This window comes from Pithys albifrons, chromosome 12 (assembly GCF_047495875.1).
Source record: "Pithys albifrons albifrons isolate INPA30051 chromosome 12, PitAlb_v1, whole genome shotgun sequence".
Lineage (NCBI taxonomy): Eukaryota > Metazoa > Chordata > Aves > Passeriformes > Thamnophilidae > Pithys > Pithys albifrons.
Genome location: NC_092469.1, coordinates 16,968,478 through 17,090,373, shown reverse-complemented (window position 1 = coordinate 17,090,373; position 121,896 = coordinate 16,968,478). Strand labels below are relative to the sequence as shown.

At 41.3% G+C, this 121,896-nt stretch overlaps 1 protein-coding gene across 1 annotated transcript; it reads right to left on the bottom strand.

Moving 5' to 3' along the window:
* Window positions 1-1,459: 1,459 nt before the first annotated feature.
* CDYL2 (chromodomain Y like 2) lies at window positions 1,460-60,288 on the bottom strand. The gene is made up of 7 exons (XM_071567652.1): window positions 60,022-60,288; window positions 28,889-29,483; window positions 20,417-20,634; window positions 13,755-13,927; window positions 9,064-9,274; window positions 8,189-8,332; window positions 1,460-5,995 (listed from the first exon to the last, which is right to left on the bottom strand). Exons 1-7 carry the CDS (start codon window positions 60,043-60,045, stop codon window positions 5,837-5,839), a joined length of 1,524 nt encoding a protein of 507 aa, XP_071423753.1. The 5' UTR covers window positions 60,046-60,288; the 3' UTR covers window positions 1,460-5,836.
* Window positions 60,289-121,896: the final 61,608 nt, after the last annotated feature.

Genomic DNA, 121,896 nt, shown 5'->3' with positions numbered 1-121,896 from the left:
CCCCAGTCCAGCTTCTGACACCTGATTTACTTTGAGCTCCCATAGTCTGTAAAATGGTGTCCCAATTTTCTCACAGGCTTTCATTTGCTGTTCATTTCTTTCAGCATCTCTCCTTGTCCTTGTCATGTGCAATGTTGTTTCTGTTATTCAAACAGAATTCAATTCCACGTCTTAGTTTATGTGAAGCTGTGACCTGTCTGAGTCTTTTTCTATCTTAAGTGGGATTAACACCTGCCTATTCTTTAATACATGCAATTCCCAGACTAGTCTTTTGTCTGTTTAAATTTGTAGACCTTCTTTAGATTTTCTTAATGGGTTCCTCTTCCATGTAATATGTTTGTGTATTAATTTACTGCAACAAAGACTGACATTTAAAAAACCTCAACCCTCCGAAATATCTGGATGGAATTTTTAATTCTAAGGAATTTTTGATTTCTTTTAAAATTGAGTAATTTAAAATAAAATTCACATGCTGGCAATCTGTGTTAAGACTCAAACTTATCAATAATGTTGGGCAGGGAAGGTGTCACAGCCTGTTCATCATGTGCACTTTGCTTACAGTCCAGTGGAAGCCACGATCAGTTAATTCCTGGCAAAAGTCCCCGTAATAAATAATTGGATTTGTTGATAGTGAAGCAAGACTAAATTGCTCAATCCTCTGCTCTAAATAGCCGAGCACAGTTTTTACTAACAGAGGCTGTCAGTTTAAAGCCAACCAATATAACTGCTAGAACAAAATTATTGTGCCTTGAATCAAGTGTGGGTCATTTGTTCACATCTCGTGGTAAGGTAGTTTGGCTCCCACTGGCTCCCTGCACAAATGTCCTTCCTGTTATGTCCCTGACAGAGGGAATTTCCAATTACTCTTCTCATCATGGAAGATACATGATGGGAAACAGCAGTCATGGCTGCTACAGCCAAATGATTCCTGGTACACAGGAGGCCCCTGGCAGGAATCCCATCTGTATCCGTGCACAGGGACCAGAGGGGGATCCACCTTCACCCTGTTCTGGGCTCAGTCTTGGCCTCCCTGGCAAATCCCTCTTCAATCTCAAATCCCCTCCCATGGAGCCAAAATGCTGCACTGGTTCTTGGCAGATGTGCTTTAGGTGATGTGCACATATCAAACAGTGCAAGTGGTAATGGTGGAGAAGGTGTCTTAGAAGTACATTTATAAGGCAGTCTTGGCAGTCTTCTTGGATTTGATCAAAGTGTTCTTGGATTTGAGCAAGAAATGATAAATGAGATGGATCATGATTGACTTCAGATAGTTCTTATTGCAGTGTCTTTTAGGGCCCTGTGTTTTGCCATTTGCCAAAATAATTCTCCTTTAAAAGGCCTACTATGTGCCTGCTCTCTTTGAAAAGGCATGAGCCCATGAATAGCATTATCATATCTAATGGCTGCCACTTACCACATTCATTCTGATTATGTAAAACTGAAAATCACTGCACTGAAATGAAGTTTCAATGTTTTTATTCAAAGCAGCTTCTCACAATGTATAAATACTGCATATTAACACACATGAAAAATACAACTTCTAAGGCACCCAGAAATGTGTCCATACACTAGTTACAGGACCATCAACAAATAAATTGTGTACAATTTGATCTAGACAGTCAATATTTGATATATCAGAAGATACAAGTCCCTCAGTACTGTACCAGTTTCAGAAAATATTTACAACACTGTGATATAGGGGTGCCTGTACCCTTATAATATTATAATATGTACTCATTGTTACAAATATTAGAAACTGTTTTAGTCTGTTCCATGGCATTCTGACAAAATAACTTAAGGGCCTAATTTGCAAAGTTCTACAATTAATTATTTGTGCAAGTTCTGAAAATAAATTTACATTGACATAACTTGTGAATTTTTGGTTCTTTGCTTCATCTCAGAGGTTTGGTAATAAGCCTTACCAATAGACGTGCCATCCTAGCTGAACATCACTCCTTTCCCAATAGGTCAGTGGATCCATCTCTCCCCCTTGCCCCTGACGTGGATGAACGCCGTGTTTGTAGCAGAAAGAGACTATTTGATCTTCAGTACAAATGTCAAACCAGTTCACTGGCGAAGGAACTAATGTTTTGTTAGAATAATGCAATTCTTTGGTCCTTGGTTTTTATGGAAGGCATAATATTTTTATTCACTAAAAATCGAAATCCTGTCTGTGAGTAAGCAAGCTAGTGAATGACTTTCAGTGTAGTATTTAAAATAGCAGTAAAGAGATTTAATATGGCTTAAAACATACGGTTAATTGGGCAGACACAGATAACACATCGAGGATACCGAGTACCCAAATGTACTATGATAAGATTGTCTATAAGTCTCTTATGTAAACTTCTTTAGTGTCTCCTAAAGAGTGCTGGCTTTAGCCAGATTTGACTTTTATAGACCCAGCCACACAAAGCCTGAGATTAAACTACCATGGTTGGGAGCACAAATGCACAGTTTATATATAACAAAGCCCATGCTGACAAGTCTACCTATGTTGTTCAAGAGAAACAACCCGTATTACCCTTTTCACAAGAAAAACTTAAGGCCCTGTACTCTGATTTGCTAACTTTCTTACAGCAATTATTTGGGGAAGTCCTTAGTGCTGCATAACCAATTATGCAGCTTTAAAGATTTCTTGTACCTAATGGTAAGGCTTATTCACAAATGCAATACATTTATAAATTATACTTAAAACTGTAAAGGCTGGTAAAACAATAAAAAATATCCAAAAACCAAAATAAAACAAACCCCAACCAAAATTGTCTGTTCATCCCTAACATTAAAAGAGCATTTCTTTCTAATTAAAAACTATTGGCACAAAACCATTATATTATAGATTAAAAGAACAGTTCATAGTAGTGAAAAAGATTGCCTAAAACGCATACCCTAACCTACCACAGAAATATAAAAGTTTATATTCTGAAAATATATACTGTATTAAAGTTTGTAAGCTTATTTATTTAAACAGAAATGTACTGAAATAGTAAACTAAGCAACACTTATCTACAGCAAAAATATACATGCAGGACAACACAAAATAAATTGCTTACCTTTAATATCTACAAATGCAAAACTGTAGATTTTTAAAGATTGTACAAAACAATTTACACAAGAATAAAATAACATACTTAAACAACAAATTGCATTTTTAATCTTAAATACTGTGAATATTAGTAAAGGTACCCAGACTAATATGTACAGTACATCTAGATATCTGAATACCTAGTAAGGACAGAAACACAAGAGAAAATTCTGATTCTGATATTTAAATACTGGAAAAGAAGTTTTCAACATTGTTATTACTCTTTTTTGGAAGGGAAAATAGATTCATGAAAACTAGATTGTAACTGTATAGATATGAATAATTAAAAATGTTAACTATGGTTAGTGCTTGCTTTAATGGAAAAATAATTATAGAAAATGTATTTCAACCATTCTTTTGTCATAAAAAATGCTAAGATACAGATATCTGAAAATTCAGATGAAATGGTGCAGTTTAAAAGATCTAACAACGTAAGAGTCTCCTCTGTTTGCAAATCTCACTCGGATCACATTCCCTCCCATTGCTGAGCAATCCTGCTGGGTGTAGCTACAAAAACTAAGCCTATTATTGAAATCAACTTCCCAATATCTTATTAGCACATGACTCAGAGTTATGGCTGTCTGGACGGGAATGAAGGAAAGAAAAAAAATTGAGGAATTGCGGTACTTTCCATTGCTTTCTCTTTCTGAAGTCCTAAGCTGGAGGCCTGATTGTGCAAACACGTGTGTGAGTGTGTGTGTGAGTGTGTGTGTGTGTTTGTGTGTGTGTGTGTGTGTCTGAGTGTCAGTGGTTTCACTGGGGGATCCCTCTCTTTTCCAGGTGACTCCCAGGAGCCCCTGCCATGGCTGGATCCAAAGCACCCGCGGCATCGCTGGCAGGGTGTGGACAAAGCACGTGTTGGTACACAACAAGTGGTGCATCTATCACTTCAAACAGGTATTAAAAGAGTTCTCTTTCAGGCATTGAAGAATGAGCTACTTGTTTCAATAAGCTTCTTTTTAAAGATGTTTCAAACAGGCTAATTAGAAGCCAGATTCTGTCTTTTTAATGAAGAATTTCCATGAGAACTTCTGCCTTTTGGGTAATGATTTCCTTAAAATTCAGTGGTACAATTAGGCCACAGAAACAGCACTTCTAATTATTTGTGGAAAAAGAAATATTACATTAATGTGTTGAAGGCTCCTATTTACTGTAATCACCTGTTCGTTAACTTTACAAAGGCTTGGTTAAAACTCTTCATGGAAATACTAAGAGGGAGAAAGCTGAGCAGCCTCATTTGCGGAGGTTTAATCCATGAAAGTCACTGAGCTCAAAGATGGAAAGCAAGTGCACAAATTACAAAGCAAACAAATGTGCAAAGCTTCTGCTTCAAGAGGTTTTAATTTGGGCGTCCTAAACTGGCAGGTGAAGTCTCAGAGCTGGCTCATGTCCTTTCCATAGTGATGCCTCCCTAGCAGGAAAAGACTGACAGATCCAGTGTTCAGAAGTCAGGCAGTGTCACTGAACAGTGCTAGGATCACTTTGGAAAAGAGCAGATTGCATTTTCCTCATTTACTGTGGACTGCTTTTATGGATAGCCATAAGTTCTTGTAACAGCTGGTGGGGTGGCCAGATGTGGAGAGCTGGGAAAAGCAAAACCAAACCTCTCCCTCCACTTAGTTCAATGCCTAGCACCTTGTATAAACTGCTGGCCCACACCCAAAGGCCTCCAGAGCAGGAATTATCTCACACCTGAGGAATCAGGCAACTAGACTAAGGCTCATAAGGATTTGCTTTTAGACTTCAGACCAAAAGGGATGTTTAAACCTGAAAAACAGTACGATGCCATGTAACGGCACCACTCACCCTGTTACTGACACCGGATAACAGGAATATAGTAAACCTAAATAAAGCATCTTGTTGGTGAGTCCTTCAGTGCTCCTCAAGAAGGCAGAAAGTGAAGAGAGACTTAAGGGGGACTCATTGTTTCAGAATCCACTTTTTCCTCTTAACCCTGGCAAATGAATCTGTTTCATACATTTTTGTACAATTTTACACATAGTTGAGCATGCACGTGGCTGTTTCATTTACTGCCCACAGCATTCTGTGGGTTTTCTATATATTCTTTATTTTTCTACTCAGTTTCCTGCTAAAAATGTGTTTGCATTCTTATGTGATGCCATTAATTCAGTCTAGGGAAGTATGAAAATAAGATGTGATCAATTAACGCCTGAATATGAACACAAAATAAATAAGTTAAATAAATTCATCAAAAAATCCTAGTAGTTTTTGTAAACTAACTTTACATATTATACATATAAATTATGAAATTTTTCCATTACACTGTTAGAACTTTTCAAAAAATAATTAACATATTTCTAATATGGTGTTTGGGTCTACAAAAGATCGTGCTGACCCAGGTTTTAAACTGAGCCCTCTGTGTCAGCCCAGATGTGTTGCAACAGCAAGAATAAGTTAAGGACAGACAAAATAAACCCTTACAGGTGGGTGAGCCTTTTTCGGGCCCCAGTGGTGCTTCTGAGCACATGGAATGTATAGTTGTGTCTGGATGAGCAATGTGAAAGATGCAGCCCTCTGCAGAGATTATGTGCACTGAACACCTCCCTACCTCTTGGTTACACAAATCAAACCAGCCACAGGCAGCTGTAGCTCACAAGGAAACCCACACCACCACAGGCACTGGGATACACTGTCACAAATTCCTCAGGGATGCATTGCCTCTGCTTCTCAAACACCGTCATGTTGGACTCTGTTCACAACCGGAGCATTTTCTCTTTAGGTTAGGCCAAGACATCAGACTTCATAAATTTTGTCTTGCAAGTAGCTGAATAATGAGTCCAGTCCTTTGGAAGAACTCCACAGCTGTTTTAACATCTGACACTCTTTCTCGTTCACGTCTTCAAGTCCGGATTTCAGGAAGCTCCGCATGAGACATTTGGACTCTTCCAATACCTAAAGCCAAAATACAACTCAGTATTTCTTTTTGAATCTGATTGGGGTTTTTTATGGATAATGGCATGACCAGCATTTTTAGATTTACTGACTCTGCTTTACAGTCTGAGAAACTCCTTCAGGCACAGAAATTAGATTTGATTTATAGCCTCAACTCCACTTGCAGAGTCAGCACCTTTAAGATCAAGGATGTCTGAGGTTGATGGGTTAGTGCCAGTGTTTTAAAAGGAATGAGGGATTCTGAAGTACCTTAGTTTATTGAAGGCTGTCATGAAGCACTTGAAGGAGCTGAACATCCTCATGTTGAAATGAGAATGTGCACTGCATGATGCACTGACTGTTTGCTGGAAGGTGGCCTTTGAGGTTAGTTCAACAGGTTGGAGGCCCAAAGGTGGATGTGCATCATGTTTAACAGTTTTCCCTCATGTTTAATTTCCTTGTCAAATCAGTAATTAATATAAAAGATCCCTTGCTGCAAATTCTTTTCAAAGTCTATTGACTTACATTTTTATAAAAGTGAAATATTTTATAAAAGATGGGTGTTGAGCAAAACAAGCACCCTCTGACTGTGTTCTGGAGTTAAATTTACTTGGCAGATACAAGTAGTCAGAACAAATCACCCAAGGTTTTTGCAATGGAAAGCCCAATCACAAATCCTTAGTAATTGTGGCAATTTCTGAAATTTCTATGGTTGCTGCCATAGTCCAGCTCATTTTTCCTAGGCCCATTTTTAAGCACATTGAGATTGATTCCTTTACAACTGGTTTTGAAATATAAAACACCACTGTGTATCTCAAAAGAACTTCAACTAGTCAAACAAACCCACTAATAATTCCTACATTACTGATTTTGGGAGTACAGAAGATCTAATGTAAACTAATAGAGTGTTTTATGGTAAGGAAGGTGGATGCTCTTCATTCAGCTTCATCAAAACCTTCATGTTAAGCCCAGTTCCTATCTGTTGCTTACAACACTGCTATTCCAAAGCAGCATTTCTCTTTAATTCAAGTAACTGGTGTTCATAGCAAATCAAGGGGCCTGTGTATTTTTTGGTCTGTTTGTGAACAAGTATCCCCAGTGAACTTGGATGAGCTCATCTTGTTCTTGTATTTGTGACTTCAGCTTGATTTGCATTTAGGATCTGAGAGAAAATCTCATCTTTGACAGGTTTGACTCTTATCTTTGTCCATAAGTTAGTACTGGACCTTCTTGTTTCATTGACAGCCAACAGCAGTGAAGAAAGGAAAGAAATCACAGTAAGACCAGCGGTTTTCCCAACTCATATAATACACGTTGTATCAGCGTCATCAAATAAACTTGTGCTACATTTTCAGAGTTTCTTCTATGTCTTCTGTGAGATCTAATCTACACTTCATTTAATTAAAAATCTCCTGTGTCTCTACCTCCTTTTACAACAGATCTTTTAAATGAAACTAAGGGATGCTAAGACAGTTTCAGGCATAGGAAATATAGCAAGAAACTGTAACAATTTGCACTCTAATTAGTGCAGTTTTATTGCAGCCAGTATCACTTTCTTCACTGCCTGTTTTTTAAATAAGGATATGCCCAGAATAGTAGTATATCTGCCTGAAGGGAAAAAACCTTAGGAAGTAAAAATAGGAAAGGATTTTCTTGCAATTTTTGCATACACAAAAGGAAAGTTACAGTACACTGTGAGCAGACTGTGTTCAAACCCCTCTTGTCTGGATCTCACCTCTCCTTCACAGCACAGCTCAGCTGGCACTGTGCTACCCTTCTGGTGAGCTGTACAGAACAGGCTGCAGCAGCAGGAACTGTGCAGGTGCAGGAGACTCAGCTGGAACACGGTAGGGCAAGACAGTGGGAAAGGCAAATTATTCTCTTGCAGGGCCTACAGAACTTTCCCTTTACAGCTGTGTAGTTTCAGACTCCTCCACCCTCATGAAGGAAGCCTGTGCTAAAATCCCCTTTCAAAATCGGGTGTAAGGAGGTTCCACTCATATCGAAAAAATGTAAAGATGTGGAAAGGAAAAACCCTCCTTGCCCCTGAGCAATGAGGAACCCCTTGAGCTCACTAATCCCTACCCAGGATTTTGGTGTTACCCTTCTTTGACTGGTATGGTTATGGAACCTGAGGACCCACCATGTGAGCCTTGGGAGCACAGTGTACCTTTGAGAAATGTAATTTAACAGCAGAGGAGTCTGATTTCTTACCACTGCACTGCAGGAGGCCATTTCCTTCACTCGTAGCATCACTTCTTGGCTAAATGTCGTTGGCCAAAAGACTTGTGACACCAGTCCTCTGCTGCAGGCTTCCTGTGCTGTCAGCTTTCTTCCACAGAACAACATTTCATTTGCCTGTGAAACCAAAAGATTACTGGTAATCTTGGGTTATCATTCCCTTAAATTAATTTTTTTTTATCATACTTGCCTGCTATTTTTATGACTAAATTTACCAATGTTCTCCCCTATCATTCTATACTGCAAAATACTTTAAAAGGAGTTTCAGTAGCTATTTAAGGGTTGTGCAGGTGGCCAGAGCACAGCATGGGTTTCATTTAAGAGAAATGTGCTGGCATGAATGGTGAATCTGTATTGCTGATCTTAAAAGAGTAACTGTCAGTGAGATTGTGCTGAGAGTCATGGAACCAAGTATGAAATATTTATTTGTGGGGCCAATTCTGCCTTATCATACTGGTAAAAGCTAAGCAGTCTTACTGGAATCATTATGGGTTATCTTTAGAGTGCAGCATCTGGCTGTGTTGCTGCCCAATCCTGACACAATACAGGCAACTACTCTGAAAGATTATTCTGCTAATGTAGTTCTTCACTTTTCTACCATAATGCTGACAATCTTTGCTTTTTCAATCTGTGTCCAATATTTCTTGTGTACAGCAGGTGTAGTATATTGAATTCTGAGGTCATTTTGTGATAAGAAATTGGTAAGGATTAGATGAACTTTGCACAGATTTCATTTCCGTTCAAGACAATTAACAGATACAGTGGTTTTCTGGTTTACTTTTTAAAGAGGGAAAGAAGCACAGGAGTTTATGAAAGGTTCTTCAGCAATCTGAGGTGGAAAACCTTACCAGTGCAACACCCAGAATTTGTGGGAATGTGTATGATGAGCAGCCAGCTGGAGTGAGTCGGATTGTTGCATATGGTGTCTGAAACCAAGCCTTCTCACTTGCCCAAACGATATCACAGAGGGGTAAAATAGAAGCTCCTAACCCAAGAGCAGGGCCGTTGATAGCAACCACAATTGGCTTCTTAAACTGAATAAAAGCTTTTACAAAATCCCTAAAATAAAAAAAAATAAAAGAAAGATCTTGAATGAAGAAGTAACATTTAGATAAATACCCAAGTTTAAAGCACTTAATCGGAAAACAAATTAGAACCACATATGAACACACTAAATGCCATGGCCCCGTTTTATGAGGTCAGAATTGCAAGCTACTTTCTAGTTTGCACATGGAAAAGTTTGCTCATTTTTAGCTATTTAATCTTTCTGAGTACCTGGGATTTGCATAGTTTTGTGTATGATCTATGACCTGATGAAGTGGACTGCACTGACTGTTGTATTTTTTGCAGAAAGGTTTGGTTGGGTTTGGTTTTCCTTCTGGACCAGTAACTCTTCAGTTCGTACACATGTTGCTTCTCAGTTTGCTCCACAGTGGCTGATGGACAGGTTTGGTAATGATGAAATATTACTGTGTGAAAGACAGGAAACTCATAGGGAGATTGCTGGATGTTTATTTTTTTTTTGAGAAGTTCTCTCAAGATCCTGTGTCAAAGGTTCCTGTAAGTCCCATCAATGGATTGGGAGACAGTGAATGTTTCTGGCACGCCAGAGGAAAGGACAAGATTGTGCAAAGGGGAGTCAGAGAGAGAAGGGGAAAATTAGGTGAGTGATCAGTTGTGTCTTCATTGCAAATGTCTTCAACAAAGCCATAACAAAGTAGATGCCCTTCTCTGCCTGCACCAGTAAATGGGAAGTGATGAGAAATAACAGGGAAGTAAATGTCACTGGATTCATCTGGATGAATGAACTTGAATATGTTAAATTCTGTGCAGTGAGGAGATCTTTTAAATAAGTTGCCTACCAGCAACTGTGGAAGGGCATCTGTTAAATAGAACAGCCTTTACACTAATTAGGAAAAAGTGGGAGTGTAATTGTGGGCAAATTATGGGCCCAGCAGCTCAGTGCACAGCAGGTATAGGGAGGGGAATGAGATGCTCAGTCACTTCAGAAAAGAGACCTGTGTAAATCAAATTCCAACCAAAGGAGGAGATTCTGTTTCTTCACTGGGTATTTATTAAATCCAGAGTGCATCTTTGCTGAGAGATTTTAGGAAAGGACATTTTGTCAAATGTGCCCCTGGATGAGTTGCAGGTCTCCCACTGAGGTCAAAAGGAGCCAGACTTCAGTACCTGAGAACAGGTGGGCTTTGCAGGGTAGAGAGACTCTTTGGGGATTGGGCTGAAGTGTAAGGGCATTGGCTGTATTTTAGCTGAGAACAAAGAGTCTGAGATGACCCAGAGTTACATTTTCAATGAATATGTTCTGTTTTTCAGGCTATCTAGTAAGGACTTAATTTTTGACCGTGGAAAAATAGAGAACTAATTGATGCAGCTTTGTTAACCCAGCAAGTAATACACCAGGAGATCAGTGTCAAGACAAAGAGAGTGAAATAAGGAACATTGTTTTTGTCTTTTCTTTCCCATTTCTTTCTAGAGGATGGCAGGGATAAGGAGAGTTGTGGTTCATTTTCTTGCAGAAACAATGCTGTTCTCTTCTCTCGTTATTTCTTCAGTTGCTTATGGTTGTGTAATGACTGTGGATCACTGCACCTCATTAATCCCAGAATTCTGAGAACCTCAGTAGTTAAGCAGGTAAGCCTTCCAAGCAGGACTACAGATGGGAACAGGGATGTGATGAATTACAGGTTAAAAGAAAGCAAACTAAGGATCAATGCTGACAGTAGATCTGAGGACTGTGTGAAGGCAGATAAAAAACATGTTATGGAGAAAAGCAGGAATCGTGGGGATAAACGGCATGGGAAGTGAATATGGAAAAGCAATCAGGGATGTGCAGAGGAAACAGATAATGGGGTGGAAGAACAAAGCAGAACATATTAATGGAGGGGAGGGGTTGAAGGAAAACTTCATATGAGTAACAAGGAAGGGAGGGCCTGGAGATAGGGAGAGAGTGGAACAGAACATTGAGAAGGGACAATGAGCCTCTGTCATGAGGGAAGGATGGGTAGCACAGAGGATGGTACAATGCAGGGTATGGAACATGCCACCTGTGGCATGGAGTGAAGGGCTAAAGTATTTGGAGATTATGAGGGGAAGAAATGCCTGCATTTGTTCTACAGAAGCTGCAATGACCAGAACTCCACTGATCTGTGTTCCCTGTTTGGTACATTACTTGTTACCCTGAACCTGGCATGTCTCCATGTCTCCAAACCATAAATTCACTCATGGAGTTCCTGAGCTCCAGGATCCTTGTTTCAATTCAAAGCAGTCTTTGAAAAGGATTTAAAATTGTAACTTGTTGCAGAGTAATCAGAGACTGAAAGAGAAAAAAGTGTCACACAGAGAAGGCTTTTGGTTTTGCCAGAGAATATCTGGGAAGTTAACCATGGAATACACTCTGGAATGCTCAGACCTTTGCACTTTGGAGGGCTCTGGTACAGGTCAGGGCTCCTCAGTATGTCCAAGGCTATAAAGAAGCTGAGCCGGTCGAGTTGTCCTTCTTGCTTTCCTCTGAGCACACCCAGAATGTTGTGTCCAGAGTAGTGTTGCCCAGTGACGGTGCGTGCCTGAGGCTGGGAATGCCTTCCAGCGGGTCTGTGGATTCCAGGGAGCTCTGCAGGTCTGTGTGCCCTTTCCCTGCTGCAGGACAGCCCCGGGCATGGGCAGCTCAGGCTGAGGATCTGTCAGCAGTGCCTGGGAGGAGCTGCAGTGCCACATGTTCGTGGGCTGAGGAAACAGGAGGGATGAATGAACCTCCATGTGAAGTGAGACTGGATGGGGCTTTAAACTCCACTGACTGTGACTGGGGTGTGAGATCCACGTTTCAGAAAGTGGAAAAAATGTGGTAATCAAGATTTCAATTTCCTTTTGACACAACTCTAAGGTGATGTAAAGCCGCCCTCGGAGGCAGAGCTGTTGATGTGTTTTAGGACATCCAAGCCACTGAACAAGCAGTGGACATTTTTTTCTTCTCTTATTACACTGTATTTTCCATGAGTTGAGTCTTTTGTTCACAGAAAAGCACAGGGAGTGCTAAATGGAAAACGTAATACATTGTTTCCAGAAGTACAATAAAAATCTGCTTTCAGTGGGCCCAAAGCCGGCATTCTTGACAAGGAGCAGGGCATTGTACCAGGATTTCAGGAGTGTTCTGGGAGTCCAAGGGTGGAAAAACTGAGTATCACAGTCTAGCTTATACTCATTTAAGAAATTAAATGATAAGTATACCTGTATATTAGATGTGTTCAGATAAATGTAAATATATATAACAATACCTAACTAAACAATATTTCAAAGAATATTAAATTTGCATCTCCTGGTGGGCTGTGTATGTGCTTGTGTTTTCAAACAAGAGCAGTGATTTTCTTCCCTCACTTTTTTTTTTAATTCCACATCATTATGACCCCCTCACATTAAAAAATAAAATTAGGATGTGTTCTTCAAAGGGTTTCTCTTTTTTAAAGTATTGCAACATAATATTTGAACATATCTAGGGTCTTAAAAACACATCATAATTGATTACATTTAAGAAGTACAATTTAAATCTTTTAAAATAATTGTTGTTTTGAGAATTTCAAAATACTTAAACCAAGAATCCAAATTGGTCTGCAGTAGTTGTAACCAAGATAATTGGTCATTAATATGTGTCACATAAACACTAAACCTGATCTAATAATATACCAATGTATCCAAAATAGAGATCTGGTGTAAAAAAAATTCTTTAATATTCCTTCATAGTATTGCTGCATGAAGTTTTAAAGTTCTCAGAAGAACAAAATTTATTTATAGGAAATGAGGGGGGAAAAAAAGGGACCAAACCCTCTCATGGTACATGAAATGCTATTGGCTTTAGTGGAATAATGTTGATTTATACTGGAAGATCTACCTTGTGGATAATGGAATATTTGGTGATGTGTTGTGCAGATTGATTTGCAGACTGCATGTCATAAACCCTGGGTTTCTATTAAGGTAATGTGATGTATGTGAGGAGAGTCACATTTTAGTTACAAAAATAAAACTACATTTACATATATATTAAGTAATTTAAATTTTAAGAAAAAGAGTGGAGACCCTTCTAATAAGGTTCTGAAATACAGTGGCAGTCTCCTGTTTCAACAGAATATGAGTAAACCATGGAGTCCCATTTGGACTGAAATCATTAAAATGCTGAGCATTAAAACAAGTAAAGTATCTGCCTTTCAGGAGCCACTTTAGAACATGAATCAATAACAACTTTGGAAAAACAACAACAAAGTTGTATTTGAATTTGGAGGAGTGATTTGAAATATTAAATACAGAGAATTTGAATAAAATAAATCCCTGTGGATATTAGCACTGGAATAAATGTGCTTTCTGGTCTAATAAGGAAAAGGTCCAAGTTTCTTCTTGCTAAACAAATTTGTCAGACTATAATTAGAATGCAATCAACACTTAAATATACAACATTTTTGGACCTGATAAATATCTTTATAATCACACACTGCATTTCATAATTTAGAGATCATAGGTAAGCTTGGGTCACCTTATAGCTTCTGCAATCCTAGTGCTTTCCTTTCTTCTGTCATTGGATAACCTGCCAATTAAATATGAGTAATCTAGGCCACTACAGAATACACTTCCCACTGCGCTGAGAAGTAAGAGTTTACTGTCATCAGCTGATGCATTGCACAATGCTCTCCGCACTTCCTTCATGATCTGTGGATAAAGAAAAGCAAACAATTCGACATGCATGCCGTGGCAATATCATTTCCCTGCCTGTACAAACCTTAGTGATTGTGAGAGACTTAAATTTGGGGCACTATTAGCACTTACATCAATTAAATATAATTTTAATATACTTAGAATGAGAACACTGGAAGTTTGCAGAGTATTTTCTGTTTGGCAGGGCTTTGTTGGTGCTTGTTAATTCAAAGGGTTTTTGGGACTTGGCTGTTCTTTGTTTGCTGTATGGGGAATTCTATCCAGCTTATGCTATTTGATTGCAATTTAATATTTTCAAATATCACTTTTTTATTTTCATTGTGTACATTCAGTGTACATCACTATCCTTAGGAACATGATTATCACAGCAATAACCTCTTATTAACCTCAACATGTTGTAAGCAAAATCTACAAACCCCAGTTTTCAGTTCCACAACTACTTGGGTTTATATGACTTCAGTCAGAGCAAAGCAGGACAAGAGGACATCATATACATCAACATGACAAATATGTTATTCATTTTTCTGTGGTCAGTGACATTGTTACAGTCTACAAAAGTTAGAGCAAAAAAGTCACTCGAAAGAGAGACATTTTGACTCTATTTTATAATTGAATCAAGTTATTAATTGCACCATGAATCAAACCCTGTGAACATCTCTATAGAATTGAGCTGCTGGTACTGCAGGAAAATGGCCTTTCACCTGAGCAGATAATTGTTTTGTAATGGTTTTAAAAGGAAATACTATTTCATAAACTTCTGATGGGGAACTTCTTGTTTGGTCACAGTTGAGTGTGGTTTGTGAACTGTAACTCACATCAGCCCCCTCTTCTCTTTCCTGATTTCTCCTCACTGCCAGGGCCACGATCTCACCCTGTGACACCTCCTGTGTTAATCACACTCATGTGTCAAGTATTTCCTACAGACAGGGTCCCGTTGAGTCAAATTTTTCTCTTTTGCACTGAAAGATTTGCTTTTGGTATAAATTTAGTTAAGAGAAAGGTAAATGTGGTTGGGGATTTAAATATAGTTTGCATGTGAGAGAAAACCAAGATTTTTAGCCTGTGATTGTTCACTATTTTCTCTTTCCCCAAATTCTTCAGATCTATGAAGTGTCTTGTTTAAGAAACATCCCTAAACACCTGAGTTTTGTTGATGCCATTCTAGGTAGCCTTTTATTAGAAATCCTGTGGACTGTGCTGCTTTCCCTCTGGGTCTGTGTGAAAATGAGCATTGCTGGCTGCTGGGACTGGGCCATGAGGGAGCAGGTGGTGAACTTTGAGATGCCTCCTTTCTACAAGTGCACTTCAGAGTGCTTGTAATACTGAGTGTGTGACAGTGGGTGGAAGTGAAGTAATTAAAAGCAGCAGAATTTGGAAGTGTATTTGAAATTCTTATGCAGGTACAAAAATGTCACCAGCGATGCTGGGAGTACTGTTTATTCTGAGAGTCTCACAGGCTGTCTCAGCTCTCAGGTGGGAGAAACACAGCAATACTGCAATAGAAAGGGGAAACAAGGGCAATAAAGCCCTAAAAAACTCTGTTCAAAGTTAAAAGAGAAACTTCAGAAGGTGGCAGATGTTAAAAATAAAAAAGATGTATTTTGATTTTCCTAGTTCCTTGTGAATGCAAGGTTGTCCTCTTACTTTATTTTAAAAGTTCTCAAAATCTGCTCTTTCTTAGGGTGGATATCAGGGAATAGCAGTCAAACATTTTACTCTACTGTGAGGAGTGTTGCATTAAATATGATGCCATGTAGCAAATTCCTCTACCATTCCCCTTCCTCCAGTGGTATTTGCTCATGTGCCACCTCTCTGTTGTTACCAGTGCTCTCCTTCACACACATCATTAATTCCCATTACAAACCTGCCTCTTTTTTATCTCACTTCTCACTGATTTGGATGGCTAAAGCCATCTAAAAGCCATCCAAACTTTTGCAGGAACCAACAGTATTCTGCTATCACTGTTATGGAGAGGCTCACACTGAAAGTCCATTATTGGGAATTCATTTCTCAGATATGATTGAAAATGGGAAGGCTTTGGTTGGTATTTTTGAGCAGGAGGGAAATTTAGTTCCACTGCTCCACAAGTCTCTAGTAAAAAACCATAAAACCATTATGTATCAGCATTTTCAGGCTCAAAAAAGTGTGTGTTTTTTTAAATAGCTGTAAGTCTATCCCTCACTTTATCATCCCAAGGAGCTGGGAAGCTCAGTGGAACCCAGCAATGCCAAGGCAAGTCTCTGCCTTGGGCTGTGCCAATGATTCCTTTGGCCATTCAGTCAAAATTCCCATGGTCACCTTGTCACCCAGCCTGGTTCCAGCAGCCTTGGCACCACAGCTTTCCTCAGGGATTATCTGCTGGGGCTGTTTCTCTCTGCTTACACAAGAGCTACTAACAGGAAAATAATGATCAAACAGCTAATTTGTCTGCAGGGTTGCAGAACTGTGTATTAAACTGCAGTGCTGTAAAGTAAATATCATTCTAATCCAGAACTGCTCTCTGCTTTTATGCACAAATTTCTGTTGAATGCTGTGGTGAATTCAGTTCTCAAACACAATGTGTCTTTAGTTACATTTCTTTGTCAGATTCCATGTTTACTTTCCCTTTTCCACAGTCCTTAAACCTTTCTCCATTTTGGTGTAACTGTGGCATTTGTCCAATTAAATTTTATTTTCTCTAGTGGACCAGATCTAATGCTACTATTTCCAGAGCTCCTTAGCAGTATTCTCCAGTTCCATGCTTTTATTAATTAGCTTTTTAATGGTCTTTTAGGTAATTTTCAGTTCTGGGGACAGTATTTCTATTAGAATACATTTGATGAAAATTTTTGAAGAAGTATTTACAGAACAGTATGGGCCAGTTATTTAGGTTCTGATAATTTAAAGGATTATAAATTTAGACCAGGCCTAGTGCTTGACCTACTGTTTTATTGAAACTCAAATACATAATAAAATTATCACCTTCTCAGAAGTTGCTTATATTTTTAATCCTGCCAAGAAAACAAGCTGGTTAGTTCTTGAACAGGACACCTTATATTGCAAAATAAACATAATATAGTTAAAAACTTCCTTAAACTTCTAAGGGCTTATTTTAATGCCTTTCACTGGTCATAGGGAATTTCAAAAGGCATTTGGTGGCCTTTGCTTTCCATGTTGCTTACATTGGGAAAATCAAAGAGCTGGGAATTTATCACCATAATTACACAAACTATCTTGAACAGAAGTCTCTTGTTCATATAAACAGAAGTTATTAGTTTAAAAAGTTAACTTCCCTGAATCCCTCAGGACTCACTGTGATATTCTTAAAGGTAAATATTCTGTACATATTACAGTTAACCCAAATTTTAAAGCCATTTAGTTTTTTAGAACCTCCTGCACTTGTGCCTTTTTTACATAAACACACTCTGTGTTACTGACTATGCAAACAGATTCCAAGTCCTTTCTTTTTTGGTACCTCAAGGACTTGGGAACCTCCAAACCTGCAGGCACAAGTAGTGGCCCAAACCCATGATTTGTATGAGAGCAAAACCACACAGAACAAACAACTTGTACCTGCCTCTTCTTTTTTAGTATTATTTTTGAGTTAGGAAAAGTTGTAGGTAAGGAAAAGTGAAGGCAAATCAGAGCTCCAAAATGGACCTTCAAACAACTTCAAACTCTTTAATTCCCATGGCTCGAAATCTGAAACCTGATTCTTGTGTTTGAGAAGGTACTTGGAGTAGTGCTGTGAGTCTTCAGTGGAAACACTGGTTGTTTAGGGAATGTTTTGCTTTTAATTCAGGGGAATATTAACTCCTAGCTCTGTTAATAGTGTTAAGTAAAACCAGCAGATGGATCCATTTAGTCTGAAACAGAATTTGGATCCTTGAGATGTGTTGGGTTAAAACAGCAGCAGCAGAACTGGAGAAAGAACTTCAGAAGCAGCAAAAGACCCAGGAGAGAAAATGCCCTAATGGAATTTAAAATAATGAAATATTTCACATATGTATTTTAAATATGGATTTTCAAAATGAATTTTAAAAGTAGCAAGTCCAAGCTACTGAAATAAAAACAAGTTGTGCTGCTTCATGACACTGCCCTGGAAGTTTTATAAGGTCTTGTAAAAAATAAGAAAGAATTTCTATAGGGTCCTGAACATTTTTTTGTAGAAAAACCTCAATTACTAGAGTGGCACTTAGCCAACTTCAATCAGTGCAAAAGCTGCTGGAAGGAGCATTGGCACATTTCATTCTAAAATCACCTGCACAAATGGGGTTACCAAAAACACAGGATGAAGAGATTCAGGTAGACTTCTCTAGGCTTTTAATTTTTTTTTGGTATAAATAAGTTCTTTGTTATTTTAATTACATTGGCATAAATAGCAGAGGCCAATGGTTGAACATAACCAAGACTACCATAAAGCACAAGGGGAAGCTGTTGAGGGATGAGAGGGATTCTGTATGAGCTTAATTTTGAAATGATTGTTTGCAGTGCACACCTTTTCTCTTTTTTCTTAACAGAGATGGCCAAGAATAACCAGACCACTATTTAACCACGTCAAGTAGAGCTGCTCTGAGTAAATCATTCATTTACTATTTGGCAAACATAATTTACTGAATGGCTAATAAAGCTTGAAGTTTGCATTTCTTCACACAAAATGAGACACTTTCTTAATGTTGTAGGATTTGTGTGTTTGTGCTTCCTATTCGCTGCTGATAAAAGGCATCAAAACTGAAAATGTTCTAAACATCCCTAAAACACTGTGTCAGTTTGTCCCATCTATGGCTATGGGTGACAAACTGCAGGGACAAGGCATCAGCATATCCCTGCTTTCAGTTCTTTGGGGCTTTGCTCTAATTGCCAGCAAGGCTGTGGAGTTGCCAGTGCTGGAGCTGCTGGATTTTGTGGTGTGAATGACCGTGGGCAGCAGCCTGGGCTGAGGCCAAAGAAACTGTGTCATACTTGAGCCTTCTGAGGGCAAGAGTCTGGCATTGCTCTGGGCCTGGATGAGGTTTAAACAGACAATCTCCATGTGGAGAACTCATAGATTAATTCCTGACCATCCAATTCCTGGCCAGTAATGTAGTTTTCTAAAATGCATATCTTGGTTTTCAAGTGAGCTTCCATGAAGGGTCTAGAAATAGTCTACACCAGTGATGCAGGGACAGGACTATTTCATGCTTATCGTTTATTCTTCCACACAGGTGGGTTCCCAACATATTGAAAACTTTCAAAGGATGAAATGAATTGGTTTGGCAGACCTGAAGAGCCTGAATTAATCCCCTGGTTAGAGCATTTGAACACTGCTGATGTGGAACAACAGCCAGCAATGTAAAGATATGTTTCTTTGGCCTGAACACAGTAAGTCCTTGATTTCATACATTTGCAGGCCCTGCATGCCAATTAGTGGTAATTAAGATAGAGATGGAATGATGGATTTGATGCAATCTAATGCATTTTAAGGCATTAGTATTAAAAGCAAGAGTTTGGTGTTCTGTGTTAATGACCACGATAGTCCTTCTAAATATTAGGTAGTTTAAAAACTAGGAGTGCTAAGTGTTATGTACCATCACCTCTAACCATTCAGTATCACTCAGTGTGTTACTGTCCATTTGTGTGTTTGGGAAGGTGAGTCACATTTAGGACCCATCAGTTTCTGAATAAAATGACTCGTCCCTCAGGTGATGCTCAAGGTGGTATTTCAGATCTCCTGCTGCCCCTGTGGAACAGGACTCAGGAATGTTCTCTTCAGGACATACATCCTGACACAGGCACTTATGGACACCCCTTTCCTTCTGACATGGGGATGGCACACAGAGCACCACAGCTTGCTACTCTGGGATCACAGGGAATGGAAGGAAAAGCTTCTCAGCCCTTCCAGGGATCCATGTACATACTGGGGTAGGACAAGCCACAAGTCTGAGTCTGACCTTAAGTGTCTAATGTTTATAACAAGCAAATTTTTTACTATCTTTTATATGTTGTATGAATTGATGCCATTCAGCTGAGGATAGAGCCCCCAGTTGGTTAAGATTTCATCAATAAGGACTCATACAGTGATTTAGAGAAAAAGTAATTAGGAATCAATGCAGAATTTAGAACAACTGTCTCAGGATATAGCCTGAAATTCTCTATATGCAACACCTGGAGCACTATTTAAATTAGTAAAATGGAAGAGACCAGATTTATCCTCAGGACAGTAAATATCGGTATCTTGAACATGTGAAAAGCTGCTTCACACAACTCCATGCTGGAAATACTGACTCTGCCATTCCTTTCTTTACTTCTAATTTTCATTTTCAGACCTGTGAATTAAAATTTAATTTCCACTGCATTCTTTTTAACAGGAATCCCAAGTGTGACAAGCTTAGATATGTCTGAACTCCTTATTTCTTTTTCTAAGATCAGTAATTAGGGAAATGTACATAAAATCGAGTTCAAGTGCAGTGTTTCCAGGATAACAAATAGGATGGCTTGCTCTGGCTTTCAGGGCTGCACACTTACCTCTGGGGTCAGTGCATTGTTCTCAGAAGTCTGACTTGACAGCAAAATATGTGTGAAACCATCTTCTTTCCGGACCACAATGTCCCTGAACCGACAGTTACTTTCGTTTTGTCTCACGCTGTATCTCAGTCTCTTATCGAAGACATAATCCTTGTCCCCATCTAGTTTCCTTTTCACAGTGCTGTGGAGATTCAAGTTTCCATTGGCCAGAGAAGAACCTTTCAGATGGAAAGAGTCACAGCATAATTACCTCTATGGCATAAAAGAATTGGAGTGCTGCTCTCTATTAGCTTAAGAAAAATAAATGAATATAAAATAATAATATAACTATAAATAAAAATGTGTCTGGCTAGTCAAATGTGGCTTCAGACCATTCTTATTGTCCTGTGTCCCAACATGCAGAACATTTTGTTCCCTGATCAGAAAACCTCTAGGCCCAGTGAACTGTAGCACCCAGGACTGGTACTTGTAGTTGAAGTCAGTTCTGCTGTGAACATGAAAACAATTATATCATAGTTTTTCATATGAATTTGGGGTGATCCCTGAATTTGCAGGAAGATTCTGTATCAGCTTTGGAGAGTTGACATGACACGTTTAGTCCAAAGCCTATTTTCAAAGGCAGATTTCCTTCCCTTCATGCTGAGCAAACAGTCACTACAGTATCAAATGACCCCTGAGCACACACTTGTTGCACATCTTGGTGGGACACTAAATTTGGGGAGTCCTTACCAAGCTGATCACCCAACACTCCCTTCCAGTTATCCTTGTGGCTGGCATTGCAAGTAGCAGTTAATCACCCTTTTTGCTCTGATCCCAAGCCTCTGCTCCTCACATTTAACAATAACAATAATTAATGACTTCTGACTAACAAGTATGATATTAATATTGGACTTTGTACACAGAAAACAGATATTAATGCTGATGCCATTTGGGAGAGTATCCAGCTGTAGGAAAAAAGAGAACTATGAGAAGAAAGATATAATTTCTCTTTAAAAAGCAGTTAGAGTAACAGTAAGTCAATTTTAAAAGCCAGTTTATTCTGACTTACAGAGTGTATGAACTGCACACTGTTTGTTTGCTGATGTTTACAGCCCCTCTGTAGTGGGCAACAGGACTGGTCACAGTGCTGGGATGGGGTGGTAAAGGAGCTTTACAGCATTTGTATGCAATAAGCCTTTTCTAAATACAGATGTTTCACACTAGTGCTATTAAAAATAAAGCAAAGACAGGTTGTTGAGGGACAGAGATTAAAGTCATTGTTTTTTGTTTAAATAGACACCAGCCCACAATACTCCATTTTTAAGAAAGGCCAAGAGAGAACTGAATGAAAACACCTTTGTTTGTTCTGTCCTTTACTCCTGCCAAAGCTGACCTGTTCCAGCCTCTGGTTTCAAATAGCCAGGAATTTTGAAAGGGCAGATGACATGAATATTAGAAGACAGATTTAAGATTTATAGTTTAAATGACTGCCATACAATTAAAAATGCTCTCTGGGAATAGAACTGAGTGGTGAATTCATGACAGACAACCCTCTAAACACCCCCACACAGGGGCCACATTTGGCCAGAAGTCTGTTAGTTCAGTCAACTATAAAACTCTTTTTCATTGTTAAATTAAGACACACCAACTAAAGCATTGCCTGGATTATACTGAACAGGGAATTTACCTGGTGCAAGGCAAACATTGCCAAATTCTATTAGATGGTCACTTTAAAGAAATAATTTGGAACCTGAAGAGTTTGAAATTTTCTTCTTGACAAAAAGTGTCTATAAGTGTAGAAATCACCATGTGCTTCAGCTTTAAAAATTCTGAATAATTTCCTGTGGTATGTTTCTTCTTTTTCACAAGGTTTTGCTGCTGCATCTATTTTGACATGTATTCTTGCAAACACAACTCAGCTTGCAGAATTACTAATGGAACACAGAAACTAATTAATGATTTGACTGAGGCAGGCTATTAAATTTGACATTTTTATCTATTCAATCCTTACCATGTTGCTTGACCGTAGAACAAGCTGCTAAAATGTGATGAGTTAAATCTCCCAAAAAACTGTAAAGGGCTTATAAAATCAGGCACAAATGCCTGAATGGGAGGTGTGTCAGACTAACTATACTGATTATCTATCTAGTGTGGAAGATTATACCACATCTATTTTAAATATAGAAGGTAAGAGAATAATAGAAGATTAATTCACACAGATAATCCAGCTCAACAAAAAGCCTCACAGTAGTTATTTTAATATTTTGTTTTATTCTTCTATATGTATTCTGCTTGTAAATGAATATATGATGTAAGAAACTATAGATCTTATAATAATATTTTAACTATCTGCATGCCAGCTGAAAGAAATTTAACCAGAGGAAAGATCTAAATTAAATATGAGAGAAACATAAATGCAGAAGTGTCATTTCCTGAAGTGGATGATTAACAGAACAATATATAGTGAGTCAATTGTTGTTTCTGTGTCTACAGTGCAGCCCTGTAATCTTGTTTAATCTGCTAAACAGGAGAAAATGATCAGCACAATCTAAAGACAACAATGATGTGAAACCAGGCCAATTTGGAGTGTCTGGTGCATGGAGGTGGTGGAGCTACTGAAGGTTTGCCACTAAACCACCCTAAGGACTGTCCTTGCATGGCAGTTGCTTGTCAGCTCCTGCTTGATGCACACAAGGGTAGCAGCACCTGAGGATGTCAAGGTGGAAAACGACTGTGACAGGCAAAAGGAGACACCTCAAAGCAACCTGGACTGCATGTGAGACAAATTAATGATGGCACAAATTAACTAAGGAAGCTTTGGGTACCTCTAAGTGTGGTTTATTGGCTTAGTAGTGAGTTTTTGACACTCAGTCTAAGTACAAAAAAGAAAACAGAATGGGAGAAAATATTCCTTCCTTTAGTCAGAGTTTAATCTAATTATTACCTTGTGTTAAATTAGCACTAGAACTTGTGGAATACCCAAACCAATAGTGATATTCATAAGAAGTTTCAATATTTTTTAAGGGAACCTAAGATATTCCCAGAGCACTGGTGGATGCAACAATCCTCCAAGAATGGCAGTAAAGGATGGCAGCAAAGGTTGCTATTTAAGGAGAAAATGCAAGCTTGGTCACTTTCTGCAGTGCTTTCCCACAGCATCATCTCTAAGTGTTGTATAGGAACATGAGAAGGTTCATCCTTCCTGTTTCCTTCAGTATTTGCTTGTGGACCTTTTCATGTATTTCTCTAATCCTGTTATGAGCTCTCTGGCTCCACAACTTCCTGTGGTATGAGTCTGAGAAGTTGTGTAGACACTACACAGAGAAGAATTTTCTTTCATCTGTGCTTTTATCTGCTGTTCCACCAGTTGCAGTGAGTGGTCTCTAGTTCTGCTGTTGAGGGATTTCATGAGCAACAGTTCTGCATTTATTGTATCTTTAGGCCTTGTTGGTTCTGTAAACTTTGATCACGCTCCCCCTCAGCCACCCCCTCTCCTGACTGAAGCCTCTTTTATTCCTGTAATCCTCTTCTTTTAGTTGCCTGTCCCTGCATCTTCCCCAGTGCTCCACCACTGCCAAAGGCTCTGACACTGGGGCTCCATTGGACCAGGCATTGCAGTAAACACATTCAAAATTTGTACTCTAAAAACTCTACAAAGAGTGGGAGAGAAAAGAGAGAAAATATTCTAATGATTCTCAGTCCTTCAGGGGACTTGGAACTCCACAGCCCCTTCCACTGCTTCTGCTTGCTAGCAGAGGACACCTGAAGGTGCTTTTATTTTCAGATACATCTTTTCTGAGTGTTCCATCCCAGGCAGTTTCAGGTGCAGCCTCTGCCACTGCCCCCCAGAACAGCCACCCCCTGAACTGGCCTGGGGATCTGCTCTGGCTGAAAACTCACCCTGCAAAACTGTGGGTAATTTTCAGACAGATCAGGTTCACCTTGTAGCCTGAGTACTAAAACTGGTGCAGAGGGATGGGAATAATGATCAGGATGCCATGGGAAGGAGAGCTGGGCTGTTGCTTTTGGTAGCAGAACACTTTTGTGCTGAATGGAAAAGGGTGATGGGGTGGGGCTTTAATTTTTGTAGGTGAGATAAACCATGTCCCTCACTCTCCCTGGTAAAGCAGCCTGGCATTCCTCAGGCTTCCCAAGAGCTTCTCTCTGTCTCTTTTCTGTCTTTCTTGTGGGTAATGGTTCATACTGTACATACCTAAAAGATGTGTTCTGTTGATAATTTACTAATAATTTCAGATTTCTCCAGCTCAGGGAGCATCTGTAAGATACCTAAAAGCAATGAGTTTTCATCCAAACTGAGAGAGGCTGTTTTTTACTGCCAGTATTCTTTCAGAATAAATAAAACAGAAGAAGTTAAAAAGACAAGAGGAAGCAGTGACTAAGTCACAGAGTATTTAAATTAAGGGCACCATCAGACGACAAAGATTTTTTGTAATGGAGAAAAACAGTGGTTAGTGATACATGACAGGCAAAAATACTTCAGCAGATGGTACAGAAATAGAGTGGTGCAGAAAAAGAAAAGAGAAAATTAAAAGGGGATGTTTTTTGATACTGTCAAGAAACTTGACAAAACAATCACTCTCAATTACAATATCTGGAGAGAAACAGAAATGTGATAACAGAAGACAACAAATATCATCAGAAAGAACAGTATTGTTCACTCCTGGGAGCATCAGTGGATGCTTCAGCATTTTCCAATTTGTAGACCATTAAATAACTGTCAGTAAAGATGACTTTGCTCTCCTTGTGGCAGGATGTGTAGCAGGCAGAGAACAGGTTTTGGTGAGAAGGATCTATCCCAACCTCAGGAAGGTTCCAGACCCCCAGTGGGGTGCATCAATCCTACTGTGCACCCTCTGTAGGGATACAGTCACCCTTCCAGTGTAAGGAGCTGCCCGTGGGGAATTCTGTCTATAGGCTGAAGAGGAAACACTTGTAGCCAAGGAGATTTATAGACAGAACCAACAGACTGGTGGAACCTCCTTCAAAGAGTCACCAGAAGATAGTTTTCAAACAGCTGTTACTTGTTTCAACAGAACTGGCAGGGACAGATGAACAAAATAGCTGTTATTTGATTACTTCTAGTTTAGAAATTACTATCTATATGGTTTGGTTCAATATACTGCTGGTTAAACATTATTATTGTTATGAAAGAATACTGGTTCAAGTTGGTGGGCTTTGGAGTCCTTCAACCATAACAGAGCTGGGCCAACAGCTGGGTTTTCAAATCATGGGGAATTCCCAAGTTTTTCAAATCTGGAGTTCATCTCAAAAGAACATAAAATTTCCCTATGCACTTTCTGTGTGCTGTTACAGTTCTCTGTGAACTGAGCCTGACATTCATTTGGGTCCCATAGAGGCAATCTCAGAGCTGACACAAATGTCTGTGCCCTGGGATTTGGATGGGGCTGCCTGGGAGCCACAGCAGGTCCTGCAGGCTCCCTCTTTGTTCCTCACCTCGTGCCTGGGAGCCCTGTGAGTGCTGAGGGAGCATGCCAGGCTTTCAGCTGCCACACTCTGTGGCACACTGCCTGGAACCTCTGGCAGAGCTGGCTGCCTGCAAGCTAAACGTGGGAGTGCTGCCAAGCAGGCTGCCACACTGCTCCTGCTCCCAGGGGACACAGCCTTGGGACCTTGGCTCAGATTTGGAGAAAGTTTTGAAACCCAAGATGTTTGGGAGAAAATTTATGTTATTCAACAAACTGGCATTTTTCTCTGAAACTTTCTTCATTTTTAGTGTGTGACCTTCCAGCCCAGGCTTAGTGTGATCAATCCCAGAGAAAGAGGACCTTTGGTAATGGTGGGACACAGGGCAGAATCCCTGTGGCACCTTCTCTGGGACTGTGGGGGACTTAAAGAAACTGCTGCACTTGGTGCAGAGCAGAGCAAGTTTCTTCCACTTAACATTTCAAATGATAAAATCCCCTGTGTTAGAAAATGTGGCTTCTCTCAAGCTTGTAGGGCAATATTAGGAAAAGAGCTGTTAATTTGATTTTGACTCTTCTCCCCCAGTTTCTGTGTGCCCTCACATTGGCAGTGCCCTCTCTCCTGTGCAGTTTGCCCCCTCTGCATGTGCTGGTGTCACACACAGCACTCCTGACCTTGGCAGTGGCTTTGCACAGGAGAACCAGGCAGAGATTCCAAGATCTCTTACATTTGCCTGCAGAATGCAAGGGGAGCAGAGTACAGAGCCCAAGTTCTGGATTTGGGGAATGAAAAAACCCTCCTGGAGAAGTGTTTGAAAGGAGCTGCAGACATCAGGAGCCCTCTGCACACGGTAGAGCACCTGGTGCTCAGGCAAAGCAGCTTTCTACTGAAATAGAGCTCCCTGACAGGGATTATTCCATCAGGGGTAGTGGAGGCCATTCCTTAGTCTTGTGGGGACAAAGGAAAGGCTTGTTTGACCTTACAATTATTTGTGATCCCTTCATTTAAAAAAATATTCCAAAAATATAGGAATTAATGCATTTTAAATATATGTTTTGTATCAGAACTTCTCCCTTAATAATGTAAAAATTATTTTAAAAACTTCATTAGAAACAGTAAGAAAACAAAGAAAACCAGCTGTATATACATCTCTAATTAGAAATGCAAGTCACCTTAGAGAAGCAGGTAACATGTTAAGCAGTCTAACATGAGCCCAAACTCCTCAAAATGCAAAAGCCAAGATATGCTTTTAAGTGCTTCAGCTTTAAATTTCATTGACATCTCAAGGGTATTTATGCATTTAAAGCTGGTTTTGCTGGTTTGTGAGTCTTTTAATAGTGTATTTGATGCCTGGATTGAAAGATTCCAGTAGCTACTGGATAGAGCCAGCAAGACAAGGCAAGGTCAGTTCTACTTCCCAAATCAAGGAGCATTTGCCAGGTTGCCAGTAGGGTGGAAAATGGAAAACGGGCAGATATAATTTATGTTGACTTCTGAAAAGTTTTTGGCAGGGCAATTCACAAGAAGCTGTTAAGGAAATGAGTGCTATCATGGGCTATAGAAAGTGGCTAATAAAAATAAATAATTGGAACAAATGGTTACTTTTCATCATGTCAAGTGATTAGTAGTTGGCTGTCCCAAGGACCCGCAGAAGGATTAGTTTGTTTAATGTATGGATTAATGAACTGGGAAGAGAAGTACGAGAGGAAAATTTGAAGGCAATACAAAATAAGCAGAGTGAAAACTAGGAAAGATTTTGAAGAGCTTCACTGAGTCATAAGAAAAAGGTGAATTGGCAACAGTAAAGCAGATTAAATGCATAATGAAAGGGATCATACATATAGCTGTGTTCTAAATTAACTGTAACAAACAAGGAAAAAAAAAGAGCAACTGTGGATCACTCAATGAATACCTTTCAGTGTGTAACAGCAGAAAAAATATTTCTCCCAAGGTTCTATCATCACTGTATCAGTAAGCAGTAGGAAATCATTTGGAACAGCTCCTGCTGTTTTTAAAAGGTATTAAAAAGAACCCCACACACCCAAGGCACAAGAGGATACTCAAAACTACCAGGAATCTGGAAAGACTTCCAGGTGGTAGAAAGGCTGAAAATGCTGGGGCTGCCTCCTGAGTGACAGAATGTCCTCCACTTCATTCCTTCATAGAAGGACGAGAGGTTATTTGATGAAAGTAAAGTTTGAAAACACCCCAGCAAGACCCCAAAAGCCAAAATCTGATCACATAAAATGTGCATCTCATTGTTAACTCCAGGAAACTGCTGCCAAATAAAACCACATTTAGGCTTTAAATTTGGTAGGATTAAAAATAAACAAACCAAAAAGATTGGACACATATAGATAATGAGAAACTACTTCATTTGCATTAAGCTGAGTAGTATTTATAGAGAACATAAACCTTATTCCTTGAGAACTAAGCCAGTCAGTAACTACGAGGATTAGAAAGAAATCTCTCCTATTTCTTCAGATTCACTTCAAGGCTGTTTGTTCCTTCCTGTAAAGTCTGTCTGGAGACTCCTGGTGTGTCCAGTCACAGTCAGAGACAAGGACTGGCTGCTCTGAGTACTCCTGAGTATGACAAGCATTAATACTGAGACCCTGAGTCTTAGCCACACTTACCAGGATACTTCAGCAAGAGTGGGATTAATTCTGTTTCTAAAACAATTCTGATCTTTCTAGCCCACTGGCTTTGAGCCCACCTAACTAGGAAGCAATTTGGTGCTTGGTGATACTCAAACCCAAAGCTGCAGCCCCTCACATCCCTCAGTTTTTGTTGCTGCTCCCTCAGGGATTTATTTACCCTGCAAAGGCAGTAGCAGAGCCCACACTGCTTCGTGTCACTCCGTGGGAAAAGCAAAGGGAGAACCAACTGATAAAACCAAGTGTGTAATCTATAGGGAAAGAGCATGGAACTTGTTTGTGTGGCTCTGCCCATGCCACTGGTGTGACAGCAGTTTTTCCCTGAGTGGCTCTCCCTGCAGGTGCTGCATTGCCACCCCCTGTCCCCAAGCCGGGTGTTTCCAGCACGTACCGATGCCGTTCACAACAGGTGGATCGTTGCTGACTTCCAACACGCCGGGCAAATTCTGCTCTCCTTCGTGATCAGTTAAATCCATGCTTTGCTGCTGGGAGCCATTCCCAAAATGTCTGGAGTCTTTCTCATGAGTGCCATCTCCATTCTGCAGACCATTCTGTGGCTTTTTCAGTGGCATGATCTGCAAACCGCTGGGAGTAGTTCGGTAAGTCACAGTTTTAGCAGCCCTGTCATTGGCAGGTCCCGGCTTTGCTGCGTAGCCTCGTTTCTGTTTTTGATGAGATGGATTAATTCTCTTCCTTTTGTGTGTTGCTCCTTTAGACTTCCCAGCCTCAGAGGGTCTGTGGGATATTTTCTCCACAGATGAGCCCCGGCTCTCCCGCAGCAGCTTTGCCGTGTTGGCCTGTTTGCCGTGCCTGGGTCTCTTTTCCCTGGTAACATGGAGTCTATTGAACTCATCAATAAATTCCTCACAATGCAGTAGGTGATGTTCAGGTTCCCAGGTGTCTTCATTGCTTCCATAACCTTTCCACCTGATAAGATATTCCCATTTGCCCTTCTTGTTCTTCCTTTTGTCTACAATCCTCTCTACCTAAAGGAAAAAACAAAAAATATATTAAAAAGAATTCCCATGAGCAGACCTGGCAGTTCAGGAGAGGAATGAAGATCCCCAGTGCTCTTTTGACAGCGAGGCCACTGCCCCTTCTAAAAACACTGAGAGACATAAACACCTGCTCAAACCTGAACGGCCCTTCAACAGCCCCAGTGTAAGGAAACAAGAGAGTCCGAGATCGTTAATGAAGGCACAATTTCTTTGAAAATCTGGTTGTAAAATGAGACAATTAATGTTACATTCCTCAGCTACTTCTTGTTTGAAAGGGCTAAATAAAGCCTCCTTTGCTATATTGTTACTGATCATTCTCCTGCATCCACACGTGCATTATGTCCCTGTAAACTTCCCTAGTCTTCTTTGTGTCTTGAAACCACCTTGAACAGAGAACTCATCATAAAAAATTGCAGTATTTTACAGCAAAGATCTTATTTGCAGCACTGTACATCTTCCAATCTACAAAAATCTGTATTTTTAAGAATGCAAGATTTGAGTAAATACACAAAATTTGTGAATGCATCAATAAAAGAACCCAAAGAAGCAAAAGGCATAAAGACAGGATTCTTACATAGAAGCAATGACTTTTATCAGCCTATGCTGGAGAAATCAGTTATGATATAAAAGCCTTCAAAGGCTCTCCTAAGTTTTATTTTTTTCATTCTTTTAATTTTTAGGTGTTTTAATATGTTGTTATGAAGGATGAAGATGTCACTAATGAAAAAAGTCATTAAACAAAACCAGTATTGTTAATTTAGGAAAATAAATAAGTGGATAGATCAAGTAACAGCTTTCACTGCTCTTCAAAGAAAAATCATCTCATGTGAAGAACAACAGAATCTGTATGGAGAATTTAACCTTGGAGAAGGGCAATCACAGCAGTGTAAGAAATTGTTCTTTCTAGGTCCCCTGTTAGAGCAAACCAATGGATTAATTCTGTCTGTTCACTGCCTGGAACTGCACATTCATAGAAATCTTGGTGGTTCCCCAAAGGAGGCTAAATGTAATTAGCAACTAAACATTACACTTGTATCTCAGTTCATGCCTTGGGGACTGTGCTGAGACCCCTGTGTGTGTGTGGGCACTGGGCAGCCCTCCCACCTCACCTCAGGGCACTCCCTGCCCCAGCCCAACACTCGGGTCTGGGCTCTGGTTCTCACAGACCTGCATGGAACCAGCTCAGCAGCAAAGCAAGGCATCCTCTTCACTCTGAATTTAGCAGAGTCCCCTTCAGGACTGCTCAGGGTGGCAAAACAATTAACTGAAGCTCAACCTGGGCAAGTTTGAGATCATTTGTCTCAAAAGAGGAAAACGGCTTCACAAAATAAATGAACTGGCTTTTTTTTTCTTTTTGTCCTCATGTGGGATGTGTGGCTTTCAATTGTCAAACTAATAGCAGACTTATTATGGTCTTGTTGACTTTACAGAGAGCAGCTGTCCAAGTTATCCTTTAAAATACTTCTCATCCTATCTGGGACTGGCCAGAAAAACTCTACATTGAACTGTGGAACTCTGCGTGGCTGCCCGTGGATTTGTTACTTTAATTACTGCAGCTCACTGTGCCAAGGAGCAAAACACAGGTATGTGGTCCTGGGGGAGAAGTCAGATTGCTGCCCCACTCATAGAGCAGAGCTGTGAGTGTGTTAGTGCCGTCCTGCCTGTGCCACTGGACAACACGACATTCCCTCCCTTTTTAATGCAGGAGTTGGGAGCTGGAACACAAACTGGGTGTCAGGTTGGTGCTACCTCAGTCACTTGTCTTTGTTTTTGGGGATGCCACCAGCTGCAACCCTCACCTGCTCACTGAGGGAAGAACCTCAGGAAGGACAGACAAACACCTCACCTTTTGCAGGATTACACACAAATGCCATCCCTTCACCCTCACTTTTTGCACTGTATCACTTTATGCACTGTATTCCATATCTTTAACTACACAGTTTTATCATTTTCACATTGTTGCTCTACTGCAAGGAGGAAAATTAAAGGGAAGAAGTTTTGTGGAGGGCATTTTTTAAAATGGAAAACACTCAAGTATTTTGGTGATGAGGCATCCTGCATTTTAATTAAGAGGATAAAAGAAGAAAATATGAGTGGTCTTTGTTCCTGGGAAACAAAATACTGGCAATGGAGAATGTGATTAACCAGTTCAACACATCATGAAGGGAGAATAAAAGTATTTATTGGGTCAAATTGAGAATAAAAGTATTTATTGGGTCAAATTTAATAAATGGTTTCCAAAAACATTCAGAAAGCAAATATATTTGGGAAAGACTAAGCATTTCATTATGGCATTTTCAGAACAAAACTATCAATGTTCCCCTTCAAATTCAACTGACTAAAATAAAGAGGGATAAAACAAACTGAAGACAAAATGTTTTGTTTCTGGTCAACACTCTTTTCAGTTTATTGTTTTGCTGGGGAGAAAATGAAAAAAATGTGGGTTGATCCAAATTTAGTTTGTTTTCCTTGATTTTTTTAGTTCAACCATAATGCCCACTGGCTTGACTAATAATGCATAAAAAGTCAGAGTAGATATTTTCTCATCCTCATTACTGCCTCATTGTTCATCACTGAATGCATCTCAGGGTAGCACTGAACATACTTGACCTCTCAACATGGTCCCTGGTCTTTCTTGGGGCTTTAAGTCCCTCAGTAATATTTATCCCCACCATGAGGTGCTTCAGTGGAGGCCCAAATACCAGGAATTTCCCCACACCTGGTCCTGTCTGTCCCATTTTCCTTCTGCCCACAGTCCACAGTAATGACAGACATCACTACTTTGTTTTTCAGTGATGTATATCTGTTTTAACAGGTAGTATATAAAGTAATTATCTTACTTATGCATTACTTAATGTTGCACAAATCATATGAGTTTTCTTAATGAGAAATAATTCTCTGACAGCTACTGATTAGTAGAAATAATACTCTAATTCCTCCCCTAGTATGAGCAATGCACAATTCTGAGAATATGCAAAAAATATCTCAGCTTCAGTGTCTGATTTTCCATTTCTCCCCTCAGTTCTGTCTTTAATCAAAATCAAATAACATCTTCCCAAAAGTGACCTTGGTAGTTACAGTTGCCAAATCCCTCAATTCACTATATTTGCTTTGGAAAACCAAGCACTTAAATTTAATAAACTGAAGTGATTGCAAACAAACTTTGCAGAGGTATCACAGTTAAGAGAGTGCTAGAACTGACATGTACCATCCCTTCCCTAGATTCTGTCCCTCCCTGTCCCTCCAGGCTAATTCTGCATAAACTGAGGTGCTGATATGTTACCACATAAATACTTTAAAGAGAACAAATAGAAAGACCTCGGCATTTGTGCAAATGCATTTGCAACACACTTTTTAGCTTCCAAGTAGCCTTAAACCTGGCTCTATACACAAACCAGGATGAAAGTCATAAATAAAAAGGCTTTAAAAATATATCTGTATTCTAAATGTCATGTGAAATAAAAAACCCAAACAAACCACTAAGTAATTACAGTAAAAATATTAGAACTTGTTAAACTTAAGTGTTGTGTTTATATATGGAGAGTACAACATACAATATTCACAAAAGATTCAGGATCAAAATCCTTTAACAGCACAGTGTTATTGTTTGCTTATCAAAAACATTAAATCCAGGCTAAGTTAAAAAAGGGTAATTCCTATAGAATTATTTCTACAGATGTAGCTGTGAAGTTGCAGCAAAGTATCCTCGTCTCACAGTTCACAGCTCTGAAGTGCATAGATAAAAATCCTTGCATTCCCAGAAAACACTTTCCAGGAGATCAGTAAACTTCCAGAAAGGCTTGGAAGATTGTGTATCTACTTAGTGATTTCCAAAATAAGTACATGCCATCTCCTCTTCCTGCCATGCATGTCCATGTGAGCATTTCAGCTGCAGCCGGTGACGTTCAGATGGTCTCTGTCAGAGAACTGCTCAGAGCAGCAGCGACAGCCCAACAGACACCAGGAAAACTGCTTTTCATTACTGTGATTACAGGACTTGTACTGTTTTATGTATTTTTTCATTGGAGGTCTTTGTCCAATGTTGTGCCTCAGGGTGTTGGAAGGGTATTTGAAGAAAGTGCCAAGGAAAGAAAGGCAGTAAGATTTCTGAGAGAGATAAAGGCCATCTGATTCAACATGTTTGTCTTTTAAAAATTCAGTATCGCCCTAACTTCCCTCTTTGTTACCTTCACTTGTGTTTGTAACTTATTTCTGTTTCTCTTGTATTTGTATTCAATTTCACAAAATCTGGCAATTGGAGCATTTGTTCCAGATGTACAAAAAATAGTATCCTCTGAAGCAGCCAGAATTCATGTTGGAAAAATAACATTGGAATGGATGCTGGGTCTCTTTCAGAATCTGACCCACAGAGTAGGACCAATCTATGTGTCAACTTTGGAACTCCCCCAGCAGTAAATTTGTGTAGTTACCTGGAAGGTCAAAATGAAAGTGAAAGGGCCAGATAGTCACAAGAATGAAAGGGAAGACATTGCTCATCTGAATTACTCACAGGGAAAACACCACAGGACATCTTCCCAGGAAGACCAGGGATCACCCTCGGAATGTCAAGAAGACACTGCTGTTTATACAGATACTTTTTTTCTCTTTTTAAGCATATGGGTTTGTAATTTTCTGGTTTGTAATTTTCTTAGAATCAGAAGAGGTGTTAAACTTAGGGAAATCCTGAACCTCCTGCATTTTCCCTGGGAAAAGCCCATCAGCCTGGTATTAAACCTGACTGTGACTGTGTTAGGTGGATGTGTCCTCCAACACAGACGTACCATGACTTCAACCAGAACAAACAAATGCTGTAAAATTCCTGCTGCTCCCTGTGTGCAAACTTGCCCCTTTGATCTTCCTCTCCTGAGATACCAGAACGCTGCAGAGGCCTCCTGCTGGGAGATTCCATGGCCCAGGTTTAGATGGAAAACCAGGAATGAACTGCCATCAGTTGTATTTTACAGCAGCGATGCAGCCATTAGAAATTACTGCTAAAAGTGGTGTTCTCCCAGTCCTACCTTTTCTGGCCCCAGTGTAAGTGCACTCTTTGAGTTCCCTTCCCTGCCATCCAGGCATTTAACACCATCTAAGGATGAGCCTGCTCAGTGGGCAACACGGTTTCCTGTGTGCAAAGGGTGTCCTGGCAGAGGGACCTTCCTCCAGGACTGGTGCAGATCAGATGGAGCCCTGGCTGAGAGCCTGGAGAGAAACAGCCAACCAACCACAGCTTCTGTGCACCCTCCTATCTCCAGTGACCGGGCGCGTGTTTTCCTGGAAGTCCCACCTTTCCCCGAAATTCAGTCTCAGAGAAACTGAAATTCTGCTCTGGTCTCTCAGTTGTTCTTCTCCTACTCTTCAAAACTGCCCCAGTGCTGTATCTCCAGTTCTACACTTCCCCTTTTGCCCCTGTTGCTGACTCTTCTCACAGAACCCATTTCCACGACTGTCTCATCTCAGTTTGTTTCCAGAAGCTTTTTCCTGGTCATAACTTAGAGCAGTCAAATCTCCCAGTCTGTTAAAGCCATTTCCTTGTCCAGCTCTAAATTTAAGGATGTAATCTTCATCACTTTCCTCTATTGGGATATTTGAGTGTATGTGTATAGGCAATACCTGTGGTGAGAGTGCCACAACCATTGTGGGGTTTGGGGCAAAAAGGAAGATACACAAGAATCTTGCATTGAGGGAAGGATGTTTTTGTACAGATTGATACTGTCTCTTGGAAAGGGAAAACTGACCCATGACAGAGGGATTGGGAATGGACTTTTTGGACATCTTGTGTAGTCCCTGTCACTGTAGGCAATTACATCATACAAACCCTTTCCTATTGCACTTGTTCATAATACAGAATATATTTCTGTCCAGGCTTGTTGCTCACAGGTTGAACAGCAAAGAGCTGGTCATTCTTAACTGCAATCATTTCATAAAAAATATTTTAGGTCTTCATTTGGAAAGAAAGATGGTTTTCAAAGGTGCAAGAGAAGTGCACCAAAAATAAAAAATTCTCTTTAGCACCAGGATAAGGTAATCCTGAGACTGTTCTTCATATGGAGGAAGAGCAGAACTTTTCCCTTTGCAATCCAGGAGTGAACCTTTGTCATCACAAAACTGTTGTGCAATGTGGGGGAGACCTCTTTGGGTCTGTTCCTCTGTGAAAGGTTTAAATCCCTTTAATTTAAAAACATTAACACATAAAACACTCACAGAAATCCAAAGAACACGGGGGGGTTGTGTTTATATTAAAGCACAATGGCACATTTGATTTATGAAATCCCTGTTTTCTTTTGTACAATAAATCATTCATTATTGCATTTCCGTGTTCACAGCTCTCAAGGAGAGGAAAGCAAGCAGCAGGGCACCCCAAACTCTGGGTGTCTTTGTGCTCACAAGGGGTCAGCCCTGAACACACCCTCTTGAACTCACTGGCACAGTCCCTTTCACAGTGATCTGTTTGAATTCTGTTGCAACATCTGAGGTTGATGGTAAATACCTGCCTTGATTTCAGTACTAAAGTACAGCTGGTAGTTTTTACTGTACTGCTACATTTGGTTTGTACATTATAGTGCATGCTTTAAATTCAGAAACAACAGAAACTTCCCTGGTTTGTAGACCAAGAAGGTGCCAAACAAATGCTGTTCCCATTTCTGTGGTAAGAGCTGTGTGTGTCTGTGTGTGCTGCTGCTCTGAGGGAACTGAGGGGGTTTGCTTTGGGCAGCACTGCTCCTGCACAGCCCATTTCTGTGACCATCTCAGATGACTAAAAGACGAGTGAGAAATCTAAATTCAAGGAGGCAAAATATTTTGCTAAGCTCTACAAAGAACTGGCTGTTTTGGACACAAATATGACTCTCAGCTTTCTAATACTGGGGACTTCTTCCTCAAGTTTCTCTGCCAAATTCAGTGGGATTCTCCAGTTTTATACCATCCAAGAGAATGTGTGTGGAAAATGTGTTTATCAGCAAAGAGTTCAGCACAGCCCAGTAAGGTTCTGATTCTGCCTGTGCTTCCTTTACAGTACTACAAGTCAGCAGAGTTATTCCCTTTTCACTTAGATGGAAGTAAAATCAAAGTAGGAATCCCTGTGATTTAAACCATGAAGTTCTTTGTTTTTATTTTAAAAGCAGTTAATAGGAACAGGAGCAGGACTTGAAGAGACTTCTAAGCAAACCAATGTTTATGTGAACAGATTACAGTTCTCTCAGTAATACTGCCCAGAACTTGTTAAAAATATCATGTTTCCAAACAGATGTAGAGACGTGTAAGCAATAGTTGAAAAATAAAAATACGACTATCACTAAAGGTGCTCTTCAACACTAAAGAAAGTCCAGAAATACAGGAAGCAACTATTAATTCACGTAAAACCTGCACATGAAATCATTAGGAAAAAAAATAATGCTGTTTTCTTTTACGTTCATTGACAGTTTGTTCTCTTTTACCTTGTTCAGTTCTGGCTCATTTTAGTTTTCTGCTGCACAGTTCACCCAGCCCTTTTCTCCACCAGATGGGCTTCATTGAGATTCAACTCAAGGCCAGGACTTCAGTTCAACACTTTTACATCCCAAAGCTTATTCAGAAGTGAAGATTCCACATTAAAAACAATACAAGGGTTTAGCTATAATACAGTATAAATAAATATTTGAACTACTTGCTGTAGTGACTCATCAAACGCTACTGGTACGATTGTCATAAAATAAACCACATGTTCTTCTGGGGAAGGTAGAAAAATATTTTCTTAGCCCTTTAACAGCAAAGTGGGGAACTTGAGCACAAAGGAGTGAATGCCTTGGTTTTGGGGAGCAATTTGTCATTCAGTGTTTCCACAGGTTCTGAGGATTTGGGGGTTCAGGTGTTCAGAGCGGCTCTCGCAGCTGAGGAAAGCGATTGCTGGTTCTGCACAGTTGGCAGGGCAAGGAGGAGAGACAAGAGATGGGCACAGTGTGGGGAGGGGCTGCAAGGAGGTGCTCATCAGTCCATGTGATCTCTGAGAGAGGATAATGCAATAGTTTTGTAGAGATTTTCAAGGAACATTTCAATTCCACATTGAAATTACAGTTTGGTACAAATGAAGGCTCTCATTTGGAAAACAAAACAAATGAACAGTTAGACATAATTATTCCAAGATCTGGGATGTGAAATAGCAATTTTTGGGAAAGAATCTCCAGTGGCAGCATGTGTTTCGTAGTTCTTGGACACAGGGAGATATGGTCACAGCACCAAGCCTTTGGATGACACTCTCAGGCACATGGTGTGATTCTTGGGGAGGGTCCTGTGCGGGCCCAGGAGTTGGATTCCATGATCCTTCCAACTCAGCACATTCTGTGTTTCTGTGATAACTATTTTAGAAATGATTGTTGTGGATTCAGAATGGTATTCTCCAGTTTGGTACTCCCACCATCCCCCCCCCACTCCAACTGGAGGCACAAAAGGCAAAGACTGGGGCTTGAGATAAGAACAATTTACTGGAAACAGCAGTGAGAGAAGAAAATGAACAGTAACAGCAACAATATTAATAAAAAAAGGATACAAGAAAAGAAATTATTCCCATGGAAAAGTTCCTCAATACTGGATGGCTCTGCCACGCTTTCTCAAATGGAAGGAACCCCTTCTCCTGTGAAGTGAGTCCCTTTCCTTGCCCCTGGCAATGCCATAAGATGGCATCAAACAACATCTGGGTCCTGGCCCATTGTACATCCAACTCCGTTCTCTCTGGGGCCATGACCCCACAGGACTCGCTTTTCCAGGCCCAGGTTGGTGTTGCAGGCAGTGCTGTGGGCACTGGATGTGTCTCCAGCCACCCAGGGGTTGTTTCCAGCACTGTCAGCATGTTGGCAGAGTTGGGGTGGGATGGAGCCAACCTGCCAGTCACTGCCACCACAGGGACAGGAAAACACAGAACTCTGTACATGTTCTATTGGTGGCCTCGTACTTTCTGTCCAGGCTGGAATAGGCTGGAGCATCCTTATAGCCAAGGTAGTAACAGTCAAATTTGTGAATAATACCATGCAGGGATAGGTTTTAAAAGGAAAGGGCTAAAAATAGATAGCTTTGTACAATATAGAAGGCTGAGGGGTGATCCTTTCAGCAAAATGCTGAAGTAGCAGTTTGTAAAGTATGGGATAATAAGAGGAGAAAACTCATGGTACACAAAGGTTTCTTTCAGAATTCAGTAGAATTCTTCATTTTATTGGTTACACAAATGAAGTTAATGTGGTGGCAGAATACAGGGAAGAGCCAAAAAGAAAGGGAGAGCAGAAAAAAGGGAATAAAGAAACATGCTTTAGGCAACTATAATGGCATGACAGGAGCACAGAATTTTACAACTAAGTATCCAGGATACCACAGCAACATCACAGAAAAATGGCACAAAAATTTAGAAAATTATCTGTGAAGGAGTAATTGTCAAAAAGGAAGAATAATACATCATTATCCCCTCAGAAATAGCATTCAGATGAGCAGGGTCAGTAGGCCAAGTTCTGGCCTCAATTATTGCATTGGTTTTCACTGCGGATTTAATTTGTGTCTGAGATCTGAATTCTGCCCAGTGTAAAACCAACTTCCTACTGGTTCATAGAAGGAACAAACTGTCTTACGGGCAGTAGTAAAGGCACTTAGAAAGGCTGTCAATGTTCACCAGACAGATGCATCTTAAATCATCTGAGAGTGCAGCTGGTTGGAAATCTGTATTTAACAAGTGGGGACAGTGCCCTAAATGTGGAGGTGGGAGGAGTAGAGGCAAATTCATCGATATAAGCTGAGAGTGCTCTGGAGCTGTGAGCTGGACTCTGGCAGGAGCCTGTTTGCTCACAGGGTGGGTGGAAGGCACCAACACTGTGCCAGTGCCAGAGTGGGCAGGGGACCAGTCTGGCCACACTGTGCTGGGGGCAGGCCCTGGCCATGCTGCTGTGACACTCCCCTGGCAGTGGCAGAGTCCCCAGGGAGCTCCACCAGAGCCTGTGCTGTGGAGGAGACAACCACGGGCCTCCCCTGTGCTGTCCTCAGGCCCTGTGTCCTCTTGAAAGCTGACTTTGGCAACAGATGGCCCCATCCCTTGGTCTCAGTGAGTCCTGTGTCAGCCCTGGTCATTCACACAAGCTAAGGACATGTTAGTTGATGAGTCCCAAGTTCCTTCAGACCATCATTATTCCTGATGATAAGGTTTCAGCCAAGTGTTGCAGTACTTTAGCTGCAGGGGTTGCTCTAAACTGGAATTCATTACTCCTTTCAGGGAGTCCTAAGAAATCACACTGGGGTTTCTGTGGTGGAGAGGTACAGATCTTGCCATCCTACTCCAAACACCTGCCAGATCACTCCAAGGGTTGCTCTGGAGGCACATGCACATCTCCATGCTGTGGGTACCTTCTCTTTCTGCTCAGAGATGAGGCAGACCTTTCAAGAGCCAGGGTGAGACTGGAACCCTGATGAAGCTGAGGAACCATTTGGAAATGTCAGTGCTCGAAGCAGTATTGAATATGTAAGTAGTGAATATATTACTGAGGAAATTTTCCATGTATTTGTTAGTCAGATTTCTCACTTGGCTGTTGTAATACCTCAGCTGCTTCTGGATGCGTTTGCAGCAATGAGGTGGCAAAGGGCTTTGTTTCATGTCCCTCTGTAGAACAGGCCACTATATTTTTATAAATGTAGGGTTTCTGAGATTTATTCCCTCCATTTGTCTCCCTGGGATTAGGGTGGTGTGTGTTGTCTCTGTGGCTCTGTGCCAGTCCCAGCCTGGAGCTGGGGAGGCTGCAGCTGTCTGCCTGTTATTAACTGAGGGTTAGTGCAGGACCGGTGCATGTTGGTGCTCCAAAACCCAAACTGTTTTCCAGATACTTCATGAATGGAAGCCTAAATTCCCACTTTAGTGTAACAAACCTCTGAGTCACATTTAATACCAAGACCCCACTTGCAAATGGTTTACAAACTTACAAAAAGGAGTTTTAACTCCTAGGACTCTCATGAATCTCACACCTAATTAATCTAATCCTAATGAGTCAATAATAATCTTCTACAGTCTTCACTGTCATCCCCAGCACTAACCATACAGGAGTCAGATGCTGGGACAGTTATCCAGGGAGGCTGTGGAATATCCACTGCTGGAGATACTCAGAACTCCACTCAACAAGAACCTGAGCAACCTAATTAAGTTGGTGCTGCCTTAAGCAAGGGGTTGAATCAGATGATCCCCAAAAGTCTATTCCTACAATATTATATGACTCTAAAATACATTTTGACTAAAATATTTACTAATAATTTTTAAATTCTTTATTAATTAATTTATTATTTCTTTCTACTTGGAAAAGCAGTTCCATTTGGAAAACTAAGTTCTATGCAATCTGGAAGTGGGTGTGTGAATTGACTCAATTAAGCTGAGTTTAGACTCACCAAGCAGCTGGAAAGCAGCTTCCCACAAGCAGCTCTGAACTTCTAACTGTCTTTGACCTGATACCATCAGAGTTTGTTCACCTCCAGGTCATAGAGCCAGACCCATCTACTCTCTGAGATGTACAAAGGAGAGATGGGTTGGAGGACCAAGCTCAGCTGCTTACAAGGTTAAAAAGATTTCCATAGTCATTAAATGGACATTTTTAACACTGAGACACATTGTGAAGTCATCATTCAGTGTATTTTCAGTGTTTGTATGAACATCCACTATTCACAGTACCAGCAGAACGAGGAATGTGCTAAGCTGGGCTGGGAACACACAACATGCCCATGGTCACAGCTATGTGTGTGCTCTGCTTCCAATAGGAAGGAATCAAAGACAGGGATAAGAGGGGTAAGTTATCATACATTTACCACAAAGACAAGAGGAAATATGCTAATAAAAATATACTTGTAGTTCCTGGATCTATCCTGGAGATTAATTAGTGCTTAGATAGTAAGAGTGCCCTATGGGATGGGATGCTTAGATGGGGCTTCCCAGTCTGAGTTTGTGTTTCTTCCTCCTCACTCCTCAGCCATTCTTGTCATTTTTATGGGCCTTATCCAAAGAGAACACCCTCTCTGGGATTTCAGACCTGGTGCTGAAAATGGGAAAGGTGCATTGAAATAATTTGTATGTCCAGTGAGCAATAAAAAGTAGGAAAAAAAATCCCAAGATTAGCTTGTGCTTTATATCTGCCTTTAGCACTGGCATTCACTGCTGCTTCTGTCTCATAACTTGGGAGTAGATTATGCAGTATAATGTTCTGACAGACCAAGAAGTTCCTGGCATACTTGGGAGGGTAAGAGACTTATAAGATGAATATATGGGAAAAAGACTACACCTGAATTACATGGCTCTGGAATAGCAGAAGGAATTTCTGAACACACTTCACCCATTCTTTTCCTCCAAAGAGCAGTTGTGTACAAAGGCACACATAGAAAAAGTATTGCAGAAATGAACAGTAACACCCATGATGAAGGAATGCTGTGTTCTTACTACCTCAGCAGAAGTACTGGTAAATATTGGGGAAAGTATTTTATTATGCTTGTCAGTTGCAGTCTAATGAAGGAACACAAACCTCATCCTTTTGGCATATCTTGAGGGATAATGACTGATTTAATGTATTTAGAACACAACTAAACTCTCTCCTAGATAATAATAATAAGAAACTATTTTATGTTTGGAAGATGGTTAAAGTTTTTAGTTTAATTCCAAGGAAATAAAGAGTTCATGTGGTCATGGAAGGAGGATTTAAACACAGTGAGAGTTTGTCTTTAGATAGTCAGAGGATTTCCCCAATTACTCCTCTGAAATGTTATTTTCAGAGTTACAAAGCACCATGTAAACCTATCCCACCACATGGATACTACTGAGCATGGCTATTGTTTAGCAGCAGAACAGGTGGAGCTCAGAGCAGTGAGCACTTCCCTTTAATATGTAGTGTGACCTGTTCGTAAAGTTAAATGGTCAGAATATGTTAATCACAACATCCAGTCTGTCAGACAAGTGCTAATGATTGCTCAGAGTGCCCCAAAGACAAAGATGTTGGCTTTGCTGTATAAAAATTCAGTTTATTCTGGAGAAGACTTTGCCCTTGGCTGCTGAACGTCACATGGGTGAGCAGAACGTGCCCCGTGCAGGGCAGGGCAGAGGCAGCTCCTCGTGCCACGGGACCTTTACAGCTCTTGCCTTGCTGATTCCATTAATACAACAATTACAAACAGTCAGTGCAGGTTCTAAAAGGCAGGTTTGCACCTGTGAATTACTTCTAAAGGGATGGAGAAGTTTTGCACCATAAAGACAAATGCCAGTGAGATGACACTGGGCAAAAAATGAATGGAACAGCCTCCAGTTTCTCTCTAAGTTGTTGAAGAGTCTTCTGAAGGTGACACTAAGGAAGAACAGAGTGTCTGAATCACTTGTGCATCTCCTACATGTTGTTGGAAATGTTCCTTACTCAGACAAGCACTCTGAGGTGTTTAGTAAATTCCTCCAATGTCCAGAGAACATCAGATAATTTTTATTCATGATAATCAGAATGTCTGAAATCTTTCGACTTTCAGTTGTTTGGTGATGCACCTTCTCATGGTTTAGACCCTTCATAACACCATCCTTATCAACAATGGACAGTCCTGTCCAAGGTAATCCATAAGCCCCTTCAGTTTCTTGCAAGGAGCAGAACTGCAATTTATCTTCAACAAAATAAATTGGCCTCAGGTTTGTTTGTTTGAATGGTAGATATGTAGAGAGCAGACATTTTTCAGACTGTCTTTTCCCCACAGTCTGTATTTTAGGATTTTGGTTTGTTTCCTTCTCTAATGCCTGTCTAGTTACAGACTCCTAAGTCAGCAACACGAAATCTAATTATGTAAGTAATTGTGGGCATTGTGCAATGAAGGGCATCCTGTGATAATCTAAATACGCTGTGTGTACAGTGAAAAAATGTATAATTCTGAAGAGAATCTGAAATTGCTTGTTATTTGTAACAGCACAAAGCACTGAAAATTTCTGCTCCATTAGAATGATATGCACTTTATAGTTTATTCACTCTCTAGAACTCATTCTCCAACAGTTGGTCACCATGCCTGTCATCAAACTATGGATTTTTAATCAGCATTCAACATAAAAAGCTGATAATATCCTGTTCATCAGATGTTCTAAAAATGGTGGAACAGAGTCTGCATGTTGGAGCTGGAGGTTTCCAGCATTTTGGGTGTCCAGTGTGCAGCACAGTCTACAAATGAAAAACACAAACCTATTGACATAACAGTGGCCCTCTGGAGTGAAGGACATATGACAGCACAAAATGTGTTTCAGTGTCACCAAAGTTTTCCTTTTTTTGATTGTTTATTCTGTGGTTACAAAACTTTGGGATGGTGTCTGGATAACATTAAAAAGCAAATAAGCATAGCATAAAACGAATACAGGTCTAGAATAAGTTTTGCATCCTGGGGCACTGAAAAGTACCAATATCACTTCTCAGTATGAGGGCCCTGACTTGTTTTTTTGTCTGTTGTGACATTTCTGACAGGCTCACAGATCTGAAGGCCAGAAGAGACAATTATACCCAACACCCCCATCTTGGGTTACATAGGAATGTTCTTCATTCAGCACTTCTGCACCAGGTCCCAAACTCTGATTCACTCAAACCACAATATTAGAAAATCATTGCATCTTAATTTGAAGTGATTCACGGAAAGTACAGCATTGCTGGCAGTGAATCAAAGTCCTATAAATAAAATGCTATAACCTTAATGTTGAAAAGTGCATCTCAACTCTAATTTGTGATGGCTAAACTTCCAGCCACTGGTGCTTTTTATATATTTTAATTAAGTTCATTTTCCAAACCTTAAATCCTGCAAAGTGCTTTGTAGCTAAATGAACAGATGGCCTTCGTGTTTCTTTATGTTTTGTAAGATTTGGGAGCTAATGGGATGACTCTGTCTAAAATTTTGTAGCTGATTTGGAGCCATATTCTAAAACTTCACCCTAACTGTTGGGGTCCATCACTTGTGTTTAAAGTTGTAATTCCTGTTATTTCATGTAATTTTGAGAGAGAACATTTTAAGAAGTGTGGGACTGTAATAACTGCATTCACCAGATCAATACAAGTCACTTCTGTGTTTTATTGTTTAGAAAAACAGTGCACCTCCTCTCAAAAAGGCACAACTTGACTAAAGAAAATGGACAAATCAACTGCAAGGAAGATGTAGAGTGTTCAGTTCTGTGCCCCAGTTTTATTCCTGCTGTGGGAAAATTTTATTACTTATTGTCTTAAATCTGCACCCATATGTTCAGTCACATGGCCAAAGAGAGCAGTTTTCCCTGTGCTATACTGGATCATTTTAAACAACTATATAATTACACACATCTGTCTACAAACTGCTTCCCATCCACATAGATCTGGACCCTTTTGGAAACAGGGCAACAATAGCTTTGTTCATCTGCAAAAGATTGAAGCGCTAAACATTTATTTGAATTTATTTAGAATCATCATGGTACCTAAGTGGGAAAACTTAAAAAGAAGTTATCTATGAAAGTTGCTGTAAAAATTTAAAAATTTACCTTCCAAAAAAATTTTTCCAGTGTTTTGGTTTTTTAACCCCCATGTCATGAATGAAAAAATACCAATTAAACAATTTGAAACAGGACACTTTAGGAATGTCCTGAGAGCAGGCACGTAAAGCATTAATAAAGTGTAAGGAAAGAGTTTAAATGCTCTGAGTTGGTGGTTTATAGATTGTCTATATGGCATATTGTTTATATACTGAGGGAATTGCGTAAGCAACACTTCCCTGCCCTTGTAGCAATTTTGTAGCCTACATGAAAGTTCAAAAATACACCCTGAGTTTAATTTTGAAGCCAAGTTTTCTGTCAGTCAGCTGTGGACAACCTGGCTCACTTTCCAGGCTGTCCTACACGTGGAGGCAGCAGAGGCAGAGGGATGGGCAGGGCAGCAGCAGGACCATTGGGTGGCTTCCCAAAGGCAAGGCCAGCAACAGCCAGGGACAGGCCACCAGCAGCACAAAGGGAAGGGATGGGAACAGCACAGAGGGAGATCCTTATGGAGTCTCCAGAGTTGAACAAGTTTGGGATTAGGAATGATCTTGAAATGCCTGGGGCTCTGTGCTCTCCAATGCCTTGGTAACTGATGCAGGACTGAAGGAACACTGAGCAAGTTTGCAGAGGGTGGTTGGCACTGACCAGGCTCCCCAGGGCAGTGGGCACAGCCCCAAGGCTATCAGAGCTCCAGGAGTTTTTGGATGATACTCTGGGGCACAGGGCATGACTCTTGGGGATGGTCCTGTGCAGGGGTTGGACTCCACGATCCTTGGGGGTGCCTTCCAACTCCGTATATTCTGTGATTCTGTGACTGTGTACATTGCCTAAATTACATGTCCCTGCTGATGAAGTGATGCCTTATCCACACCTGATACGTGAAAACCTTTCCAATGGCATGTTGGACATTTCCCTAATCCCCTGAATCAAAAGCTGTGGATTTTGTCTTAGTAGAAGTCACAAAGCCTGACCCACTGGTAGATTCTGATATCCTCTGATATGTTATTCAAACAGTGCTGTACTCATAGCTATGCACAACCAAAGCTCTCCAGCACTGTAACGACAAGGTCAACTTGGTTAGTTGAAGCTCTGATTTTTAAGTACTCTCATAAAAAAATTTAGCCCTAGGGCTTTTAATTTTCCTGGTATATCTACAATATTTCTCAGAGTTTGGTGTTAAAGCACACTGAAATAATTTTATAAAAGCAATTTTTTAGTTTGACTGTTCCAAAGCAGACTGGCCAAGAATAGATAACTTAAAATACAGGTCCATTAATAAAATTGTGATTTAGCCAGAAAACAGCTGTGATACACTTAGACCCCACCAACAAAACAGTTCTTCACCCTGCTTTGCCAAAAGGGAGATAAATGAGTCTTTCCCTTTGAAGGTCAGTGTCCACACTGCACACATAACAAATCCTTGCCATTCATGCTTTACAAGAACAATATTAACATTCATGAACATTTCAGCTTTAATCATGTGATGAGTTTGGTTAACAAAAATGCCAACTCCTCATCATCTCTGGGAACTCATTTCATAAAGCAAATCAGTTTGTTTCTACATGAGTGTGGACCTTCTGGAGTTGTGTGATTGTCTGATCACGGTGACCTGTGGCAGTGGAAGCCCTTTGCAGTACAATGTCTGATCAACTTGATGCTGAAAACAGCTGCTAAAGCGGGTCAGCTACTTACACTGGAGTTGCTGATGCTGCTGAAATTGGTGCAGCACAGAATTGGTGCAGTTTTTCAGAGCTCCAGTGTACAAGGCTCAAAGGTCAGCCTGCAAGTGCTGCTTTGCAGGACTGAGAACTCCAAAGAAACTTTCAGTCCTATATAGGATTTATTAAGCTCATTAAAATAACACCCAGTCCTAAGTGAGCCACAGCTTTACTTAGTCTCTGTTGTGGCTCTTGAAACTCTGAGTGTGATTCCCTCACACAATGGCAGTGAGAAGCCACAGACCGAGAGCAGCTGCCCCCACGTCTGCAGACGGGAACGTGCTCAGCACAGTCGGCAGTTTCTGTCCCACTGCAGCTACTGGTTTACCCTGTCCAGAGAGGTCTCTGTTTGAGTCAGAGGCTCAATAGCCTTCTGAGAAATGGAGCTACAGACTAGACACTTCAAAAGAAAAAAACCCTCAAAACTGACTCTAAACCAGCCTTGGCTCATCCTCTGCCTCCCCTGGTTAGGCAGTATCTGTCACTGCAAAGTCCTATTGCACTACTGTATAATCAGAGAGGGAATGAAAAGGTAGGTCTTGCTATCACTTCTTCTGTGAGATCTAAGGCTTATCACACAGTTCCTCTGCTAACCCTCAGGCTTACTATTCAAGTACTTTCCAAATCTTGAGTAAGTGATATATCAAATACTAAATATCTGTAGGCAATCCCCAGATATCCCTTCGATGCCTGTGAAAGTGTATGTATTTAAATGCACATCCAAAACATACCTTGGTGATTTCTCAGTACTAAACAACATCCTCAGTGTCTAACCCACCACTTGGAAAGATGAGCTGCCATTACACTGCAACCCTAGAGATGCTTGTCATCTTGGAATGGTTCCCTTTTGGTGGTAACAGCAGCAACAGCAGCTGGACTTGAAGGAAGAAAGATGCTTAGAAAAAGTTCTGTTAAAGCTGTTCTGAGCTGCAAAAAAGTCCTGGAATTAATAAGGGAATCTAGACATTTAACAGAAGTGTTATGTTAAGACAGAATTTATTTCAGTTACTTAAAGGATTCTGCCTCATGGCTTGGTGATAGAAAAGCATTAAAAATACTGTCCTTGGTTTGTCAACTGTTCTTTGGACACATATCTTGAAACAGACTATACAAAATCAAGGGTTGTGTAACCTAAAATAGACCAGCAATGCCAACTGCATGTCCAAAATAAAACAGTAGTTTACATATCCTCATTGATCAGTAAGCAAGACTTTTTTTCCCCATATAGTAAATAGGCTACAAGAGCAGCAGTTAATAGCAGGGGAGGAAAATTGCATCATTCATGAAACAAATAGAAGGTTCAGTTCACATTAAAAGGAGACTTGCCTCTGTCTCCTAAATAGAGCAGGATGTCAGTGGTATTTGACATGAGTGGATGAAGCACAAAAAAATAACAGCAGCACAGCTGCAGAAGAATTCCAATCGGAGCCCACAGCAGCATGTCAGTCAGTGGTCACCCTGTGCACAGGCCAGGACCTGATACTGCTTCCCAGAGTGAAAACGGGATCACTGGCACTCACTGGAAGTACTGCAAGTGGTGCCAGGTCAGGAAGCCAAAGAGCAGGATCATCAAACAATGCAGGAAAAAGATCCATCATCCTTCGTGGTGCTCCGGACAAAGCCAGAGATGTGCCTTTCAACTGGGAGAAAGAACAATCTTCCATCAATTCTAGCAATTCCTTAATGCTTCCTGAGGCAGCAGGAGGATGTTCATGGAACATTATGAACTACAACCAGCAGTCCCTGTGTTGAGCCACACTGGTCTTCCATGAAAGTGTGTGGAACAAAAGATTGATGAGAATAATGAGAAAAACAATCTGAAGCTTGTGATGTGTACAATGAAAAAAAAAAAAAGTCTTCCTTGGAGCTTGGAATTTTTATTGTCTTGATCCACTTGATAAATGCCATACAACATCCTGTTAGCATAGGCTTTAGTCAGCAGGGAGAGGTGACAAGGCCACCTTGGCACTCCTGCTTTCGTCATTCATCTCATGCAAGTGCATGGGAAAGGCACTGGAAGTCATTTGCTGCTGGTGGAAAGGCAGTGGATGAGTCTCCTTCCAGTGGCCTCCACGTGGTCTTTGCCGAGTGAGGACTTGGGAGGAGCAGAGCTCTCTGATGCTCCTCAGCTGCTTCAGGCCACACAGGCCACTGGCTCGCTGTGTATTCCGATGGTATATTTATAACTCAGCTGCCCTAAAAGCACTAACACATCACTGCCATGTACAAAACGCTGCAACAGGTCCTCAACCCCAGCAAAGACAAAGGGAGGAGCTGATCCAAGTCACCCAGGCTCTGAAGCATTGCTCAATCCTGGGATGCCCAAAAATTTTGCTCCAAGAGACCCACAATTCCCATGTTAATTGATGATCACCATTCTTGACTCCAAGAGGCAAATAAAATACAGTATTGGGAAAGCCATAAAAGCTTGCCAAGGGTTTCTCCCTTTTTATTTTCTTCAGAAACATGAGTGTTTCTGTGGGTGTAAGGTAAAAGAGATGCTATTTCCCTGGTACATGTAAAAACATGTTATCAAACACAGCTTTCTCTGGTGTTTCTGTTGCATCTTCTGTGTATCATCAGAGCCCAGATGATTAGGGCTTCTACTACACATGAGACATTATGAGACCATAAAGGGAAGTTAGAGGAACATTCAGTCTTACTAAATTCTGCTGCCTGAACTGTCGATTTAATTGCCTGACTCACACTTTGTTTTTATATAGAAAGACAGAAAAGTGGTCATTTTGCATTTCTACTGTAAAAACAAAAATCCTGAACCAACCAACCAAAAAATTATCTCTTCTTCGTTGCCTCTTTCAGGTTCCTGTTACTTTTATCACTGTTTCCACACTATGATGTATTTTGCTGACTATACAAACACTGCATACTATCACATATTAATCTGCAGCACACAGTAACGTTAGGTCTGAAAAAGTGACCACTTGGATAGAACACTGTCGTTCTCTACCATCTCCTTTTCTGACTGTTCAAGTACATTGGTTCTGATATTTCAACACAGTAGAAAATGATGAAGCAGTGCTAATGTTTAATTACATAAGAGTGGAAGCTGCTTTTCAACTTTTCCCGATTTTGGATAGTGAAAAACTTGAGTATGTGCACCCAGACTCTATTACTGACTCTTGCTTCCAGTTACTGCAGTCAAATCACAAAGTTTCAATTGCCCCTCATCAGCCAGTATTTATTCCTTCAAGAACTTCCAGGTTATTTCTCCTGGAGTCATGTGAAGGCATTTCAGTACATAAATGTGGTTTTCTCGCTAATTGCTAGTACTTAATTTGGGATAGAAACTTTCCATCCTTCTCCCTGTATAGATTTTGATATTTGAGTCAGATTCGTAATTCATTTGAAGGTTTGCTGTTACATTGTATCATTGATGAACTTAAAGTTTGCTACTTCCTCTGCTTAGGTAGAGATAAGTTCAGTCACTTCCCCTCAAAGATCTTCTCGTGCTGTGTCATTCCAAGTTCCTGCATTCCCCTTTGCACTGCAGTTTGCTATTGCTCCCTTACATTAATCACCAAAACACTTTGTGACCAATATCTTTGCAGTTTCTCTCAGAACACACTTACAAGCCCTGTAAGCAACGCTGTGCTTTTTCCTTCCACTGCTCAGTGTTTCTCCAGCACTTCTCCTGTCAGATTTCCTGGGCTGAAACACCTGAAACCTGTCACAAAAAAAATTCTGGAAGACAAATTCATCAGGTGTATTGATGTGATTTCCTATTTTGCAAAACTGTCCCCTACCTGAAAAGGGGAAATGATTTAATGGTTTCAAAAGTATTAGCAGAGCAAATTTCCACTGCATAACATTTAAAAGAAAGTCTATTGGTATAGTCAAACCAATGTTACCCAGTAGTCTTCTCTAAAACTGTATAATGTCACACTTTTATTTTGTAGGATCTCTCTTATTACTAATAAGATACATGAGCAACACTCTCTCCTTTGTTTCAGTGATTGCCAAGTGATGTCACAAAAAAGTTCATTGTGTGTGTGAAAGAATTTGATAAGTTGAGTTGGTCAGATAGAAATTAGACTCTTTATATTTCAATATATTAGTAATCACCATTTCTGGAAAAAAACCCCAATCCAATACAACAGCAAGTTGATGGGTTTGTTAAAAGTGAATGGCTTTTTGATATATATTCAGGTAATGCAGATTGACAATTCTGTACAGTCTATGAAAAACATCTGAAAACATAAATACAGCAGAGGTATGGATGAACCCTTTTAGATGCTGAAGTGCTTTTCTTATAGGAGAAAGTTGGTTTGCTCATCAGAAACTTCTTATTCAGTTAATGTAACTTTCTAGTAACATTGACTTGAGCATTTGCCTCATTCCATGCATTTACTGGAATATTTTCTAGTTTAACCCTGTAACTTAGTTTTTCTTCCAGATGTTTTATTCAATGTTACTTCATCACCTCCTCCCTTCTTCTATTCTTTTTTGCTTCTACCACATGTTGCATCTTGTAAGAAGTCTGGAATAAGCTGCCCAGGGCAGTGGTGGAATCACCATCCCTGGAAGTGTCCAAAAGGTGTGTGGATGTGGCACTTGGGTTTGTGGTTTAGGGATGAACATGGTGGTGCTGGTTAATGGTTGGTCTTTTCCAACCTTATGGATTCTGATTAAATTTGGACTGTGAGGGCCCTAACCCAGAACGGCTGTTTTCTGTGTTGGAAACTAAACTCTCTATTCTGATTTATCCTTTATTACTTTGCAAAGATATTAATTGACAAGGATTAGGAATTAGAATACCAAAATACAACTTGTAAGGCAAGTGTTTGTGATCTCTGCTGACCATATCAACACCTCAGTCAATAACAATGTTTGTTTAATGACTGTAGTAAGTGCAAAACTAAGAACTGCCATATGAGGTCAGAGTAAAGGTCCACTTAGCTCAAGGTGTTGTATATTCTAATAGAAAATAGTACTGGATGCTTGGAAAAGAGCATCTGTAGAGTACGTGCTGCCCTTGCTCTGCTCTCCCACCTTCTGGTGATCAGCAGTTTAAAGACTGGCTTGTGCTGGAAGGTGTAAAGGGATCAATCCTCCAAAACACTGTTTTACCATTCTTTGAAACCTTTTACAGTTCTGATTTCCACAACATCCCCTGGCAATGAGTTCCAAGATTTAAATACTGTGAAGTTCTCCCTTTGCCATTTGCCTAATTATTTTCTTTGCTGTGTATCTTCTCTTGTGCAATGAGAAATAGCATTTATTTCTGACTTAACTAAACATTATCCATCTTATCCATATCATTCATATCTTCTTCAACCACTTCTTTTCCCATCCAGAAAGTTGTCATAAGGATCTTCAGTGAGAGCCTCTCATTTCCATACAACATCCTGTTGGCCCTTCTCTGCATCCCTGTTAGCTCTGTGTCCTCGTGCAGTCAGTGCAGTGCTGCAGAGGTGGAAGCTCAATATTCCCCAGGGACATCACAAGGATCATCTTCTCTTTCCTTCTCAAATGCTTTCTTAGTAACGTACAAACTTCAGTTGGCCTGAGGTTTAGCTCTGATGAGCAGCATGGACCAGACACCCCCTAGGAGCTGGAACACCTTTTCTGGTTGAGTTTCCTCCGAAGGGAGTGTGGTCACTGCTCCCCACGACAGTGCTGGGATGCAAACAGAGGTGTGGTAACTGGGGATCCCAGCGAGATTCACTTCAAAAGCATGCACCTGATCCAAATTAAAATACTAATGTGGACACACCCAGAAACTTTCCCTGATGATTCCAAGATTTCTCTGGAATAGTAACAGCTTCTTCAGGGCTCATTATGCAGGTATAGTCAGGATTATTTTTCCTTTGATCATTTATAAACACTGAATTTCAGCTGCTGTCATTCAATTCCTCACTGTCAACCTTTGTATTGACAATTATAATAATAATCTATCAATTTTAAGAGTAATTGTGACTGTTTTCAAATAATTGATGATTCTCTTGTACAACACAGGTCCCAGTGCTGATGTTTGGTAACTCTGTTCATAGACACCCTCTCTGTGAACCAGGTAGTCTAGGAGGTGACTAACTCTTCTGGACCACACCTTGGTGCCATTACCAGCTGCTCCTGTGGGGTCTTAAAATAAGGTTTTTTGAAAAAAAAAACTATCAGCCAAAGCCATTCTGATGTAACTATTAACCAAGAGTTCTGTGAGATGTATCTTTCATCTGAAAATGTTAACTTTAATCAAACCAAGTGATACATGTTCACGAGTCAAGCAAGATACACCTTCACATGTATCTGCTGATTCTATTTCTTTTGACAGGTGCTACTAATTTGCAATGGAGCTCAGACAGTGCTGTGCAGTCCCCTGTGTCCCTCCCTTCTTAATCCAGTGGGTGATGAGCACATTTAAGTGATTACTTTACTATAAGATAATTTTACAAACCCCCCACAAAATCTAAACAAATGCAGTGAAGAGCCTTAGGAAAGAAAATACCCTCATTGTTCCTGTTTTGTTGTTCTTAAGGAATGGGCTGCAAATTTTGGGGATAGTCTGTGAGAAATCTAGCAAAGCCCAAGTGGGGCAAGTGCTATTTTCAAACAGAAGTGTCTTTCTGAGAGATGTTTTCAATGCTGGTTTTGTTTCAGTGCTTTGTTGTAGTCTACTGCTCATATTGCCACCCTTTACCATTTTGTCAGAGTCAACCTATTTCCTCTTCCTTGGTGAGCCACAAGAGGAATCATTCTTTCCTACACAGGCCCATCATATCAACTTGTGAAAGTTTTTAGAGACCGAATAGGTTTGCAACATTATTTTATAAAAGGACTCATAGGGACATAATATTGAAAAGTATTGTAATTACATTTTCTCTGTGGAATACAGGAAAACAGACTGAAGTGTATTTCCCTTTGCAATATTACCAATGCAAAGTTTTGATAATAAACAAAGAATGTGACATAATTATTCAAGAGGCCAAAATGATGAATTTCCTTTTGTCAAAATGAGAATATTTGGTTTTGCATCAGTGTAAAGAAAGCCAGAATTCACATACCCCACTACTAGTTGCCCTACATCACAAACTTTTCACTTCAATTATATTATTCTAATAGTTTGAATGCAAGGAACAGTTAACTATTTAATTGATTATTTTTGCTGTGCCATAAAATGTGCTGCAGAAAGTGTTCAAAAACATATGGATAAGAAGGAACAATAGAAAAGGATTGCACTGATAAAATGTGCAGAGCCAAGAAACTGTAGTACTGCTAAAAATCAAATGAATGGACAAAGAAATGCTATTTACAACATAGCTGGCCATCACAATCACTCCATTGATTAAAAAAAAAAATAATTAGCCCATTTCTTTCAATATTAGACCACATTTAAAATTTGCCATTATTTGAAATGACTATCCCTAAATATTTTAACTTTCACAAGCAACTACTAAACAATGAGTTTGTTGCTGGATTTTAATTTTGAATCAAATACCAGCCTAAAGTAAAGCACTGTATTTGTCATTCAGAAAGTATTACAAAATATTGTGTCATTTTAAGCTTTGAATAGTTCTCAGCACTGAACCTGGACACTGAAGTGGAGCATGTTCGGTTTAGTGGCTTTGGTGCAAATGTTCAGGATTTCAGGAGGGACAGGGTGTGTTTTCAGTGTCCCTCCCAAGCAGGAGTACACTTACACCATGTACTTTGAAGTAAACTACACTTGATGCAGATAAAACACTTTATCAAGATTGTAACAAGAAATCAATTGGTTTCCAGTGTCCCAAAATATGCCCAGCAGTTTACAATGTAATGAGGAAGTTGGACTCGTGGTAACAGAGTGACGCTGTAGGTAAACAAGACAGTCATTATGTGCATTGTAATGTTCCATATGCGGCTCGGCACTGGAATGTCTTAGTAAGATAATGAATATTGCCAGAGTTACCCAGCCAGGCTTTTGAACTTCACTCAGGATCTTCCATTTAGAGAACTCCAGGACCTGAGCACAAGGGACCTCAGGTTAACTCTTTGTTACTCCCTTTGAACCTCAATTTACATCTCAATTTTCCAGATGATTGCCCAGTTTAGCACTGGAGAATATGCCTTGCACTGTAAATCACACCTGATTTGGAGTAGAGTCCCAAAAACTTTCACCAGGCAACAAAATCTGTAGACTTCCACCAACTGAGGGTAATGCTGCTCGGAGGGTACCTGTTTTTGAGGCCAGTTGCCTTCCAAATACTGATTTTGAGAATGGATCAATTACAATGTAAGATAATTAGCTGATTCATCAGAAGAGTTGCTAGGAAAGCTTTTCTGCTACAAAAAATAAGGTGTTATTACTTAGAGCTGCTTAGAGTTGATGAGCCCCAGGCCAGTATTACTGAAACCAGCACTGCACCCACAGTTTGCCAATGGTCAGAAGGAGTAGGTGCTTAACTGTTCTATATTCCCCAGATTCTACTTCAAGCCACTGTTCTCTGCTTGTGAAATCAGTCTTTTCCTTTCACCACAGAACAGTTATATCAATAAAGGGGTTGATTTCAGAAATATTAGTAATATTTACTTAAATACACCATCTTCTTGCAAGTCACCTCTGTCTTAGAAAATACACATCTGAAATAATTAAAAAAATAGATTTCTGCTTTTCAGTTCAATTAGCAGGTTTAAGTCTGTTATCTCTGCTAAAAGTGACTCCATTGGAAGAGATGCAAGATGGAAAGCCACAATGCTTAAAAACTTGCATTTCCTCACTCTGATTTTCTAAACCCTGCATCTGCAAACCAAACCTTGCATCGAAAAGCTCAACCCTCTTCTCTCCCATTTGCGTGTCTCTACACATCATGAGGATTCAGCAGCCCAAACAGTGCCATTATTATCTTCAAGTTTTGACTTTGGTGGTACCTGAGTGCAGGTATAAATGGGAGATGTTGCAATTATCGTGAAGTCCATTACCTTTCTGGTGGATCACATGAGCTGAAATAAACTGCAGCTCGTTCTTACACTGCAGCAAAAACAGATGAAGATTGGATTGAAACCTGTCACTGTGGTGGAGAAGCTCCTGCCCATGGGTGTTGTATCATTTCAGTGAGAAGATACCATTTTTTAAATTGTCACTTTTCCACTTTAATGCAAAAACTACTGAGTTTTAAAGACTGGATTTATTATTGTGGTCCAGAAACACATGCATGTGACAGTCCCCTTCAGAGATTTGGCTGTAATCTTTGGATCACTTACTAAAGGTGTTGTAACACAATCTGACACAATGGTAAAATACCACTTTAGATTGAAACGTCATCATCTCTGAAAGTCTAATTGTGTTCATTGCATGCAACCCCCAAAATATTAAATAAAAGCAAGCACTGAAGTCAGCCTCAAGAGCATCTCTTTGATACTGGTACCTGATTCACATATTTGTCAATAAAAGGGTGTTTTATTGCAATAAACAGGATGCCCAGGGCTAGGAAAAATAAAGCTGGGTGCACTGTTCATATGGAATTTTCCCCCCTCTAAAGCCATCTCATGGACTTGTAATACCAGAGTCTCTGTGAGAGAACTGTCTGGGTCCAGATAATGTGACAACGAAATTGAACATGGAAAATACAAAATGTTATTTCAAGCTACTGACAACTTGAATGTGAATCAACCAACTTCGTTTTTAAGAGTAAATACATTTCCCTTTCTGTTTGTTACCAAACAAATGAGGACTTCCTGTCAATGCATCCAACAGTGGATGTGAATCACAAGGCAAACCAGGGCTGCCTTGCTGAAGGCCACTGTGAATACCCTTTTATCAGTCCTTTATTTTCAGATTGTTATTTCTAAGGCATATGCACCATAGGTCTTTAATATTTAACAGGTGACCTCTTATAAGGAATACCAAGAAAAAAAAAGGAATATTCCATGACACTTTCATCCACTCAAGAAAGCTTGAAGTCATAAGCACATGGAAGTCAAGCAAAAGCAAACTAGTATTTCATACAGCCTGAGAGTTACACTAAAGCATATAGAGCATTTCTTACTGTTAGAGGGAAAAATGTACCTGAGAAACGTCAAAACTAACACCTACATTCTACCATATAATGGAATAACTCGCTTTTGCTGTAAAGTGTCTTGGTTCTAATATACAGGTCTAGAACTGACTACCAGTAAACACAGAACTCCCAACGGGTGTTGTTTTGCTTCTAGAATAAATCTGTACCTGTTTCTCAGTCCTAACCCCAATGTACCAGGAGGTATTTGAGATGATTAGATGCCATTTCTAAATAGAAAAGGCACTTAGTTAGCCAACACTGAGGTTATTTTGTCTGTGATCTTATTTTGCTTCAATATAAAGGCAGTAATTGAATTTATCTCTAAGTTTAAAAGGTTGAAAAGCCTTTTAAAATAACACGACAGTAGAAAATGAATTATCTGACAGGATAAATATGTGCATCTATTTCCAAAACTTAAAAACTTATTAAAGTTTCTTGGGTGCCACCAAAATAAGAGAAGTTTGTATAGGTAATTTACAGACTGTGTTTCTTCATGTGCTTTATCATGTCTTCTACATAATGATTGGCTTTAACAAAAATAATTTTCCAGCAAATATTAAATAATCCAAATTGCAGAGTTAATTATTGTCTTGTTTGCTGAAGTTCAGTAAGAATTCTTGAAGGACTCTGATATTACTAAGGAGTCAAAGGGGAATCAGGAGAGCAGTGTATCTTTGGAATGTCACCATAAGTCAAAATTACTTATTTACACCCAGAGCCCCAGATTATTTCAAGGTAAAATCCTGAAACTGTTAAATGGCCATTCTGCAATCCACATAACGTTTTCCTAGTTCGGAGGACAGAAAAGAATGATGTATCCAAGCAAGAACTTTGACTGCTCTGAAGAGACAAAGTACTTCATCTCATGTGCCAGCTGGTGTGGGACATCCCAGCTCTACGAGCTTCTTTCTAATAAATCCCCTTGATGCAGTTGGTTTTCAGGGAAGGGAAGAACCAGGGAGGCAAAGCTGGGTCGTTTTTTGCATGAAGCCACTACCAATTGCTACCTGTTAGACATACAAACTCTTCAGCTTTCTAGACATTTCTTCTGACTTCTGTCATCGAGAGCTTTACAGTGAAGATGCAAAATGCAGACAGACTGACAACCAAAGCCCTGCATGTACTTTTTTCCCACATGTCCGACATGCAGATGAAGATTTTACACCATGACCAGTTGAGAAGGTCATATTTCAAACACCTCACACAACAAGGAATGAACAGACACACTTCTTCCACTTACCTGTTGTGGTGGAGACATTTCTTCCATATTGTACAATAATAAGCAAAAGTAGTTCAAGTGGAGTAACAAAGAAAGGAAGTGATTCAGAGGCTTTGAACCACAGTACCAACAATTCACATTCATCCATGCAAATGCCTTCAGAGGGACTTGGCCTAACAGCGAGTGCAAACTGGGCTGTCAGTCTGCTCTCTCACAGGACACCTACACACCAGGTTACTGCTCGAGCAACCTCACTCAAATGCCACACAGAGGTAGTCAATAGACAGCCACATCCAGCTGCCAAACGTCATCATCTTATGGCACAAAGGTCATAAACAGCGGAATTGTTTAATGACGAGTCAGAGCTAGAACAGCATGGCTACCATTAGCCTAAGACATGCTGGCTTTATTTCTTTCTAGAACTAATCCAAACACCTGAAGAAAACTCAGACAACAGCAGGCAAAGATCCTCCATGCATCCCAGAAACTGCTAACACTAAAACTGTACCGCTAACTTTTATGTGTCGAAGGTGTTCCTCACAGAATTCCCACTGGCTGTTCCAGAGTCACAGCAGCAATACAGCTGACATGCAATATCCTTAAAATTACAAAGTTAAATGACAGATAATGCAGAATGGGGGGTGGGAGGGAAATGCCAATAGTACCATTCAGATCATCATGTACTTCCAATCATTTAACACCATGGAGAAGAGCTTAAGTGCTGTCCACTTCAGAGGAGGTCTGTGTCACACACAGCAAAATACAGTCCTAATAGAGCAAGGTTATCCCTCAATTAGGTCCTCTGTTACAGACTTTGAAAGACAATGACAAAGTAAAATCTAAGTGAAACCTGTCATATCCTCCACTTCTTGCACTTGAGACCCTACAGCTGATCATCAAGATCATCAAACAGAGAGTAAGTCCAACCATGTCCAACCAACCACAGCAGCAGTTCCACACCCAAGCACACCCTGATGGTTGAGCAGTGCCTATCACTGGCACACAGCGCCAACTGGAAGGTGATGGGTTCTGTCCTAGCCCTTAAACTGCACTCCAGAGAACCACAGCACAAACAGCCATTTCACCAGGAAACACGGAGCCTGCGGAGGTGCTCCAGACCAAGAAGTGTAGGACATCCAGTCACATTTGGTGGTTTTGGATGCTAGACTTCCACCCTGCTTCCACTTACTGGAACCGGATATTTCAAACCGCCGGGTCCAGCCTGTCTTATTTTTAATTTCGGCTTTCTCTCTTCTCCTTCTTCTTGTCCTCTGGCATGACAAGCGTGGCTAGACCCGTTCTCAGCTGGGGCACCAGAAGCGGGTGCCGGAGGACAAAATTCGGCTGGGTCTCGCCCGCTGCTCGCCGGCTCCTTCTCCCCTCGCTGGCCCCGACCCGGCAGCCGGGGCCGCCGCCCGATGCTGCCCCGGTGCTGCGGCCGCGTTCGGGGGGCAGCGCCCGCGGGGCTGGGGGGCCCGGGGGCCGCCGCCCGCCCCTCCCGCAACCCGGGCCGCCCGGAGCGGGGCCCCCGCCAAACTTTGCGGCCCGCGGGGAGCCCGGCCCGGCCCGGCCGCCGCCCCCGCCGCCCCCGCAGCACCCCGGGCAGGAGGTGAAGCAACCTGGCGCCGGCTCCTGCACTTTGCACAGCGGGCGCAGAGCCGCCTCCATCCCTGCGCCTCCCGGCAGCGCTAAGGCGCATTTTTTCGCACTAATCTGCACATTCAGCACGTCCAGAGCGCCTATGACTTTACCTGGACTTTCTCCACTCTCCGGGCTCATCACACCGCGATCGTCTCCCCATCCTACCGCTAACTCTCGCTCTCCTTCACTCCTTCCTCCTTCCCTCTTGCAAGGCCTGCTAAGATCAAGCCCGATGGAAAGTAGAGAGAGAAAGAGAAAGAGAGAGGCAGCGGGAAGGGAGGGGAGCCGCTCCATCCCTCCCTGCCCCCCCCGCGGGCACACACGCCAGTCCTTTTCCCCCCACCCCAGCCCTTCCCTCGGCGATTTCCTCCGCTCTTCGGCAACTACGAGGGCTCGGCGGAGCGGCTCCGAACGCGCCCCCGCTGCCCCCGGCGGCTCCCCCGCCGCCGCCCGCCCGCCCCACGGCCCCCGCTACCTCGTAAAGGTCCCCCGAAGCCATGCTGGGGTGCGGGACTGGGCTCCTCCGCGCCGTCTCCCTCTCTCCACCTCTCCCGCTCCCCCACTCGCTCTCTCTGTTGAGTAAACTGTGTTTTGCAGAATGACAGGCTTTGGGGCTGGCTGTGCGCAGAATCAGAGGCGAGGAGAGCGGAGAGGCAGGCGGCGGGGCTGGCGTAACCAGCAGCAGCAGCAGCAGCAGCAGCTCGGGCGCACAGCGCCGGGAGCCGCGTCTCCCCCGCGGCGGCGGGGCCGGCGCCCCCCGCCCTCCCCTCGCTCCCCGCCCGCCGCCGCCGCCGCCTCCCGCCCCGGGCGGGCACCGGGGCCGGGACGGGTCCCCCCCTCGCCGGGGAAAGTCCCCGGGCCGCTCTGACGGCGGCCTCCTCCTCCCCGCACCCCCCCGCCTCAAAACTCTTTCCGCGCCCGAAATAAATAAATAAATAAATTTTTAAAAATAAAAATTAAAATAGAGGGGCAGAGGAGGTAGGGGAGGTGGTCTTGGTGGGGAGACGCGACCCGGAGCGGGAGCTGGTCGGGGAGGGCCGCGCCGCCCGCCCAAGGTCACCACGGGGAGAGGCGGGCGCGGGGCCTCGGGCGGCTCTGCCCGCACCTTCTCGGCACCGCCGGGCAGGGCTGCGGGGCCCGGGCCGCCCCTCTCGTCCCCCGCTCCGCCTCGGCCGCTCTGCGTGCTGCCCAGCCCTTCCCGGTGCACGGACCCGGCGGCCGCCGCCACCTGCCCCCCACGTGCGGGCGCTGGTGGCGTTTTGAGGCGGTTGCGGGACGTCGGGTGGCACGAAGGCATCGCCCATCGACGGTGTAGCGTCGTGCGGGTTGTGTCTGTGGGGAGCGATGCCCCCACAGGGACAGCGGGCCGCTCTCTGCCAGGGGCGGAGATGCCCCGAGCGAGGGGCGGGGGGAAGAGGAGCTCAGTGAGGAGCCTGGGGGGTCACACCGACTCCGCGGCTGACAAGAGTCCTGACATATTCCAGAACTACCTGGATGCAATCCTGTGCTCGAGTGGGAAAGCTGGACCGAATGATTTGCTGTAGCCCCTTCTAACCCACCCCATTCTGTGATCTGTGAAGAGCAATGAGCTCCTGGTGAGGGCAAGCCCCACTCTGTGCTAGCGATGGAGTGTGAGGAGGCAGAGCCCTGACAGGGATGCCATGGCCACTGTGATCCAAGAGCTGTTCCCTGTGGAGCTTGATGACCATGACCTCGTGTTCCCTCAGCCTCACACTGTGGTGGATGTGTTTCTCCAGGTGCAGTGTTGAGTCTTGGTGTTTTATTTACTGATAGGAAAGCGCACCATGAGGGTGTGGCCTAAACACTCTTCACACCTCGGCTCCACAGCCAGCCTGCTCTAGTCGTTGCTGGATTTTGGACCCCATGTTCCTGTATACCTGTGGCAGCCATTCCCTGCAGCCTGGGAGCAGTGGTGGATGCTCCATGGTCTGGTTTTGCCACAGTCGTGGCTTTCGTTCAACTTTGTTCTGTTGGCATTTTTCATCCCTGGATTTCAGTCCTTTGTGTGATGGTGAACTCCAGGTGAATATGGGAACTGGCACTGCCCAGACTGTTACCGGAGTGCAGGTTGGACGTGGTTGATGAGTATGATAAGGTAAGTCTCGGCATGGTTAATGTCAAAGGTATCGACTGCTGAATTATTTCTGAAATTTCATTTATCACCAGAAATCCTGGTGTGGTTCTAGTGATGTGAAGCCAAAGACTCTTCTGGCTGAGGGGTTTCCTGTTTAAAATACCAGTATTGGGTATTTTAGAACGTTGTCACTTTTTATCATGAAAGTAGGAAATCACACATGCACATCCAGCTCTTGGTTGACCCCATCTCCTGAACTGTGAATATTACCTCTGGTGATTATGAACTTGCCAGCTAACCAGCTTAGTATTGACTTAGAGCTCAATAAAAACTATCTAATGTTAGTTTGGAGCTCAAAGATGTTTATGGCTTGTGTGGTCTGCGGGAGGATCTGATAATGTTGAACTCATAAGGAGAAGCCACTCTGCTTACATAAAACATAACTAGTTTTTTGTCTTGGCTGTAGTAACTGAAGGGTTGTTCTGTGCTTCCCAATTTGACAACAATATTTGGATTGTTGGGATTTGACATTGAAAGAGTAAAATGTTGAAAAATTAAGAAATACTGTAAACTACCCATGCCTAGTAATTCCAATGATTAGTGCAGCAAATACTTCTTAATTGCCAAGCAATGCATTACTTAATAATCACACCCCATGGTTTCTTCTTGATAAATCAATTATTTTGTCTTATTGTAAAATGACTTTTATTGTTTGCAGTACTGAATCAGCTCACTGAGCAGAACATAAGAATATATCCATCCATAAGTAGATATTTTAATACATTTCTCTTCAAAGTCTGCTTTATTACAACTACACTTTGCTGCTTTCAACAGCAGTAAACAAAATGGCAGTCAGAGCCAGTGAGTCATTTTTCAGATGCATCCTAAAATATTCCTTCCCTGAAACTGTTGGCTGTCTTCATAATATCAAAGGTGTCTTGAATGAATTAAAAAAAAGTCCTTTCCCAAGCTGTAGAAGAATATATGTTTTTATTTTGAGACAAGTCTAATAATCAGCCTGTTCTTTCTGGGCTTTGCTGTTCCTCTGCTCTCAGGCAGCTGAAATGAGACCAACTCACCCTGCAACGTATTGGGAGAAATCTCCATGACATGGTCTATCTTTTAAGCAATTTCATTTATGTTGTACAACCTTTGGATCACAGTAACATTGTCAATATCGTTGCTGTAAGATTTACAACCCAAACAAATAGTAGCTTGGAAGTTTTGAAAGGATGAATGCTTTAGTGAATACTTTGAAGAGGGGAAACATCTTTTTCCTGATTACTCACTCCTCATTTTAGAGTGCACAGTCCCTTGGGATTTGGTGGTGTGTGAGTCAATAGTGGGGAGCAGAAAGAGGACTTCTGCAATTGTCAAACCCAGACAAAGTTGATTGTGGTTTCAGTGTGTTTCCCTGTCATTTAGCAGAAAACAAAAGTTTTCAGTTTTAAAAAATTCAAATGACCTTCATTTGCTCAGCAGGTCTTTATTGTTTTCTAGACAGGGCATGTGGTATCCCTCTGAGTCTTGTGGAAAAAAGTAGACAAACTTATTATAATTTTTTTAAGGTTTCTGATAATAGATTTTCTGGAAATACATATTTCCCAAATTTATTTGCCTTTAAGTGGAAATATCTGTACTCTGAAATGGAATTGCAACAAAATCCAGATTGTTGATCAAACTGCAAACTAGACTGAATGTTTTTGCTAAACATGTGATTATTCATTACTCTTACTGTTTCACTGCCTTCTCCTGTTTCCCATCCCAAGAGAGCAGTGCAGGCAAGGGAGGCATTCCAAGCGTGATACGTCACACTTGAACACTTCTTTGGATTTGGTGGATGCTCTGGTTTGCACTACTTTAATTGCAGAAATTATCTCTCAGTCTGAATAAACGTAAAAGCAAAAGTATTTCAGAAAGCACCAATGCTGTTGGCATAGCTGGGCCATTGATTTGTTATTGATAGTTTTGCCAATCAGTCCAGGGCTGTACGAACAGTGTGGGCACTGCACAGTCAATGATACAGATCCCCCAAGGAGGGGATTTGCAGTTGGCAACGTGGTTTGTGAAGCGTCGCCCTAAGGGATCGTGGTGTCCCTTGAAGAGGAAGCACAATGATAAGTGAGAATAATCTGGTAAATGAAGAAAGTGAGAAATTTTGTATGCTAAGGTATGAAAATTAAGTGAGAGAAGGGTGGAAACAAAGCATGAGTGAAGGACAAGGAACCAAAGGAGAATGGAAGGAGAAAGCTCTGCAAAGCTTTGGCTGTGTGAAGAAATGGAGGAGACAAAGGGAATATTTCAGTAGCAGCAACTGAAGCAAAAGCAGGGAACAATGGAACAAGGTGTCTATTGCTAAGCCAACAAGGGAGGGTGACCAGAACGTGGCAAAAGTCAGTGAGGGTGAAAAGGAAAGAAAGAGGTTTAATGAGTTCATAGAAGAAGAGATGGCAGGAAATGGTGAGTAGCTACAGCAGGAAGAGGAGAGTCACTTATGATGTCACATTCTGACTTATGACTAATGTTCTGGCTGGGTAAAAGGCAGGATCATAGATTTTCTAGGGCCAGGAAAGTTGTCACAAAAGTTATCTGTGATGTGAGGTCCAATAGGAGCTGCAAAAACAAGAGGAGGATGTCTTTGACATACAGAGAGAAACTGAAAATTAGAGATTAGAAGAACCTGAGGAAAATAGGAGGGCACCGTGTTTGTTTTAATAATTGATATATGTTATTTTGTGACAAGAAGTAGATTTGGGAAAAGCCCAATATACTTTGCCCTGTGCCATGCTGTCTTTGAAAGCAAACAAGTAGTTGTGATCATTTGAGTCTGATGCTAAATTAATTCTTACTCCAAATCCTTCTTTGGATCTTAAAACATGCAATTACTTATCATCAAGAGGAAACATTTGAAATACCACAGTATAATGAAGCAAACAGTCATATATAGAAAACAAAGGGATGTTTATTTGTTGTGGTGTAGAATATGCCATGGAAAAGAACTTTTCTAGGGTTGACAGTACATTTTAATGGCTGCTGTTTTGAAAACTGACTTTACTTCTTACAACTGTATGAATCTGTTCTGTTCTAGTAAGTATGGCCAAAAAGTTTTGCCTTATTTTGGGAAGGGGAAAAAAGGGTTTTGACCAAGGATAAAATTAAGATAGCTTTGTCTTTCTCTGAACACTCTGAATACCTCCCAATGACGCCAAAAATAACATCTTTTCATGTTCTGCTCCCTCTTGCTGCAAATGCCATTTTTCCCACCTGACATATAATGGATAATAGGAAGGTGCCCAAACATTGCTGTTGGATGATTTGCTAACTTTTCAACTAAAGCAAAATATACAGGAAAGCACAGGTCATGTCAAAGTCAGTCCCAAATGGGAACTCTTGTGTATTCAGAGCTTTCAAAATCATTGGTTCCACAGTGAAATTTCAACAGATTTAGGAAATCATGATGTACATCCAGCAGGAGCAAATGGTGTGCATTGTTTTCCTGTGTTTCTGTATGTCCTGAACATCAAGGAAGAGTCCAGTATTAGAGACTTTGGTTCATGGCCTTATTTTTCATGTAGGTAGAAATAGAAGTATGAAGTGGAGCTCAAGTGGTTTCTTCTATTAAGCAATGAATGATAGTGTATGAACACCTAAGAATGTTGTAAGTTGTAATGGAACATGAGATTTGAAACTTGCCAACTTGAAAGTGCCAATTAGAAGAAGTTGGGATGTGTTTTATTGGTATTATCTAGACAAGACGTATAAGAATCATTATAAAGAATCTATTAATAGCAAGATGATAGAAAACAGTGTTAGATTTATTTGTTCTCTTAAAGGAAGACATCTGACATGTTCAGGATGGTTTACACATAGAATACATGTGATATTCAGGGTGATCCCAGTGTATTACAGCACATTAAGATCTAATTTTTTAACCTGATTTTCTCCCTGAAAACTTTGCTCTATAAAAATGACACTGAACTAACAGTATCTAACACACAAATAAGCAAGGGTTTAATGTCTAGGTGTACAAATTGGATGTGTTAAGCAATCCTGTGGTTTGTGCACCTGTACCTCTGTATTGACCCCCACAAACCCCCTGTGTGCTCTCAAGGGCTGCCCAAGAGGAGGAATGTCACTGCCCCGTAGTGTCCTATGCAAGGACACAGCATTGCAGAAAACTAAAAGAATTACTCCTTACTGAAAAGAAAACCTATGGAACTGGATCTAGCCATGAAAAGGACTACATAATGTCAGTGCTTGTGAGGATGGGGAGCCTGAAGCCACAAGGTGCCTTCAAGTCTGTTTTTCTGAGCTTACAAGCAAACCCCCCACGATACACTGAAAGTATTTGAAAAATACACACTATTATAAGAGAAGACAGAATAGTGGTGGCTGGAGAAGATCTCTGTAGTTCACCCAGTCCAACCCTGCAGCTCAGCCCTGAGTCATCTAGAGCACATTTGCTCATGACTGCCTCCAGCTGGGTTTTGAGTGTCTCCAAAGGTGGGGATTCCACAACCTCTCTCTTCCAGTGCTCAGCCATTTTCAGAGTGAAAAAAGTTATTCTTCTGTTTAAATGGATATTTAAAGAATTAATTAAGCTACATTTAATCAGTTTAATTTTTATGAGATTTTTCAAAATGCATACTGGAAATGTATTAGTATCTTGAACATGATAATCTGAAAACTGAATTGTGTCATGACTTGATGATTCTCAAGGTCATGGCAAGTTGAGTAATCAGGGATGAAATCCAGATCCTAACTCTGAGGCCTTTGCTCCATCAGTTAATTGGTATATCTGTGGCATTGTTTCTGATGACATTCTTTAGGGAGTGAGTTCTTTTTGTGCTTATTAGGATTCTTGGGCTCTGGTACATTATGTTAGAATTCACTCAAGAAAATGAATATTTATTGTAGTTGATTGTTGTAACAGAGCTCTAAATATTATTATGAGCTAGTCAAGGATTAGCTACTCTTTGGAAAGTTAAAGAGCTTTTTAGATCTTGGCAAAATGGGGAAAACCTAATGTAGTGCAGGGAAAAGTAGCAATAATTTTGTGTGGTGCCCATTCACAACTTCTTTCTGTGCCTGGTTAGCTGGAGTTGCTAATGGCCCACTTTTTGAAAGATGTGTGCACTCACAGGGGTTTTGTTTAGGAGACCAGAAACTAAATTTTAAAGGAATACTTTTCTTTTTTTTTAATTTTTTTCGAGGATATTTTATGTTTTGAAATAATGTATGTTTAATGGTGCCTTCTTGTACAGTCTGCACTTTAAATATATGTAAATATATCATGCATGTTAATTATTTTTTATTATAGTTGCCTTTAAATACAAGCTAGTGGAAGTCTCCATTTACATACAAGGGCTGTTGCTGGGTTTGATAATGTCTCTAAGAGGAGAATTATACCCACGGTGAATGAATATGCAACAGGCTCTACGTTACAGTACATACTTAGCTATGCTAATCATCAGGACTACTTTTTAGGGTAAGGGCTATAAACTGGGTCTTATGGGACCTGGGATTTGCATGGCATTTATTTGCAGGAAAAACACCCTTCAAAGCATTAGTTGCACATTTTTTGATAAAGAACTTGCAAACTGGTAGTATCTTGTTCTTAGACATCATCCTAAGTTTTTATATTATCTTGTATATTTTTAGACTTTGGAATTGTCAAGAATTTGACTCTGTTTAGTTTTGGCATCAGAGTGATTTCTAGAAGTTTTGAATCCATTTGCAGTACTGATTTCCAAATAATGGACCATGAAACTTTTCGTTAGAGTCTCTACCAGAGTGTGTCAGCACAGATGAGATGGCAGCCAGCCCATTGTGGGAGGCATGGACTGCTCCACAGCCTCCATAATGGGACTTTCTTAACCAAAATGGACTGATTTAGAGTTTAAAGAAGTCAATGAAAAAACTTGGTTTTAATTTGAAAGACTAATTCATTTACCTGTGTGAATCGAGAGTAATTCTTGAAAAATGAGGGAACGTAAAACCGGTGTAGAGACCAGAATCAGGTCTGTGCCTTTACACTCAACCCCACATTTCCTACACAGTCTGGTTGGAACAGAACAAGTTGAGCATTTTAAAAGCCACAGCCTGGAAGTCGAACTTTCAGAGAACTTAAAGATGTCAGTGTAGCAACATCAGTTCTCCTTCCCTTAAATTCTGACCTGGAGTCCTTAAATGGAGATAAATCCCATGTTGTAGGAACCAAGGACTTGCTCCCAACTCACCTCTCAACATTTAGTCTTACATGGTGTTATTACAGTTCTACAACACTGCATTAATTTTGCTTCTTCATCTGCTCTCATGGCAACATGTTAGTTCTGGTTCAGAGTTCCCAAAAGCAGAAGCTGTGACTTTGTTTCAGTTTGGCATTTTGGTCGGTTGTAGGTGTACTTCTCCTTGACTTGTATCACTGTATGTTCCCTCTCTTGCTAACCAGTTAGACCAAAACAAATCAGTTTGTCTAAACTTACTGTTTAGATACAAGAGCTGAGTTTTGTTTATTTGTGAGTTCACTGTTTGTAAGTATGTGACTCAGACAACTTTTCATGCAAAACAGTGCAGAATATTGGTGCTGATATCACCAGATAACAATCTTGGTTTGTTTTTTGTTATCTTGAACAGCCTCTCAGTTACACTTTTTTTTTTTGTGCAGCAACCAGTCCATTTTCATTCTAATTCTGTGTAAAGAAACATGTAATTTTCTGTTCTAGTTTTAATAACACAGTTTCAGAGCATGTGTCAACTATGTATCCCTGTGAAAATGGCTACCCAATTCTTTATCACTGGTTTTGTTCAGTTTTTGTCTCTGCTGCAGAAATCTTTGGCACGTGCTCTCCACCTGTTTATTCTCCTGAACTGAATTCCAGTTCTGATCTGGCAGTGGGGGCTGAGGTCTCAGGTGAGCACTTGGCTTCACTTTAAATTGATGTGGAGACTGGGACCTTGCACCTGATGTCACTGTGTCCCCATGGGTAGGGATAACCTTCAACCCTTCCAATCTTGTGGATGCAAAGCATCCAAAGTGTGTGTGTGCTCAGGGTTGTGCTGGGGTAGCAGTTGGGCCACTGAGGTGGTTGAGGGACTGAGAACCTCATGGAAGAAGGGCCTGGGGGAGCAAAGTTTGTTTAGTTCTGAGAAGAGAAGCCTAAGGTGGATATGATAGTGGTCCTAAGAGGTGGTAACAGGGAGGATGTGCCAGACTTTTCTGAGAGATGAGGCAAAAGGATGTGGGGCAATGGTCACAAGTTGCCAGAAGGGAAAATATGACTGGATGGAAGAAAAAAAATCCTAATGGGAAAGTTTAAGTGCTGGAACAGATGCCTGGAGAGATTGTGGATTCTCCATCTTCAGAGATTTTCAAGACTCAACCGGACAAGGCCCTGGGCTGCCTTGTCTAACTTTAAAATTAGCCCTTCTTTGAGAAAGAAGCTGGGCTGGACGACCTCCAAAAGTCCTTCTCATGCTCAGCTATTCTGTAATTCTATGAAACTAGAGGGAAAGATCAGAGATTTCCCCCCTTGATCTGTAACTTCAGTTCTAAGGATTTTACTCCTTGAAATTGCAACTGTTAACATCATGTCAGTACATAGTTAGACGAAATAAAAGTGTTCAAATTACCTTGTGTGGGTGGAGGTAATCTGTGCAGCCTTGAACTGCAAATAATAATTAAATAGGGTGGTAGCAAAATGTATCCTGTGCTAGAGCTCCTGCTCTCTGCATTGCTGGGAGCTCTTTCTTCACTGCCTCGTGTACGAGGAACCTACACAGCTTCAGCTGAAGTAAAGCAGGAAACAAGTGAACTTGTGAGACAATCATGGTCTGTCTGAGGTTGTTGTGATACTGATGCTCGAAAGTGTGGTAAAACAGCAACAGGCTAAGAGGACAATGTTTTCTACATCCTTGTGTTCATCCATATGCCTTTATGTTTAGGTTTCAGGCTATTTCAAAGTCTGACTCTTGAACTTTTCCAGGGTGTTAGAAGGACAAGTGTGTTGCTGGGTGATGTAACCCAAGGACATGGTCACTGATGGCTGCTGGATGGTTCTTGTGTGTACCTGCCAAAATCTGACATTCAGAAAGGGGTAGGGTTGGCTGATGTGCCTGGTCATTGTTTGTGTCTTGGCAGTCTTGGTGCTGTTTGGTGAGCAGAAGCTGCAGCCTGAAGGAGAGTCCTTGGAGGGTTCAGTGCTCAGTAGGGTTGTACCAGGAGGTGTTTCCTTGGCTCCTCAGAGCAGCAGAGATAGTGCTTGATTTGAGAGCTGTCCTTACAGTGCCACACCACCAGTACCACACCGTATGCCACGTTCCCATGTACCTGCACAAGAGTTGGGTTGTAGTCAGCTGACAAGAGCAGGACCGATTGAGCCATACCAATGGCAAAGATGCTTTGCTTCTGTATCAGGAACATGGCTGTGCACAGTGTCTTGTGGCAGTGGCCAAATCATCTCTTCCTGCAAATGTCATCTGCCCAGAAACCCTCCTCTCCTGCCCACAGGTCTCATTCCCTTGCTGCCTGTGTGTGAATCCCTTCTGACCCACCCAAGGCATCTCCCCATGGCCAGCAGTGTGTGTGGGTGTGGTGCTGGCGGCTGTCAGGGACTTCTCAGAGGTCATGGATAAGCTGGGCTGTGGACTCTGCTTAACTCATGTGATTGCTTCAGTGGCTCTGCTGTCACATGATGGCAGCAGCAGAGACAGGACTGCCCTTGGCTCCTTCTGGTGCAGCCACTTGTTCTCAGTCGCTGCCTCCTCACTGACTCCATCGGTGCAATCAAAAGGCTGAAAATGCAGTTAATGTGGAGGAAGGGCCATAAAAACAGTGGTCTGCTCCCAACTGGTAAAGGAAAACATGTCTATGAAATGTGTTTGGAGTCCTGAATTTCAGGCGTAGATGAACTGCTATTTATGTCACAAAACCAGTCACTTTTTTTTGTTGGTCTCAAAAGACTAATGCTGATGGCTCTAAGGTCAGAACCTCTCTGTCATCTTCTGCGGGGTGTCTGCTTAGCCCAAAGGTTCTGTACTGCTGTCTGCTCCTGAGACATCCATGAATATGCCTCAGTCTTTATGGTTGTTAACTGTCACCTTTCTTGGGCAGTAAAACTCCTTACAGGGCAAATCTTGTCTCTGCTTTCACATGATTAATAGGATAGAATTAACTGGGTTCATGAGCTGTCTTTAACAGAGCACTGAGAACACACCACTGATGTTAACTGAGTTGGAAGGCACCACCCTAAAAAGCAGTATTTCCACTTGACAGTTAGGAAACTTATTCCTACAGAGATGTAATGAGGAAGATTAATTTCAAATGTAGTGGATATATTGAGCTATCTCCCTTCAGAACAAATAATATTCCTTTCTCTCAATAGTATCTCTTGAGTGAAGACAGACATGGGGGGAATCTCATATAGGGACCAACAATATGTAAAGTTACAAAAAGAAACTATTTTTTAATTAGAGGACAGAAACTACAGATATCAAGAGCCACTGAATAGTCACTGTAAGGGCCTGCAGCAAAATTGAGCAATAACAGATAAAAATTCTAACTCAGGAGGACTTCTAAATCAAATGACTAATCAGTTATGTTAGTGGATTGACCTGTGGTTGGTTTGAAGCTATGCAAGACTCGATGGCCTTAAAAGCTGTTGCTATATATTCTCACCTCTCTTTTCAGTAGAAATTACTCTTTTCCTATTCTTTTATTAAGAGGTAGTTCATTGCTGGAGGTTTCAGAGCTACCCAAGGAGTGAAGAAAAGTGGTGATATGTTGAAGAGATGTACCAACCTGATCCTTCACCTACCTTAGTCTTTGGAACACAATATTTAAGCAACAAGTCTCCTTCTTGGTAAAATGTATTGCTGTTGTCCTGCTGTTGTGTCCTGTGTATTTTGTAAAATCAGATTGAACTGAACCACAGCAGTGACACATTGGGCTTGCTTAAACTAGATATAAAGGATTAATTTTCTAGTTTATGTGTCCTTCTCTGTGTGTCCATGATAGATGGACACAACCGGAGTGTCCCAAGTGCACTCTGAATACTAAATCATTCCTAAGTGCTGTTGATGAGTGTTCACCTTTCAGGTTGGCAAATGGGGTATTTTCCTGCTCTCCCTGTCCTCCTGTTCTTGTCAGCAATGGACTTACACCAAAGAAATGGTGGGACAGCACTGAGGCTCCTCTCCCTTCCCAGGGTATCAAGTGTGTTCCCTGTATGAGAAAGAGATGTGGCTCCTTTCTGATCTATTATCCTGAAAGTTCTTTGCAGAAAGAAATTCAGGGTAGAATTTTTATGGAAATTGATTGGATAGAATACAAAAAAAACCCCAACAAAAACCAGAGAACAATGACCATCCCAAGCCCTGAGACATAGAAGAGGGAAAGTACAGAGCAATAAAATTCCTTCTTTCGGATCAACACCAGTTTGCTCATCCAGTGCTTTCTGTTACAGACATTCAAACATTCACTGCTTTGCAGTTTCCAGGCCCTAGAAAATCATGAGCTTTTTCTAATATGCAAGTAAATTTTCTGTGGTTTCTTTTCTCCATCGAAATCAACTTTGACTCACAAAATGTGATTATATACTCTCTGTTTTGTTTTGTTTTGTTTTTTATTTTCCATTGTTGATGTTGTATTTTCCCCCTTCTTTTCCCAGTATGTTCATTGTATCCCTCATGAAGTCCGTGGGCTCTGTAATTACCCCAATATTTGTATTGTGCTGTTGCTTAGACCTGTGTCTGATTACTTCTATTGTCTAGGCTGTCACTAAACATTTCTAACCTACCCTCTCACTAGACTTGGTTAAAAGCCTTTTGAGAACTTCTTGAAAATTAAGACTTATGTCCAGTAAAAAGAACCCTTCTCAACTTTGTTCTTAGATCAAATACTTCAAGAGTTACCAATTCCAAAAGTGCCTGAGAAATAAAACCCCCAAACTCGCACCAAGTGCTGCCCTCCTTCTGTTCCCTGGTGGAGGTGCTGAGCTCCAAAAATGGGTGCATTGCAGGACTTTTGGTTTGTCCTTTTCTTAACTGGAATTATCAATCATTTGGGTTGGGGGAGAGCGGTGTGGCAGCTCTGGGTTGGTCAATGGCCCTCAGTAGCTTTCAGAAGTTCCCAGTGTGTCATGTGCCTTTATTTCTGCAGAGATGCAAACGTGGCCCTTTAGGATGCTCATGAACAATTAATTTTGCTGTGCTCCTTGAGCTCATTAGGTGAGTGAAAGATATTTTAGGGTAAGGAACTGAAAAAAGCTTGGCTTGTTCAGCTTAGGAGGAGAAAAACTGAGAGATGGTGTGAATACCTCGGGAATAAATGCAGGGCATGGAAAAGAGCTATCAAGCTAAAGGGCAGTATTTGCTGATGAAAAAAAATTGGTCTAAACTGGCCATGAATATTTTCTGGCTGCAAATCAGAAGGCGGCTCTTTTCAATTTTATGAGATTCTGGAACAGCCTGCAAATGAAGTAGTGGATTCAGAGAGAGAACAGCTGCTTTTAAGGTGGAGCTCAATACTTCTATGAAAGGGGTTATATAACAGGGTGCCTACAGACTGCATGTGGTGACTCAGGAGATCCCTTCTTAAATTTTCCTGAGTAATTCAAGTATAAGGAGAAAATGTTGATTTTAAAGTATTTGTAACTCAGTTCAGCCTCAGTGCACTTAAATGGGATAAAGAAAAGGCACTCTTTTAGTTTAAGGGCATTTTGCCTTCAGCATTTCCAAGGCCTTTGGCAACCATGGTGGGTTATCAAAATGCTTGTAAGAATCTTTTACTGTACAAGGGTTTAGACATTGTAAATCTGGGACCTGCCAATAACAATAATGTTTAATGTTGGTTTTAGAACTTTTCTAAATCCTTCCCTCTAACCTATGGGAGGAGGAAGAAGAAGCTCCATCTTCATCATGTGTAGAGGGAAGGATTGGTATGATCCTTTTGAGGGAAAATTATTGTGCTAATGTGGATTAGCTGTGGCCCAAGACTGGTCTGTAGCAATCACATGTCCAGTGCACAAGTGTTGGAGACACACAAAGGGACAAGATGTTGTAAGAAATGTTCTCCTTTATTAATTTGTTGGTGAAATGCTACATATATTTTACAGAGAAATTTTGTTATGTTTACCAAATCTGGAGCACTGGTTCTGTAATGAAATTCTCCACGCCCATTACACAAACTTCCTTTATCAACACATACATCTTGTTACTGATTGGAAATGCTGCAGAACTCTATAGCAAGAGTGAAAATTCTGGGAGGTGATAAGATGTGTATCAAGCCATGTTCTTTTTTGCAAGCCTTTTATTTCAGTATTTGGGATTTGCTTGTGCATCAGGCTCACTAGAAACTCTTGCTTTGACCTAGATTAATCCCTAAAAGCAGAACACAAATTACTTTATACTTGTGGATTAAGAGTCAGTTAATGAGGACAGTTGGTATTGCCTCTTCAGTTTGGCTGAGTTTCTTATAAGCCAAAAGCCTCTCCAAGATTGCAGCTCTCACCTGCAAGAACCTACCTGAGAAACAACTAGTCAGTGCATTTTGTCTTCCTGGCCTAATTGCATTTCTCATGAATCAGCTAAACCCACTGTGGGACTTCAGCAGCTGTTTCTGGGTCCCTGAAGAGAGGTGGGGATTGCAGGAAGCTTGCAGCATTGCTCTACTGCTGCAAGCAAATTTATGTGTCAATGGTTTCCAGACTCTTAGGCTGAGCATTAAAACCAGTAGTTGCAAGTAGGACATTTTTTAGCCATACTTTTTCTTTTTTTGTTGGGAAAAAAAAAAGACTTTTCAATTAAATAACACTTTTGGGATGGAAGAAGAACTTTTGTTGGTACATCTATTTCTTTACTTAAAATCTGAAAACATACAAATGTTCTCAATTCTCATAATCAAGAACATATTTTACACCGACCCCTTCCCCAAATTTATGGAAGTATTTTTGTTGCTGATTAAACTTTCCATGAAAGAAAAAAAATACAGCTTCCCAGCTGCTTCTGCTCTGTACTGTTTGGGTGTTCACAGGTGGAGTTTGTCTGGGAGGATGTTGAATCCCTTCCATCAGCAGTAAACAGCATAAAAAATGCTTGTACCATTTGCTGAGTGTCTCTCCTTGCTCACCGTTAGCCAGTGCTTACACAGTTGCAGTTCAGAAAACCCCAACAGAAATGCAATGTTTCTGCTGTTCTGTGGTGTAGCACTGACATTTCTGACAGTGAAAAGGTTACCTTGTTTTTAATTTTTTTTTTGTATGTTATGTTTCTATGTGAAGAATATTCCAATGTTCAGCTAAAATACACTGAAAGAACTCTGGCTTTTGTTTTAACATCCATTACTAAGCATCAGAATTCTCCAAAGTGCAGGAGGATCCTCTACGCTGCTAATGACTGACCGACCTTTCTATTAACACCACTTCGAAGACAGTTTAGTGGCTTACCTCTTTAGCAAAATTAATAAATTCAGGGGTTCCATTAATGAGTATTTTGATTCATAGTTCTACTTTAAAACATAATTATTTGTTACTCATGATGTTGCTTATATTCCACTCTATTCTGCCTCTTCATTCAAAAGCTGCCCTGTGATGGAGCTGCCTTCCCATTCTTGCTTTTATCCCTGAAGCCACATCTTGAAATCAGTGGGGCCACATCATTGCAACAGAGAAGTGTTTGGCACTGCATCGTCTGAGAGTCTCGTCTCCACACATTGTTTTTATTGTAACTGGAAAACATATGTCCCATTACTTCTGTTGTGGAAATATCAAGTAAGATGTAGAATGTCAACTACAGTTGTTCATGGAGAGTGTAAAGGCAGGGGAAGCCTCTGGAATAAAGGCTGGAATCTGAAGAAGAGCCCTTCACTTGGTTACTCAGGCATCCCAAATGATAGTGAAATTCTGAGACCAAATACATGGTAGTCATTGTTTGTTTACTGATACAGAACTTCACACTTTCTAAAACTGGGAGATTTTTTCACCTTTTCTGTTTCGAAGTCTGTTGTTTGAGAGTATGCTGAATGCTTTTCCTTTTCTTCCTGCTAGCAAGTAAATCTCTCATTGAGCTTTCAGGCAGGCAAGAATGTAGTTATGCACTTAAATATGGTAATTATTCTGCACTTAAATATGGTAATTATTTTTATGTGAGTAGAACCAGGATACAAAATTTTAATACCGCTGCAGCTACTTAAACCAAAACAATTTCTCAAAGGCATTTCTTTCATGCACCTAAACTGAAGCACACATGAGTCAGTGATGCATCCTGGGTGACTCAGCAGTTTATCTGACTGGGGGGATTTGAGCCAAAGTGGTGCAATTAAAAAAAAAAAGGCAGCAGAAATTAAAGTATATGACTCCATCATTAGCACTCATTTCCTCAGTGCAAGCAGAGCGTCATCCATAAGTTGTTATATTCTCTGCATCACTAAAAAGTGGAAGGAATCAGGTGTTTGGATGTTTCCACCTGGGATCTCTCCCCACTGAACCTTGGATTGCCATGGTGGATATCTGGTGCCACTTCCTGCAGCACTGATTGCTGATTCCTGAGCCAAACAGCTCAGCCTGCTTTGGGTGCACCATTCCTCACAAACAGATATTGGCCAAATGCTCGTGAGTGTGATCCTTCGTTTGCCTGCACAGGGTGGGAAGATCCAGGCACCTAAATGGATTCCAGGCCAGCCAGTTGTGTGTGGAGGTTCCAGCACTTCCAGCTGCACTGTGTGTGTGATGGGAGATGGTTGTATGTCATGTATGCAGTCTGGGTATGGCCTAGTTGGAAGTTTAGAACTAGTTTCATTACTAATTTCATGCACGTTGGTCATTGTTCCCAACAAAGATGGAATTTATTTCAGATGTACCCCAGGATTTTCTATTCAGGGTTACTTCTCATCCCTCAGGCTAAGCCAGTGATGCCAGTCCTTGGTGCCTCCCTGGCCTTTTGTGCTGGCTATGATTATGGTGGCATCCAGCATCACAGACACTTGCTCTGGAAGCTCTAACAATGTCACAACAAAGGCCAACTGCATTAATCTGCTACAGAATAGAGTTTTTTTGTTTAAGTCCACGCCTGTTCATTGTAAAGGTCACATGATGACATCAAAGATCAATAAATGGTTAATGTGTTATGTTTCCATGCTGAGGAAAGAGCAGATTAAGAACTACTATAAAAGGCAATTGTGCTTTTTCAATGGTTACTGCTTTGCCTTCTGACTGGGGGTATTATTTATGCAATTGCCATATTCCCATGACTCCGTCATAAACGAGCTGGGAAATTCAATAGTGTATCCTGGCCAGGTAAATAAATGGGGACAAAACATGATAATGGCTTTCACATTTTGTGTCCTATGTGTTTTATCTCAGATAAATAGACTCAATAAATGTTACAGTATATGCACTTGTGCCACAAATATTGCATTGGATTCCTAATGGGTCATAAAGTGCCTTTTGCAAACCTTCAAAGAAATGTCAGTCTGTTCTATGGAAAATGTATTTAAGTACTAAATTTACTTTATGCTATTTGCCCTACTGAACTTGTTTCTTCGAATGTTTCTAAAACTGTGTAGATAGTAAAATTTATGTTTGGGGTTTGATCTGCTCTTGGTTACAAAGATTTTAATTCCACTGAAGTGGTACAAGCTGGAGTCTTTACATCCTGTGGCGTTTTAATGTGTTCAATATTATATTAACATAAGAATAATAATATCAAACCCCATAATAAGCTACATGAATTTTATTATTTGAACTTATAAACCAAAAGTAATTTACAATATTGCATCAGAGTGAGTCTAAATTATGTTACAGAGATCTGCATTATGTAGAATGGATCCTCTGTTGTGTTTAACACAGTTTGACCTTGTGGGATGTGACTAGGGGTATAAACTGAAATATTGGTGGTAAAATAGAGGGTGTCTGGGGGTACAAACTGAAATATTGATAGTGACATAGAAGGTGGATGCAACATCAGCTGTTGTCTTGTGACTTTTGATCACTTGAGTGAGAACTCAATTAAAATTTTGTGTTAATTTGAGCTTAATCTTTACCTGAAATAGGTTTAGATGAATTATCTGACCATCATCACAATTTATTGCATTAATGCTTAAGTTAACTTGGGAATTTACAGGAAAGCTGAAAATCTAACTTTGTAAAGGAATATTCCATAACTGGTAATTTGGAATAAGCTTGTTTCATCTAACAGAATTTTATAGATGTTCATGAAAAGTGAAGAGCTATTTATTCTAAGTAGAATATGGCACATATTGATAGAGCCAAATGTAGTTACATCTAGATGGTGGTATTTGTTCCACATTTATTTCAGTATTTAGGATGATGCAGTCCCAGATGATTCCATTTATGTCTAATGGGAAGTTATTGTAAGTTACAGAGACAAGGCTAATATATAATTTCTCTTAGTAGTTCCACACAGACTCATTCCAGAATAACTAGGGAATGGTTGCAAGATGTCAGTAAATCTGGGCCACAGAATATTAAAATTGTAGAATCTAAGTTAATTAAGATCCATCATATTCATATTATTACATATCTGTTACTGAAGATTCCATGTGCATTATATCTCTGGTCTTTGAATGGTTTCTGATCATCATAAATCTTTGAGCTAAAGAAATAGAAGGCTAAAATGGCAGCACAGTGAAGGTGGGGCTGGAGCCTTCAGCTGTACTCTATCCAGAATTCCAGGAAACTCCAAGGAGGTTTTCTTTAACTTGTATTACTTTCTAGAAAGTCATTTAATGTTCAGGATTTGTTGACCCTGAGGAAGAATATAAAACACATAGTGGTACTTGGCTAAATATTTGTGAAAAGTGCAGTGACAGCCAGTCAGCTGCCCCTTAGACCTGCTGTTCCTTCAGGGATCCATTAGGGACACATCCACTTCCAGCCAAGTCTTTCAAAGCCTTCCCATCAAATGAGATGGGATTGAGCCAGATCTTTTGGCTGAAATATTTAAGTATGTTCTTCAAGCAGTAAATTTCAATAAGTGACAGGAGAATTGCATACAAAAAAGAAGACATAAGAATATACTCAGGTAGATAAATGTATTCACCTTCAAACTAAATTTTTGTTTGAGAAACTAAAGTTTAAATGAGTTAATTGTCCTGTTTAACCAGCTCAGGTGTCCAAAAGAATCTGAAACAAAATCTGTTAAGCAATAAAATTAAAACGTTAAGAAAGATCCATGGGCAAACATGGACAACTGAGCCTACCTTGAACCTGGCTCCCTTGTTCTGTCCCCAGGAGCTCTCCAGAGCAGCTTCTCAAGGCAGCTGCCAGTGCTGCTGCTCCGTGGGCAGGATGGTGGTTGACTGCACTGGCTGGTGCTCCATGTGATCTGTTCCACCACACAAGAGTAATTTGTTTAAAACCTGTCAGAAGTTCAGTGTTTTAATAAGAGGGAGATTCCTGTAATCTGCAATAATAGTAATTAAAGATTTAAGTGTTACACACTTTTATGTGTCTTACATACATATTCTAGGAATAATTTATGTACAAAAAAGTGTCTCAGACTGACTCCCCTGAGGCCAGTGATGTATGTGCCATTCCCTTAGTGAGGTCAAGATTTGGTAAAAGTGAGTGATTAAAATCAAAATTAAAATGTGAATTGTAGGGAGATTTGTGTGCCCTCCAGAGATAATGCAGGAAGGCTGCTCTGTGAAAGGATCCTCAGAGATGCTGATATTTGTCTACAAACTGAAAGGAACAATTCTTTGCTCCAGCTTAAAATTAAAGAACTTTTTTTTCCAGTTATGAAGTGTTAGAGAGACTCTGCTGCTTTTTCTTCAGAAAACAGTCAAGTTTCTCATCTCAGCTGACCTGCCTTTGCATGTGATGCTCCCCCAAACGTGATGTACCTGTGTGTGTCTGGATGGACACTGTGTCTGGGAAGACCAGGAGGTCTCACACAAGCTGTTTATGAGTAGGCATAAACCATCTCCATGGCTTGGCAGACCTTTCATCACAGCAGCAATGCACTGGACATGCTTTTATGTACTTAACAAGTCCTGAAAAAGTCAGTGACTCAAAATCTTTTGTGTAGAATGCTCTGACTAAAGGAGTTTATGAGGTGTATAATGTCTCATGCTCTGCCCTTCTAACTACCAGATTGACTTTTGCAGCTCAAATAAAATTTGACATGCTGGGTCTTCTGACAGCAGATAAACAACTCCCAGAGGTTGAGACCAACGTGTTTCCAAACTCTGTTCCACCTTTGTGTAGCTCAAATGCTTCATGAACAGGGGGTCAGGAAACATGAGGTTTTAAAAGCAAGTTTAGAAGCCTGCTCAGCTTGATCAGACTTTCTTCTTCTGTTTTAATAGGCAAAATACAAGCTGTTGTCTCAGATTTTCTGACCTAATCTACAAGGAATTTGTTGGTGTATCCAGTCAATAATGAGACTTTATTTGAGGTAATAGAACAATCACTGCTTTAGCTCTACAGATGAATGTCACATCTCCTTAGAAAGAGAGCAACTGTAATTTCTAAGTCATTAATTGCCTTTCCAAGAGCTTTATTTCTCTGGGCTTGTCCTTCTTTTTCAATATAGACAGATCTGAGACTTTTGAAGTTTTCCCTCATTATATTGTTGAGAATTTTATCCAGAGTTGGTGGAAAGCCTCTCTTACTTGTTGCTGTAGCTAATAGTTTCAAATTGCATGTATTGCATTTGAAATACATGTGGATGGAGAAATTTCAAGTGTCACATTCCATTACAGTGTGAAATTCCATGAAAGCTAAAGCATATTCTAAAATTGCATTGTCTTCCCCATCATTTAGTTTCAGGAAAGAAAGAGCTCACAAAAATGTCAAACCCCAGTAAACTCCATATTAAATATAATGAGCTTTTGTCTTTGGTGCTGCCAGAATTACTGGCAGATGAAAATGTTGTTTAAAACCTTCATTGACTATTTCTCCTACTTTCTGGCTTGAGTTTTTTTTAAGAATTGTTCGTATACCTGGAGAATTTGTTGCTAATACAATGCTGTCATACAGCTTAAATAGACATTCACTCTGTTTATATCTCTAATGTTCTTCAGACATCCTTCATAAACCTTTTCAGGCTTCAGTCTGCTAGACTGAGCCTAAGTTCATTTAGCTTTCTTGTGGAAGATAAGCTCTGCCTTTCCCATTCATCTTAGTAATGATTTTCTGTGCTTGATCCAGTTTATGTTCATTTTTCTCCAATGGGGGTTGCTGAGGCTGCTCATAACACTGGGACAGGAGTGATTCCAGTGTCTTGGACAGTGACAACATAAAAATCTTTCATCTGCTGTCCCCTAAGCCTCAATCATGGCCTCACAGAACTGCTGAAGCTGGAGAGATATCTGGGGAAATTATCCTCCAACCACCCTGCTCAAAGCAGGGTCAGGATATCACTCAGGTGAGTGTCACTCAGTTCAGGATGTCAGACTAATACTCAGTAGTGGTGAAAAAAATCAGATATTGAGAAAAATCAGGAAAAAATATAAACAACCCAGAAAGCATCAGAGTCACTGCATGTTGTCACCTTAATCCATAACACAATATATAAAGTTTTGGTTCTGTGCCTCAAAGGAACTGCAGTAGAACTGCAGAATGTGGAAAATCATGGAAGAGGCAGGTCAAATCAAAGGAATGGAGCTGCATCCTTATGGACCACAAATGAAGAATAGGATTTCTGAGTCTGTAAATGAAGGATATGATACATGTCCATAAAATCAGAGTGTCATGGAAAAGAGAGGAGGAGATTGCTCACTGTCTTCCAATGAAATGTGGGGCAAGAGATGAAAGCAGCAGCAGCAGGTTCAGAACAGCAAAGGAAGAGGATCCTTCAAAGCCATGGGATTCAGCTGTGGAATTCCCTGCCAGAGGGTGTTGTGGAAAGCAGAAGTTTTCATGAGTTTAAAAGCCACTGGACAAATTTTATGAAAGAAAAATTAATTAGAGATTGTTAAATAAGAGACACCATCTTAGGCTTAGAAATCTGAAAGAGTATTCTTGGGAAATACTCCCTACAAGCCTTGTCCTTTGCAATCTGTGTGTGATAGTGTGCACAGCCTTTAAAAGCTTTTGGTTTTAATTCAGAATGCAGTTAAATTTAAAAATCTTGAAATCCTGTGTAAATATTAGTTCTCCTTAGAGCTCTCATTTCCAGAGACCACTCACAGTGAGAAGGTCTATTGAAGAATATCAGATTTATGCAATGTGAGAGTATAATAGGCTTGTTACTTGTTCTCTTTCACCATTATTATTTTATTGAGTTAATAAGAGTACTTTTAATTTACATCAGGGGAAAATAGGGACAGCTTTTATCTTTTACTATTGCAAAATAATAAAGACAGCAGTAGGCACAAGAAATGTAGATTTCCACCAAAAGATTTGCTTTCTGAGATGCTTCAGTTTGCTCAGATCTGTGTCATCCATAAGAAACAGGAAAATTGTACGTGCTGGCGGCGCTCTGAGTTAGCCTGAAAAAACAGAATAAAAGCTCATTATGTTGATGGCCACGGGCTAAATTCTCCTTCACTCGAGTATGTCTTCATGGGTGTTACAAGGCTGAACATCGTAATATTTAATGACCACCCAGAAGTCAGACTTGCCAAGAATGAGGACTGAATATTTTTATTAATTGCACAAGTGGTCAGAGACACCCCTGGTCACCCAGACTTTTCAAAGGAGAGTTCCCTCAGATCACAGTGTGAGACAGGACAGGAGCAGCAGCTCCTCATCACAGCCATTCTCCTGCTAATAACTGGATGTGTAAGCTCACAGGAGGGGTATTTTCAGCAAATGTTTATGCCTTATACTTTTGTCAATATACTGGAGTAATGTCTTCAACTTCTTGATAATCTTGTTGGAGAGAGGAACACTTTTTGGCCTAAAGCCAGTTAGTACAATGTGATCCTCCTGCTCTTTCTCAAAGAGATGTCCCGCTCAACTCTGCTCACAATTATCATGATGAGTAAATATCTCCTTCTGTTTAAAGATAACTATTCTGAAAGTTTGCCTTTCAAGCTAATGGGAATACTTTTTGATTTGCTTTTGTAAAAAAATTAAAAAAGCAAAACAGTGAAACCCTAAAAATGGTCAGTCAAAAGATTTTGTTCTGAGACCTCGTTTTAAATTTGGAATTGCTTCCAGGGTATCTTATTTCTGCTATTGCCTTTTTAGAGTTGTGTTTCAGTTTTCTTCTCATGGAAGTACAAGACTCAAACTATAGCTCTGATCCAGAACCTTCATGCAATTCAAAGCCCTCTGTGTATTTCTCAATGATAATTTTTTTTAAATGAATCAGCATTTTTCCAAGGAAAGCCAACACTTTGTGGAAAACATTTCTTTTTGTAAAAAAAAAAAAATACTCCTTTTAAAACCAGATGCAGACCTCCACTTCGTGGAAGGATGGAGGAAAGAAATAGTTTGCTTCTGTTGTTGATATTTTAGTGTCACCCTTTCACTTGGGCAGATTCATTCTTACCAGGTTAATTTGTGATTTGTTGGGTCAGTGTTTCCTGGAACTTATCAGATCAGGCCACCATTCCACCTCACAGTGAGCAGGGGGCTGTTCCTTAATTCCTGTTTTCCACATTTTCTATCAATGGAAATTGTCTGGGGCTGTCCAGCAGCTTCTCCCAAGCCATGTTGCTTGTTTCCTGCTGAGGGTCTTATAATGGCTTTTCACTGTTTGCCTGTTCCAGCAATTATTTCCTGGTTTCCAGCCAAACAGTGATTCACGCAGCATAGAAAGGTTTCATTCCACTTCTGTTTTCAGTTTCCAACTTTCTGGTGTTTTCCTGGAATTTCACTTCCAGAAGACATACTACCTTTTTTCTTCCCTTTTAACCTCCTACTTCATTCAATTTACCATCATTTGTCTACTCCAGCTCTTCCTCTCATGCTGTTAGAACAGAGCTTTGCTGCAGAGTTCAGAGCCTGTAGCAGCTTGCATTTAATTCTGCTTTGCTCTTGAAGATTTTTCACATTCATCATGAAGTTTTCAGTTTCTCGTGTTCTTTTCTTTATGGAAAAGAGTTTTTTCTTCCAGCAGAAGACATTCTTTTGATGCATGGTCTTAGCTGTGCAGAAGAACACAAAGAACAGCTCAGCTTTGCAAGGTCTCTTTTGTGTGGCCTTACCCAGCAATGAAAGTTGGAGCTGGTGATCATAAGGAACAATAACTACACACTTTTTAATCTTCTTCCCTTTGCTTTAAGAAGCAGGACTCCACTCATATGCAAATAGTAGCAAGATGTTTGCAAGTGGAAAGCAGTGAATAATGATGCTGTTCTGTTCAGGAAACAGAATTGTGCTCTAGAATCGATAATGAGTGGCACAAGGTGTCTTAATAAACACATCTGCTTCAGTGCAAGGCCAGAGCTTTTAAATGCTGACCTTGCACTCAGAACTAACATGGAGAAGTACCAAATCTCCATGATTTCTCAGACATCAGGAGTGATTTCTTTCCATCACTTCTGAATTTTGGTTCCAGCAGTGGCTTCCAGGAGGCTCCACTTCATTGCAGAAGCCTCACTAAAAAAGGATTCTTCTTCTGAGCGAGATGGTCTTAACTTTGAGTCTTCTTTCCCAAAGCTCACAGGACTGAGGGCTGCTCTGTTGCTGCAGCAATAATTTATAAAAGAACACCTTGCTGCTGTTGCTCCTGTGTGTGTCTCCCCCCAGGGCAGGGACTCACCTCAATTCTCACTGCTCTGCTCATGTTGCAGCCCTGCGTGTGCTGGATGCAGATACTGTGATGCTGATGGATAACAGAAAGTGGCCCATCTGTAGCCACAGCAGCTGCACAGTCAGGAGCAAAATCTGTCAGTGCTGCCCCAAACATGGGCTCAAATCTTGAGGGGCTCAATGCCATAGTGCCTTTGGTCCTGTTGTAATTCCTTATTTCTTTGCAGTAAATATTTTTACTTTCAACAATTGATGTTGCTGGAAGATGTTTTTGGGGGCCTTGGTAAGCAGAAAAAGTTCATCAGGCAGAGCAGGTGCCAGTGTGGATTCAGTCCCTCATGGAATGATGGCAAACCATTCTCAGATAAGGGTCCCTCCAATGCAGGAGCTCTCCTTCCCTTCCTGTGAATCCCCTTCCTTTTTTACCCAGGAATCTGGACTGAAATTACAGTGTTTAATGAATGTTTAAACAGTGCTTTTCTTTTGGATGGAAAAGAGTCATAGCAAAACTGACTTGTGTATGATGAAAACCATTGGAATTATTTCCTTCCAAGGGGGATAAAAGCAATGCACGAGCACAGCCTGGGAGTTCACTGGCATTAATTATATGGTTGTGATATTTTGTGTGTGACAGAAGAATGAAGTCATGCTTTTATCAGTGGCATTTATATTAGTGTTCTTTTTCATGGGAGATACATGGGTGACAAAATGTTGGTGTTACTTAAGCTGCTTTGTTTTGTTATACCACGGATGTCATTAATATACTGTTGTTATGCTAATGAGTTCCTGGAGTTTGTGTCTTAGAGGTTTGTTCACAAAATATACACTGAGTGGAGAAAAGGTATGAAGTACAAAATTGTCACATGTGCACTTCTGTATCATATATGTGAGAAGCTCCTTTTATTTTATATATATATAAACATAAAGTTAAGAAAAATATTGTTAAGTGCCTACTGAGCCAGTGAACTTTCCTTGTGAAAAGGAACATGGAATCCATGTGGGACTTTTCAGTAACAGAACTTCCTCCTTTGCCCTTGCTTATTATTTTGCAGTAAATATGTTCATTTTGAGCTGTGTTACAAGTTAATGATGGAAACTGAGAGTCACTAAGAGACTTTCTGTTGATTTCAACAAACAGTTTCTTGAAATCTTTCCTAACTTTGCGTTGTAAAGGGCGAGACTTTGCAGGCAAGTTTCTACTGCAACATCTCCTAGAGCACACCTCTGTTCCATAGTCTGGTGGCCTTGTGCAGAGGGTCTGATTTGTGGCTGGACATATGGGATGTTCAGCTCTGCCTTGAGCTGTGCATTGCAGACCACTCCTTGTTTTGGTTTCTTACCACCTTGGAAAGTGCTCCTGGTTTCTGAAGAACAGTACTATCAATCATCAGTCACTTTCATGTTATTTTTATATAAATGTTTATTGGAAATCTTGAATATGTATGTTCAGCATCAAATATATGTGTCCATCATCAAAATACACAGTACCTGTGAGGGCATTCCTGGGTTGTTTTCTGAGGGTGGCTGCCTTCTGTGATCACTGCAAAGCAAGTCTGTGTAATGCCTAGAATTTGGCCTTTCTCTAGTTACTTTACTGTTAATATCAATTATAATGAACGTGTATGAATTTTTCCTTCACTTCTTGAGGTACTGAAGTAGTTCAAAATGTGAATCCTGAGTTCACTTTCATAATTTCTTGCTGCTTGTCACAGTATTTTCCCAGTGTCTTCCCTCCTGCCATTGGAAACTTGTTGAGTCAGTCCCCTTATGATGCTCCTTTGCCAGGAAGGAGAATCCTATAAATTCCCTGCTCTTGAGGCCGGGATGGAGCCCATTAAACAAAATTCACAACATGATCAAAGAGGCTGGAGAATATTTTAAATACTCTCATCAAATATACAGTTATCTGCATGAAAGGAAGCGAGCACAGAGGAAATGCCACTTTTCTCATCTGCTACATATTTCTCAGAAGCCTCACAGTCCAAGATAAGCCCAGTGAATTCCGACCAGCAGAAACACTTCTCCCAGCCTTTGAATGTTCCTTGTGAAGTTGCCTGAAATGCAAAGCAGTGGTGATAAAATAATGCTGTAATGGAAGATCAAACTCATTCTTTCTGCTACATTAGTCTAATTTTTGTAATGCCCTCCCAGGAGCATAAAAGATCCTTGATGCATGGAGTGATGCTGGTATGAATTATTAGCTCTCTGCCCCAATTTGTTCATCCTGGATAGTCATAAAATGTGTTTGTTGCAGGATAAAGCCACTGCTTTCCAATTAGATAACAGTAAACCATTTTCAGTTTGCATGCTTTTTTTTCTATAAGAATATTTAAAGGAAGAAGTGCAATTGTTTTGACTTTTAAATTTAAGGTTTCAAGATAAGGGCTTAGGATCCATTGGAAATATCCAGCTGTCTACCTCAGTGTGGAATTGTTGAGATTGCTTGTTTGTGGTAGCCAACCAGGTAGTAAAGGACTTAGAGCACAAGCTTTGTGATAGATATTTCCAAAAGTAGGGTGATAATATTTATGGCTAAGTCTGGCAATGTGTTACAAATTAATGATGACTCAATTTCCCCCTTTAAATTCATTTATCAGAATGTCCAAATTAGATTATACTGACTCCAGGCTTTTGCTTTAACAGACAGTGCAAACCCCTGTGGAAAAAAGTAGGAAATTTAATAGGAACAAGAACAGCAGGATTCTGCAAGGATTTAACAAAGTCCACCAAAACTTTTAAGATACCCCTGGAACTAAACAGCAAGTGATATTCAGAACAACTTCTGCAATAGCTCATAAAATTGTCTAGCAGTGATACAACTTCCTAAAAAACTATGTAGGATTTTTAAGGAAAAGTATCCATCAGAATGACTTTAATTCTTTAATTTTCCAAAGAATGTTTCCATATGGGAATATTTGAGTCCAACCTATCATTAAGATATCAGATCTGCAGTGGAAAAGCCCCAGGTAGAGCCCAGTGTGCGTCAGTTATTTTGACATTCCAGGCATTGCCACCTCGTTGCGAACGGGGCCACGCCTTGTGGCCAACTCCAAAGGTGGAACTGAGCTCTGGCTTCAGCTGAGCCCTCAGAGAAAAATGTGATGCTTATCACTTCTCTTGGAGCCGTTTCCACTACCCAGCCCATCCTTTACATGGGATTGGGACAGTTACATTAGGAATTCTTCAAAGGTTTCAATAGAAAAAGAAAGAGCTGCACTGTGAGAAAGTACTTCCCTGGAAGGGTTATCTCCAAAGAAAGGTGGAAGGACCTCTCTCCATGTCTTTGTGGGACAGCACAGGCTGCACCAGTGCCATGGGGTTTGGTCCTGGAGACACAGAGTTCTGCTCCTTGGCTGAGATCCAGCACAGCAAAGAATCCCTTCCCCTGGCTGAGCACACGTGGTACAGGGTGGTATGACCAGCACTGGGGATAGGAGTGAAACAGGAAACCCAAAATCTTCCTATTGCCTGTTGGAGCTGGGATGGATCACACAGCTGGGTGTGGAAAATTGCCTCTGACCAATGAAAAAGTGGCAAAATCTCAATTTTCAGTGAAGCATCAAGACTGGGAATTTAGTGGTAATTGCTATAAAAATTAATAAATGAAAGGTAAGAATTTACGTATTTCCTTATAGTACCTGAACTTTTATAGTTTATGGATCCAGTTTCCCATCACATTCCACACTGGTGTAAAGGAGCTGTGATTCCTGAGCTGCAGGTGCTTTCAGAGTTACAAGACACCACCAGTCTCAGTGGGGCACTGGTTCCAGTCCCTGCCACCCTGAGCAGTTCCCTTGCATGACCTGGTGCTTATACATTCACAAAAAACAACAATGATGTTCCTTCTAAACACACAAGAAGAACTGGTCCTCCTATGAGGCAGTAAAAACTCCAAAATAATAAAAAATATAAAGGCAGGGAAAGTGCAAGGGGATCTTAGATAAGGGATCAGTGATGAGAGGGGAGGGAAGAACTCTGTCCATAAGAAACATCTGCATCCATTGGAACAAACTTCCATCCCTGCACCAGGTCCGGATTTGAGTTCTGCTGTCCCTGCACAGGCATCGCCCCAAACTCACAAATTGCCCTCCTACCACTTCCAACACCACCAGGTGGGGGAAAAAAAATCTACAGAATCCAGTTTGGTTCTCCAATCCTACTGCTCCAGGAAGAACCCAGTCAGGTGCCAAGGAAACCAAAATGATACAGAATGAATGGGCACAAGTCATCACTAAAATCCCCCAACATGTTTTGTCAGCTTTCTCTGGGTTGGCTTAGAGCCCACTGTGTTTGGGCAAGGGCTGGCACTGCTCTTCATTTTCAGAGCTGGAAGTTCAACCCAGCTGAAAACTCACAAAGTAAAATGTGTGACCAAATTTATTTGCTTATTAGCACAATTCATGATGAACTGAGAAGCTCTGTGAGGTTGGGTTTATGAGAGAATTAGAGTCTGATCACAAGACACTTTCAAAACATAAAGAGTCATTTTGAACTTCACTTCTAAAATCTTGTTTGATGGGAATGATTGTTAATGTGTTTTGGGTTCTGATTCCAGGTGTACTTTTGGTGTGACAGGAGTCAGGAATGCCATGATTTTTTTAAGCCTCACCTCAGTTTTGCATACAAACATTGCTCATATGAGATGAGTTTTGCCATCATGTTTTCAGCTTGCAAGATGATTGCACTGTGTTCTAAGACATGAATTTTATTTCCCATTTAGTTCCATGTCTCTACTTTGAAAGGCCTTTGAACAACTGTTCCTGAATTTCTTTTTGTATATGCCTAATCACCTTTTTCTTTCTTTTGGTATGAGTTTTTTATTTTTCCACTCTTTTCTCTGAGCAGTTTGAATTCTGAGGAGGTGTTAGAGCATTTTAATTTGCTCATGTTAGTTTTATATTGGAGTACTTCAACAGAGTTGTGGTTTTTTGGTTTTTAAATTACAGCCACTTCTATTGTTAATATTCAGAGGAGATGATTTGACCTACAAGTTTGACTTTTGTGATTGTTTCTGGAAACTTGTGAGCCATCTGCTAGGTACTTTAAAGGGAAGGAGATGTTCATAAAACTTGTGGAGGCATCAGGGATGTGTGCAAATCTGTTTCTTCACTTTTGTATCTTAAAGATCAAATGATTCAATACTCTGTATTTCCTAAAAGAAAACCTATACTTGAACTTAAATTTTAACTTATAGCAAATTCAGCGAAAGTTGATGAACTTCATTATGAAAACAGAAGGTGTTTTGATAAAATCACTGTGTTTGCCAACTGGAATGTGAATGAGTTACTTTAAGAGAGGTCAGTCTTGGTGCAGCTGGTTTGAAGGGTAGCTCTTCCCTTGCAGGCTCTGGTAGCAACAAAAGCCATTGTCCTCTGGCCTGCCCAATGCTTTTCTCCTTTGGAGGACATTGCACTGTCACCACGGTTTAAGCAGGAATTGCCTTCCTTGGGATACTCCCAGAGTAGGAAGCACATTGCTCACAAATAAAGGTTTTCTCATGCTGGGAGCAAATTGGCAAATAGTTTGAATACATAATAGGAACTGTACTGAGGTTTCCATTAACCACTCCAGTAGAAAAATGTTGCAGTGGTCAAGTATTTTGCTATTAAAGTGCTGACTAACAGCAAGGAATGTGATTCTGTAAGATATAACATCTATTTATAACCAATAAAAAAATGAGATGACTGCTCAAAACCAAGTGCAGGGGGTGACATTTGCCAAATATATTGGTTTTAGTTTAATTTACCCCATGTAAGTCAGGGTAGAATACAGAGTACTTCAGTTTTAGTGGAATGCATCCAAACATGGAATTCCCTTACAAAGTTACTAAGTCAAAATGTTAACTCCTCAAAAACATTCAGCCAGTATAAAACTGCTTTTAATATTAGACTACCTTTGTGAGGAAAATTATGCAGCATAAGAAAAATAAGTAGATAATCCATTAATCATAAAAGGTGAAAATAAATTTAAATTACTGAAAGTATCACTAACAGGCTTGTATAAGTAAAACACTGAAGAAAGGTAGTGAAATACTCAAGTTCTTACATATACTGAGAATAATACTGGCATTTCTAAAAACTTAGTAGAAATTAATATTTAATTATGCATGACCTACTGTTTTATCTTGACTTTGATGCAATCCTGGTTGAAACTAGAAGTGCAACCTCAGTGGAGGAAGTAAAGCAGACTCTTTCATACTTACTCTCCAGCAAAGCCCAAAGCCTTCATATAAAAGCCATCAGCATTTATAAAACATGAAAAAATGAGTCTCCTTGTTAACCGATATCTGGCACAATTCTTGGAATGGGTTCTGCCATCCTGGTCTGGCTGTTCCATTACACAAAGGGCACAGGGTTTGGCCACAGCTGGCTAGGAGAGAAATCCATTGCTGTAGGAGGATCCCTGCTGGGGCTGCAAGGCTGGACCTCAGCCCAGGAGCTCTGTCCTTACAAATATCTGCTCTGCCTTCTGCACCACGTGGAGCTCTGAGCAAGGATCTGTTTCTGACCAACAATTTCCTTACTGTGTTCTTAGGACTCCAATACATTTCCAAATCTATAAAAAAGGGAAAAACAAGGTTAAGAACAATATGTCTCCTATAACCTTTTTTTTGTCCAGTTGTGAGTACTAAATATCTTCTCCAGAATTCTGATGCCAAGGTGAAAATAATGTCTTGTTGAACTAGTTCTCAATGATGGAGTAGAATTGTTCAGGAGATGGATGCTCCAAGAGTGGAGGATTATTAAGTGCAATTCACTTGGTTTCACTGAGCAATATGCATTGCTAAATTGAGCTTTCTCAGTTCTGGGTGGTCATTCTTTGAGTTTCATGGTGAAGTGAAGGACTGGAACCAAATTCCCTGCTTGGATCTGATCGTCATCCCTGTCGCTGCCATCTGAGCTCCTAATTATGATTTATTAAAAACTTGGCATGAAGCCCAGCTCTGTTAAGGAACCAGAATTCAGTGTTCCTGCTGGAATTGTGACAATTCACATGTCAGACCGTGGAGCAGTTGTGGATCCTGTGGTGTCAGCCCCCCTGGTTATATGGCAGCAGCTCTTAATCCCACCATGGCCAGCCCTGGCTGTGCCAGTGTCGTGGCAGGGAAGGCACCACCCCCTGCTTGGTGCTCTGCCATGGCCACCCTCCTGCTCCACAGCCCTACATACCCAGTGCAGCTCACAGCTCTAGAAGGATCCAGCCATTTGTGCCTGAATTATGGGATCCAGAAGCAGAAAAGGAGCAGGAGTATTGACCTGCAATGAGGAAATATGAGACAAAGCCCCCAGAGGTGAACTTTATATTCAGTGCATGAAAACTGATGTCTAAAAGTATTGTAGCAAGGCTACATTGTTTGTATTACTGATTGATATGTTTTTCCAAATATCTCATTTCAGCAGCTTTCTGGAACAGTCAGAGTGAATGTTAAATTGTATGATATTATCTGATAATGATACTGATGTGCAGTCAACTTAGAATCACAGAATTGTAGGATATCCTGAGCTGGAAGGGACCCATAAGGATTGAGTGTGGCCCTGCACAGAACTACCCCAATAGTTCCACCAGGTCCTTGAGAGCTTTGTCCAAATGTTCCTTGAGCTCTCTCAGGGTTAGTGCCGTGGCCACTGCCCTGGGGAGCCTTTTGCTTTGCCCAACCACCCTCTGGGTGAAGAACCTTCTCCTAATATCCAACACAAACCTCCCCTGGCACAGCTCCAGCCATTCCCTTGTGTCCTGTCACTGGTCACAGAGAGCAGAGACACTGGTCATGAGAAGCTGCATCCTGTGATGACTCTGCCCTCAGTCTGCTCTTCTCCAGGCTGAAGGAGCCAAGTGCCCTCAGCCACTCCTCACGTGGCTTCCCCTCTAGACCCTTCACCATCTTTGTAGCCTCCTATGGACACTCTCTAAGAACTTTATATCTTTCTTATATTGTGGTGCTCCAAACTGCACAGAGGTTTTTAGGTGAGACTGCCTCAGCACAGAGCAGAGTGGGACAATCACCTCTTGTCATTCTTCCTCCCAGTAAGCTGAACCAACATGGCATTTTTTGGGAGAATCTCTTAGATTGTAGTTAACTGTAGACAACAAGGTTGAATGGTTTTCAAAACATTCCTCAGTGAGATACCTAGAACCCCATAGAACTAAAGAGTCATTGTCTCCATTGGTCATTAAATATTCAGTTACTGTATTTAAAAATTCCTTCCTTCACTGCATAATGATGTTCACCCAAGTTCCCTGGAACTTATTTCATGGACAGCACCATTAATGTGAATATTCCAACCTGTATCCAGCTATCAGTTTCTCCAGTTAAACAACATGCTTTACAATTTCTCACTGCATTTTAAGATGCATTTGGAGAGGGAAATCTTACTGTAATATCCTTTATTAGAAAGAAATATCAGAGTCCATTTCAGCCTAGTGTCAGCAGAGTGAGATGACTACACCTGAAGGAGTGGCTCCTCTGGAGTCAGTCTCATCCTTCATAGCAGCAGGGCTGTTCTCTGATCTGAATATTAACCTACAAGAATTTGGCAGCACAATGATATCGATCAGCTGACTGATGCAGAACAGATACCTTGCACTCAACATATTGTGTATGTGAGGTATCTCATGTCTTTTTGACATCCTTTCACTTCATCAGCCTTGAAATAATGAAATAATTTTACTTGCCAGAAAATGTCTGGATGGACAAAGCTTGCTAAGGTTTCTAAGTGCCTGCCCTCCCTTGTGGTTACAAATTAGTTCTTCTGGAATAGACTTCAAAGAGTGGACCCTTCAGAGTTATAAATTTATGGAATAACTTCAATATAATCATGCACTAAGTATCCAGAAGCTGATGAAAAATCAGTTTAAATGTTAGAGATATTTTTTTCCTACCACAGGACCAGTTTTGCCCTTTGTGTGAAATGCAGGTGACTTCTACAGCTGCAGAAGAATTTGACCTTCAAACAATATTTTCTCAGCAATGACTAAGTGCTTTCTTTTGGTTTTAATATAGTCATATAAAATTATCACCTTAATTAAAAGGAAAACCATAAGCACTTGGCCTTCTGCTTAAATTTCAGGATCCTCTTGTTCCTTTCTTCGTTTAATGAAGATACTGCATTTTCTTTCATACTGCAATATACTCTGTTTAGTGAATCTTCCCATTCCTTCAGACAGGAATTATTCACCACAGTTGGAATTAGGGCCCACTCATCAGCAAACAGGGACTTTACAAATGTATTATGCTGCTTTCCTCTAGACATGATTGCAGACTTATCCTTAACAAAACATTGGCTACAAATTCATTCTGTCGAAACAGTTTCAATGGTAATTTGTAACTGACAGCTGTACAAAAAGTAACATTTAACATCATTGTAAAAGTCCCAGGATGCCAAAAGTCAGCCTTGGGAAAGGTTGGTTGTGATGCCTACCAAAAAATATCCCCAAAGTGCCCAACACTTTTATCAGTAATTATCAGCCTTTTTGTAGACAATTCATATAACCAGCCCTTTCTCTCTGTTGTCTGTGAGATTAAAATGTGGTAAATGGACTGAAGTTAAAACATTAACAAGAGTAGACTAAAATTTTAAGCATAGTAAATAAAAAATAGGAGGTGGATTGTGTTGACAGTAATAACAAAGGCATTTTGTGCACTAGATGCTGTATCAGCTACAATTTAATATTTCAGTTTCTGCATGAGAAACTTAAGGAGTTTTCTGCATTTTTAAGTGCAGGTTTCGATATTAATTTTCAGAGCCATTGACCTCTTTTACAAAATGCTGTCCTCCTCCTCCAGAATTCAGTTGTTTCACAATTGTATTGCCCAGCAGACACATTTCCTGTAAATTGACAAATAATGCAGGTCTTTGGTGTCATTTAGAAAGCAGCCGTCAAGTCTGAATTTTTAACCTCTCTGATGATTTGACTTTTTACGGAAAAATTGTATTTGGACTTTTCCCTAATTTGTCAGTGAGATGATCAAGTAAATGGTGTTAAACCCCAGCAACCCTAGAAATAGTTTCTTTCACACATTTAATTGCATTTCTTTAAGTGTATTGCTGGGCAAAGTCTGCCTTTGGGGCTTTGAATAAGCAAAGAGAAGGCAGAATCATCATTGCACTTCCCATACGTCTTTTCCTTTTCCCTTGTGAGCATTTTTGTGTTCAAAACTCTGCTGTCCATCCTTGTCTGAGGAGGTGCCAGGTGGAGAGGAGCCCGTGAGTGGAGCCTGCCCTGCTGCTCCTGCCTGGCTCACTGGGGCTGCTGCTCTGGAGCCGCAGCGTGACCCAGGTCTATAATTAGAACCTGATGTAAACCAGGAGTTAAGCCTTAACTACTCAACTTTCATAAAACTGCTTTTGTCATTGCTTGATGCATGCTGGGCTACTGAGCAAGCAGGTATCTGAGCTAATCCTAAAAATGCAGGGTTATTTTTACAGTGACCTTTCCAAACAACCTGGAAGTGCTGCCGCTGCGATCAAGGCAGGGCTGTTGGGACTTCATTAAGCTCATGTCGCTTTGCATTTGCCTCCCAACATTTCATCAACTATCCTAAGTAGTCATTTAATGCTCTCATTTTTTTTTCATTTGAAATAAAACCATAATATATTTTGGCTTTGGCCCACACATAAAAAAAGAAAGCCAATTTTTAGCCATTCTGTTTTTTTAAGGGTTGAAATTACAAAGTCTGTCTTCATCAGAATGGAAAAATCACTGTTTAGTTGTCACTTAAACTTTACCCTTTAAACTTCAAATATCCCGTTGTTACTTTTTCTGATGCTGTAGTTATTTGCAAATTACTTTTGTGGGAGTTGAAATGCATGTAAGAAAAACATGTATTAGCTACAGAAAAAACTTAAAAACTATTAGCATTCTGAAAACCGCCCCTCCAAGATACCCTGTACTTGAAAGCAGTTTGATAATTAATCAGAACAATTTAAACAAGTAAAAAAAGCAAAGCAATTTGGAAAGGAAGTAATTTGTATAACTAGCAAATATTTAAATAGAACAGGACTATTTCCTGCAGCGTAGGATTCTTTGCAGAGTGTTTCAAACAGTTGAACTCACAACAGGAAGTAATTTGCTGTTGAAAATAAGATCACATTGTCCTAGTTCAGCTGGAGGGACCAGCTAACCCTGTGTGGTGGTGATCAAACCTGTGTATTCCACCCCCTCTATTCATTCCCCAAGGACAATGGGCCATTAGCAGCAGCTGCCCAGGGAGCCATTATCACTTCACACCCAGCCTGAGGGGGGCGGAGCTGCTAATGGGCCATCAACAGCTCAACAACCCCTGGCTCCCAGAGTTAATCACCCATTGTGTGAGTCCCCGCCCAGGGGGAGGGACTGAGTGCTCCCTGAGGGTACATAAGTGGTGGGTAAGAAGACCTCAGGACCTTCTCGTCGGATCCAGAGCAGCAGCAGGACCTTGACAGCAGGAGATCACCGCTCTCGCCCAGACCACAGCCCTCGCCTGCACCAACAGGTTTTTCTTTTCCTTTTGCTCTGGACTTGGGGGAGCCACAGGGGTCTCAGCACAAGGGCAAACAAACCCCCTTGGATTTGTGCCCCAGGACACTGGGTTATACTGCTGGGGTATTGTGAGTTGAAAGCAATTTCCCTTGTGTATCAGTGTTGTTATTGTAATATTATTATTAAATTTTAGGTCTGACTTATAATCTCTCTCGTGGTGAGTTCATTTCCCCTGCTGGTTCACCTTCTAACCAGCACATCTTTTGGCGCCCAACGTGGGGCACGAGAGAGAAGTCAGAACTACAATTTCATTTTGTGTATTTGGGTACAGAAACTCCCTGACTACCATGTTGCTTGATGTATTCATGTGGATGGTGTATCTGGGCCTGTTCATATTTCGACACATGGGGAACCATGTGCCTGTTTTGATGCTCTCTTTAATACCAGGGAGAAGGATCAAAATTGCTTTATTAATATACTATGTTTATGTTGTCATAACATCAGAAGCAATGAATTTCATTGTGAATGTATATTCAGTCTGGTCTGCCTGTCCTGGTTTGGGTTGTTACCTCTGGGGTCTCATTAAAAATAGCACCCAGACTGTGGGGAAAACAGGCGGAGATGGTTACTTCCACCTTTTCACCTCTGCTACAACAATCATTGAAAATATTGAGCTTCCTTTTGATGTTAGGGACAGCATAATCCTGCTGTTAGTGTTGCTTTGTCTCCTCTGTACTGTATACACCATGTTTAGGGTCAGAACTGGGCTCTCTAAGGAGACTTGCTGGAGGCCTGCCCTGGGAGTGGATGATGTTGAGTGGCACGGGAAGTGGGAAGATATGGGCCAGTATTTGGAGACCTTCTCTCCTCAAATGATCTGGAAATTCACCCCGGAACAACTGCAGGACCCTGCCAAAATGCTAAGCTATGTGAAAGGAAGATGCTCTGGTAGTCCCAGAGATGTGCAGCTCACAGCAACCTGCTGGGCCCTGGCCACTGCCTACCGCACACTGCTTGGTGTGGTACAGCATCATCAGGAGGAGGAGAAAAGGAGCAAATCCACAGGCGCCATGTCCACCCAGACCATGACTGAGCCAGAGAGGAAGAGAGATACATCAACTAGCGCCATGTCCACCCAGACCATGACTGAGCCAGAGAGGAAGAGAGATACATCAACTAGCGCCATGTCCACCCAGACCATGACTGAGCCAGAGAGGAAGAGAGATACATCAACTAGCGCCATGTCCACCCAGACCATGACTGAGCCAGAGAGGAAGAGAGATACATCAACTAGCGCCATGTCCACCCAGACCATGACTGAGCCAGAGAGGAAGAGAGATACATCAACCAGCACCATGTCCACACAAACCATGGAGGAGCCAGAAGGACAACAGAAACCGATAGCAGTTGCCCCTGTCCAGAAAAGAAAATCAAAGACCAAATCAGTTCGTATAGTGCATGACGAGGAAGAGTCAGGACCTTCATCTCAAGCAGAAGAAATGGAGCCAGAAATAATCACCCGGTCCCTATCCCTGGGAGAGCTGCGTGAGCTCCGGAGAGAGTTCACACGACAGGCAAACGAGTCCATCTTGACCTGGCTACTTCGAATCTGGGATGCTGCAGCCAATGATACAATTCTAGATGGGAGTGAGGCAAGGCAGCTGGGATCCCTGTCTCGAGATGTTGTCATTGATCAGGGCATTGGAAAGAGACAGGAAACTCTCAGCCTCTGGCGGCGACTGTTGTCAAGCGTGAGGGAGAGATATCTTTGTAAGGAGGACCTCCACGTACAGCAAGGACAGTGGAACACGATGGAACAAGGTATCCGGTGCTTAAGGGAATTAGCCGTACTGGAGATAATCTTTTCAGAGGATGAGAGATTCCCTAAAAGTCCAGATGGTGTCCAGTGCACATCCCAGATGTGGTTAAAATTTGCACGACTTGGGCCAGAAATGTATTCTCGCTACCTTGCAACATTGCAGTGGAGAGAGGGAGAAGACAAGGTGGGTGCACTGGTCAGCAAACTCAGGATTTATGAAGACACTGTCACTGCTCCATTACGAGCCCATGTCTCAGCTGTGGAAACAAAACTGGCTGAACTGGAAGAGAAGATTAAGGAAGGACTCTTCCATATCTCTCCAGAACAAACAAGAGTCTCCACCATCAGAAGCAGGCGTCTTCCAGCTAAGGAGAAAGGGTACACTCCACGCGGCAATCTGTGGTTTTACCTCCATGAGCATGGAGAAGATATGAGGAAGTGGGATGGGAAACCCACCTCTTCCTTAGCAGCTCGGGTACGTGAATTGCAAAGAGGCACAACTAACACAGGGAATTCTTTAAGGTTGAAGGCTGCTCCGGTCTCTCGTGGGCAAGGCTCCAGACAGTATAGGAATGATGATGTTATGCCCGATCCTCTTGAAGGAACCTCCCGGTCATATTCACAGGGAGAGCGCAGTGAATACCATGACCAGAACTAGGGGGGCCCTGCCTCTAGCCAGGTAGAGGAGAGGGACAATCGGGTTTATTGGACTGTGTGGATTCGGTGGCCTGGCTCATCAGACCCACAGAAATACAAAGCTTTAGTGGACACTGGCGCACAATGCACGTTGATGCCATCAGGATACGTCGGGGCAGAATCCATCTCTATTTCTGGGGTAACAGGGGGATCCCAACAGCTGACTGTACTGGAAGCTGAAGTCAGCTTGACTGGTAAGGAATGGCATAGACACCCCATTGTGACTGGTCCAGAAGCCCCATGTATCCTTGGCATAGACTACCTGAGGAATGGATATTTCAAAGACCCAAAGGGACTGCGTTGGGCCTTTGGCATAGCTGCTGTGGAGACAGAGGAAATCAGACAGCTGAGCACCTTGCCTGGCCTCTCAGAGGACCCTTCTGCTGTAGGACTGCTGAAAGTTGAAGAACAATTGGTACCGCTGGCCACAGCCACAGTGCACCGTCGGCAATACCGCACTGACCGAGACTCTGTGACCCCCATACACAAGATGATTCGTGAGCTGGAGAGCCAAGGGGTGGTCAGCAAGACTCACTCACCCTTTAATAGCCCCATATGGCCAGTACGAAAGTCCAGTGGAGAGTGGAGGCTGACGGTGGATTACCGTGGTCTCAATGAGGTCACACCCCCCCTGAGTGCCGCTGTGCCGGACATGCTGGAGCTTCAGTATGAGCTGGAGTCCAAGGCAGCCAAGTGGTATGCCACCATCGACATTGCCAATGCCTTTTTCTCCATTCCGTTGGCAGCAGAGTGCAGGCCGCAGTTTGCTTTCACCTGGAAGGGGGTGCAGTACACCTGGAATCGACTGCCCCAGGGGTGGAAACACAGTCCCACCATTTGCCATGGACTGATCCAGACTGCATTGGAAAAGGGTGAGGCCCCAGAACATCTACAGTACATCGATGACATCATTGTATGGGGGAACACAGCAGGGGAGGTTTATGAGAAAGGAAAGAAGATAATCCAGATTCTCCTAAGAGCTGGTTTTGCCATTAAACGAAGTAAGGTCAAGGGACCTGCTCAGGAAATTCAGTTCCTAGGAGTGAAGTGGCAAGACGGGCGTCGTCAGATTCCAACAGAGGTGATCAACAAAATAGCAGCTATGTCCCCACCGACCAGCAAGAAGGAAACTCAGGCTTTCCTAGGCGCCGTGGGCTTTTGGAGGATGCATATCCCTGAGTACAGTCAGATTGTAAGCCCTCTCTACCTTGTGACACGGAAGAAAAATGATTTCCAGTGGGGCCCTGAACAACAACAAGCCTTTGAGCAGATTAAACAGGAGATTACCCATGCAGTAGCCCTTGGGCCAGTCAGGACAGGACAGGATGTGAAGAATGTGCTCTACACTGCAGCCGGGGAGAATGGCCCATCCTGGAGCCTCTGGCAGAAAGTACCTGGGGAGACTCGAGGACGACCGCTGGGATTCTGGAGTCGGGGATACAAAGGATCTGAGGCCAGCTACACCCCAACTGAGAAAGAGATCCTGGCAGCGTATGAAGGAGTTCGAGCTGCCTCAGAAGTGATTGGCACTGAGGCACAGCTCATCCTGGCACCCCGACTACCAGTGTTGGGCTGGATGTTCAAAGGAAAAGCTCCTTCTACCCATCACGCCACTGATGCCACATGGAGTAAGTGGATCGCTCTGATCACGCAGCGAACCCGGATAGGGAATCCTAATCGCCCTGGGATTTTGGAAATCATCACCAACTGGCCGGAAGGTGAGAGTTTCGGATTGTCCTCTGAAGAAGAAGAGGAGCAGGTGACACGAGCTGAGGAGGCCCCACCATATAACCAGCTACCAGAAGAGGAGAAGCGATATGCTCTCTTCACAGATGGCTCCTGCCGCATTGTAGGGACAAGCCGGAAATGGAAAGCAGCTGTATGGAGTCCTACATGTCGAGTTGCAGAAGCGACTGAAGGACAAGGTGGATCAAGTCAGGTCGCAGAGCTGAAAGCTGTTCAGCTGGCTTTGGATATCGCTGAACGAGAGAAGTGGCCAAGACTCTACCTTTACACTGACTCGTGGATGGTGGCCAATGCTCTGTGGGGATGGCTGGAGCGCTGGAGAAAGGCCGGCTGGCAGCGCAAAGGGAAACCCATCTGGGCGGCTGAGATGTGGCAGGACATCGCTGCCCGGGTAGAGAAGCTGAGTGTGAAGGTCCGTCACGTAGATGCTCATGTACCCAAGAGCCGGGCTAATGAGGAGCATCGTAACAACGAGCAGGTGGATCGAGCTGCCAGGATTGAAGTCTCTCAGGTAGATCTGGATTGGCAGCATAAAGGTGAATTGTTTCTAGCCCGATGGGCCCATGATGCTTCTGGTCATCAAGGCAGAGATGCAACATACAGATGGGCTCGTGACCGAGGGGTGGATCTAACCATGGACAGTGTCTCACAGGTTATCCATGACTGTGACACATGTGCTGCCATCAAGCAGGCCAAGCGGGTGAAGCCTCTATGGTATGGTGGACGGTGGTCGAAATACAGGTATGGGGAAGCCTGGCAAGTTGACTACATCACACTTCCCCAAACACGCCAAGGCAAGCGCTACGTGCTGACCATGGTAGAGGCAACCACTGGATGGCTGGAGACATACCCCGTATCTCACGCCACTGCCCGGAATATCATCCTGGGCCTTGAGAAACAAGTCCTGTGGAGACACGGCACACCAGAAAGAATAGAGTCTGACAACGGCACCCACTTCAAGAACAGCCTTATAGACACCTGGGCCAGAGAGCACGGCATTGAGTGGGTGTATCATATCCCCTACCATGCTCCAGCTGCCGGGAAAGTTGAGCGATGTAATGGACTGCTGAAAACAACCTTGAAGGCGTTGGGTGGGGGAACTTTCAAACACTGGGAGCTGCATTTGGCAAAGGCCACCTGGTTGGTCAACACCCGGGGCTCCATCAATCGAGCTGGCCCTGCCCAATCAGAACTCTTGAATACTGTAGATGGAGATAAAGTCCCTGTGGTCCATATGAGAGGTATGTTAGGAAAGACTGTTTGGGTTAGTTCCACCTCAAACAAAGGCAAACCCATCCGAGGGATTGTCTTTGCTCAAGGACCTGGTTGCACTTGGTGGGTAATGCAAAAAGATGGAGAAACACGTTGTGTACCACAAGGGGACCTAATTTTGAGCGAGAAGAGTTTGTAATGTTTCATTGTATACATGTGTATATATATGTATAGGTAAAAAGGGGGTTAATTTGGGAATGACTAGATGGAGTGGAATAAGGGGTGGATAATGTCCTAGTTCAGCTGGAGGGACCAGCTAACCCTGTGTGGTGGTGATCAAACCTGTGTATTCCACCCCCTCTATTCATTCCCCAAGGACAATGGGCCATTAGCAGCAGCTGCCCAGGGAGCCATTATCACTTCACACCCAGCCTGAGGGGGGCGGAGCTGCTAATGGGCCATCAACAGCTCAACAACCCCTGGCTCCCAGAGTTAATCACCCATTGTGTGAGTCCCCGCCCAGGGGGAGGGACTGAGTGCTCCCTGAGGGTACATAAGTGGTGGGTAAGAAGACCTCAGGACCTTCTCGTCGGATCCAGAGCAGCAGCAGGACCTTGACAGCAGGAGATCACCGCTCTCGCCCAGACCACAGCCCTCGCCTGCACCAACAGGTTTTTCTTTTCCTTTTGCTCTGGACTTGGGGGAGCCACAGGGGTCTCAGCACAAGGGCAAACAAACCCCCTTGGGTTTGTGCCCCAGGACACTGGGTTATACTGCTGGGGTATTGTGAGTTGAAAGCAATTTCCCTTGTGTATCAGTGTTGTTATTGTAATATTATTATTAAATTTTAGGTCTGACTTATAATCTCTCTCGTGGTGAGTTCATTTCCCCTGCTGGTTCACCTTCTAACCAGCACACACATGAAACTCACTGCCTATAGTGATAAAAGGGAAGTGCTTCACTTGGTGGGACTGGTAGTTAACGTGAGGCAGCAGAGCAGTTTAGTGACACTGTGTTTTACATTAGGTTGGAATATTTGAAACGGGAGGAGAGAAGACACGACAATCACATGTAACAAGCATTAAACGAACACAGGGCCCACCAGACATCAGATTATGTGAAGTGGCTGTTGGAAAACATCAGAATCTTTATCAGAGGTGCCTGGGAGTGTGAAACCAATTAGAAAAGGATGTTATAGATCTCTGTGCTGTCACACACAGGGAAATAATTGATGACAGTGAATAAAATTCTTTCTGAATTCCTGAGCAGGCCAAAGTGGAGGTGTGCACCTGTAAGTAGAGAAATTAAGCACCTTGAAAGCCAATTTACATATTTCCTCTGAAGTGGCCATGGTCAGGACGTGTTTGAGGATGCCTAATTATGGACTTGGAGACAGTAAACCAGGATACTTCTAATTTTGAAGTATTGCCCTTCCCGCTGGCAACGGGGCAATCTTTTTCAGAGGTTGAGGAAAAAAGTCAATTCTTAGTATTAAACAACGCAGAAGGATTAAAAATTTTCTGGAGCTGAAAAAGTCACTCCTGTCAGATACATCAGCTACTCCTTCTGTCCAATTTATGAATTACTTTGATAAACCAGTGTATTTTTATAAACCTCTTTGTATTTGAAGTTGTGCTTGTTTCATGGGTTTTTTGACTACTTTGTCACCCTTGAAGGACCTCTGAGACTTTCAAGATGAAGCTGCTGCTTAGCCCCTCATCCTTACATTCCTAGAAAATTCCAGGCAGGGCCATCATTTTTTCAAAGCATCTTCTTTTGTTAGGACCTAATGCCAAAATTAGTAGGAATTCTTCAGTTGACTTTGGTAGCCCCTGTGGGTAGTTTGAGACCCATTCTGTCTGTTGAGTCCCTTTGTAAGGAATGATTCTTAGGAAGTATTTTCCCTCATTCATTCTGTGGTGCTACCAGACACATTCCCTGGGTTTGGGTGAAGGACTTGGGCATTAACAACAGAGACAAGAATATGGTCACCTGCTCCATCTGCATTTAATTCCCCAGTGTGATAGAGTGGTATGTTCCTGACATGTGTGTCTGTGCTAATACACCATCTTGAATTTATAGCAGAATAAATTTAGTTCTATGCTTCAGTGTTAAATTATTATTATAATCTGAATTTTAATTAAAACTTTCCTATATAAACATGACATTTTAATGCTCTTGGTAATAAAATAGTATTTTATTTTAAGTAAGTCACTAGAAAGTTGTTTTAATAGTTGAGATCAAATATATTTGCTCTCATTCTAGGGGGAAAAATGATCTTGTTTCCAGGTATAACATAATGTCATGATTTATCAGTTTTTCCAGTGTCCCAGTATGCCCATACATATGTGAAAGAATTTGCATTTCTAGCTTAGTCACAGGTTCTTTCTCAGTGGTGCTGTTTTGTTTTGCCAGAAGACACACAATGTCTTCTTTCCTCTCCTGAGATCAGCTGGACTTTGGTAGTGAAATCAGTTGGAGTTACTTGTCCCTTGCTCAGTTACTCCCTGTATTTGTCCAGGGGGGTATGACTGGGGGGAGATTCCTCTGCTTTCCTGGGATATTGCACTGAGAATGTCCTGTGCAGCAGGTGCAGGGCAGGACTGCACTGCTGGAGCTGTGGCTGCTCTCAGAGATGAGAAATCTGTGTTGAAAGTGGACTCCAGGCCAGGCAGGAATAGTTTGTTCAGTTTAAGTTTGGCTCCTTTTGTTGCTTTGCCCGGAATCCCAAAGCAACAAGTTTGGATTCTGCTACTGAAATGAACTCAAGATACACATGGTGTAATTATTTCATTCCCAAGGTCCTGTACAGTTGGGACTCTAATTAGGGTGAGGATTACCAGTACAGTGAAACTAGTTGAGGTTTTATTTCCCACAACATTTGTTAATTTTGCAGTTTCTACTTAAAATCATCATTGTCCAAATACTTTCCTTTAATTGAAACATGCCATGTTGACACATGCATATCATACCCCAACATTTATGCATATTCATGGAAACAGGAAAAAGTAATGGTATAGAAGTTGCTTCAGATTCAATTCAATCACATACACATAACTTAAATGTGTATTACACAATTATTTATTCAGCCTTTAAAAAGGAAAAAAATCAGTTACCAAAAAAACTGCTGTATTGTGTGTAACTAAAGCTATTTTTAAGACAAAGGACATTGGAAAGGCACATGTATCAGTATCTCTTAGGAACATGTACACACTTTGCAAAGGGGAAAACCACCAGAACTGTTACAGTCACTGAATTTGTAAAAAAAGTTCAGACCTGTTCACTAAGTATTTCCTTGTAACTGAGTTTTATCACCCTTTTTACAGCGCTGTAAAGTCTTCTGACAAGACTTATAAGTAATATTCTGGAAAAAGAACCCAAAGGGAAATAATTATAGGCAAAAGCAAGGGCTCAGTGAAATATGTTTGCACTGAGGGTAAGCCTGGGAGATCAAACAGCATTTGCAATCCAAAGTGTGCAGCCAAACACACAACATTTATACCATTACAGGAGACTACATAAATACAAGCTATGGATGATAGTTTTCTTCCTTTCTTTTCTGTTCAGCCAGTAGAGAATCCTGCCCTATCCTTGCTCTGAGATGGGAACATGATGTGCTCTGTATTCCTTGCCACGGAGCAAATGCTTGGGACTGAAGATGTTTGCATATCACTGCTATGGGCCGAACAACTGTGATTCTGTGTCAGAGTGGAAAATAATAGCACATGACGTAAGCTCCAGTAAATCATTTGTGTCCTAAGAGCACTCATAACCAACTTACTGACTTGTTACATGCCTGTTCCTACTTTTTGTTCTCGCAGTCCAAAGGGCACTGAAGAATAGTGAAGAAGAGTTGGGTTTTATTCATCGTATTTCAAATTTTTCTGTTAACATCCTGTTCATGAATACTCTGACATTTCCTTACACTTCAGAATTGTTTACAAAATAACAGTTTCCAGAAAAGCTCTAGTCCCTGGCTCACCATAGCCACGGCATTGTGAGTGCCTAATGCTGATCAAAGTCCTTCAGATGAGATAAATGAAGTGATGCTGTGCTGAACACTGTGGCATGTTTCAAATGTTTTTGGTGAACCTGTAGGGTTATGAATATGAAAATAGCTTTCTGTCAGTATTAGACAAAGATCTGTTGTCAGAAACCCTGCAAAACTTTATTTGAAGAAGGCCTGTCCCTTGATCCCTGCAGAACCCTGTGTCTTTGACCAGCCAAGATACACCAGTAGTGAAACTGGAACTAATGGAGATAATCTGATGGTCTAAATGAAAATTAGGATGTTCTGGAACATTTATTTTCCCTATGGGGAAAAAAAAAAGGAGTTACAAACAATTTGCCCAAAGCCAGCCCTGGTTTCTATTTGCAGAAGGTGCTGATGCACCTGTTGGACAGACCAGACTGTTCCAACTCTGAATGACTCAGAGTTACTGATGGGTTTCTGTAGCTGAAGAGCAGGGCTCAAAATGAGCACCAAGAAATGCTGAAGTGATGCAGCACAGGGACCCTCCCAAAGGAAGTTTTTTTGATTTTAATGTAAAGGAGCTTTTGCCAAGCTCTGGGTCAGATCTTCAGAGCTGTGTAAACAAGACAACTTGCAGTGAGAGAAGTACAGCTGGCTTTTCCTACAACTCATGGTGATCTAGTGTGTTCACTTAGAAAAAGACTTGATTTATGTGATATTCTCAATCTATCCAGGAAGTTCTTCAGTTGCTGGCTGAATAAGACTTCAAATCACCTGCTGTCCAATGTGATGAATAACAGCAGTGTGGGAGTCCAGGGCTAAGCCAGTACTTGTCATCTCTCTGCTCAGGTGCAGGATCAGTGTCTCAGTTACTTGATTCAGGGGCAGTGATCTATGGATGGGGATTTTGGGAGAAGGACAAGCCATGGATCAGTGCATGCACCCTTGTTGTGGTTCAGCTTTGCAGAATCCTGCAGGAGAACTGTTGTCTCTCATATCAGGATAGAAGTGTATGGCAGGCAAGTGGTCCAAAGCCCATGCAGGACTCCCCATTTCCTCCATAAACTGAATAAATAGAAAGTAAATCTGAAACATTGGAAGATACTTCATTGTGTTTAATATGCCTCTGCAGTAGTGGACATGGATAATCTGGATTAGAAACCTGGAAGTGTGACACAACAAAAAGAGGAAGATGGAAGAAAGATGTGTGAAAAGATGCATCTGTTTCAATTTGTCTTTATTCCCTAACTGTGGATGTGAAGGGCTTTTTCTGGCTCCCTCTGCTGGTTATGGAGCTGGTTCAGCTTTTTTTTCCTCCTTTTTTTTTCTTTTTTTTTTTCTTTTTCCTCACGCAATACTATTATTTTTGCTGATTAAAATAGCTATGGCAGCTTTGTGTCTATCTCAGCCTCCCACCTCCCATCCTGCTCTACACACTCTTTTCTTTTTAAATATACAATTGCTTTTATGATTAATTTCTCTTCTCCCTTGTAATATTACTGTGAGATTCATTTTTAAAACTGAATTGATCCTTTAGAAAAGAATCAGTTACTCCAAGTACATAAACAAAAGGACAAAAAAGGAGAAAAACCTGTGAAGTTCCTGAAATTTTAAGCAGTAATTTCTAGTATGAACTGACTTTTTGGTAGCACTGAATTTAAATAATGAAACAAAATACTAACAGCAGCGTAGCAGCAGCAGCCCCAGCCAGGAAATATTTGTATTGTGCTTTGTGCAGTGCTCTTTTCTAGTCACCTGAGATTTGAAATGCTGCACCTGCTCTGTAGTACTTAAACAATAGTAGTACTTTGGCCTGATACAGAATCTTTGTCTCTTGAACTTTTAAGTACAAACTGATCCAAGCTGACAGTTCTCCTGTAGAGCAAGTAGTAACTACCACTGCAGACCTGTCCCAGAGCATCCCCAGTCCACAGGAGGATCATTAAGATTAAGCAAAATATCAGATCAAAGCAAAACCCAGACCTTGTTCAGACATTTCGTTTACCTGTGAATTCCACCATCTGTGTGCAGTTTTCTGCTCCATCTGTGAGTGATTGTGGTCTGCTCTTTAGCACACTTGGAGTCATGGGGTGTTCACTTGGGTTTGGTGTTTGCAGGGACAGAACACCAGACCAATTTCAAAACTCTGCTGAAGGAGCAGCAGCATCAGCTCCTCTTGCTGCCAGGCATGGCAAAGCCATGACCACTGAGGCCACTGCAGCAGAAGCTGTGTTAGCCAAGCAGGACAACACACCTGGGTGTGCCAACTGCCTCCAACCTGGAGGGTGGGCTCCAGGAGAAAGCGTCTTCCAGTTAATTTAAGCCTTTCTCTTCTGAGAGTCACCACTTCCCCCCCAGAGATGGGCTCCTGTTTGTCTCTGTCTTTCTTAGGCTGGAACCCATTTGTAAGTCCTTTGTGTGGGAAACAAGCTCCTGGGCACAAGTTTTTTTAGGCCATTTTTAACACTCCTTAGTCACTCAGCCCGAATCCTGTGGGAATTCCTAAACCACTCTGAGGGTTTTGAAAATGTTTCCCCGTACCTGTGAGGCTCCCTGTGTTCCCAGAGTTAATGGGCAAATCTGTTAACAGTAGGCAGAAAATTCTATTAAGATTCTTGTATTAGTCTTGCTGCTCTAATATGTGGATGCTGCAGGATCTTGGATGTTTCTATCCTTCCAGCTTCCTGCTGAGATGATATTATTGCTTGGGTTAAAAGCTAAGTGGCTTTGTGTATGTACACACTCCAGTCAAATATATGATTGCTAATAATCCATGGAGCATGAGTGGAAAGCATTTCAGAGGTGGTAATGCAGAGCATCACTTCAGTGAGCACCTCACACTTGGTTTGGGCAAGTGGCTGCAATCTGGCTTAAAGATTCTACTTTTGTCTTAAACTTAGGCTGTCATTCTCCTGGCACTTTATGGTTGTTTTTATCCTCACTAACAAGGGAATATAAACTTAACCTTGGAAGTGCTTCTTAATAATTTTGTAAACCACACCCTTCTAGATGTAAAATGAATTCTTTTTACCAAGTGAAACATGTATTTCATACACTAAAATAACTGCAATAAAAATTATCAGAATACAGAAAATTAATGAAATAACTAAGAGTTCTAATCTTTTTTGCCCAAAAATCTACATTTTTATTGAGCAGGATGGAGAGAGAGAAAACAGCAATTCTGACATGTTCTAACTCCTCTTCTGCCAAGCATGGAAACTGATTTTGAGTGTTGGTTTTTTTATAGAATCTTTATGATCAGTGTCCAGGCATAAAATCTGAGATCCTGACCTGATCCTGCAGCCCTTGGTTGGACAGAGCCCAGGGTAACAGGATCTTGTCTGTGTAGGTGATGAAAAGCTGAAGCTTGATGACAATTTATGTATAGGCCATTCACATCAGTCTCTTTGGATAAAACATCATAAATGGTGTGACTTTCATACAATGTATTTCCTGCAAAGGTGAATAAAGAGAGATTTAACCTATTCATATTTCAGAGACAGTTTCCAGTGTGTCTTTCCCCTGGCTCTGCTTACAGACTTGCAGACTCTTATCATTCCATTTTCTGTTCAAAGCAACGTAAGGAGCACAGCCTGTCACTTGGGTGAAGATTTGCCTCTAATTCCTTGCGTTGTTAGAACTTGTTATAATATTCTGGGCATTTCTGATGGAAACAAAATGGCTGATAGAGATGGAGGGTAAGAACAGGCCATCTCTTAGAAAAGTGACTTTGCCTGGATGGATGTGTGGGATTCTGCCCTGTAATTAATTTCACTTCAGAAGGGAAATCTTTGAAAGATTAAAGGACAGTTCCTCAGCTTCTGGGCTTTTTCTGCTTTTTGTGTGTGATAGAGCTGTCTTTTCACCAAGGCTGCTCGTGTGACAGATGATATCTATGTATTGCCCTGCTGTTTAATGTGAAGCAAATGGGATGCCTTATCTAATGTGACAGGTACAGTCTTCTGTTGTCAGAGCTGTGACAGTGCTGACCAGGATTATCTGGATGAGTGGTCATCTTGATGTTGCAGCATGGAAGGTGTGGGCCTCGTGGATAAACTGCACCAGTTCAATGAGATATGGGGCTGCTGGAGTGGAAAAGATGAGGCAGACTAGATGCTAATGTGATCTATAAAGACATCAGAGGCTGGTGAGGGAAATTAGGATAAAGGTTTTGGGGATGTAGGTAAGTGTAGTGGAGGATATATGGGATACAAAGCTCTTGGCAAATCTGGTAGCCATTATTTGCACTAAAATAGGATGCAAGCTCATTTTTCTGCAGTTAGGCAGATGTCTGTACATGCTGCTGCTCTGCATTATTTGGGGCTCAGTGGAGGATTCCCCCAGTGCTCAGGCTAATAAGGTGCAGAGGCAAGTGACTGAGCAGCCAACAGTATGAGATATTTTCACTAAATATAACTGCCAGCAAATGAACCAAGAATGTACAGAGTTGAAATGTTGGTTTATTTTGTGGCTGCAGTGAGTGCAGCCCTGTCCAACTTCAAATGAGAGTGACATTACTGTAGATTTGACAGTACATAAAATTTTGCTGTTACAGCTGTGATTTTCACAGAGGCATTCAAATGCCACATTTATGGACATTCATTAGGGAATGATTTTTTTAAGAGCAAATCATCTGATCTATGTTTCAACAACAGAAATCAGCAGAAAGAAGGAGCTGAACATGCTGCTAGACCTAGTGCTGCACAGCAGAGTACACCCCAAAGCACATGAATGTGACAGCCCAGCAGGCTGCAAAGTTTTATCAGGTGTTTCACAGTGTTTTCTTAAATATGCATCTTCCCAAGCCATACAGGTATAGAAACCCCAAAGCTTTCATCTACTGGAGAGCTCACAAAGCTCTTCTATAGAAAAACTTAGAGTGTTCAACCCACCAGGTATCTGCCATGAGATTTAAGCCAGTCCAATGACCCTGACAGCCTGTTTTATTCTTTTTTTCCAGAGGGTGGGATTGGCAGAACTGCTGTAATGGTGTGATTGGAAGAGTACTTTTTAGTTCCTTTCCAAAGACCATTGGTGGATAACAATGTAGGGATTTTCATGGGTTGTACAAATAGAAAGGGTGTGTTGGGTATTTGGAGAAATGGCTCTGCCTACCCTTTCTGGCCTGAATTTATCCACATCACTTCCCACCTGGCTTTCCTTGGGAAATGAAGACCTGAAGAGCAATGGTTGTGTCCTGGTGCTCCTCTCTTGCTCTGAATCATCCAGCCTTGTCTTTAGGAGCTGCTGTTTCCATGTAGGAAAGGTCCTGGGCCGGAGGAAAGGTCCTGGGCAGGAGGGAGCTGTGGGTTGCACTCAGTGCCAGTTGCTGTCCTGCTGGTTCATTTCCCAACATAACTGTGTGATTATTAAATACAACTTCCTTATACCATAGTGACCAGAATGATGTCAACGTGATGGGATTGTACACAGGAGCATCTGTGGGGGCTGAGAAATGTCTCACTACTATTTCTGGCCCTGATGGTTGGTATTTCTTCCATTTGCAGACCCTCTGTGCCATTTTCTGATGACAAAACTGATCCCTGAGGGCACAATTGATATTAATGAGATGTAAATGACAGATGAAGTGGCAGATGACAGTGTCATCAACCAAAGAAATAAAGAACAGTACCATGAATAAGCACAAAACAGTCACAGGACAGAAACGAACTGTATATAGTATTTTCAAACAGGTTATTTTTTAAAAAGGTAATGCATTGGAAAAAGAGATAATCAGAGCATGAAATATTAGCATGAAATGACTGACTATTTTAGCTCTTAGCAAGTATTTTTCAGGGTATTTATTGTAAGGGATTGAGGAAGAGAAAATGTTTCATGTATTTATTTGAGTGACAGTGACAGAAGATATGTGACAATGGCAAGCAGGTATTATGCACTTGCTGTTGATGAAAGCAAGGTTTGATGTTTTCGTGGGTCACCACATGAATAAAGGAGGAGAACGAAAGATGATATTTAGCAAAGGTCAGGAAAGCTTTAATCTGGAAGCCTGTGACATATGTCTTGGCATGTTAAATAATCTTCAAGCCTGGTAGAAGATGAGATGTTCACAAGGACTCTTTCTTCATGTTTACAGACTGATTCATACCCGTCCAGGCGCTGACAATCCATCTAATTTTTTAATCACTAAAACAGGTAAAAGCTGCAGTCCAAGTCACTAGTGCCTTTAACAGCCCAGACCTGAAGAATGGGCTGAGCTTATGAGATTGCCACCTGGATAATTCATTTCCCCCCTCATCCTGACCCAGATATTCCACACATTTTGTCACAATGGTTTTTTTGCAGCTGATACTCCATTACATTTCTACAGATTTCTGGCTTCAACTCTGTGGCTGGAGCTGTTGTCACCCTCCCTCCTGCCCTTGCCATGGTGCTGTTGTCTGCAGAGAGTGTTATTTTGGAAGCACAGCTGCAAAAAGTGAACAGAAACTTCCCTCTGCCCCTCACTGCATTCATGATGTGCTGCTGTTCTGCCTTCCTGGGGCAGGAGAATCCTTTCTTCAGAGTGACACGGAGCAGAGCTTTCCAGCTTGGCACATCCTCTTCCAGAGCAGCTCCAGGACTGCCTTGTGGAAGTGGGTGGGTGTCTGTTTAGAGCAAAGGTGGTGGTTGCTCATGTGTGCCTGTTCCCATCCTCGTTAGGTGCCCTTAATTAGCTGCCACTGGTGATATCAATGCACAACTGGACTGCCATTCCCCAGAGATCATTGATGGTTCCCAGTGGCTGTCATGGGATTCCTACTCCTCTCCCATTAGCTGGAAACCTGCTCTGTAGTTAAAACTGGGGAGAAAAAAGGAAATAATAAAAATAATAACAACCAAAAAGAAATTATTTTTTCCTTCCTTATCTTCTTCATCTCTTGCTCTTTTCCCTCTCGTCTTGACTTTGGAGGAGAGTTCTTCCCATGAGCCATACACAGAGTTAATGGTCTTGGCTGTACATGGCCAAATAGTAAGCTGTTATTATTACCAGGAGTGGTATCAAGCTTATAACATGTTCTTGTATCAATTACACAATGTATGGGATTATCATTATGTTCTGCACATGTGTTCTCTTAATTATTTTCTTAATTAATAATTACTGTCTTCAGTGCCGCATTGATGCGTTTGTAAGAGCTCCCCCAGATTTAAATGCTTTGCACTCTATTGAATTCCTCTTCAGCTGAAGCTTCAGTGTGGTGTAACCTAAAATGTGAATTTTTTGGTTAATATATCTATTTTTTGTTGTGTATGATACACAATAATTTTATGTTGCAAAAGTAACTCACCAGGTTCAAAATGGGCAAAGATTGATACATTTGCTATCATGTAGGTTTATAACTCAGTCAGATCTACTAATGCTTGGTGAAGTTTGGACACCAGTTGTGGCTCAATAGAATGAAAAAGGCCCTGTTACTGGTTTAGCTGAGGAGCTGCAGTTGTGTTCTTCCCCAGGAATCCCATCAGCTGGATCCAACTCCTCTTCAGTCAGCTGGCTTGAATCAGCTGGATCAATTTCTTTTGGTGTAAGTGGGAGTTAGAGTGGGCTGGAGTTGCATAAATTGCTACACTGGATGACAGTGGAGGATTGAATTTGAATTCCTTTGGTAATTTTCTTCTACTAAAAATGAAACAAAAATATTAAAAAATACTATACCATTAAATTCAGATATTCAGGAAAAATACACGCTGTGTCTCCTTAATTCTTGATCTGATGCTTCTCAGGATTCATTGTTCTTATTTGACGTTTGAAATTAAATGCCTAAAGCTCTTGCACTCACAGGTCAAACCAAGCGTCTACCTGATTGGAAGACCCAAAACTTTTAGAGGCTTGGGTTTGATGTGAATGCTTAAATTAAAAATTCATAGTTCACTTTCCTCAGCTACTCTGCAACATTCCTTTAAAATTCAATGTTCCAGTGAGCAATCTTCGTTTGATACAATATTCATGGATAGTAATCACAGAAGGTTGCAATGCAGTCAGAGCAGATTTGTTTGGAAGTTCAGTGGCATTTGTTTGGGAGCCTTTGCTGAGTGCTTGTTCCTCAGCCTGGGATGCTCTGTGGTAAATTCCCTGTTCTGCTGCTCCTTGGCACGTGGAGTTACTCAGCATCCTGAGAATCAGGCCTTCAAAACTGGTTAGTTGGAATAGTTGGGCTTTTCTTGTAGTGCCTGTGATAAAACCTGTTTGCTTCATCATTGCTCTGCTCAGCTGGTTCCTGACTCAGTCCATTGCCTGTCACTCTGTGGATAACAGAATTCCTTGATTAACTTGTCATGGGTTGGATAAATTCAGTGGGCTCTGGCATTAGTTCTGAATTCAGGTGCAACTGTTTATCTAACTTGGATGCTCTGGAAAGCTCTTCTGGCACAAGTGGGAAGAGAAGAGCACAACAAAATACTGGGCTTTTCCCAAACATCCCTTGATCTTGTGATTTGACAAAATTGGTTTTGAAAGAGTTTTGTTGCAAGCCTACAGAAAGAAATTGGCAACTCATTCCCAGTTCCCTTAGGGGGATATCCTCACTGATTTATGTAAAAGTCTGAGTAGCTGAATATGTGGGGAGATTATTTTTGACATTCCTGGCTTGGATAAATGATGCATTTTGAGTGGCTGGATACACTAGTTCTCAGTTGGCACTGATTTTTCCCATGTAAAGAATAATGAAATTTAATACATGTTTTCACACTTAATTATTTTAATTGTATTTGAATTTACTTTTCTAATTGGAAGTACCATTTTCTTGCTACTTGAATTTAAGTGATTTGAGGAGTTTCAATCACAGGTGTTTAAAGAACTGAGTAAGGTTGAAATAAATGAATAAAAAGGAAAGATTTATTCTGTTCTCCCTTCTGTTCTGTAGGAACTCACCTGCCTTGAGTGCTGGAGTTGCAGAGAGATTTGGTTGGGAGATCCTGGCAGGACATTCAGGTACAGACCTGGATAAGAATCTAGAAATCACAGTGTGGTTGCCTAAAGCTTCCTAAACCAAGGCTGAACTCAAGGGTGTTTTTATCTCTAGATATGCTTTCCTCTCTAAAGCAATGAATAGATATATTTATTTGAAGCCAATATTTCCCCATAGTCTAGTTCTACTTTTAAAAATTATTTGTTCCTTTCCCATTTCCTTTTTAAATATGTAGCATAGACTCTTATCTTGACCATTACAAGTGATTCAGCATTTCAAAGAACTCAGTGTTTTCACAGGTACCACTGCATGTGCTACATACAGACATCTAGAAACTCCTACCACTATGTTTTATTTTGCATTTATCTTAGAGCTTTCTTTGGCTGCCTTGTTTGCTAAATCAGCCCTGCCCTGATTCCTCAGAGGCCCCTGTACCCTCATCAGGATGATTTCACTTAGTGGAATTTCCAATAATGTCATTTAATTTGGGATCCCAGTACCATGTTCCTTTCCCTCTGACACTCTCATTTAATATTCTTCCCACCACTTTGCCATGAATGGGGTCTCTCAGCTGAGGAACAGCCAACTCTGGCTCCTGTCCCACTGTACATCCAACAGAGCTCTTTGGATTTCTTTGACCCCCACCTACTATTCCACTCCTTTATTGTGGTTCTCTCATCATGGGAATGTCTGGTTGGATTGAATATGCAAAAGTACTCTACTCTCATGGAGGAAAATGCTGTGGGCAGGACTGTGAACACAACAGGTTCTGAGCTGAATGGAGTGGCTGCTTTTAGGAAAAAAGAAGCATTGCAGAGCAGCACAGTTTGGGTGAGGTATAAATGAGTCATTTAAAGCCATTTTTTTTCCTTTCCTTTCTTTCCTTTTCTTTTCTTTTTCTTTTTTTTTTTTCCCTTCTGCAAACCAAATGTGTTTCAGTGCTGAGGGAATAAATGTGACATAAATCTGGAAAGAAGACTCTGGATCCCTGTGGCATTGCCTGGTTTCCTTAGTGTGGCAGACTGCTCCTGGTGTGGCTGCTTGACAGTCAGGAATAAGTTCTTGGTTTGCCTACACACTTGAAACTGAACCAAGTGACTTTCCTGTTTTCTTGACACATGATCAGCAAACATAACTCTTGTTACACCACATTCCTAATTCCCATAATATTGTCAGTTGTGCCCTGCCATAATGTGTAAAGACACAGAGGATCATTTCTTCAGGAGATGTAAGAGGGTGAGGATGAGAGGTATTCTGACAGCCAGGCTCTGGCATTGCAGAGCTCTTTTCTCCACCCTTGAAACAGAAGAAGCTGCACTTGTAAGTGTGGGTAGTTTTTAGGAAGGGCAGAATTCCGGAGGAGATGCTGAAACAGTGGATGCAACAGAGAGATTTCCAAGGCAATGCTTCCAATGGAGTTGCATAAGACCTATTATTGGGGAAAAAAGTCATAATGTTTCTTGCTCTGTCTCTTCAGCTGGGATAATCTTAGCTTTTAGACTTAACACAACATCCCAGGGACACAACTGCAGAGACAAAGTAGATTGTTCACTCACGTCCCCCATGAATGACAGTGTCTTTGCATGTAAACAGTGGCTGCAGAAAATGTCTGAAAAACAGGTGTTTTCCATGTTTGTGTCTGTAGAACTGTTGGCAAAATGAGTGGGTTTGAGTCCTAGCAGACACACACACACACACTCTTCGTCTTAAGAAAGAAACAGTTAAGGCTTGTTGTGTTGGTGGATGATCTGGGGGGACTATTGCCCAGTGAGTATCCTGGTTGGCAGGGAGAGCTGCAGCAGTGTGGGGATGGCTGTATGTGCTGCCTGGGCACCTTGTTTGGGATAGGTTGGCTTTTTGTGAGTGTACAAAGTCCTAAACCACTTACCACAATTGGTTTGTTTAAGTAGTGTCCAAAATAAATAAATCTATTACACCACAGCGATTGTTTACTTTAAAAAAAAATATTGTGGTCCTGATATTTCCTAGCTCAGAAAGTTCAAGAAGGCATAATGTGCATTTCTGAGACTCTTCTAATTTTATGGAATTTTTTTCATTGTTTTTTCTGATTTTCTGGAAAAGACTAATGAAAATGAGTGATATCTGGTGATAATAGAAAGAGTGTGTAATTCAAGACAAGCTAAAACAGGGAAAGGCAAATGATAGCAGTGAGTCAGCCTTTCAGAGCAAATAACTAGTACAGACCTTTACTCTGGGTGACACAATCACAACACACTCAGCTAGAAAAGTTCTGTACCAGAGGCCTTTTCTGAAGATGTCAGAGAGATAAGAATACTAAATGTAGTAGTCATATATACTGAGAAGGATCAAGGGAAGATTAAGGAAAAACTAAAGAGCTGCAAATCTAATTTCAGATGTGAGGAAAATGTTGGACTCATAAATAAATTATAGCTATGGAACATTTAGAACTGTAGAATTAATTATAGTCTTAATAGAAGGCTGAGAGCAAGAGCCTGCTGTGAAGGCATTACAGGGCTGATTAAGGCCAGTCTTGGAAAGAGAACACTTAACAAAAATGTTTTGTGACTGACATATGGAAATGCTGGTGAAGAAACCAAGCATGGACTTATGCAACCACACATACAAAGTAAAGGTGTGTGCCAGGGGTACACCTGAATTGTGGACAGTTCTGTGTGAACAGTTAATCACATCACTTTTATACATAACTATCTTAAAAATGAGGTCTATTTCTATGGAAATGTTAAGGTCAGTTTTGTTTTTCTGACATGTTTTCATAGTTTTACTGTCTCCTTTAGTCAAAATTATTGTTCAGATTTGTCATTATGAAATTAATGTGGACTTATGACCTATATAAACAACTTGAACTTGGAATATAACACCAAGCTGGTGGGGAATAAATTTAAAAGTTTCAATCTGTCTGAAGTAAAAAGTCACAATTTTTTGAGTTAATTATTTTCTATGAACAGGAGAAGAACTATTAAAATACAAACTGCACTAGGTTTTGTGAACTGGATAACAGGAACTGTTTTTCCAAAGTGTGAATTCCATTATGAGTTGTAGTAAGAAGTGTGATGTTACAAATCTAATTGACAGGAATTGGTTGAGGGTATAGTACTTATAGATCCTGCTTGTGTAACATGTTGTTGTGTAATTTTACTCAAGTGATCAATTTAAATTGTAAGATTAGAAACAAATAGACATCTGTGGGCAGTATTGGTGTGTCATACTCCCAGAGCTGACATCCAGGTTGGGGTGGTGGGAATGATGGTTGTCATAATTATGATTCAGTTCTGCTTATTTATTTGTGAGAGGTTAAATGATCACAGCCTGGCTGGAGGCTGGTGCAATGGGTGAAGGAAGGAGAGATGTGGAAAGAGGCATCAGTAAATTCAAAAATAGCTTTGGGATTTAGCTGAGGTTACTCAGCACAGCATTCAGGCTGATGTAACTTGGTTGCCTTCAGCCAGTCCTCACAAACATCCTGTGTTTGCCTGAAACCATTGTTGTGGTGCAGAAAATGCTGGAGGTTTTGTCTCTGCAGGCAGCTGGAACTGTGCCATAGAGTCTTTTCCTTTCATTTTGTTTGAGAGTTTACAATCTCCGTGTCAGGAATATTGGAATATTTGGCCAGCAGTTGCTGGGATTAGGTGCTGTTGCTCCCAGCAAAAGCTGAAAATTAGTATAAAACCTTCCTGGTTCTAATTACAGGAGAACACTCCCTCAGATAGAGCTGCACACGTTGCCCTGCTCTGTGGGTTTTCCTTTTTCTCTTCTAACATCTGTAAATAACTTTCAGCTTGTCCCTATTGATTCCCCAGCTGCTCTATCTCCCTTGTTGCTCATGTCAGAGACAGATGAGTCTCAAGGGGAGCACAAGAAGGCTGAAGCAGAACTGCTGCAAATGCCCACAGAGCATCCAGGATGTTCCAGTTGGTCACTGAGAGGATCCTTCTGGTGCCCAGAGAGTCTGGAAGTTCATACAGGTTTTCTGAATATCCATCTTGAACAATTACATGTGAACAGAGGAAAAAGAGTTCACTATGTGTTCAATGGTAAATGGTTTTCCTCTTCCTTCTTTTATTGTGTTTCCTCTCTGGGTTTTATCTTGCACTCATTGAATTCAGTAGCAAAACTCAAGTTGGCTTAAGTGGGACAAGATCAGTTCCCATGCCAGAAGGAATTATTATAATAGGGTAATGATAATGTGGCATCTGCTGTTTTATGTAACGACAGCATACTGTGTTCAGGATTGTATTTACCTGTGAGTTCTGTCTGAGGTTCTGAAGCTACTCTGATGTTTTCCCCTGTGGATGTGTGATCATGCACAGGCTATGAATTTTACAGACGTGATACTGGGGGGTCAGTAAATACTAAAACCTATTGCAGTCTGAGCCATGGTCAGTGAAATAGCTGATTGTTAAATAAATGTAACTTCCAGGTTTGTCCTCAGCTACTTGGAGGATGGTAAATTCCCTGGAAAGTGGATTACAAGGCTGTGTGTTAAGACTTGGTCTTCCGTACCACACATTCCTGCTAGGTAGGAATGCAAATAACCTCTGAGAAAGGGAGAGGACACTGAGGGCTTTACCGTGTTGATAGGAGATGTTTTCAGCTGTAGGACCAGCTGAAAAAAAAGGAAAAGGCTTGCCTAGAAAGGACACCAAAAGAAAGGGAGGGTTTGTGAATCAGTGATCAAGGGAGAGGAGAGTCATGTACCGAGGCAAAAGCAGTGCTGGAGCCTCCTTAGGCTGACAGAGCTGAGCTGTGCATGCCAAGACTGGCAGGGCCGTGGGCACTGGGCTGTACATGCCAAGGCTGGCAGGGCCATGGCCTCTGGGCTCAGGGGCACAGCTCAGCGCTGGTGGGTCTGCACGGAGCCCATGGGCACAGCCCGGATGGGCGGTCGGTAACGGGCTGTGAGATGATGCGGTGCTTTCTCTGCATCTGTGATTCAGCATTCCTGTGAAACGGCCCCTTGCTCAGGATATCCAGACATCCAGCGTTTGGACAAAGCTCTTCAGGCACTGCTCAGACAGCAGAGACATTTCCTGCTGTAACATAGGAGAGCTGGCAGGGCTGCTGAACCGCCTGGATCCGATGCAGCTGGGACCAAACACAGCTGCATGTGAGCTCGACCAGGAAGATACAACAATAGAACTAATCCCAAAGTTTTCAACCTGCATGGAATAACAAGGTCGGTTCACAAAGCTTAGTCTTCTTAGGGAGGGAAGAAGAAAAGACATTTGGATGAGGGTCAAACTGAATAATACACCATTTATTCTTGGAGGTTTACTTGCTCAGTCCCTACTTTCTCTCTCAAATTTGTCTTTTCATCACTTCCAGCCTGCCTATTCCAGTTGTGCTCCTTCTTAGTCCTTTCTTTCTGGTTCCCCTTCCTTTGTGTATACATAGACTCCAGCTTTTCCTTTATCCTCCTATCCCATAAGGAAGTATTTCTGCAAGCTGTATTTCTTATTTAACAGGATTTTCTTTTCCTTATGACACTAGAAAGGTGAGTCCCAGTGCAATTAAGGATACACATGTCAACAACTGGCTCTCATGAAAACTGCAGAGCTGAAAGTTTGCTACATCTGTGTTTTATTTTATTTTAAGCATTTTAGTACCTTGTACAAGTTCCTGTGAGAAGTCAGGGTGTCAGTTCTTGTCTTTGAGTTTCTTGGACACCTGGAGGCTGAATTCTGTAGTTGAAGTTCCTGGGTGAATGAATAAGATGCAATTTATAAAAGGTGAAGCAACATGGATAGTAACCAAAAATAACAGCAGAGAGCAGTTTTCCTGGCCTCCATCCAGTACAGAGTCAATGGGAATTTCTTCATTGGCTTCAGTGGGATTTTCATCAGGTCTTTTGAGAATACTGTAGAAAACACCCACTTCAGATAGCAAGCTTTATAATACATGAAGTGATAATCATCAGGAAAAAGTACTGGGCTGGAGCCAAAGGCCAACTGGAACCATCTGCCATGGAAGGCTCAAAGGTTGTTCAGGTCCCGAGTAGCTGATAAAGGTGGTGGTGACACGGGGCATGATCTGTTTAGCTGGGCTGGGTGCACTACTCAGAGTCCTCGTGGGACTGCAGGATTTCCTCAGGAGTGCCTGGGTGTGATGAGTTCTCCAAATGTGACCTGAACTGGAAGGTACTTTAGGTCTCATGGCACTGCCAGTGACACTGAAAAGCTGCCCTTGTTTTCTAACTTTAAGGTTCATGTTCATTAATGGAGACAAAACAAAGAAATCCATCTGAGTCATTAGCAACAAACTATTTTCCAAAGCATTTGCAAGATGCTAAATATCTTGAGATGTTTGTAGAAGCAGAAGCAAATACTGGAAGCAAAACAATGAAAATTAAACATTTCCTTGCTCCTTCAAGATTAATGATGTCAGGGTTAATCACTGCCATATAAATACCCAAATAAATGAAATACATTAGGCAAGTATTATCTGAGTGTTTGTCTGGCTATCTGGATTTATCAAGATCATGAATCACTGACTTTTCAAAACTTGTTTCTAATTGACTTTAAATTCACTGTATCATGGTATGTCTAGAATTTTTTGAATCACTTATCAAGTTTCTTTACACTTAAAGCATGTGTAACACAGAATAATCACCCTCAGATCTGACATACAAAAAATATGAAGTTAAAATTGAGAAACTGTGATTAGACCAATTAGTTTTGAAACACTGCCTCTAAATTATTCCCTTATCTTTTCCTACAAAAAAAGTGAGAGTTTAGTGCAGCATCTATTCTCTAACCTCTTCTACAAGTTGGAAAGCAGCATCATCCATGAATAAAAGATTTACCCTGAAAAAGGGGTTAATTGCCTTTTTTTTTAAAGGAAATAGCCAGTCTTAATCATAAATCTCTCACTGAATATTTTGCATGAAGTTTCTATTTATTTGAAGCTGGAAGACTAAATGTGGTGCTCTGTCTACAGAGTGCCTGGAGTTGCCTACATAACATGGTGTTATATTTGATAAAAATGTTACATATATGGTCAGTTAGATGTGAGCATGGCCCATCCCCCAGTCACTTTTGTATTTGAATTAATGTTTAAAAGACCTTTCTTTTGGCTCAGAATCTGATACTGCTTTGGAAAGATCAGACTGCTGCTATTGGCCAACTTTTCAGTGTATGGAAAAGTGTGCCAAGAAGTTTAAAATATTGCATTCATAGTAAAATGCTGGCACTTGGATCTCAACATACAGAACATGCTAAAAAAACCCTCTTTGAGTGGTAAACTGTGTGCAGTGTTTGGTGTCCACATGTATATGAAGCGATTTATTGCTATTTTGCAATGGAGAAAACTGAAGCACAGACAAAACTAAATTAATTTCCCACAGTCAGACAATGAGTCAGTGACAGAACTGATAAAAGAAACCACCAGTCCTGGTGAGACAGACAGAGCAAAAGCTGTGGCCCTCACAGACATAACCCAAACTCAACACAGATGGAGGTGACTCCAGTGTGTGTGAGGCTGGTCACCCTTCTCCAGGAGCTTCAGCTGGGACTCATTAGTGGGGCAGAAGCTTCTGCTCAGCCAGATCCCATCCTGCTCCTGCCCATCGGCTCTGCAGCCTTTGGAATAGGTATCCAGGAGTCATGGAATCATCTTTCTGTCCTTAAACTCCTGCACCATAAACTCCTGCCCAGCTGGATGGTGGGAGAAGGGACAAAATGTAGGAGGGAATGAGCATCAAGGACAAGCCTGCTGCTGCCTGAAGGAGATCGGTGCCAACATGCTTTAAAACCCCTAAACTCCACATTTCCTTTAGTTCTT

Bases quoted from the DNA above. Each gene is read 5' to 3' on its own strand.
- CDYL2 (XM_071567652.1), bottom strand. From the start codon at position 60,045: ATGGCTTCGGGGGACCTTTACGAG. The intron at 13,928-20,416 runs GTAAGTGTGCAG...CTTTATCCACAG, and splicing joins ACAATGCACTGACCCCAGAG to ATCATGAAGGAAGTGCGGAG. The intron at 9,275-13,754 runs GTGACCCAAGCT...TTTTTATTTTAG, and splicing joins AGGATTGCAGAAGCTATAAG to GGATTTTGTAAAAGCTTTTA.